Source organism: Cyanistes caeruleus, chromosome 1, assembly GCF_971803275.1.
Source record: "Cyanistes caeruleus chromosome 1, bCyaCae1.hap1.1, whole genome shotgun sequence".
In the NCBI taxonomy this organism is placed as follows: domain Eukaryota; kingdom Metazoa; phylum Chordata; class Aves; order Passeriformes; family Paridae; genus Cyanistes; species Cyanistes caeruleus.
Window position 1 is genome coordinate 57,521,740 of NC_141701.1, and position 144,179 is coordinate 57,665,918.

Below are 144,179 nucleotides of genomic sequence, written 5' to 3' on the forward strand. Positions count from 1 at the left end.
AAAAGTCTCCCATTGACTACAATGGGCTCTGGATCATGCCCTAAGTCTGTTCTCTTCATTAATCCAGGATTAATAATAGGATGTCTTTCCAGTAGCCTGGAGTACCTAAGATCCCGGCAATTTCAGGTGAACAAATTCACTTTAGATTGTCATTCCATTTGGAATTTGAAATATGAAGTCACAGTCTTTTTCAGTGTCAAGAAAACTTTAAATGAGGGAATTTCAGTTCCTGGTTATAGTCAATCCTACCAGTCCAGTGAAAATCTGTGGGCATCCAAATGAGAACACAGCAAGAGCAAACGGAGCCAAAGAAATTTGTGTTGTTCAGGGCTCTCTTCAGAAACACAGTGTAGACTCTGGTTGGACCAGTGAACAGATGCATGTTGATGGTTTTGGAGAGATCAGTGTAGAGCCTGACTACAAAGGACAAATTAAAAGATTATAGCACACTTAAATATATAAGGTTTTTGCCGTACTTCTTTTTAAATTAACAGATGAGATGACGTTTTCCAAAGGGTTTTCTCAGTTTGTACTGCAAAGCACCATCAGTTCATAAATAATGAAAAGTGACAGAAAAACATTATGAATAGCAATAATACCATTAAGTTCTCTGAACTTGCAAAGGTGAATTATACTAGTACAAACTTAGACAGTAAGTAGATAGAATAAGAATAATGTTATTAAATCAGATATAAAATACAGATATATCTGTATTAGGATCAGTTTTGCATAAAATAAAAATCTGAAAGCAACACAGTTTGTTGTATTAGTGTTTAAAAATTGTATTTCTGGTAAACTAATGGATAAATCAGACATTCCAAAATATCTCTAGTGCTGTTCACTGCTCACATTTCATTAAATTGTTATTAGCATTATTTATTATTTTTCCTTAATTTTTCATACTGACAAGAATGGCTCAAAAGTTGAAGCATGTTTTTTAACTCAATTACTAATTTTTCAACTAAAAAATATTATCCAAGTTGCCTTGTACCTTATGATAAGGATATTTCTAAAGTTATATTATCAGACTTCAAAAAAATCAATGGGAATTTGCCATAATTTCAATAGTATTTACTACTAAAATATCAGCACATTCATTGATTTATAAATACTTGCAAACATGCCACCATCCTACCACTAAGTCAGTGAAACACATAAAAGCTTTGTGCTTTCAGTTTTACTTCCTTTTTTCAGAGACAGTTCTGCAATACTCTTTGACCACTCACATTTAGTTTTAAGCAATTTAAAAGCCTGCTGACAACTTTTATACCCATTAATTCTAGAGATAAAGGAAGGAGATCTTAAATGTTCACATCAAAATATGGCAGTTTTCCAGAGGAATAGGTTTATTTTGAATATGTGTAAATAAACATTTACTCATCCAAGGACTCTCCCAAAATACAGAAAAAACCCATGTTTGGATCCATGGTATGAATCATCATAGATTCATATATTTCTCTCCAAAATATCTGAATATTTTAATAAAATGATGTAGTTAGTATCTCTTTCTTTGCCTTGATGAATTTAAAAAAAATTCACCTGATTATTTTGCTGTAAAATAATCATGTAATTTTGCAAATCTTGCCAGTTTCTGCCAAAGGAAAATTTGCTTGCAATAGAAGATAACTTTAATTTAATCTGAAACTCACGTAGTCATGACCAAAATCAAGGAACACTCGATTTGAGTCTAACGTATTTCTCTTTCTCCTCCAACTAAAAAATCTGGCCAGATACACTACTTTACCTTAGAATATATTATTTAGTACCACAAAAACTACCTCAATTGCAACTTTGTTGTACAGATTCAAGGACTGTTTTCAGTTTAACTCAATATCTTTTTTGCATCCCTTCATTCTTGTTGAATCTTGTTTTATTCAATATTGCTTCTTTCAAGTCATAATCTGAAAGAGAAAATTAAAGCATCCCACTACCTGTATCAGGTGAAAAAAGGAGAAAATTAATGCAGTTTAAATGCTGTTGTCTGGAGCTAATATAGACAAAATAGTTTCCCAACTATTTGTTTAAATAAAAGGCATTCATTTGCTTTCATGTGGTTTTCAATTTATCCATTTATCACTTTCAGATGAAAGGTATGGTTACAATCAGCAAGATCAATAGACATCAAAGCTCTTTAAGCAAGGTTTAGCAACTGCTTCCTTGACACATATAGCTTGTAGTAGCTTGGCTACTAAAATTAGCCTGTGCCATTGGATTATAAATAATATCTTCATCTGTGGTTCTTATTTGATTTAACTAAACAAATATTACATTCCTGCCCCAAGAGTCTTACAGTGACATTGGAAAGATTCAAACCCTGGATGTATAGTGCATAGAAAAGACTGATTTTCAGAAAAAAAGAAAAAGTATTAGTCAAGATTAAATGCTTTGCTGGGGAGGTCTTCACACAAAAGGCTGAATTAAGAAATGTTTTCTTGCTCTTACTACATTTAGAGCAAGGAACTTCAGGTGTGCAGAAAACACTCAAAAGCTCTCATGAAAGAGAAAAGTTAAGGACAGGATAACATCCAGTATATTCTTTAAGCTAGTGTCAAAGTCAACAATTATACAAAGTTTTTCAGACATCAAGTAGGTTGTTTTCAGCAGCTTGAAGTCTTTCAGTATACATGAGACAGACATTGCAGATCAGTCTGTAATATTCCTTAGAGACCTGGATAAATCAATAAACAAGGCCATAATGAATTTGCAAGATAGTTTTGTCATTAGAAAATCTTGTAAGTAGCCAATAATTTAATTCTTACAAGGAGTGGGAATTGCTCTTATGCATTTAACACCTTATGTACACCCTGTAGTTTAGGTTTTAAAATAAAAAATAGACTTAATTACACAATTAGTATATTAGTGTATTATTTAATTGTACACAATTAAATAATGCTTTACTGACTTGGCCCATCAATAGATTGGGTGGGATTTTACTTTCTCCCTTTCTATCCCCCTGCTGTTATTAAACCCAAGTAAAATTTAAAATTTGCCTTAATTTCAGATGCTCTGGAAAGGCCTTCAATCACCATCTTGCATATACCAATATGCTGTTTGTACTTGCACAGAAAAGCAATACCTAACATGTATTTGGCTTTCCACATGAGGCCCAAATCAATAACTGTAGTGTAAAACCTTTGTTTAGACCAAAGTTACAATTTTCAAATATTTGCCTGAAAGGAGGGTAATACACCTTTGTTCAAGTACTAGCCAGGCAGTGCTACTGATACATACACTGCCTCCCAACAAGTACATGGTCACCAGAGCAAATCTGAAGGAAAATCAAGCCAGAGTCACACAGAATCAAAAATATTGCAAGGGACTTTCAAGATCATCTAGTCCATCCATCAGCCTCACAGCACCATAATCACCCCTAAACCAGTGGGAAACCAGGACTCCTCTTGAATGCTTCCAGAGAGGGCGACTCCACAACCTCCCTGGGCAATTTATTTCAATGATTAACCATCATTCTCAGTGATAAACATCTTTCTAAGATCTAATTTGAACGTTCCCTGGTACAACTTAAGGCTGTTTCTTCACATTCTTTTGACAAAAATATGACGGAAGTGACTGACTCCTATCTCACTACAACCTCTTCTCAGGGAGTTTTAGAGAGCAATGAGGTCCCCCTCAGCCTCCTCATTCCCTTTCTCTTTGCCTTCTTCCCTCTACCACTGAAAAAACTTCTTCTTTGTATAAGAACATATCAACATTCAAGAATGTTTTAGAGGTGTTGCTTTGCCCACATTGCCTGCTTCAAGTTCTTATCTGAGTCCTTACTCCCTGATATAACATTCCTTTTACCTGTATTGCCAGGCATAGCAACCAATGGCACAAATTGTATCCAGAGGCTTTATTTTCAGTCATCCCTTATGTAAGCACAGATTTAAAAAGAATGAATGGATATAAACACAATGAGGCTTCAGAAATTAATCCAACTATCAGTAATAATAATCTTGTTTTCACAATGGACATTTTGTTAATATAAAGGAAGTTTATTTTTTCTGGAGAGTCTGATGAACTAGGATTCTTCATAATCAAATACATTCTTCTCCTTTTTTTCTTTTTTAAATTAAAAGAGGAGAGAGAGAGAGTGTGTATGTTCGCTCTCATACCCCTTATTCATCATCTCATTTCCCAATTCATCCTCAAGCAAGCACATTTGGTAGATTAGGCCTCCACTAGAAAAAAAAAACAATGTTCCTGTTCTTTCTGTCTTTAGAAACCATCAAAACTAAAGCATACCCTGAAAAGTTTAAAATAAAACTGCCTCTCTTTACCTACACACAAAGGAACTCTTAATTAAAACTTATGGAAGGACAGAGGAAAAAGCAATAACACAAGATCAAAGAACGTGTGTATGAGAAGGAAGTGTTCACCCTGAGATATTTAATATTTTAATTGGTTATCTGGAAGAAATAAGAAGCTGTGTGTTATGAGTCTGATTCTAACCTTATTAAAGTCAGTGGCAAAAAGCCCAGTGAGTTCAATGGGGCCAAGATGAAGCTCTAATTGAATTAGAAACTGGCTTCAGATAAAATATGTTACCTTCTTCCCCTCATCTTCCCATTTTAGCAAAAAGAAATAAGAAAGATTTATTGAAATTCATCACAGAGGCAGTCAATTGAGTTTGTTTTGACCTGGATCTAAAGAAAAAAGTATTCATGAGGAGAGTAGTTTAGACTATGAATTCATTTAAATAACACTGAACTTTCCAGTGAAGTGTTTAAAACCTGTGCTGCACTAAAACCTGAGGTGTGTAAACACCTTGGAGAGAGAGTAGCTCTATTTAAACACAAAAAATACTGAACTTTTCCTCAAAAAAAAAAATATTTGAAAATGCAAAATTAGTTGATAGGAAAAGACCCTTGTCTTTATAATCCCCTCTGCCAGTCAGCATTTGCAGTAAGCTCAGATAAGGTGCAAGATGACTTATCAGTTTTTGCTGGTAAAGCAGCAGCAATAACACACTAGGAAAATACTTCAGTTTCCTTTTTCCAACATGCCCCCCAGGATCTTTTCCCTCCAGCTGCTGCTGGTTATTGCCACCCCTGTGACCTTGGTCATCTGTGAGAGTGACTGCGCTGAGAGGAAGGGAGGCTGCTGCATAAGGCATAAGTTATGAAGCATGTCTTCTTCTGTAGGGGTTTTCTTCCAGCCCTCAGAAGCAGGAGTTTCCAAATTCTACTGGAATAGCAGAATTGAAACATGGAAATATAGAAGCAATATCAGGGTTTGCTTTCAACAGGAAGGTTTCAGATACTGCTTCCTGTAGCTGTGAATTCAACTTAATGGAAACAATTCTAAAACTGGTTGCCTGCAAGCTCAACCCTCTAGCTGTTCTTGCATAGTTCTCTATTAAATTACTCTTGTGAGAATTATTCTTTTTCCTTTTAAAGTCAAACATTCATTAGATTAATAGGGAAAGAAGAGGAGTAGAGGAGTCCCATTCCATGGCCCACTGGTTAGAGGGCATTTTCTTTCATGTGGCAGGCTAAGCTTGAAACCTACCAGATCAGTTTCAGAGTTTCATGAAAACTAATGCAGAAGAACAATCACCTAGTAATAAACTAGAAGAATGTCAGAAAGCTTTAACCTGCCTCTCATGCATCTTTTTGATGACAGCAAAAGAAGCACTTTTACAGAAGTGGAACTTTATTTACAGTACTTTGGTTTCTAGTGGGCTGAGGAGTCTAAAAACAACTTTTGAAGTTTCTCAGGTGAGGCTGTTTCCTTCCCAACTCTCAACGCAGTGGCAGAGGGCTGAGGAAATGACAAGTACCCATCTTTCCTTTGGCTTCTGCTGTGCTTAAGCTAGAAAAGGTTCAACCATCCAAGATTTCAACCAAGATTCAGCTTTGGGACATTACGTACCTTTGACTAACAGTGCTCAACATTCAAGGGGGATTTAAAGACACAGAAACCAATAACAAAATATAAATAAAGTTAGGGTGGAGTTTCCTTAGTCATCTGCTGGTTGAACAGATATTGCCTAAGCATTGTAATATTTTAGCAGCATCTTGTTCTCCCCCGAATAAAACTCTATAAACATCTTCAAAAAGTGAACTGATAAGTCTTTCTAATATATGTTCATCATCATATAAATTGAAATACATTTTCTAATGCCAAGCATAAAATATTCTGGAAACAGAGGAAAGCCTTCCTTTGTATTTCTCTGTTTCTTTGTGTAATATCAGTCCAAATACTTGCAGCATTAGCTTGGGCACATTTGCAGTTTTCAGCAAGCCAATGTCTGCTTACTGCTGTCTGGGGACATTCAGGCTCCTGTTTTCATACCAGAGTATCCATGCACCTGGGAGATATGCATACTAAGTGATGGAAAGCACACCACATTAGAAAATTGATTGCATATGCCAGCATATGCACCACATTTAAAAAAAAATTAGTCTGTATTAAACTCCACAATGTGCATGACTTGGAGTGGGGAGAGATTCATGACTTTTCTTTCTGAAGATTTTTTAATCTAGAATGCATTTCCTGATGAAACCAACAAAGGCAAAATGCTGTAATATTCTCATTTCATGTTTATTGGATTTATGAATTTTATAAAACTTCAATAATAATCTTGGGGAAGGCTTGCATAAACATCATCCTTACATGTTATGATTGAAAGCCTCTATCAGCATTGAATTCTTCCCAAACAATACATTACCCAAGCAGAAGATGTAGAGATAAGCACTACTATTATCATGAAAGAAAAAAAATCTGGTTTATGCTTTTGTTCTCCCTTCCTCCTTCACAATGTTTGCTACTTTTACAGAAATCAGCATATGAAAAAGGACAAAGGAAATCTCCTTAGAGGGGACTCTGTACTGGCTTTTCTCTAAGAGGTCCTTTCTAGGGTTCTGTGGATTTTGTCCTTGAATGTGATATTATAATACATTATTGTATTTTGCCCCATTTTTCAAACAATGCTCTATGATTACAATCCTGACTAGATGCCACAGTTATGCAATGTTTTGCTAGGGTCAACAGAAGTCCCATATTGTAGTTCCTGTGATCTATATAGGATCTATATATGATCCATAAAATAAGTGAAGTAGTTGGAAGTAGTTGGAATTGTCTTTCTAATACCTTTAAAAGCATTTAGGAATGTAGAGAGTCCGTAAATCTTAGAAGCAGATGAAGACAATTGTGTTTAAGTGTTAGCAGACAATGCCTGATCCAGGTCTAAAAACAGTCTCCATAAACTCATTAGAGGATTTTCAAATGATCCAAAAGGAAGAGAAGTGGCTCCAACCCATATTATGCTGTACATTAATTTTAGGCACAATTGTACAATTATTTATTTACTTACCACTGCTGGGGTTTTGCATGAAGTTTTTTTTCTTTATCATCCTCCTGTGATTTTCACTTTCTCCTGACTATGCTTTGAAATTGAAGACAAGGACTGTTTTCACACAGAAAAAATACACCCTGACAGATTGAAATGTTAGGGAGTTTTTTCACCTAGCAGTAGAAGGCACCACGTGGCTGCTGTACTCAGATTGTTCTTCTCATTGAGAAAATGGATTAGTAATCTTCAGATGAAAAGTTTTTCTTCTTTCTTCTGACATAGCTGGTATTCAGCACTAACAAAAGTCAGCTTCAAACTGGATAGCAGATCCTGAGAGGCTGAAGAGCTTTGAAATGTTAATAAATGTCAAGGGGTAAGGTAAGATAACAAAATTTAAATCTTCAGAACTTCATGCTCAAGCTAAATGTCATTTGAGCCATGGTGTAAAATAAGAAATCTTTGATAGGTGTTTATCAGCATACAGGTTGTAGAATCCAGACAGAGTATTTTAAATTAAATTAGCTATCCTCTAATTTCTACTTTAATCGGTAAAGACAAATAAAAGGCAATGCAGATATACTGTTAGGGGTTAACTGAACCAAATTTTTCATCACCCACTAACTTCTGTTATCACCATCATAGCTGGAGACTACAAACAGTCCTAACAAAAATGACAAGAGCTCTGTCACAAGGAGCCTTCTGAATTATCAACTTATTTAGTGTCACCAGCAGCAGAGGGTGCTGAGCCTCAGAGGCTGGATGACAAGATTCTGATTCAGGAACTCTAAGAAAGAAACTTCTTATTTACTTAATTGGTTATTATGCCCTTGGTATGTCACAGCTTTAAATCATATGCCTTACAGTAAGGATACCAAAGGAGCTAAGATTTTGCAAAATTTCAAGGTGTATTTGCTAGGCTCAGAATCATACACCATGTTTCTAAACATTTTCACTACCACAATCTACTTCTGCTCCTTCTTAAATATTACATTTTATACCTCCCATTTAAATTTAAATGGATTGCTCATCACTATGCACAGATTCTACAGATAGGAGACTGTGGAAAATCTGTTTAATTCTTAGACAGAGGAAGAACTCATTTTCTCAAAGCATTAAAAAAGTTTCTAAATGTGCCCTTTCTTTTCTCCATATATTCCAAACAGATGTGTGTTTAAAACTTCATGCTATATAGAGTTTATGTCCCTGTTGAGATTTCCATAAAAGTTTTTGCCTGTTGAGATTTCTCTTCTGATCAAATCTGGTTGAATAATAAAATCTTAGAGAACTAAAATTGTGCAGAACTTTCTAGAGTAATTTCCTAATTTTATTTTTATGTTTCTCTAATCTAATAATTTTCTAGCAGCACATTGTGGTCCAGATAAACTCTAATGACATTTCATAGACTTTTTATAAAGCTGTATACTATATGCCAGCACAGAAAATATTTTTTTACTTTTGGAGTCCCCATAAGTTAGTAAATTGCAAAAGAGATGCTAATCTGATAGACATATAAAGACTACAAAGTTTGCATCACAAAAGGCGAAAGTAAAACTAAGTATTCTAGCTGAATTAAAAAAAAAAAAAAAATCACAGATTTGAAAACTGTAGCATAATTAATAAAAATGCACATAATCTTTGCTGCCTTCTGCTATGAACTCTAAGTTTTCCATGTTAACATCACTCTCTTTTTCAAGTATCAGAGAGGTGGTGATATTAACAAATGGAGATGCCATGCTGACATTTCAAAAATGTAAGATTAAAGTTATTTCTACTTAAATAATATTTGCCTAAGTTAGTGTAGACTTTCTACCAAGATACTAACATCTAACAAGATACTTTATGCCACTAAACTTATTCTCAAATGACAGCACAAGTCTCTGGGCCTGGATCTTGGCCATGCAACTTAGATAACAGTTGAAGAAATTCTTCCTGCAGGCAGAGCTGTAATGTACTGTTTCATTACTAAAGAGGTGCCAGATATGCTCAGAATATCAAACAAAATCACCCCATGGGTGTTTTCTGCACCAAAAGTAGTCAGTAGAATGTGGGAGTGAAAATGTTGGAAAGGAATTAAAAATGTCTTCCATTTGGCAAGGAAAACTTAAAATGCCGAGACTTGTCTCTGGGAGTAAAGACAGTAATTCTTTCTGACCAGCAAAAGCAATTGTGTTTAAAATAAGGGATATCAGCACCTTACAGATATTTAAATGATAAATTTTTAATTTTAAATTATTATACAAATAAAAAATCACTCATATGCCTCAGCCAAATTTTATCTTATGATAATATGAAATTTATTTTAAAAATGAAGTCTAGGATTGGGTTTGCATAATAACCAAGGGTTCAACTATAACTTCTGAAAATAATATTGTTGCTTTGATCATTGGAAAAATATGCTTACTTTAGATTTATGGTGTTCTCTTTTTATTGTTTTATTTCTCTTTTCAAACTTACATGGATCACCTAAGTATAGAGCATTAATTTTACTTTAAATCACTGATTTTTAGAAAAAAGGGAAAGGGTAGAGGACTTGTGTTGAAAACTCCTCTAGCACTAAGAAATGAGAATGAAGCTCTCCTTCCCCAGTATAAATCATAATTTTGGCTTCACTAAAGATGGTGAAAGTCATTCACTTTCAACAAACTGTTTTTTTCCTAACTAAAAATTTCACTGAACTCAGAAAAAAAAGCAGGATCTAGGAGGAGGATGTGACTAAAGCATGAATCAAGCACTGCAGTTTTACAAGAAAAATCTCAGATGAAAGGTGTTTTCACTTAGTGATGCAGTTGATCCAACTGAATGCTTCATTTAACCGGATATATTAATCTAGCATCTGTGCAAAAAAAAGCACCTATTTCTTTCACAATAGCTGCAGCAGGCGCCACGGGTATTTTCACATGCAACTAAACTAAATACCAAGTAATTGTTTTCCTGTAAAGCCACCATTTTTTTAAGTATCTGAGTGTGTTTATTATGCACCTTTCTGGAGCTCAGGAGGACCGACTGAAAAATGGAAAACTTAAAAGATCTAAATAACTAGATGCTGCAGATACTGCATGTAGCAGCAGAAGGCTATCTCATAGGCCCAGTAAGTCCTTGTCTGACTACATTTATGCAAGAAGCTTTTAAGTCCTTCCAGAGGTCTAAATATAATTGGTACTCACAGTTGTACCATCATTCTCCTAGGGATGAAGAAGGCTTGAAGAGCTGTTTTCCTTCATCTGAGAGTGAAGAATTTAAATGATGCTGCACAGTGTTAGTCAGGCCTCTTACTTTGGTAAAGAAATCTAAACAGTCTTGTTCTTTCCATTTTTCACTGGGGGCTTCTTAATTTGTCTCTTTTCTCACAGCTAGGATTCATTGCTTGAAGGAGATAGTGGCTTCCCTTATTTCCTGTAGTGACCTTGTTTGGAGATTGTGGATCAGCACAATTCCTTTTCCTGGGAAAAAAAACGGATGGAAGCAGCAACCACTGCTTCTTCTGGTAGCTGATGTTCTTACCTTGCTGATGATAGCTCTGCCACAACATTGGCAGGTGCTTGCCAGGCTGTGCAGTTTTAATAAGTGAAGGAGGCTAAAACAAGGATTTATGTTGTGTGGAGATTCATACTAATATAAATACAGCACAGAAGAAAACTTAGAAGTGCTAGTAATGTTTTGACAATGGTGCATTTTCAGTGAATTTTTAAGTGAGATGGGAACAGAACTAAACTCGAACTAAACTCACTCTGGACAGAAATGAAAGGCAGCAAGTGATAAAGATGTAAAGTGATCATCAAAGAGTAAAGAAAAAGAGATGATCCTAAGGTAATGATGAAGAGCAGTGGAGTCATGAGTTTAAGACTTCACATCAAGTGCTGAGTCACACATGAAGAGATATTTTCAGATACAGACTTCTATGCTCAAAAGAGTTTTGAATGGTGCAGCTTTTTTTCCTTTGTATAAGCCTTAGTACTTCAGCTGTGCTCCCTCAGCTTAAATATCTTTGTGGTATCAGGGAGATTTACACATAAAGTAGAAGATACACAAAAAAAAATCCAGTTTTTTGTTCATAAGACAGTGTTCTGTGAAGTATTACTTCTGTCTTTTGGAGCTAGATATGTACAGTATGTTTTTGTTTGGTGGTTAAAGAATTTATCTGTCTTAAATATGTTTGCAAATTTGGGAATAGGTATGAGCAAAAGCCCTTTATATTCTCCTTCTATGAATAATACCTTTCTGTGTTTTTTTCTTTGTCTGATTTTTTTTAGGGGTGTGGGAGGGTGTGGGGGCTAACAATTTCTCCTTAACAAGAAACCTTCCTACTCTCTCTTATTCCCTTACTGGTTACATTGTTGATAAATTCAAGATAATATCTCCAGCATAAAAATTGAGAAAAATTGAAGGATAAAGCGCTAACATTTATCAGAACCTTTTTTTTTTTTCAAGCTGCTTTTAGAATTGTGAAGATAGAACAAGTTTAGATGAGGATGATTTACAATATGAACTTCCTGAGATTTTTAAATGATGCTGCAGAGAGTCTTTGACAAATTGCAAAGGCCATATTTCCTGGAGTAGAGAAAAAAGGTTGGATGTGGCTGTTCAACTATCATGCAAAAGGTGTATGCATAGCATTACATCCAGAAAGGGGGAAAATAAACCAAACAACAAAATATAAACAATATTTCAATGTACTATGATAACAAAGCCTCATTTTTAAAAAGTATGTAAGAAATAAGAATAATGTGAACATGGCTGTAGATCACACTATTGTACCAGTCAAACAAAATTATCTAGTAAATATTCTTAGTTTTAGTTTAAGGCAAACATGAGGTAAAATGCGTGAAGCTAGGACTAGGAGCTCAGCTAACCTGCAGTGATTTATTGTCATGCAATATTAATGCATACAGCTGTGTTAATTTAGTCCAAATTTTCTTTCCATAGAATTGAAAACTTGTTTGAACTTCCTTCTGGTTTTAAACAACCTTCTGGATTCATAAAAATGAAAAATATTAATAAGTAAGGAAAACTGTTTGCTTCCAGCAACAGCACTTTTTAATATTTTGAGTTTCATAGATCACATTAAGATATCCTACTATTGTCTGATATGAAGTAAGTATTATCTTTACTGTTTGTGGTATAGTGGACTAGGCTATTATTCACACTGACTATACAAAGAATTTAATTACTTAGTTTTAAATACAATTAAATATTTTAATTATTATTTCTGTGTTTGATTTCAGTTTTGTTTATATTTTTAATAGATATAATTTGACCCTGCTACCCCATTATACATGTATTTTTTACTTACAATATTCTTAGTTTAAGGGTATACCTAGCTATTAGACAATAGGCTTCCAAAGTAGTTTCTAGCATCAAGTATTACCATTCTCACTTTGCTTGAATTGTTCTGTTTACACAGCATTTTATGTTTCCCCCTCCTTTTTCTGTGGCACAATTATATATTTTTAAAAGAAAGCAAGGATGCACATGCCATTGCATGTAATTTTTAATATCCATGTCTTCTCCAGTTCAGTTCTTTCACTTAAAACTTCACTGGAAAAATCTTGAAATTAATTTTATTGTTTACTTGTCTAGGAGGGACTAGACAAACTCTGTGTTACAGTGGGGTTTAGGCACTTAAATATAAATATACAGCAACTTTAAAAAACCAAATTCAGCATTTTTCCATGAGAACAATATAATTAATTCAAAGCTAAATTAATATTTAGATTTCTTTGTATATATTTATTTATACACTACCTCCAGTAGTAAATATTTATAAATATACATACAAGTGTCTGCATGTATATGCATTTTTTTAGCAAGTCTTTAGTTCTTCCTTTATTTTATAATGGATGCATGGGTGCATCCATTTTAAACATGGATGTGGCAAATATGTTAACATAATGTACTTAAAAAAAAGGATGATGAGCTAGGACTTGGAAAGGTTAAGGAAAAAAAAACAGTGATAAATCCTATGAACTTGTGAAGAGCTACTGATCTGGAAATGAACTATTAGTGCATGCTGCAAACCAATGTAACTGAGGGATGACTCAATGACTCCCAATGACTACAGAGGACAAAGGACTGTTTTTGCAGCTAATATGTGGAAACAAACAAATTATTCAAGCTAAAAAAAAAATAGTTGTAAAATACATTGCAAATATAAAAGTAGACAAATACCTGAAACCCTTCTTCTCATGCCACTATTAAGTCACAGCTGTAGAAATCAGAATTTCTGTATTTCTAATTACGCAAATTATATACTATATATTTAAATAGCTCATATAGATCATCTTATTTTTTATGTCAGTCTTTTCAGTTTTCTTTTTTCCCATATACTTTTAGTTTAGGAAGATAGATGAAATTCTTTACACTTTTTCCAATAAATCTAGCAATATTTTTATGCAAAAAAACCTAACAACCATGAATGAGGCAAGATGTTTCAGAAGGAGCTAAGTTTTGTTTTGGAAGATAGTTTGGAAGATACACTTTAAATAGGCAATGAAACTATGATTTTATGCATAGTTATTGAGTTCTTAGATGAGGCATGTTTTGACTTTACATAATAGTGGCTGTTCAACTTATAATAATTCCTTAACACCATAACCTCTCAAATTTGATTTTGGTGTTGGTTACTATTACTTACAGCTTGAATTACAAATATAGATTTATTTTGCATAAGGGAACCGTTTATGTCTGAATTGGAATTATGTCTGAATTACGTCTGTATTTCTGAAGTTGGAACCCAACCATAAGATTTGCGTAACTGATGAAAATCTTCTGCTCTACCTTACGGAAGCAAACTTCCTAATAAGTGCCATGGAAATAAATTAGCTAAGAGTACGGAACAGAATATGTAGATTATCACAAACCTTTTAACTTAAATTAGGCGATCAACCTATTATGAAATAATTTAAATCTTAGAAAACTTAATGTATTCTGTTCAGTATTTGAGGGATGAGAGACAGTTGATTCTTTGCTATATCTGTGTTTCAAGTTCCTAGAAAACTATGTTTTGAGCTTAATCTGAATTACACAGGATTGGTAAATTAGGTAAAAGAAAACATTGCATTAAACTCAAGGTACGAAATTATTATACATTTTTTTATGTATTTTTATATAAAAGTTACAAGTAGCAAGCATATGACACAGAAATGGAACAGTAACAGCAATAACTGTGAATGCATGCTTTTTACAATGTATCTAATAAAGGGATTTTTGCCAACTCAAATATTCAGTAACATACATGCAGATTAATTTCTCAATGTCAAATTCAGTCATATTGCTAGATGCTTATCCAACAAACATTTCTATTGAAGTGATTATGAATGGCTAAATACCTGATTTCAATAAATTGTTCCTGAAATTGGGAATTTTACTTGCAACAAAAAGAAGAGAGAAAAAGAAAAAGAGAAATGACTGATAAGCATAATAACCAAAGTCTTATTGCCTTCTAGTAATTTTACTCAACACTGCTGAATTTTTTCATGGTAAGAGAATAGCTGGTCAGAGTCCATAAAACCTCTAGCTGGTGTTTCCAAGGACGATAGTTTCACATTTCATTGTAGCATGTTCAAAATCACCCAGGAGCGTACTATTCTCAAGCAGTCTATATAACGAAAACAACGTACATATAACAAAAGTTCAATGTAAATCTTCTTCCACATATCACACAACATACAAATAAATAACAGACATAAAACAGATCAACTTAAAGAAAACTATGACGTTAAAAATAAATAAATAAATAAAAGGACAGTCTCAGGAACTAATTTCTTCCTCAAGTTTTCAGCAAATCTCCAAATATATTTAATAACTAAGGAGCACTTTGTGGCCAGAAACCAAATTACAAAAGAAATATATTCTTGTGCAATGGGAATATCTTGTTAAGGAGGTAAGATATGTCTAGACTTCTTAAGTTCACATAAAGGCAATTAAATTAAATTGGAAAATTATCTACTCTCTCTTTTAGAGAGCTGAGATGGTTCATTAGATTTTTCCATTCAGTGTTTGCATGACTGCATGAATAGTTGTCTAAAATCAAAACTAATTTAAAATACTCTCTGAGGAAAAATTGCAGAAGAATATTTACTTAAATTATCTACAGGCAATAAAACCATTAATAGATTATTTCACTGTAAAATTTCTTTATACATGTATACACAGTAAAATGAATATACACATATCTATATATATACATATATATAGTGTGTATATAAACACATATATATGTGTATATATACACATATATAAACTGACAGACTAGCAGCTATCTATAACTCTATTATAAATATCTGAGATTATGTTCATTAACTGCTGATAAAAATTATGCAAAATGAAAAGCCATGCAAAATACTCCAAAAAGTAAGTTTAATTTGAAAACATTAACTTTAGTGATACAGAACCTCTAAATTTAAATTTTTCCCCCAACACTTCACAAGATTAGATGAAAAAAATGAACTGAAAACACATAGTTCCACATCTTCCTGACCTAAATTAAATTGGCAAGTTTTACATTCTGTTTCACATGCTGGGGCTCTAACTTTTATTTCCACATATAATAATTAAGAAATAAATAAATGAAATGCAAGAGCCATGCAAAGCACATGATTTTATAATGCAGTTGGAATGAAGATTTTTTTTTTTTTTTGCAAGGGACTGACTGTAATTCTGTCAAGAATAAGGAATTAGCAGATTTTACTTAGTTTGCAGTGCTAAAGTGGTCATTTGACTTTCAGTTTTTTGAACATTCAAACCCAACTCCATACAAGGTGACAAACAATTTGAGACCTAATACGCATTTTAGCAGTATAACAAATAAATGGAAAGCAACAGATGGTTCAACTGCTGTACAGGTATGTTTACTTACCTCAGGTTTTTCTCTTAGACCCTAGTTGTGTTGTACTCAGACTCATGTTTGCTTAGAGACCCAATGAGGCAGAACCTGGAATGTTATGTCTATTTCATTCAAAATAATAGTGTTTGCATAGAAAAAAAGAAATATATGCATATAGATACGTAATAAACAGTACATTTTGATAATCTGATTGATATTCATGAAGTAATTTACATAGACATGCAATTGAATTAAAATAACCAAATAGCTTTTTTGTTGTTTTAAGAGAAAGAAATGCCTTAATGTGCAAAGGAAATATGGAGGGCATGTAAACACTAACAAGAAATGCATAAATAACGCATGCAAAGGAAAACACAAATATATTTAAGAAGGGTTATGTGGCCTTTTTCAAATAAATTGTTCATAAATTTTTTGGTTTTCTTTTTCTTTTACCCATAAATTATTAAACATTCATACTTACAATGATTCAAAGTGCATATACAGAATAAAATAGGTTTTTTATTAAAAAATGCTTGATTTTGCTTTTTTTATTGATTAGAAAGATTCCCTTTAATTTCATTCTTATATGTAAATATATAGTACACTATGTTGTCTCACGTTCTAATCTGTTTATCTATGTTTATTTGACAAACCAAAATTCTGTGATCAATAATGGAACAGATACAGTAAAGTTTCAGAAATACTGTCATTCATTATATAAAAGGTGATGAGGTTCCATGAGGAAAGGGGTTTCATTACCCCAGGACTGTGTTCCTCATTCTTGTGCAGCATATCAAAATGGATATATGTGTCTTTTACTCATTGATGAATTTATTTAGAGATGGTTAGACCAACAATGGATGATATTCAAGGCCACCTCAGTTACAAGGGAACCACATGTATGTGGCTGTTCCAAAAACTAAATTCACACAATCTTCTTTGGTTTTTAGAAATTGTAGCTGTTCTCTGCTGTGTGTATGCATGTGGGTATATGTAAAACAGTAAAAGAAAAAGAAAGAAGGAAAGTAGAAAGGTAAAATGGAGATACGGGATCCTTCAGGAAAGAGGAGAAGAGATGAGAAAGACAGAAAGAGAGGTAATATAATGGCATGTGCTATCAGGAAACAGAAATTTAAAAAATAAATGTAGAAGAAAGAAAATATGTCTTTACTGAACAAAGAGTGAATATGTTTGGGCAACCAAGTCCTTACACAATAGTCTTCATCAAAAATCTATTGATACTGACCGCTGAACAGCTTTATCATGTCTGGAAAGCCTGTGACTTGTGGTTGGCACCTCTTCAATTTCGTCTATCTCGCACGCATCTGCAGCATCTTGTGAGTAGCTATGCTTCATGACAAGGATATTTCTCCTGTTCATGGGCTGAACAAGTGGTTTTACAGGCTGGGGTTGTATTTCTGTCAAGACAGAAGCATCTCTTGTGCTGAGGTTACTACGGCTGCCCTTAATACTAGACACTTGTGATCCACAGTGATGGTCATGAATGCATTTTGAAGAGGATCTCCGCAGTTTATGATAATTTTCAAAGTCATCTGCAACATCAGCAAGGTCAGCTGTAGTCCCTGTCCCTCTAAGGGTGCATAACTCATAATGAGGAGGCTCAAACACCTCCTGGAACACTGTTTGATCAAAGTCTGTTTTCCTTTGGACAAATTTTTTACGAGGCTGCTTGATCTGTACTATAATAGAGATAACAATGAGGATGATCACAATGCAAGAAGTCACCCCAATTATAGTCCCACTGGTATTGGTAAGTTGGTCCAATAGGTTTGCTTTTCTTTTTTCTATGTGACAGGGAAAAAAACAAAAAAAAAAACAAAAAAAAAAAAGCACAGGATTAATTGCAGTCCAAGAGTAAGAACAGCTATGATGGGTTCACAGATTAATGCAAAGCTGAGCCTAGTCTGAGTTCACTTAATCCATCTCACCAAAGAAAAGGAGAAGAAATCAAGTATTTGTGAAAACCAAATAAGCAGCACACAAAGCCTTTGTGTGACTATTCACTTGGAAACTTATTTATTCAGGTTATATTGCAAGCTTAATTAAATGAAAGAATTATTTAAATTTTTTATAAAAAGCAACCACCATAACAAGCAGATGGCTTCAGTGTCACCTCCAAACTCCACGTGGCTGTTAAAGCCCCCAAGAATTTTACAGATGTTCTCTTCATTATTTTCTCTCTCTTCCAGTTAATATATGCAGCTAGGACACTAGGTCCTATGAAAGAACAAGATTTTACAGGATTTAAGGTCCAATATTTGTGAGCTGAGTGGGAATTTTGACAGCATTAAATGAAAAAGCTAAATCAGGACAAAATAGAAAAGGTATTCAAATTTAGACTTCAGAAAGGAAAAAAAAACCCCAAATTTTGCAAGTTATTTCCATTTTTTTCCTATTAATTACAAAAACTTCTAAACAGCCATAAAAATTCAAAAGTGATCACATCTACTACCCTTTACTCAGAAGCCTCTAAGGAGTTAATCAGCAAATTCTGCATTGTGAATAAAGCAGAAAAACACAGTAAAATAATGAAATAAAACCAGTTTCCCCCTCCTCTTGTGCATCTTTCTCCATGATTTGCTTTCACAAGGCTGCAGACGAGATGGTGACTGAGCCTTGTAGAAATTCAAGTTGAAAGTGTTTGCATCAGTCTCTCTTAGGCATAGCAAGACAACTGTGGCTAAATTTCAACACCCAGTTTAGTGTAATTTTTCCTGGCAACCTAAAACATATAAAAGGAATTAACAAAAAGCCTTTGAAATGAAAGTTATTGGCAACAAAACAGTAACATTAATCTCATCATAATCTCCTAGATACCAAAACTTAAGTCTTCAATAGTTCACTGTTTAACCTTGTAGATTATTCAGTCAGTGTTTCTCTAACTGACTGACACAGACTCTGGAGAAAAAGCAGAATTAGAAAAAGCAACACTGCAGCAAACAACGTTTTTGCTGGAATCAGCAAACCTCCTTTTTGTAGTCTGAAAAACAAGAGAGGATAAATGCACAAGACCTGATAAAAGATACTTGACGAACGAAAGATGAAAATCATTCTGGAAATTGAAGAGTGGTGAAGGTTTTCTGCTTTCCTCTGTTGTGAAGAACTCGAGAGTGAATAATCATTTCCCAATTGTCTGTTTAGTTTCTTTGAAGAATGTTATGCTATGCCATAGTTTAGCTATGTTCTTTTGAAGTATGCTTTCATTTGTGTTTTACACTATTGCACTGCTTGTCAGGCTTCAGTAGACTTATGGGCTGACTGCTAATCCACTTCATCCTGAATTCTTCTCTTGATTGGTTCCTAAATTTGGCATATCCCATGTTTTCAGGAACAAATCTGCAGTAAGGGGGAAACGGGAATGCAAGAGAGAAGCGAACTGTCTCCCAAGCCTGCAGTGTAAGTTAGTTAAGCTCTTTTCCCTGAAGACAACACAGATCCTGTTTTGGAGCTGGTTTCTTTGGTTTTTAACGGAACCACAGAAATATTTAGATACCATTTTCAGCACATGGGTAGGAACATGACTCCCTGCCTGTGAAATAAATATTACATCTGATTTCCTGTACTTGTTCCTTGTACTTCAATTTCACTTGATTATAGGAAGATTTCGTTGCTTTATTATAGTGTTAATTCCACCTTCCTTTTTAAGACTGCCTGGTCTATTATGGGCATAGCATGCAGCTAAAAGACACTAAAAGCTACTCATAAGTTACTCCACTAGAAAGGTGGCTATGGCAAAGGAACCAAAATATTACCTTTAATTATGCTTTAGATTGTACGGAAAACAGAGACCTATTGATCAGAAGAAGCACATAAACAGACAGCAGGATATAACCAATGCAGTACCAGAGAAAAAAAAATGAAAACACTGAAAATAAAATGCACTGGTAATTTTTTACCTTCCTTCGTTTTTTTCTGTTGCTTAATGTATGCTTATCCCAAATTACCCTTCTTGAGCCTTCACCCATTTGACACATACTTAGCAAGAAACTGAGGATAATATGCTGTATCTCATGCGGTGTAAATGACAACTTTTTCAATTCTAAATGTTACCTTTGCAGTGGTTTTCATCCCAGGGATACACACAGTTCTGGAGCCCATTGCAGACCAGTGTATTATTTATACACATATTACTGTGGCAAAAGAATGTGTTGGCTTCACAGGGGGCTGTAAATGAGAGAAATGATAAATGATATTAAATTAGTAAATCATTCAGCTCTCCTCTACAAACACATCTAGGAGCGGACATGTATTCTATAATAGGACAAAGCTATACAACACACATCCCTTGAGCACATTAAATATTTGACATGCAACATGGAGAGCACTCAAGTCACAGACTGTTATTCTGTGGCAAGAGGTTCTTAGTTTCACCTAAGATGACTGAACCTTCCCCTAGCATGACTTTCATGGGTGTAGTGGGTTGTCTTCCAGACATTGCTGGAAAGTCACCAATGTGTTACCAACAGTTTAACCACAAAGCCAAAACATATCATCCTATAGGCTGCTATGAAATAGTTAACTGTATCCCAGACTGATCCAATGTATGGTAAATAATGTCTTTTAAAGTTTTAGTTGAAATCTCAATTTTATAAGATAACTTATGTGGCTCAAGGAAGATATGTACTTATGGCACATATCAATGGTGTCTGAACATTTCTGCACAGAGAAAATTAAATTATTCTAAAAATGTTTTAGTCATAAAAAAGGCAACAGCTAAGAAGCACACTTTTGATTACAAGTATGAAGATAAAGAACAACAGTCTTCAGTGTCCCTGAAGCCTGTGGTCTAGAGGAATAATGCAGATTAAAGCTATAGGAAAATGGTTTTACTGATGGCTATATATTATTACTCTGAAGAAAACACCTGAAAGCCTTTGGAAAATACTGAAGATGCTGCTGAACTGTGGTGTTTACAGAAGCACTGGAAGATCATTAGGAGTTGGGGCTGTGAAGTTACTGCTACAAAAGTGTACAATATAATAAATATTCCTCATATCTCTTCTTCAAACGAGAAAACCTTCCGTAATTTAGAAGAGCTACAAACTTTGTCAGTGTTAAATTGTCAAATTAACTGCTTATGTATTTTTTTTTTATTTCAAGCAATCAAAAAACATTATTATAATTATGTTTAAGGGACAGTTTATTAAAAACACAAAACAAAAACTTAAACCCTTAACTAATCAGAAAGCAGTTATGATGCTCATATTACTGATACTTTGAGTTTGATACTTCGTGGAAACTGTTCTCCTCTGCAACTTTAGAAGCTGTTCCTATGACAACATAAATGCATAGTAAAGAGAATGGTCCAGTGGTTTGCAAACAGAGGACAGCACAAGGGATTTATATTGTAGAACTTAATGACTCCATATATCATATCAAGAAATCCACTTACCAATAAGTGCTCAAGTTAAGATATCCATAACTGGCTTATTTGAAGTAGTTATGGTGCGTTAAGCAAATAGCAAATGCCATCAAAATCAAAGTGCACACCCCAAGTATGCAACCACTCACTCAGATATAGCACTATACATATTCTGTGTCTCTTAGCCAGAAGATATCAACCAGCCTGTCCACTGCTCAGTTTTTGTTTTTAAATCTGGTATAACATCTCCTGAGGTGCAGTGAGCCTGGTCCCATTTTAAGTTTGTTACAGAAAGGATTCTACTTTATGCTGGACAGATCAGAAGCCACATGTGCATACTAGAAATGGAGGATATTTAGGGACAGTCCTTATCTATCTTTGCTGTCATTTGAGGACAGTGAAGTCTGAGCCTGGTGGATACTGTGCCACATCATGATGTAACACATCACGTAGGTAACACATCAGAGACATAATCATCCTTTCACACTCTAGATGCAATGCCTGTTTCCAGGAAAGGTGAGGATCTTTTGCGTTGTTTCCCACATGCAGAAACAGTCTCACTGCCTACTCTGAGCAAAAAAGAAAACCTGTGAGAAACCTAAAATCTAAGGAGCCACCAATTCAAAATACAAAGTGTATTTTCAAACAAACAAACAAAAATGACCCAAATATCAAATGGAGAAAGTTCAAGGAGTGACATGGAAACAAAGGGGAAATATTAAAAACAAAAGCCAACAAACAAACGTTTTCAGGATTAGAATAGGTTATACTATTAAAGCCACAAAGAAAAGAAAATGACCAAAACACCAAAAAACATTCAGAGTGGAATGAAGTATCTTAAAAATGAAGTGGGAAGGACAGAGTGCTGTCTGAATTCAGAAGTATGGTGGTGGTAAGTAAAAAAGGAGAACTAAAGGAAGGAAGTGAAAGGAAGAGGAAGAAAGAGAACCCTACAGGGAAAACCAATGCCAGTTTCTTATTTTATTCTGCACTAAAAGAAATAGTGAGATTTTCTATCAAATTAAAAAATGTTAGGAAATGCTTCATAGATGAGAGAAAAATAAAAAGCAATTAAAAAAATACCTTTTTTTCAGGTTTAAGAAGAAGGGATAATTATGCAATAAGGTGACAGGGACATCTGGAAACAAAGGGCAAGAGAAAGGAAGAAAAAAGAATGAAAATTTAAGTTTTCTTAAATTGTGCTGTTGAATGGTGGAGGAAAAAAATGATAAGTGAATAGATGTCAAAACAAGATGAATACTGAAGCAAAGCAATTCCAGAAACAGTACAGCAAACTTATCATGAGAGAAACCCAAATATAAGGTTCAGAAAACTAATGACAAACAACCCCCTCTTGTTCATGTTTGTAAAATTAAAATATTCAAGCCCTCTCTGTGGTCCCATGAACCTGGAGTGATTAAGCTGGACAAGAAGTCAATATATTTTCTCCACTCTAATTAAAGTATTTGTTTGGAATGGATGAAAGCACCAAGGGAATTTGAAAACTTGTCAGTCCTGTTGGAGGAACTTGCTTTCTTGCCCATAAAAAGGCACTACAAAGGGGTCTTAGGGTGCTACATCAAGGACATTCTAGTAATAACAAAAAGATAAATGAACTGGTGGTAAACCAGATTCTTTCACAGCAAGATGGATCTGGTCCTGATGCAGTCCTAAAGCTGTTACAGAACCAGGCCAACTGTGGAATCTAGTAGTGTGTGACAGAAAGCTTGTGGATATTTTCACAAAAGGAAACTACTGCTATCATTAACTTCAGCTAGATAAAGCAGTGCAAACACCTCCACACACCAGAATCCACAGTCTATCACTCCATGGTCCTCCACATCAATATATAAATACCCTTTATATGAGAGAAGAGCAGGCATGCAGAAAGCTCACCCACATGAGGAGCCAAGAGACTTTTTACTCATGATTAATGGAAAGCCCAGTGGAAAACTACCAATATTGTGCTTTGTGTCTGGAATACCAGATCAGGAACAAACAGTCAATGAAATCTTATTCAGGCAGCTGGAAGTAGCTTCATGATCATAGGCCCTGGTCCTTATGGGGATTTGAACCACCTGATATCTGTGGAGGGCAACACAGCAGGGTACAAGCAAGCCAAGAAGTTTCCAGAGTGCACTGATAACTTCCTGACACAGGTAATCAAGGAGCTGATGAGAGCAGCTCTGCTGTGCTTCATACTTTATAAATAAGAATCATTTGGGAAGGTGGATGCCAGGAGCATGAGATGATGGAGTTCAGGATACTGCAAAAAAAGGAATAAACCAAAAAGCACAGTCATAATTCTGGGCCTCAGAAAAGCAAAAATTCACTGTTGAGAGGTCTGGGTGGACAAATGCTATGGGAGGTGGTCCTGGGCAGATACAGGTTCAGGGAGAGTTGGTTGATTCTGTAAGATCACCTCCTCCAAGCTCAGCAGTTTTCTATCTGTAAAGACCAAAAATCAAGTGAAGGTATCAGTTATTCTGCATGGATAGACAACGAACTCCTGACTAAGCCCTAACATAGAAAGGACACATATAAGTGGTGGCAGTAAGGCAGCATGATCCTAGCAGAAATATCACTTCTCTGAGTGGAAGGAGCTGAGGTTAGGGAATATTTAATCAACTGTACTGACATGACCTCCTGAGTCCTGATGTGATGTCCCCCAGTGGGTGACTCACATTGTTGTGAAGCCACTTTTGACTATCTCTGAGAAGTTCTTCTGATTCTCACTGATTCTCAGTGGGTTGGGCAAACAGGATCTTCAAGCAGGTCAACAAAAGAAAATGCAAAGTCCTGTGCCTTGAGATGAGTAATTTCATGCAGCAGTTCATGCTGGACTATATGTGACTGACTAGAAAGCAAGCTTGAAGAAAAGGTTCTGGTATGCAAGAAGGTCACCTTGAAAATCACCTTGAACCACCAATGTGCCCTTGTGGCAAAGAAGGTCACCACTGTCCTTGGCTGCATTAAAAACTGGATTGTCAGCAGGCTGAGAGATATGATCCTCCCCCTCTATTTAACGCTGGTGAGACCACATCTGCAGCGTTGAGTTCTGGGCTCTGCAGCACAAAAGGGACACAGACACACTGCAGTGAGCCCAGCAAGAGGCCCTGAAGGCTTTTAAAGGCTTGAGATATTGGAGGTGTGAGGAGAGGCTGAGAAAGCTGGGACTGTTTTGAGCAGGCTCTTTACTCACTGGGAGGGAGCAAAGAAGACAGAGCCAGGCTCTTCTCAGCAATGCCCAGTGACAAGAGAGGAAGCAATGAGCACTAAAGGTAATACAGGAAATTCCCTTTAAATGCAAGAACTAACTTTCTTTGAGGATGGTCAAACACCGTGCAAGAACTGGTTTACAAAGAGAGGTTGTGACATCTCCATAGCTGAAAATGCTCAAAACTCAACTGGGCAGAGCCCTGAGCCACCTGCTGTGGCTGACCTTGCTTAGAGCAAAAGCATTGGAGTAGACCATATCCTGGAGTCCTTTCCATCCCTTCTGTGGCTCTCTGAGAAAACCCTGACTTTATAGTTACATTAAAAGTAGCAGCTGGGAACAAACAATTACATTATTTCTCCTGTGAAACAAAACTGCCTTAAGTCAGTTACCAAGGTACTGGCCTAGAAGTAAGAGAGACAGCATATTCAGCACGATGAACAATTCATAATGAATCTTACACAACTGAGCAAATTAGAACTACACATATAATTCAACCTGATATATTTTAATAAAGTCTCTAATCAATTCTTTGTTCTTTACAGTACGAAAATACTATATTCTAAATTAAATCACTAATTAAAGAATAATTTTATTAAAGGTTCTTTTTCGAGTTTGCAAATGAAGCAATAACTATTTTCTATAAAAATGTTTTTGTAAAATCATATATATAATATTAAAAATACCAAACATTTTCATTCTAAATTATTTTTAATGATGATATTTAATTTTTGTGACTGTGAATGCTATGTGTGAGAATACCTTGTATCTTAAAATATAAACAAATGTTATAGTTCTTTAATTCATTATAATGCAACATCTCCTGCTTTGCAACAGCTCTTTACACTGAACACAAGATGGTGCTCTCATCCTAGTAGATATATGAGTTAACAGGAATAGACATGATATCCCAGTCTTTTTCAGGTGTAGGAAACTTATGTTTAAAACATCTTGCTGTTATCAAGAATGTAAATGTGTTCTGTTTCTAGTAAAAATTAGGAGATTTTTATATTATTAATCTTTCCATAGCATTTCTATCACAATATTGAAAAAGGCTTCTGTTTGGTATTTGAAGGTTACTGCTTTCAAAATTCTTAAAAATTATGCCAATGTATTTGTCTATATTTTCTTACTATAGAAAGGTTTTAGAAATGCATGTGTACATAATCTACTCCTTTTAATTTATTAACAAAAAAAAAAAAATTATACCTGAATAGCCCTAAAGGAGAGAAACATAAAGTGTATTAATAGTTCTTCCATATGCCATCCTTACAAAACAACAAGAAATAAAGGCAGTCATAATTTATATTTTGAAAAAGTTATACTGGTTTCACTCAGGCAATAAAATAGTCACAAGAATGGCATTCCAATTTATACTATAAAACTACAGAATTTGTAAAGCAGTATAGAAATTACATATTCCATGTTATTATTGATTATTATACCATTATGATGTTATTACATAAGTAACAAAATACATTATCTCTGTGCATTAAGCATCATTTTGTTGGGCTTTGCAGGATACTCCAGATATAAATTGCAGTCATGGGCAGGCCAAAATATTTTTACAAGATGGAGCTAAAAGCAGATCTGTTATGGAACTGGTATGCAGCCTGGCTGTTCCACTTCAGTGCAGTGCTTTCCCCAGTGTATTTCTCACTATTTCTCAGCACCATCCACAGTCAGTGCAACTCCTCTGCTTCAAGGGTGTGAACTAGCTTTGAGCAAGCCAGTCTGGGTGCCTATGCTGTACTTCTTTGAACCGTGTGGATTTACCCTTTGAGCCTGTTTCAAGGCAGTGATTTCAGGCCAGGATGGGATAATCTTAGACAAATGTCCTACCCTATTTGTTATTTTTAGGCCTAGCTCTCTCCCTCCTTTCTCCCCTTCTTTTCTTGTAATAACATTTTTGAAAGGTCTTGCTTCCTCCTAAGGGTGAATGGGAAAATTCTGAAATCTTAACAATGGTTAGATGTGAGAAACATTTTACAGTGAAGTCGTTAGACATTTCACACCTACTCCTCCTCTTCTCAAGATAGCTCATTGCATCATGCTCTGCACACTAATTCTTTAAGTACAGATCATTTGGATTTTACCATTGTTCTTTAATGAAAAATAAGGCTTTCTTTCCTCCACAAGAGAAGGAAAATTTAAATTCTTCAGATGTTCCTTGAATCATCATTGACACAGAGGAAGAAGTTTTCTATCAGTGCCTTCAAGGAAAAATATTTATTGAGAGACATTTTCACTTGCTTTATAAAAATTATAGGATTCTTAAAACTGTTATAGTACTGTGCACTACAAGTATATGATTTTCCACTAATGAAAAAAAAGGCTTGTTAAAATACAGCTATTAGAAACCTGAAAATGAGATGGGCTTAATACTGTCACCTTCACTTAATACGTCACTTTCTCAGTCACCTTTGGACAGCTCTGTGCAAGATAAATGTAACTTTTATGGATAGTTAATACCATATACAGATCAATAATCTAGTCTTTCAAAAACACCTCTATGTGGTTTCTTTTCTTTTTCTTTTCTTTTTCTTTTTTTTTTTTTCCTTATTTATTTCTTATTTTTTTTTATTTTTTTTTAAATACAAACTCCCCAGAGAATGGCTGGTCAGGAGCCTTTGCCCAGAGCTCTAGCCTGTGTTTAGTTAATACCCTCTGGGCACCACAAACAATTATTTTGTTCAGGGTCAGAGAGTCACTGGGATGCTTAGCCAGTGAGGGTTTTTCACCAGAGATAGCTGCAAATAGCACAGAAGGGAGGAAAATCACAGATGATTGCTCACCAGTAAGGAGGGAATACCAACGGTTTCTTTTTAAAATATTAGTGTGGAAGCAGAGAGCAAAACCAGCAAAGCTGCAATCTGTTTACATTGCCAAGTCCTTGCAAAGAGAAACTGCCTCATCACAGGTTGCACTAAACACCTTTCTGTTCCCTTTTTCAGTACTTCCCTTAGCTTCACCACAAAAAAACCAGTCCCTAGCACTGCATACCTGCAGTCCCTTTTCCCCATTAAAGAGCTGCCCATGCCGGGTGATCCTCTTCAAGTCTGTAAACAAGGACTTGAGTGCCGTTACTTGATCAAACTGCACACTACTCTTCTAAGCATGGCCTTAGACTTCTGTCCAAATATGGGTTTTGTTCATAAAAATAAAAATAATAGAAGTTGTGCTCCTTTAGGAAGATTGCATGTGACAGGGCTCTAAAAACAGAGCTCAAAGGGACAAGAAGAGAAGGAATGACATTTTTCTGGTCTGGGGTTTCTGGTGCAGGGTTATGGGCACAGAAGGAAGCCGCGCTACCAAAGAGCAGTCAGAAGTGAGAATATCCTGTGTGCTGTACATACAGAGGCTTTTTCTCTTATCCCATATGCCCTGGTTCTACAAATCTGCTTTTAGGCTAAAGAGTAGGTGTGTCTGCTGAGGAGCAGCTCTTTGAAGAAGCTGTAGGTGTAGCATGTCTGTCATTAATCAGGCTGGAGATTGCTCTTCAATCATGGAAAATTAACTGAACAGTTAGTCAGGGGGTGAGAAAACAGAGACTCATTTTTCAGGGCTTCTTACCAGATGAGCAGACACCTTTTGATTATACCAGATTTTTGTTTACCTTTTACTGATTCATATATTAATTTATAGGATATTTAAAATCTAGTGTAATGAAAATATTATTATGCTTAGAAGATATCTTAAAGATTAAAAATGTAAGGATATAAGGAGTCAAACCCCACAATGACAATTGGAATAGTTAATGCTGACAATGAAATATCAGATCATCACTATAAATCATCACCTATAAAGAATTAATATGTTACTAAGTGTTACTTAGAGCTCAACTACTATTATGACAATGATGAGAATCATTCCTGATTTTCTGATGCAGGAAATTTAACAACCTCATGTATTGTATGCCTTTCCTTGAGACATATTTATGGCACTGCTACTCTGAAAGCATTACTGTGAGAAGTTCAGAAACTTGTAAGACCACTTTTTAGATCCCAAGACAAAAATGCATACATATTTTAAATGGATTTGGAACACACTGATTGAAACATATGAAGTCATAGAAGAAATATCTTTAAAATTTCTCTCTCCTACACAAATGTCAAGTCCCCAAGAAATGGCTCTCTAACAAGAATAAACACTGAACAGACTTACACTGAAAGAAAACAATGTTAAGGCTTAGTAACTTGTTTCCACAAGATACCACTTCCAGTGCACAGAGCCTTGTGTAAGGGAAAACTCACAGTCTCAACAGCCTAACTCCACACTAAGGAGAGGAACTTGAGGAGCAATGGGTCACAACACCTCCAGGTCATCCCCACAGGACCAGTAAATACAGGAATTCTAATTTGTCAATCTTCTCCATGCACATTACTGCAACATAAATGTAATCTTCTATTTTGTTCCTTTCTCAGCTCAATATGAACAAAATACAATTTTTTCCTTTTTCTTTGTCCCTGAAAAGACGCACAGGTGTCTGTTCCCTGATGCACATCTCCCTGAATGAGGTCTGACATTCCTTCTCTTCCATGCAGATGATCTAATAATTCCCACACACTGCTGAAAGACGTTGCAGTTTGCATGCCATGAGCTGTGTCTCAGAGTGTGTCTCAGTGACATCTGTTCCAGCCCTCTCCTGACAGCCAGCACCGGTATGTGGCATAGGGCAGCACTTACGGACAACTGACAAGACACAGAAAATACCATCTGCAACACCTTTAAATCTTTGAAGTTAATTCCCAGCATTAAAATCACAGATGCAGTTTCTTCTACTATTTATGAGCAGGTTATGTAGACATATTTCAAAGTATTATTTAGCCTCCAATAATTTTTCAGCTTTTAGTGAGCAATGGCTCTTCAGAGTAAATTTACAGAAAGCATATTATGTTATTATTTTGAATTTCTCAGTCAAAATACTATTCAGTATAAACTATCATCTGCTTACAAGAAAGGATTAGATCGTTAGATGCAGCACGTCAGATAAATATATTAGGAATACTGCAAAAGAAAAAAACCCCACATTTTTCCTTATTATCCTTTAAAATATGAGAGTTTTGCAAATACACACTTATTCAAACCTTCATTTCAAGTTAGTCATCATAGTGCTTCACTCCCCAGTTCTTTATATGCTGTGAACCTCCAGTGTCTATGCAGTTGTTTCTAAGGTAACAGATCAAGATGCCTTGTGAAAAAAATGAATCAGGTCTTGAATATTCAAGACATCTCCAGTTGCAGAAATGAGAAAAGGGCAGTATCATCTCAACCAAGGGTTCTCAGTGTCTTTTAGACCCCAGCCTGATTTGCAGGCAAGAATAATATAATCCACCCTAATGCTGCAAGTGTGAGAGTACTGTGGCGCATGCAGTTTCAGGGATGTAAAATGTCAGAAATTTTTAATCAGAGCCATAATTAAGGAATTACGGAGGCTGTTCTCAACAGAGACTCGTTGCCTCATTGCAGGGTACACACACACAGAATACAGATGAAGAATGTATTTGGTAGGTTGAGCCTTCATTCCAACCATTAACAGCCACAAAGAAATCTTTCTGTCAGACACACGAATCACAAACCAAAAACACCTTAAAAATTAATATGGACCTGCATGTGAAAATAAATGCACCTTTCTGAAGAGGCCAAATATGTATTATTCCTACAAAAGAAAACAAATTGATATCTTCCACAAGTCTTTCACAGGATTATCTGGGTCAATCGTTGTCAGTGAATGGAACTATTGGGCTTTGTTGAGAGATTTTTGGAATTGGTTTGATTATTTCCTTTCTTAAACTGACTAGAACTACATTTTGTTTCTTTCACAGTCTATATTGCTTATTATCTGAGTCCAGATTTCATATAGAAATATAAATGCAAGTAAGGCACATAAAGAGAACATTAACCAAAACATGAAAGTCTTTTAGAAAGCTTTTGTTGCTACAAAGAAACCCTAAACTCTTTACTTAACAATATCTGACACACATGTTCACTGATATAAGCACACACCCACTACCTGTGATAAAATAATCGTAAAGAATTTTTCAAATGCATATCATAATGAGATCTAAAAAAAAGCAAATTTAGAGAAAATGGTCTGACTTGATAAAAAACTTTCAGAGCTGTGTTGTTTCCCATGTCATGTAAGGAAAAACTTGCGTATAGCTTGTGGATCAGACAGCAGTCACAGTTATATGACTGGACAGGTCATGACCACTTGTACCTCTTTTCTTGGCTTCCAATCTTGTGGTGTGACTTCTGCATTACAAATTATTGCTTACTACAAATGATTGGAATAAAAACTGTTCTGAATATTTACATAGCTTGCTTGGCAACATACTTCAGTGGCTGCTTTGCACGAAGAAAACATTGACAGGTTTTGGGACTTGTGTCATTTAACAAACTGAAAGGCAGGTGCAATGATTAGGGTCTTACGTTCTTGGAAAGATGTGAAGAGCATCTGGAATCGGCTGTTTCGACTGCCTTCATCTGCCCACATGCGGATTACACCCAGACCTGTCCTCAGCATTACATCATTAGCAACTGTGCTGCAAAACTTCGCTTTCAAATCCTCCACGGAGCTGCTTCCATCATAGACTGCTACAAAATTCCTTTTGCATTCATTGGAATTCTGCATCTCGTAGTCCAAGAATCGCAAATAGATCTATAAATCAACCAGACAAAGGCAACATGTACAGACATTTGAGAATGACTGAAAAAACATTAAGCAACTTTGCTCTACATTGCAGGAGAAAGAATGCACAACAATTCCATCAAAATATTTTTTCTGGAGCTGGTGATCCATAGGGCACTTCCTTGGAAGACCATTAAAATGCAAACTGAACAGTGTTTCTACTTCCCTGCATTTTGTCTTGCTTCCAAGTAGAATATCTCAGAAGATCTAGATATTTCTTTGTTCTTATCTACAGTAGGGTTCTAATTTCCAAAGATATACTTATTTATTTATTTATTTATTTTTCAGAAGTATGTACAATGTATCTTCAAGCTGAAGGACAAATAAGCTAGAAATGTCTTCTTTTACTGCTTGGCACAATATTGCTCTGTTACATGACTGACATGTGAAATAATAAGGCAAATCATTGTTGCTCTCTCCCCAGAGTCCATGTGTCATCTTATACGTTTCTGCTACACTGATTCAGGAAGTGAGAATCTGAGAGCCAAGCAGAACTTCATCATTAATCTTCTTATGCTTCCTCAAGGATCTGGCCACCATCTCAGCTCTTCTAAACAAAGCATTATGGTATACATTTTCATAATTTAGCAAGCTTCAAATCAAACTTATTTTTGGAAACTCCTAGAAACCTATGTCTCTTTCATGCAACATAAATTGTCTCATAAAGTAATACATAATACACCCCTTTGCAAGGAATTCTTTAAATCTACTTAAAAAGAAGCAGGGGTGAGGATGAAAGGGTATTATTTGATAATTAAGTGTATATGGAGTTTAATAGGGAAAACCACCAATTTTAAAAGCAATTGATTATAAAAGCAATATTAAATATTCAATCCACAGAGAAGGCAAGTACTATTTTCAATAGATGCATGATACATAATCAAACAGTCAAGGGTACTCATGAGATTTCAGGAGAATGATACAGAAAGGTGAATTAGGACAGGAATTGTATGAAAAGGCAGTAAGCACACACAGCATAGAGTTGTATGCATTTTCACTTGAAAAAATTACTAAAAATGAAACCCCACTGTATTAGACATCAAATATACTTATTTCCAAACAATTTTATTGACTTCAGAATTTTTTTATATGCACAGAACAAATGCTTAATAAGCTTCTCTGCTTTTTCAAAAAATACACAAGCAGTGCATATCCTAGTAGCAACAAGACTCATAATTTCACCTCATTAATATATTAAAGCTCTTATGGTTTGAGAATTATGTGCTCTCAAGCAGTCTGCCACAGTTTAATAATAGCTCAGATTTTTTAATGGGTCTTTTCAGGTAGTGTATTATGGTATATTTTCATTCCTTCTTATGCTTTGCATAAGTGTCCCTCTGAAAAGAATATTTGTGAGAAAATTTTACTAGAAAATGAAATTAGGTATACTAAAGACACATCTTTTTTCTAATCTGTTATTCTTACAGTAACCCTTACTCATATTCCATCATTTCCATCCTTCAGAAGAGTTCAGAGGAATATATTTCAATTAAAGTGCAGTTAAGTGTATGCTGGAATTTGCATACTATAAATTAAGGAAACTGCCTATATTGGTCTCTACAAAATGGAACAACTAACAGAAGTACACAAAGAAATATTGAGATGGAAATATCTTATATCAGGGTATAGTCTTTATAGTTTTTATAGTGTTTCTCAATTTGCTGGTTGTTCAGTAAAACAGTGAAATGATACACACAATGTGCTGACAGAGAAAGATCCCACGTGGGAGAGGGAGGTATGGGGAGAGTCAGAGCCATGATACAAACACCCAGCAACTGGCCATATTTGGGACACACCAGAGAGCTGCTTCTGTGTCCCAGACACCAGATCCTGCTTCTCAAGCCAGGGTGTAACAGCTGTTGTGCAACCTGGCACCCAGCCTCACCTGGGAAGCCACTGAGACAGTCCATAGTGGCTCTCTGCATACCTTAGGGAATTAAATGTGCCCTTTGCTTTTCTTTTGTCAGCTAACTGAAGCAGTCTGCTTCAGACAGGTGTCCCAGTGCTGGCCAGCCTTGTCACAGGTAATGCAATGAAATTTTCCTGCAGCTGATTGTATGGAATATTGCATACATGTGACTGTTTCCCAGGAAGAGAAATGTGTCAGATTCAGAGAAATGTGTCAGGTTCACAGAGAACAGAAGGCTTGCAACATGCTCTGTCATGAATCATTACTTTTGCAGTCTATATGTGCCTATCATATGTACACCATTTCTATTTACATGCCCCATACATACATGCATTACATACATGCATACACACACACATACAGATAGACAGATAGATAGATAGATAGATAGATAGATAGATAGATAGATAGATAGATAGATAGATTATAGACCACAAAGTTTTGGTGGAATGTATCACATCACATTTTTAACTATTCCTCTCTTCAGGAAAGCTTGCATTTATTCAACCAAAAAAGATTACATTTGTCTGATGGCAGAACAATAATAAAACTGTACTTACTGGGTGAAAAGCCTTGAACACTTGTTCACATGTTCTCTATTTCTATCCTGCTGCCTTTTATATATGCATTTATATGTATAATTTCATGTGCATATACATATACATACAAGCACATGTATTTCTTTTAAAGGGTATCCCATTTCAGTATGGAGATGTAATTTTTATGAGTTTTCATTCTTACAAGAAATGTGTGCTAATCCTCACTGTGGTTACAAAATACCAGCTCTCCCAGCAATTTCCAGCATTCATCAATTATTCCTGATCTGATCAAAAACACTGTTCATATAGCAGTACAGACAAGATCTTATTTCTATGGGCTTATCATTTGACATTCTTTAGTTTCTGGAGGCACAGTAGCCTTATAAAATAGTAAAATATTTCTTAGAGGAGCAGCCATAAATACTGAAAAGGAATCAAGAGAATAATAACTCAGCATCTTGTTTTGAGTCTTTCAGTAAAGAAGTGAAAACCTTTAATTCCTCCCAAGCCTAAATTCTGCTGTCAGTCATACCTCTTCCTCTGTGTGAGAGATTCAGCCAACACCATAACATATGCCTGATAGGTAGTGGAACCACTGGAAAGAAATATTTGACTTAAAAATCTATGTAGAAGATCTATATTTCTTCCTGTAGAAGAAAGATGCCACTTTTTCTAATGGCATAAAGTTTCATAAATTAGAGAAAATAAGTTCCTGATATTCTGAAGTTAGTTGGAGCTTCATTCTCATAATTGTCTTTGGGTATGACTACTCCCAGAACTTTATATAAAATATTGAGGACTTGATACAACACACCCTGAAATCAGTGGGTATATTTCAATCTATTTATTTGAATCAGACCTTTGGCTAAAGATTGCAATGCATTTTTAAAAACTGGAAACTGATTACACAAACTGACAACCTGATATTGGATCAGATTTTATTTTAAAGAGCTGGAATAATTTAATTGCATCTGCACGCCTCTGCCAACTTGTATGGTTTCATTGCTATATATCTGCCATTGTTCCTGTCACTGGCTGTAAGACCCACACTGGCAGAAGAAAATGACTAATAATAAATTGAGTTCCCCAGGGAAAGAATAAAACTTATTATATGACAAACTCTTATCTAATGGAAAATGTTCCCTATGCATAGCTTTTTGAAATCAGTGGCAATATTCTCATTATTTTCACTGGTATGTGGACATCACTAAAACAAATTCATCAGAAAGTGAGAGAAAAATTGTCAATATTAATGGTTATTTCGTTTACAGAGATCTTAGCCATTACTTCTACCATCAATAGAAATTTCAGGGGAATAAAAAACTTTATTCCCCTGAAAGAAAACAAAACTAAAGAAGAGGTCACAGACTCAATCACCACCATCTGCCTTCATTAAGCATTTTTTCACTGATGCCGATAGGAGATTCTGGTATGAACATTTCCATAGACACTGACACATTATATTAGCATAATTGAGGCATTCTTGCTGAAAAGAACATCTTATTTGAAAGAAGCAGCATATCTGCCATATCTTCTTCTTTCACATTTTTGTTGCAAAGTTTTAATAAGACACTTTTGTCAAATCATCAGCTCCATATTACTTAGGAGAAGGGGCTGCTCAAGCATTAGATTAACTGAGTTTTGAGATGTCACTGCAAATGCCGATGTCATTAGCAACAAAACCGATGAAACCTCACTGCAACTGCGGCATATGTAATTTACACTTGGTTGCATTATATTTTAAATCATTCTCTTGTCACCTGTAAGTTTTGTATTGCCACCATAAATAATAATCAAAAAGGGAAATGCTGGGAAAGTTTTACTATTTATTTTCATTAAATTTGAAAACAACAAAAATCTCTGACCAAACATATTAGGAAAAAAAACTAAAATTATTATAAACTACGAGTAATATATCACCTCAGTAAAATGGTCAGATTATAATCTCCTTATAGTGAATCACTCTTGATGAGTTCTGCTTTTTAATCAATCACCGAAGGTTAGGGATGACAACATGATTGATCAGGCCAGTCAGGAAAAGCTTCAAACCATATCCCAGCATATCAGACTTAATATATCTGCACAGACACTCAGTCGCCTTAAACCAAACCAAACAAAAAGCCATCGTTCAGATGCCAAAAGTAATTTAGACGTAAGAGAAAACAACTTCTTCATCCAAGCATAGTGTCCAGATTTTGCATATTCACCTTCTGGGTTCGGTAAATTCGCTTCTAAGCACAGGACTGGGTTAAATTGTCCCATTGCTCAGCGATCAGTAACAGCACCTGCTTTATTCTACATCTTTTTCAGCTCTGTATGATTAACAAAGTACTTTTAAGACGATACCTCCACTATTTAGGCTTGGGAAATCCAGTTTTTTTAAAGCAGATTGTGCAACACTAGTTAAACTCCTTCAAGGCAACCAGGCACCAAGTACACCAGCCTAAAAAGTGTATTACCAATTTGTCATCTGAAATGGTCTGTCCTCTTGGTTGGATGCTAATTTTTTTTTTCTGTCAAAATTACTTCAATGCAGAAGTGTCAACAACACATGATGTGTTTGGATTTTTGTTTGTTATTTTGGGGGGAATATTTTACATTTTTGGTCTTTCTGTTACTAGTCTGGGACCATGTTGTGCAAATAGAGAGCTCCATGCCTCATATTTTCTTCTGTTCTGGAGCTTGGAGAATGCTGTCTGTCAAAGATGTCAATTTTATATGGTACTTCTAAGATACTGGGATTCACAGCCAAGGCTCACATTTCTAGACAGGTGAAGCACTCTGGATTTCTTTGCTTGGTCTTATTTGTTTCTTCAGACTTCTATGACTATCCAGGAGCTGACACTGTCCTCATTTTTTTCTAGTACAGTTGAAAAATGCTCACAAGTAAGCAACATTTACAGCTCCTCCATGCTGCTCTGCTTTTTAGCACTGAAAACTGGAGATCAAATCCTGATTCTGCTGTTCTCTTTGGCAGATACTTTATTACTTTCTTTAATAGCTTTTTAAAATTACATTTCTTAATAGCTATTTGGTTTGAGGTTGCTCAGCTTTGTTATATTTCTATAACTATAACTAATATACATAACATGTATGGATTACATTCATGGTAATTTAAAAGTGGGTTTTTGACAGTTTTACTGTGGCATGTGCATTGATGTGCCTTCATTGCAGAGATTCTGTATACATGATTCCAAACATGTACTTGTTTTGCATCTTCTTCTCAGAAAACTATTTCACATAAGGGATTTTAATAGTTTAATGTAGGTAAATAATATTTTCTACTTGTTTAAACATAATTTATTAACCTTCTTCCATATATATATGTGTATATATATATATACATACATACACATACATACATATATATATATATATATACATACATACACACACACACACACACACATATATATATATGCTGGGCTTTTTTTAATTCATAATATTATTTGCATCATCTGAATGTTCGTAAGCTTCAGAGCTTCTTCAGAGAAGGAGATGATCTGAAGCTTGCAAAAGTGTCTCTGGCTGTTAGGTTATCCACCCCTTAAATTTTAGCTTAACTTTTCAGGAATCATCATTCAAATGGCTTCTATTAAATCTTAGTTAATATTTATTTAAAATTATCATTTTAAGAAATATATATTATATTCATTTATTATAAAGATATTATATTATATTATATTATATTATATTATATTATATTATATTATATTATATTATATTATATTATATTATATTATATTATATTATATTCATTATATTATAAACTTTAATTTAGACTTAAAGCGTCTCTTCTACAACTGATTAAGAAACCTCCAAAAATGAGTGCATGTTAGTCTGCCACTGCCAACAGCTTAAACTGCTTTTCTTGTAGGTCACATCTAAGAGCACAAATTTCCACTTCACATGGGAGAGCAGAAAATGTTTAGGTTTGGTTCAGATCAGTTTAAACACTCACACCTCCACAAATTGCTTCACCTCACGTTTCCCCGCAGCTGCCTGGGAAATGCGCGTGCAACACCCCAGTCTCTCTCCAGACTACACTCTCTATGAAGGCAGGTACCTGAAACCAAAAGAGTCATCCCTCCATTTGTCAGGAGCATGCCAGGTAGCAGTACAGACCCTTAGTAAACATGAAAGTGTCTTGGTCACCCTGGGTCACACTGCCCCGCTCCCAGCCTCATGTCTCAGCACCTCAGCCTTGCCCATTGCCAAGCTGCTGTCCGGCTTGGGCTTGTGCTTGGGCTGGTCCCACTGCCTGGGCAAGTCCAGCCACCGCTACACCCCAGCCACCATGGCCGGGCCTGTCCAAGTCTCATTAGTCATGTACTGGAACTGTGCCCTCTCTCATCCTGGCCCCCTCTCCCCTTCCCACTGCTCCCAATGGCTCTGCTTGAAACATGCCACCACCCGCTGGCAGCTCAGGGTTAAGGATGCTGCCATGACGTGTCAAAACTAGATACTCATTAATTGACACTTTGGGTTTCCTTGATCTCTTATGTCTTGCATCCCATAACCTTTGTCTAATATCCTGTTCAGGATATTGGGCAAGAGAATTAGATGTCGTTTTGCCTAACTACCTTATAATTTAATTTTATTTCTCATGGTGCACATAAAGAGGCTTCTCCCACCATTTATTCAGTCTAAATGTACTTATTACTTATTCCTCCAGAACTGGAGGAATTTATTTCCACTGGACTACATTCAAATTAATTCCTGTTTTGATGTTGTTTTCTGAGGTGCCCAGAGAGTCTGATAATAAATAATATTTTTAATAGCACTGTTTACTTTTTTTTCCCAACACAACAATATAATATTTGTAAATATTTTATTACTCTTACTATCAAGTTCTGCTGGGTCATTTTTTCTACAAAACCTCCCAAAGTACTAGCATAACACAGAGGTACCTTGCTGGGAAAGTTACCCTCCAGAGCAAGCTACCTTAGCACAAACATGGTTCTGTCTTCTGAGGGACTTTGTCAAACTATGCTGACCCATCCAACATAGAAAAACACTTGTTGATATTATCCTACAATACTTCACCCTTAAGAGAAAGTAAGAAAACTATACTTCTATTCTTATTTTCTAATCCTAAATACAAAATCTTTGCTTGTCCACTACTTGCAATTTTTACTTTAATTTTTTTCAAACCACTGTGCAATAAGCTTATACAGTTCCTTCTTTGGGCTTTGTTCTACACTGAAGAATTTTCAGATGAGGAAGTTCCCCCAGAAATTTATTATTCTGGGTGAGTTAGCACCTTCAGTCAGCAGCTCTCTTCTTAATTTTCCATTCTTGCTCTGAATACTAATTGCATGTATTCTACATGAAGTACAGAACCGCCAGTATTACTTCACTCAAAACTCACAGGAACATACTTTGAATGATTACAAGAATCACAGACTTTTCAACTAGTCACTTTCACATATAAGAAATATTGTGTTCAGACTGCCTTCTGCAGCCTTCTGCACTTAGAGAATGTTTGAGTTCTGCATGCATTTCAGATTTACTTTTCTCTGTGTGTGTGTGTGTGTGTGTGTGTGTGTGTGTGTGTGTGTGTGATAGGGTAATCAGTGATGGCTCTATTTTAAGTGTGTGCAACAAATTTTCTGTCCCATTCCAGATCAGTGAGGGTAGAAACATTAGACCCAGACTGTCAGTGTGAAGCTCAGGCTTAGAGACCTCAAAACACATTTCCTGGCTGATCTCATCGCTCATATACTGAGCTCAGACTTGGCTGGAATTTAGAATTGGAAACCAAGGGAAGGATTTGCATCTTGCTTCTGCAGACAGTTTAGATTGGATGAGCTTACGCCAAATGAAATTGCAAGCAACTCACATTCTGGCACAGTTTAATTAAGAAACTAAAGATGAAAAAGTACAATACAAACTCTCTCTGAGAAACTCTTGCCTTTTAGGCATTATTCCCAGTAACAAACTGTGCAGCACAGAGTACAAGAACATGTGGGTTTAAAGATGTCTGCTGAGTTCTCACTGTTCTTAGCAGGAGAGCTTGTTTTCATAGGTGCAAGCTGACATAAATTAAAATGATGTCATTAAATAGTTGTACTGCATATATCATTAATTCAAGGTTAGATAGGGACAAAGGAAGCTGACTGTAAAAAATGCACACTAGATTCCAGTTCAATTGAATCAGATACACAATCTTATAAACTTCCTACAAATTTCTTAAAAATGTATCCACTCGTTCCTCCTTCCTTAATATCTGTATATTTTTCAACTTGTCCCAGTATGATGAAATTATAACTGTATGTGTGTGCATCCATACATTTATATATTTGTCTGTGTGTATATAAATATATCTGTTTGAAAACCACACTAAATTCAATCATTAAATTGGATTTACCCCTCAAAGATGGATCTAGGCTTGAAAAAATCTTTTTTTTTTCCTAGCTTGCTATGGAATCTTAACTCCACATTAGAAAACATTGATTTATATGTTTTTCTATTACTCAATCTCTCCACCCAGGTAGTTCTGTAAGATGGGAACAGCAGGATCCATCAAGAGATGACCCAGTCCAGTCCTCTGCCTAAAGGTAGGATTATTAATGTTTATCTCATTTTTCACAGGTTGTCATCTAACCTGCACTTTCAGACCGCTAACAATGCCAGCTGAACCAACTTTCTCAAACAAACATTCATAATGCCTCCCCTGATGTTTGAATTTTCTTCCTTCATATCTAACCTGAAACTTTCTTTTAGAGTGTGGGACCCTGAGTTATCCTACAGACATGGGTATCAGAGCATTCCTTCTTCCTTCTAAAAGCCTTTTATTGTATTGTATTACACTCCTTCACAAAATATTCTAGAAGACATTAAATAGCATTCAGTATTACTTCATTTTTATAGAACTTTCTTGTTGCTCTCCTTTCCAGGTGCCCTTCAGCTAGGATACGTTCTTGGAATGCAACACAACTAAATGTGGGTATGGAAGTTTATGAAGAATTAATGAACTTTAATTTTTAGCCCTCTGCTAACAGTGGTAGTGGAGTATTCTTCTCATACACAATGTTTTTCCTGTTACATAAATACCTAGTTTGGAGTTTTACATCAGAACTGAAGTATGGATAAATACTATATAAATATACCTATCAAGTAGGTAAAATTGGGATTTTTAGCAGGGCTTTTAATCATATACAACTTTAGAGTCAGACCAAGCAAGAACATCACAATGACATTATATGATCAACCATAAACTTGAATTTACACTATAGGGAAATGTTTTTGGCTTAATTAACTGTGCTGATTATAATTTTGTGTTTGTCTGTTTTCTTTCTACTACTACTACTTAAATACATCACAGAATATATTTAGTCCCTTAAGTTTGAAGGGATCTATAAAGGTCATGTGGTCCAACTTCCCTGCCATAAGCAAGGGCACTTTCAACTAAATCCATTCTCAGAGCCCCATCCAACCTGGTCCTGAATGTTTCCAAGGATGGTCATCGACCAACTCTCTGAGCAACATGTTCCAGCGTTTCACAACTCTCATTATAAAAATATCTTCCTCATATTTAGTCTAAATTCTACCCTCTTCTAGGTTAAAACACTTTGTCCTACCACTAAAAATCACAAAATATTTGCTCCCTTTTTCCATACAGGCTCCCCCAAAGTACTGGAAGGCTGCTATAAGGTCTCCCCAGCGTCTTCTCTTCTCTGAACGGAATAACCTTTCATCTCTTAGCCTTTCCTCACTGGAGAGATTCTCCATTCCTTCCACTGTTTTTGTGGCCCTCCTCTGGACTTGCTCCAACAGTTCCATATCTGTTCTATGCTGAGGACCCCAGAGCTGGATGCAGTGCTCCAGGTGAGGACTCACCAAAGCAGAGCAGAGGGGTAGAATCTCCACCCTCATCCTGCTGGCCACACTACTTTGGAGGCAGCCCAGGACACAACTGGCTTTCTGGGCTGGGAGTGAACATTTCTGGGGCACGTCCAATCTCTCATCCACCAGCATCCCCAAAACCTTCTCAGCAGGGCTGCTCTCCATCTGTTCTTCCTGAAGCTTGTATCGATACTGGGATTTGCCCTGAATTAATATAAACTGCCTATAACACATGGAATATTTATTCATCAGTCCAGTCATCTCATATCACTACTTAGTGTAGTAAAATGGAAAGCTCATCTACTTAATTGAAAACCTCTATCAATATTAATTTTATCCAAAAGTAAAAAAAGAAAGTTATAAGATTAAAATATTTTCGGGAAATAAATTATCTGTGGTCTTTATGAGCCAACTCTTTTCATAAACTTCCCAGTAGGAAAGAGTTGATTCTAATGACTTTCTCTCTTCTGAAAACCTTTCCTGAAGAGAAATCTTCCATGTGTTATCCTGATGATGAAATAATTACATGTTCAGTACAGTCTCCTTGCTGAGGTTATACATAAAAATCTTTCATGTATTTAAAGACAGCAGAGAGTAGTGCATGTATAAATTCTACTTTCTAAAAACCTTCCTGTCCAATAAAAGACAGCTAGAAAAAGTATACTGTGGGGTGTCTTTTACACAGTCAATGAAAGTAGGTGGGAGGCATAAAGTTGTTCCTATAGCAAAGAGGGGAGAAGAGGTAGTGTAGCCAGCAACAATTAATGCATGTCATAACTGATAAGTTATGGATAAGAGAGAAAGTCAAGGGGAATCCAAGAAAAGTATTTTTGAATTCATTTCAGCCCTCTCATGTCTCTTTCAAAGCCCTGGCTTGCTGACTGTGGAGGAAAAGAAATGAGAACACTCTTTTTGTCTGTTTCTCTAAACCAAAGTAACTAAAGGCTTCATACAGAGGAACATTAATTTACTTTAGGCCCATTTTCACAGTTCCCAGATGAGAAACAATGATGACCTCAGGGAGCCAGCAGTGCTCCCTTGGTAGTCTCTATGTTAGGTATTTGAAATATATTGAAAATTAAAATTATAAGATTACTTCCCACTTTAAAACACACATTATTCTTTGAAAATATGAGTAAAATTAAAGATGAATTTAAGAAAATTACTTATGGCACAAAAAGCACATTAGTACTGCCCAAATCATCATTTATGGGGAAAGGTGGTGGTTATTTTGGCTGAGATGACAAATTACCCTTCCACAGCAGAAGGAAAAAAAATAGTTTACAGTTCAAGCTGTAGAGTTATTAAACAAGATCTGACTGTACTAAGAAATGCACAATATATTAGAAAAGTCAATTTCTTAAATTAAATGGCAAATCAGCAAGTGGATGAAGGACTGACCTTGGATCGGGGTGGTGCTCGGATGTACCATTTACAGTCTACTGCTTCAGTTTCAGAAGCTTTTCCTTCTTTAACAATTTGTACAGATTCCACAATTCCTTCAGGTCCTCCCATCTCAAACTCACAAACTGAATAACAGAACACCAGAAAAAATGAAACCTGAACAGCAAGCAAAAATGTTTTCTACAGCAGAGTACAAAGGCCTCCAAGTTAGGGAAAAACCGAAAAACAACATACCAACCTGGCAATGGCTTCAAAACGCCAAGGTCCTTAAAATCTGGATCTTAAAAATAGAGAAAGACAAAATTAGTTTTGTTTAATATCTAGGATGTTACACCAATATTGTCAAATTTTATAATTCACTTTAGTTATATTATTATACATATACTTCTTGGAAATGGGAACTGTTTGAAAGCTATGGCAACACAATAATTATTAATGCAGAAATTATTGATACCGTCATCCCAAGTTATTTTTTCTGTTATGAAATCCTTCTTTTCTCTGTCTCTCTCTTTCAGAAGGGTATAAAAATATTTCTGCATACATTAGCAAGTGAGAACATCACATAGCTAACCACATGACATTTCAGCGTAGTGAAAGAGGATATATTTACAGATCCATTCAGAATCTTTTTGCCTATTTTGCATTTTGAAGAATAACACTCAGCTTAACTAGGGAAATATGAACTTAATTCTGTTTATGAATACTCTGCCATCCCTACTGACCAAGAGGAGACACTTTCTTTGTCAGAAGCATCCATTTGGTCTTACTGGAAAAAAATACCATACAAATTACCATTAGCAGTCTTTGTGCTGACAAGGTAATAAGTCTAATAAGTGTGCTATTTCCCATCAAATAAACATGATTGTATTTATTTGTATGAGAGGGCTTGTATCATGCTTTTATAGTCAGGTGTAATACAGACATGAAATGAGTTTGGTCTTAGACCAATGCTTCAACAGACAGCCATCCATATACAAATCATAATTTCACAAAATTTAGCTCAGGTTGATGATATTGCTCAAAACCAGAAATATGGAAGGCTAAAGCATTTCAAGAAATGATTTCTTAGAATAGACTGGCCTTGTCTGGGAAATTTTTATTTCACTTGCACTGCTTTTCTACCTAAAATGATTGTTGTACACTGTTTTTCTCATTTACGGATGAAACTGGTCTTCTCTTTACAGAACTGGGTCACAGTAGAAAGAATTATTAAAAGAAAATAAATAATAGAAACTTTGGAAGAAGGCGATGTTTTAAATAAAAAAAATTAAACTCACAACCAAGCCACACAAAAAACTGCTGTTTCCCTCTAGCCTTAGTCAATTAAGAACAGTAAGAATCACAACCAGATAACATAATGAAGTAGTATAGTGCTGTTTAGGCAAGATCAGCAATTTTAATCTGAACAGTCAAAATGTGTTGACTTCAAGAACTGGAGTTGTAAAATTTCTTTCTAAATTGCTGTCTATAACCAGACTGCTGTTATTCTTCCCAAATTTCTTTTACAGTTGTACAACATGAATCATGACTAACTAATCATGAACTTTTAGGACTGCAAATATAGCTGAGTAGGAAATTAGTATTAATTGTTGCAAATTTTTATAGATCAGTACATATATATGATTTCCAACAACATGAAATGTAATCAAATATTTCAACTAATGTACTCAGGCTGCTGATATCTAGCTCTGAAAGTGAGATATTTAAAGGAAATCTACTTTTGCTTATGGTTCAAACTACCATCCCAACAGTATCTCATGTAACTATTGCATTTCTTCCTTTTACTGAGTTTGCAAGGATTACTCTGATTTACTGAAAACACTACACCATGTTAGCAAAATACATAGGAGGAAAGAATGGAAAATCTATCCTGCCAGAATTTTCCCCATATGAGAGCTTTCATATAAAGCAGTGTTAGTAGCAAGAACCCAGGCTGAAGTACAATCTAGACCATACAATTTGACCCACAAAACAACTCTGAAACAGCTCTGAAAGTCTCATTGAACAAGAGAGTAACGTTGGCAACAGTGCGTACAGGAATGCACAATCCATTAACATTCTAGAAGTACGGTAGATCTATTCAGTTTTTAAAAATAAATTTTTACAAGTTCTCAACATTTCAAGAGTGAAAGCGAAATAAAATCTACAACACCTGAGGTGATAACCCTTCATTAAATATTGCTATTATACCAATACTACTATAAAAAAATGAAATCTGTAAATAAGATATCACAGATGCTTAAAATTTACCCATGTTTGAGCATATTTATCTAGAAAATGTTTGCTTTTTAAATAGTGTCCCATTAAATAGATTAGATTTTAGCAGCTCATCTGTACATAATTTGATGAAATTATTATTCTCAGTCTGGCTGGGTCAGAACATTAATATTATATAAAAGCTGACTGGCTAGATCTTCCAAGAGACAGATGCAAATCATGTTGCCATGAGGAAAACACCCAAGACTGGAAAACTTTTCTGTGAAAAATGAGATGGATCACCCATAAGAAGAAAGAAAAAATTGGAGGCAAAATAGGAAGCAATATGGAGCTGTTAGAGCCAATCCAACAAAGGGTCATGAATTTTTTTAAGGGACATAGGAGGAAAGGCTGATAGAGACTGGTCAGTCTGGAGAAGGGAAGTGTCAGAGGTGATCCCACCAATGTGTACAAAAACCTAATGGAGGGGTGCAAAGAGAATGGAGCCAGGCTCTTTTAAGCGTGTCCAGTGACAGAACAAGAGGCAATGAGCTCACACTGAATCACAGGAGGTTCCATCTGAATATCAGGAAACACTTCTCCAGTATGAGGTGACTCAGGACTAGCAAGGTAGCCAAAAGGTTGTGGAGTCTCTATCTTTGGAGATTTTCAAAGCTGTCTAGAGATGATCCTAGGCAAGTGGCTTTAGGTGACCCTGCTTGAAAAGGGGGTTGGCCAAGACGACCTCCGTAGTCCTACCTTCCAAGACCAGCCATTTTCTGATCCTCTGATTTTGTAATAACTAAACAATAGAATTGGATAATAGTGAAATAACCAATCAAAAGTCTAGAACTACTATCTTAGGTAGCAGCAGAAGTTAGACAAATCCGTATCACGATGCAGACTTTGTTTTGCGGAATTTGCTCTGAGTTGCAGGAACATATACATCCAGCCTGGAGAAATATGAAATACTTATGCCTGATTTCAAAAATTTCCACTAGGTCTTCAGGGGAGACTCTAAAGATTTTGGATGCTAGCTTTGGAATCTTCCATGGAAGTTATTTTCCATGGAAACCATACTACATATATTTATTTTTCATTTCATTGTTCCTATGCCGGAACTCTGGCTCTTCTAAGCAGCTGACAAACATGGAATTTAAATGGAAAAACAGAAGGCCAATTGCAAGGAGTTAGGGCACCTGGTTGTTCAAGAATCTTATGAAATAAAGGAAATTGTAAAGTTAAAAGGCATTGCACATCAACTGGATTAAGTCTTCAGAAAGTATGTAAATGACCTTGTCTATAAGCACACTGCAGCATCTTATGGGATGGCCCAGCTGAGGTACGTCCACACAGAAACACGTTTACCCAGCCATGCAGACACGTATGCATGTAACGCCTCACCCCGTGTCACTTACACAGAAAGTAAAATGGTTTGAACTAATATTACTTGAGTAATTTCTCTAAGACATAGGGAAAATGCATAAAGTTCAAACAAATTACTAGCAACATGATGTTCTGCTGGTAAGTATTATTGCAAATCAATTTTCAGAGATCATATTTTGAATTTTAAAATCCATTCTTATAAAGACCATTCAGCTTGTTTTCTAAGAGAGATGGCACAAGGTTTTTAAAAGTAGTGCTGTAATACAGAAAAATTAGTGTATTTTCAATCTTACAAAGGCAAAATTTGGAAGTACAGCTCTCACATTTTCTTCATCTTTCCTTAGTTTTTCATATAAAATTCACCTAGGCACTTTCTTACCTGGCAAACTTCAAACCTGCTGATTTCACTGATCAAAAAATAATAGATATCTCACTCTGCAAGTCAAAAGATATAAGTCAAAATTCAAATATCTTTTTTAAAAAATGGAAGCTTGAGTTTATGTGTTCCTGATCATAATTACACAATATTTTTTTAATGTCTGAAGTTCAATACACACAGTAAAGAACACGAGCAATTGATGTACAGTTGAAAGTCAAGAGGAAGGAAAAGTATAATACAAAATTCTGGTGTTGAATAACTTTTGAAGTATTTTTTCTCCCTTTTCATCTATAAATTAAATGTGGAGGAGTTATTTGAACTATTTTAATAAACCATACACTACAAAGAGCTGATGTTTAAAACCTAAGGGGGTTTTTGCTGTTTGTGAATACAAAAAACCTCCTTTTCAATGGATACATACAGAAAGTAGTCACAATAGGTTGAAGCGTTATTTCCTCAGAAGTAGAGAAACTGTCCGCTTTTATTCACTGATCAGCTGTAGATATATCTATTCATTTCTCTCTCTGACTAGAAGTAGGTGTTCAACTCCCATCCATCAATATTGAAGAAATTTTAACACATGCACACGCTTCTCTGACTGAGGATTTATTAGAGGCCTGATTTTGAATGCAAATACTCATAGAAAAATAAAAAGAATTGCACTATACAACGACCCACCAGTTATTTATCCATAAGTTTACTAAATCAGGCTCTATGCAATGATTTCTGAGAGCCCAAACCAGCCTTGTCCTCTTGAGGCGTGAGGTATAGTTGCCTATAAAAGCAGAGCTTGCACAACTCAGACCAGAAAAGTGTGATTATTTCTAAGGTATTTTATGTCATTGCCTCATTGTATTTGATTATAGAGTAAAAGCATTGGAAGAAGATGGCCAAAAGATTTCAAAAGCATAAAAATCTTCTCAAAGAATCACTAATATAATTCCCAAATAGAAAAACATTTCTGTATGTAAACATTTTTGTAAAAATTTTTTGTGTGCTGTTCAAAGGGAACTTAGCTATTCTGCTGGGGAGAATAAAGAATAAGGAGCAAGAAGGAAAACGATATGAAGTTAAATAGCTATGTAAAATCCCACAAAATATTTCTTATTAGCCTAAAATGAAATTTGTTTTGTTGGCTCTTTTCATATTTGTAGGCTTCTTGAAATTTCCATATATATGTGTCTCTATTTGTAATGATGATATCAAAAAGTGTTCAGAGAAAGCCTATAGTTTGCTAGGCATTGTGGACTGTTCTGTATTAATTATAGTTGGCAATATTATGTGCTGTATTTGCTCTTTATTTTCTATTTTTTCTTTTAAGGACAATATTGTGAGCAGTTGCAACTCTTTTGAAGACTACATATTTATAACCTAAAATAATGCTTCCCAAATTTTTCAGTTCTTAACACGGTCATTAAAGAACTCAAAGCTGATAAGTGTAAATGTAACATTGAATATGACTCCTGCTATTTCATCTTGAATATCTACCTGCCATTGAACCATCAAAAAGTCATATGAAGACAAATATTGTTGAAATAACACAAACTATTACCTTAAAGTTTGATTTCTACCGTATCATGCTTTCTCAGTCTTTTTTCATCACTTTACTACTCTCAGCTCATCCTTAATAAGTATTTTTATAGTATGATTAATAGATACAGTGATTTACACTGTATCTAATTATATTGCTATGGTGACCTCCCTAAATTGAGATATACTGCAAGTGTTAGCAATAGTTGGGCATTTGCATGCCAAAATTTTGTGTTTCTTTGTTAGGTTGCCATCTATTTTGAAATAAAAAGACAACCACAGAAAAAATAAACAAAAAAAAGAAAAAGAATAACAAAATCCATATCTTTGCATAACTTCTTGTTAATATTGGTCAAACTGAGCAGACAGGAAGCACCTAAATGAATTTCACTGGAACAGAGCACATGATAACAGAAGCTGCAGTTAGATTTCTGTTTTCACGCGCACAGTGGCAGGTTTTGAGATTTTAGCCTGCTTGCCTCTGTTGTCTATTCTGCAAACCCTTCAAAGCAGGGTCTTTCTCCAGTGTAAATTTTTTTTACAAAAAATGGGAACCACGTCAGAAAGCAAAAGGTCACATGAGATTCTGGGTCTCATCCTCAAAGAGTGTTTCAGCTCTTTGATATGCGCTCCTCAATCCCAGAAGTGAGAAGTGCCTGTTAGAATTGACCTAGTGACAAAGTAAAAACGGGCAACAGTGTCATGCTCAGGCTGATGAATGGAAAGAGGAAGTCCTGGAGCCTTGCTATGTGTGGGATTGTTTGACAGATCATTTTTATTATGTTAAATATTTACACTAGCAGCTGAGTGCTCCAATTAGGCATTATATTCCCTTTATGCAGCTCACCATGTGTGGAAATGCAGGGAAAAAGTGATCCCATGATGAATATTTCAAGGGCTGCTTATACCTTCATCTGCCGGTTGCCCTAAAATATTGAAACAAGACTGAAGGAGCTCAGGAGTCCACTTTATCTGAGTAATGCAGCCTTGCTGTGACAGTGCAGCTGACTTGACTGCCAGGACTGACTATCAGTCAAGGGCAGCACCCTGTATCTCCCCAAGATAATATCCTGGAGGCTTCCTGTAATTGACTAATGGTCTCTGAACTGGACTAGGAAGAGAGATGTGCAAAGCTATGGTGCTTTTCCTGAATAATGTTGAATTCTAAGTATTCCTGGCCATGCCATTTCGGTGCAATACTACTAGGCTCAGGATTTGTCTTATTTTTTTTTTTTTATAGATGAGTCCTTGCCCAGCCCAAGAAATTGGAACTTTAAGTTCATGTCAGAAGACTAGAGGAAAAAAATGAGCCCAAAGGTTTAGACACAACTGAGTACCAGACATTACTTCTGCAGATCGAACCTATTTGCACATGGTTGTTTCTTGCTACCACTGAGTGCAGAATCTGCACATCCTTTTCAGGATATTTACGCTGTATCAGTACACTGGGTGGATTTCCCAGGACAAACGGATCTTATGAGAAAAACTTTGTAATTTAAAACGGCCTTTTGTTGTTTCTTCATAGGAGAAATGTTTTCTCCTAGTTTTGCCTCAGAACATTCAACAGAATGAATGCATTTACTGTAGTGTTCTTTTGAATAGCTACATCTTTTAGAGCTATTATTGTCAACAGAATATACTACTTGTGCTGCTTCAAGTAGCATTGTATAACCTGTAGTTCACTGCACATTGTGGCACATTTCCAATTAAAAAAGAAATACAACACAGTGTTTACACCTACTAATATTCTCCTGCTGTAGCTGGCCACGACAGTGATGGCATCTTTTTGAAGATAACTCTCACATGAAAAACTCAAATGTCTCCTCTAGTTTTCCATGTGTGAATAGCTCACTTTCCATTTTAACAAGCAAATTCTTCTACTGTCTCCAAATATTTTTCTCTTACAGACTAGCAAAGCACCAGGTGGTTTTTTGCTAAAGCAAAGAATTGTGTCAGAGAGCACCAGAGGGAACTGAATGGTGTTTGTAAAAACAACTGCTTGCTTAATCATCTTGCCATATATCAGAAGAAGACGAAACAGACAAAACACTCCAGAAAACAAGATTCTTAGACTAGAAACAAATGAAATAACCACAGACTGAAAGAAACCAAACCCATTCATTAATTTACTGTGCAACTTTGAAAGTTGTTGGATGAATTATATTCTAGGACTCTCCTATAACAAAGTCATTGTATGATTCAAAAAATCAATGTCACGGGACGTTTTTAAAATGTATTCTGTATCCAGGGTAGAAATCTTTAGGATCAAAGGGAAAAAAATCTAGGTTTTCATCCCCACTGGAACGTGAATGTTCTCTTTCTAAAGGAAAAAAATAAGAAAAGAAAAACATAGCATATATCAAAGGAAAAGTGAAATTCATTTCTTAAACAGCTCCTATTGTAATTATATATGCCCACCACAGACACTTTCAGTGAGAAAGAAGGGGAGTTATAAAAGCCACACAGCTCAGTGAATTGCTGAGGAAGGCATATCAGCACCAAAAACATGTCCCAAAAAAAACTGTGGGAAAAGTAAGTCTTCTGTCCTGTCATTTTAGAATTCATAGCAGTATAAATTTCAGTGACACCAGATCTTTCCTTCTTCTTCTGCTACTCTTAGGAGGTGTGTTTCTGGCTAGAAACTGTCCTTTCAGGGAACACTGAGCTGTTGACCTCAGCAGTTTCCCCACATTTACAGAAAGAGAAGATGTGTTTTTAAGAACTTTGGCTGCGGAGTATATTGGGGATTGTCTTTGGAGACATTTGAACACTTTTGCTTCTTCATCCTTTTAACTGCAAAGGGCAGCAGCTCTTTCTGAGGAAGTGTTTCAGAAAAAGCATAGCTCTGTGTTAAACAGTGAATTCCCTACATAAATTACCCACAAACATGAATTTTACATTTTATTATACAAGGTAACATTCAGATATTTAAAGCCTATAAATAACACATTGGAAGTAAGCAATAATTATTCTCCCTTTTCCAGGATTATGAAATTCAGCTTCCCCTGACATTATGGGAAGAAAACTTTTAAACAATTTTTACTTAATCTAGGCTCTACAGCCAGGATTTTTGCCTTATGGTTTATTTACTTCCTGTTGGTTATAACTTCATGAGAATGATATTCACTTTTGTTCAAATTGATAATTTTTCTCCAATTTCATGCAATTAAAAAGTGCCAGAGAAAGTTCAAACAACACTTAATTCCTCATGCTGACCTAGAGTAGACATAAACTGTTAGAAACAAGACAGAAGTCAGCTGGGACTTCTATTATTTTGATGAGAAAAGTCCTACTGTATGCTTTATTTTGGAAGCCAAACTTAATTCATACTAACTCTAGCCCCAAATATTTCCACTGAAATTAATGAAAAAGATTGCTTCTCATAAACAACACTAAATTATGTTTTACTGCATGCCTGTATGAAAAAAATCAACATGAAAATAAATTCTAAACCAGGGGATATTGTTTTCAACCTTTTTTACTTTTTTATTTTTAAAACATTCTTCTGATGTATCCTCAGTCCTCTTTAAGCAGCAGTCATGCCACATGATCTGTGTTCACAAAATTACCTCAAAGTGGTTTGTCATGAACATCACAAACAAGAGTCTGTGGGGAAGTGGAGATTTGGAGACTAGAATTTGAGTAGAATTACATTCATGTCCATAAAATTCTTTTGCCTCTAACTTTTCCTTATCCCAGAAACTCCAGGTTCTGCTATCCTTAAATAGTGATTATATTAAGTATAGATTAGTAAATTTTTAATTCTATTATCATAACTTTATATTTTAGGTTTAAAAATTATAGTGTACATGGAACTTAACTGATTTACACTTTTTCCTCCTCTGTTCAATATCTGCTGGTTGGAAGCAGTAATTTTCTTTTCACTGGATTTACTTATAATTTTAATATTGATTCTAAAAGAAGCAGATTTAGGCTCACAATCTGAGCTGAATTTAGCAATTGATTGAGTCCTACACTAGCTGACTGGCTCAGCCTAATACAGAGAATAAATACTGATCTTCTGCATCACATTAATGAAAAAGACATTGTGATTCATTGAATCACAGTTTAGAAAGGTACTGTTCCTAAGTCCTTATGTCTATTTTATACAATACCCAATATTGCTATGTAAGTGGCTGAAGAGACAGGGAAAAGAGCAGCAAAGTGGGTACTGATTAGAGATTGTCTAGTTCTACCATTGATGTGGTAATATTTAGAAGGAATGAGGTTTCAGGAGAGTTTTGACTTGCAGCAGAAGCAGGTCAGAACATGATGGCCAGTCACAGCTCTCAGGATTGTTAAGCAGGGGTCAGCTGCTTACCCAACAAGTAGACAATAATTAAATTTCATTTGACCAGATCAAGTTTTTGACTGCCAAGTAGCAGGATTTTTCCTAGCTTGATTTAAAAGAGTCATTTAAAGTTCTAGAGGAAAAAAAAAAAAAAAAGTCAAATATAAATTAAACCTTTCATTTAAAAGTACTTGAAAAGTACTTGATAAATAGTTGATCTATATTTATATTGAAATATCACTGGTATACAATATTTTAGAACACAAATAACTGTATTAGTGCTGAAAATAATTGTGTGGAAGATGTACATAAAATTACAGAGATCCAAACTACCAAATTTGATTTTTAAAAACCTAGGCCAGTATGTAATTTGTTAAAAAATAAAATTATTTAGTAGAATTTCAGTATGGAATTCATAGTTAGTAGCAGTTAATAACCAACTTTCTGAACCACATAATAAAATCAACATTTAGGAATAAAATATTTTTAGGAAGCATTTTCTGCATTTTCTTTTAATATTAATTTTCACATAGACTTGAGAAATGAGCCACAGGAAAAGAAAAGAAAAGAAAAGAAAGGAAAGAAACCCCAAAAGAAAACAAGAACAGTATAATACAATCTTTTGTTAACCCACATACTGCAACCAGCAGATTTGATAACATTGTCTCTTGAGCTTCAACTATCAGATAACATCTGGCAAATGATGTATGTAAGTCCTGTTACACAACATCTTCTGGCTTCTCAGTGTCATCTAGGGGACTGATATGTGACTGGAATAACACATTTCACACTGACTGCTTCTGTCACGCTAGAACTAAATTTTCACAATGGATGTGTCACAAAAACCAGATTATTTAATTCTGAATTCTCAAAAAAATATTTCCCAATTTTCTTTTTATCATCTTATTCGTGACTCAAGCAAACTTTCTTAACAGAAATTGCTGGATATTACATAGACTTTTGACATCCACTTATTCAAATAAATATTTTGTGTCTCTAATTTGTAATGACCCCTGGAGCAATATTTTTGAAGTGCTGATCAGAAGTATTTGCTTACATTTTTTCACAATTTTACAACAAATTTAACCATTATTTTTCTCATTGAAGTTAAAACCTCCTCTACAAACCTATTTGAGGAAACTGCAATATCAGGAATTCATCTCCCTAGTGAATTGCAGACCATGTTGTGACCATGTAAGCAGTGTGCATTTAAAATAATCAGGAAGATTTTTTAGGGAAAGAATAACATAATTATTAATATAATATAATGTAATGTAATGTAATGCAATGCAATACAATGCAATGCAATGCAATGCAATATAATAATATAATATAATATAATATAATATAATATAATATAATATAATATAATATAATATAATGTAATGTAATGTAGTGTAATGTAATGTAATGTAGTGTAATGTAATGTAATATAATGTAATGTAGTGTAATGTAATGTAATGTAATATAATAATTTTCTCCGTCAAAAAACTATCCATAAGTCCTACTCCATTTTTATTTTAAAAAAAAAACCTTTGGCAATGGATGCACAAACAAAAGTTGTAGCGGAAATGTAGTAAAAATTCACTGAAAATTTATTTTATGTTTCAAATTTTAAATCCAAGGAGTGGAATGAGTACTCACTGCAAATGATTGCAGAATTTGTATCACTTCACTTTACAACTTGTAAATCTGACTGACTGAGTTGAACCAAAAAAGCTTGTCTGAATTAATTATGTTCTAAGCAGAAGACGATTGAAGAAAATAATTTCATTTCAGACAATTCCAGGGTAGTTTTTTTAGGGACAAGAATATCTAGAGGAAGAATAGCACAAGAAGGCAGCAAAATCATTAATCATGGTTTTATAACTCCAACAAACTCAACTTACTGTAACAGAAAAAAAAAAAAAAAAGGGGGAAACAGGGAGAAAGTTGAACCTATTTAAGGCTATATTTGTTTGATACTGATCAAATGGACAAATGCTGAATTGATATGGATCTACTACATAATTTGTGTAAAGGTAGAAAACTAGTTTCAATTCATTAAAAGAGTCGAAGAAACAGAAGTTTTGCTTTCCAAAACTAACAGATATTTAATTTTTACTTAGTTCTGTAGATAGAAATGTAGAGGACAGTTTTTAAACTTACTTACTTTTAAGTAAGAACCCAAGCCTAGAGATTGCCTGGATTTAGGCACATGCTTAGATGTAGGCTTCCTGAAATTCTTTGCTAAATTGAGACTAGATTTAGTGGCTTGTCAGTGCAGCATTTGAGTATAGTAAGCTTAAGCAACTGTTCTTTGGAATTATCCTTGGGCATATCAGAAAGTAATTTCAGAGATTTTTGATGGATTACAGTGTTAAATTATAGTAGCTGTTATTCTTACTTGGTCTGAGGGCTGTTATGAAATGAACAGGTTTTGGAGAGAAAAAAATGACACCTAGCATTTGGATTTGTTACAATGAAAAAAAAAAAACCACATGCAAATTAAAAATATGTACACACTGAACATAAATTAAGCACAAAAATTGTTGATTTGCCCAAACAAAAGATTAGGAATATCTCTATCTAATGTGAATTTATAGTATAAGAATAAAACCCCTTGTTTAATCTACACAGCATTTACAAATATTAAACAACACCCACAATGAGCGAGTGACTCTTGCATGAACCCAATTATATTGAAAATTGAATCCTTTTAAAATAGGATTTGAAAAAATTTAACTTCTCACTACCTCAATTTGTCATCATTTTTAGGACAACACACCTTGTTGTATAGATGTCATCAGTCAATGTTTTGAGAGGAAGTTTGTTTGTATCTCCTCAGTGTATGTATAAGATAAAAGTATATATGGTAAAAAGGAAGTTGTCAGAAGCTTGAGATAGGCTACAACGGTACACAGAGAGAGGAGAAAGTGAAAAAAAAGGAAAAAACAAATAGGACTAAGTCAGGGTGTTCATAATCTTGATTCACAGTCTTGATTTTCCAGGAGTTTTGTGTCTAGCAATAGATATATTGGCCAGATTTAGACATAGAGACAACACCTACTTCTCACAGAAATCACTGTATAATCTGTTTCTCACATGAAAAAGGCTTTACATGATGGTACTTCCCTACCCCATGACAGCAGTATAATATTAAAAACTGCTGGCTCTTTGATATCTTAGCACATAATAGGAAAAAAAAAGATGGATCAAAGGCATAGATGCTCTAATGGGCAAGCTAACTTCATTTACAAAATACTTGGAACAAAATTTTTGTCAAAGTTGATAGAAACATGGTCTTATTTTGAGATCTGACCATCAAAAAACTCAAGTGTGACATCTGAAATGAAAGTACTACATAGTCTGCATTACTCAACAAGACAGTAAACAAATCAAGATAGGTCTCAGCCATCAATATGACAAAATATATATTGAGATGACAACAGACACCTACTAGAACTGCAAATATGCAAATAATATTCAATAACATTCACCTCAGTACTGGTAAGCAAAAGAGATTCTCTGGATTGTCCTCTTTACAAAATGAGTACTGTCCCTAGAAAATGAACCAAAGCTAGACAATAGATGAGTGTACATAACAAATGGTGACAGAGGTTTTACTTCTTCTCTGACACATTTCATCATTTACTAAACATTACATGCTGTAAAAATATTCAGTTCTAGAAACAGAAACATGACTCAGTTCTGCAAGGACTTAAGTTTGCAAAGCTACTAATTACTGGGCAAGAACCCTGTTGATTAGTTACAGGGAGCTGAGTGACTTCTAACCACAGTTTGTGCATATTTCTTATATGCAATTATAGCATATAATCTAGAATTAGCTAGAAGCACTATACAAAGAGTAAAAAATCTATTAAGGAAAGGTAAATATCTCAATAAAGATCATTATTTGTTGCTGTTAAATTGAGAAATACTTCACTAAATAAATTAGACAATAACAAAAACAATCTCCAAGCACAGTTACTTGAACCTATGCAAAAAGATGACTGAAAAGAAATGATATAAACATAGGTTTACCTAACATATACTAACAGCTAAAGAGTCAAACCTGTCACAACAGAATGGCTAAACTAAAAACTACTTTTTTCTGCCTAACAGATGGGACACAGTCAGACTAATTAGACAAAAGCACTGGGTCGATTGCTAATATTTATTTCCTATACCAGTAACACCTTATAAACATGTAGATACAATGTATGAAGATTAAAATTGATCAGCTTAAGAAAAGTATTATTGAAGAAAAATAATTGCTTCAATGTCAGCAGAATCTCTCCAGATATCCACATTTCCAAACTCCTTAAGAGAAACTACTATACACAACAACAGTGCTGTCAGGATGAGACCACAACTCAGCCACCTAGGAGTGCATCCCAATATGAGCTATTAGAAAACCTGCCAGATGGGAAAATCAGATGACCCAGAAAACCTTTGAAGAGTAATCAAAAAGTCCTTATTCATTACATATGAGACAATTTTTCCCCTGAAGAAGTAAGTGCTATAATGTTTGAACGGGAACCACCAAGTAACACAACAACAGGTTTTGGAGGTGCTGTTCTGAATGTGGGTAGTGAAAATTCTCATTGTAAATAAGATGTTTTTAAACACTTGTGGAAGACAAGTACCCAGGCTTTCTGTTCAGCACAAATTCCATATTATCCTCCCTGATCTGCCATTTCCAAGTGCTTCACAAATGTTACAGAGAAATTAAGAATTAATAACAAAAACAAATGTCCAGGGCACACTGGTTATTTCCTCATTTTATAAGTGTTTAAAGCAAAGGGTAATCACTTGATATCAGACTTGAGGTTAAGATAACTCAGCATAGTATTTACATAAAGACAAAAGTTTATCCTTAGGGAAAAGAGGATAAGAAAAAGACCATATTTAAGGAAAATCCTTTGCTGCCTCTAAGATTTAGATTTAATTGTTTTGTAACAAGTAATAATATAAACTATTTATAGACGACAATGGTATTGTAAAAATGCAGCTTAATCTAAAAATGTTGGTTTTCTAGGAGTAATTTTTAATGTATATCTAAGCTTCCTAAAGACCCCTCACAGCTACTCTGAAAACACAGACTTTTTGTCAGAGAAGTGAGACTACTCTGAAGAGAATATTTATCATTGCAACATCATAATCACCATTATTGGAGAGGTCACCCACAAATGAAGAAATGTGTTTCCTGTGGAGGTGGAATAGAATTATATGTAACTGTACTGCTGTAGAATATCCTACTAAACCTTCTCTAGAAGTCCATGTGTAGTTGATTATGGATAGAATGCAGGGAAGGGATTTTTGTAGAGAATAGGGGTAGTACTGATGGCAGGGGAAGCAGTAGGTGTCACTAGTTAAGTTTTCATTTTTCTTTACTCCAGTACTAAAAATACTTAAAACTGTGTCTTATATTTCTCCTGTTCTTGTTTTTACATCCAAGTTCAACAGAGTAGGGACTTAAGTGTTCAGCTTTCTTCTGTTGGTAATGTTGCCCCTAGCACACAGGGATTTCTCAACTAGGAAATTCGGTATTTGCCTTTTGGGTATTGTCAAAAGAAACATATAACTATGTGATAGCAAGACATAATATGGGGTCTGAGAACCCCACGGGACCTCTTAGATACTAATTTTCTCCACATCAGGCATTATTTTTCACTTGAAATTTAATATAAACCTGTGATCATGATTTTCAATGTAATGCATCATCCTACTTGAGAGAATTCCTTCCCTTTTCCCAAGACCAGATGCCCTAATGCCTTGTAAACAGCAGTGAAGTGCCTGGCTTTTATGAAGTGTACTTGCATGAACACAATAAAAGTTCATAACTCCAGGAAGCTGCTTATAGAAATTTGAAGTTCTGGGGGGGGTTATATCTCAAGAAAAAAAACAGATTCACACTTTCTGGGGTTTTTTTGGTTCTCTCTCAAAAGTTTAAATGAAGTTATAATGAGTAATTCCTCATACTTCCAAACCATCTCTGATCCCAAAGGAAAAACATCGTCTTATTAAAAGTTGAATGGCTCTGACATTGTTTGTTGATTCTCAAAAATCTTAACTGGATTTCAAGTTGCTAAAAAGTGATTGCCATTGCTGACACTGAATTAGAAGTAATCAGACTAGACTCAGAAGAGATAACAAAAAAGTACAAGTGAGCTAGGTCACATGGATATTCAGCTTTCCCAGATGCCTGGGAAATATCCCTTAGTTAAATACATTCAAGGCAGAACTTGGACAGTAGGTGGCAAATGATTTGATAATATTTTATCTAAGTTTCTTAGAAGTGTGATTGAATTTAATAAATTCACATTAAATTTTTCATGAGTTCTAAAATATGCAAATTCCCCAACGAGGAAGAATTTGGGTTGTTTTTTATTTTTTTCCCTCAAGATAGTTAAAATAATTATTTATTACTCTAACATTCACTCTAATGGGAATGTAAAAGTACTGTTACTCAGGTTAGAAAGTGTTTCATATTCCACTTTTTGGGACACAAGAGTATGAATCTTTTTCTCTTTTCCATTATCAAGCAGTTGAATAAAAAACATTACTGACTGACGTTTATATTAATGAGGCTAAATAAAAACACAGATGGCTTCTACTGAGTGAAGGAACTGAAAGTAATGATGTGCTATCTTAAGCCACTGTCCTGCAAAATCAGGGACCAGGATAAACAGAAATCTGATTATTCTAGCTGAGCAAGAAAGCTCAGATAAACACAGCCTCTCTCTGCCTGAATCCTTGTCTGCTAAAAACAAATGACTCTTTTTAAAGAAGAGTTGTCCATAATTTGAAGTAGTACTTGAATTTTTCTACACAAAACAGTGATTCAACACCATTTGGGAAGATGGTATTGAGACAAAACTTTTTAGGAAAAATGAGTGTAATAGATTGAGTCAAAGGACCCAGAGCTATGAAATGAAATTTCAGTGGCCCAAAGAATGACAAAATAAGAGCAAGGATGAATTATCCTTTGACATGTGTCATGGGTTTTTCCCTAGACAATCAAAATTGTATTTCAAAATTAACCAGAGGAACCTGAAAATATTGTAGCTTGATATGTATTTCTCTCATACATCCAATTTCCTTATAAAGAAACAACCCAACAAAAGTGTTTGTATGCATTTATGAAGGTTCAATAGGTTCAGATAGTTCCATTTTGAAACGAACACAGTTAATCAGAATTTTAAAATAAAAAATAAAATCAAAACAGTATATAAAAAGTAAAGAAGTTTTATTTGTTTATAAACTCTCATGTATGCAAAATTATTGAAAATTTACATCAAAATGCATTTGGTTATTACTGATATTAGCTGTAATAATGCAAAAGGTGAATACCTTTTCCCTTAGCTCAGAGTTTTGACATTGAAAATAGTCTATTATACCATACATCATACTTCATTAATCCACGTGTTGCTTAACAAAAAAATTTGGAAATGGCAAAAATGAAAGCCTAAATTATTCTCTTTATAATGAACTTCTTTTGCAAAACTTTCAGCAGTTTTACCAGTTTCTGGGTGTGTAGCTCTGATTTTGTTGTTACAGCTTTTTCTTCTGCAAGATCTCACCTTTTAGAGAACTGAACAAACCACTGAGCAAAGGTTTATTAAAAAGCAAAAGAATGTATGACAAAGGAGTTGCATTTGTTTCAGAAGCTGTTGTCCCTACTTTTGCCTTTGCAGATGGATTTCCAGCCATTTCAATACCAAGGGCTCAAGACATTATTGAACAGAAAAGTTGTAGTAATTGCAAATCATTAGTCTATCCTTTAGGATTTTTCTATATAATTTCTTTCTTTAGGGCTTAGTCCAAACTAGATTTAAAATGCCTTAGGTGTGGGACTCTTTCCATTTGCACAGACTAATAGATCTTCATTGCAGCATTTTTCATTATACCCTAATTGATCTTTTTTTCCAACTTCATCCAGCTAGCTGTTTTTATACACCCTGAAGACATAGTAAATGATTTCTTTTTCGGTTTCTCCAGGTACCATCCAAATAACAATAAATGATTGCAGCTTCAATTTATCCAAATTTCCTTTTTATTTTTTAAATCTTGGCACACACCCATACATTTAACATCACATCTCTATCCTCCATAAAGATCTCATATGCAAAAGAGACACATGAGAGACACATCAGGAGTAGGTGGGGACCTTCAAAGATTGCTGATACTCGAGAAATAGCTGTGTTGACCTTGTCTCTGGATGAAGAAAGCCTCCTCTGCAGGCTGTGGTTAGGAAGAGTGTCCAGTTTTTGACAAGTGAGATGAGTGGCAACAAAAACCCTGAGCATTCAGCAGCTTGAGACAGCAATAGTTTCCAAATAAGTTTTTGCTTTGGATCATTTTCTTCAACCTCTTTAAAGAGAGGTTAGCTGAAAATTTTATTCTGATCTCTCCATTGTACATAATTTCATTTTTTAAGTTGTCACTACCTATGCTGGTTCTAGGTGGTTTAGGTGATAATTTCTGTATTGGAGTCTTTTCTATGCTACTCTGTTATACCCTGAAGTAGAGTCCTCTCTGAGTTACTCTCTCATACTCTCTTTACTGTCTTGGAGGACATCATTCTGTTTTATGGGTTGGCAGGAACCCCTCCCAGTGCACACAAATGGACAATAGATCTCAAAATGTCATGCTTATCCATGTTTGCATAATAAAAGACTGTCCAAGTAATGATGTGGAACGTGAAGTGCTTCCTCTTATTAGTGATCAAGGAGGCAGAAGTGCTGTTTGGGACTTGTCAGATTAATCACATTCTCATTTTGACCAGTATTCCTAGAAACTCTCTACAACTTGCAGAGCTTTCTATTGAAATATATGGAGGGGAAAAAAAGAAAAAAACAAGGGAGAAAAAGTATATAGCTATTCCATCTGAAGTCTATAATAATTTATGCTGCTCTACCAACTTATGAACATTGATCTTCATGTAGAAATTCTCCTTACATCAGTAGAAAAGGAATGAGGATAAAACATGATCCATGAAATTGTCTTTCACTTGAGAATTTTTTAGACAGACTAAGTTGCAGATTGTGCTATGAATTTCTGTTCAACCATAATGCACAGCCCTTTGGAAAAAAGAAAGGTAAAGAAATCTAAAGCAAAGAAGCCATTGTGCAGGGTGAGGAAATTGCAAAAGCCCACAAACCCATGGCAAATGAGAGATAAACTCACTTTTCAGAGTGAATATGCAAGTTTATAACAATATTTTGTCCATTGTCTTTGAATTTACAGCAGATATATATATATATATTTATATACACATATATACCTGTCTGTCAGATAATTTTCTACAGAAATTCCCTCTTCTTCTGCTGTTTGAAAGTCCTATGTATGTTTAGACACAGCAAAACAGTATCCTTGACTTGAAAGAAAATTTAAATATACTGGGTTTTTTTATAAGTATTTTCCTTGAATTAATGAAAGAAAACCAGAAAGAAGAACACAGAGCATGTAGACCTGCCAGCTTCTAAGATGCTACTGGAATAATTAAGGAAGATTTTTGGGTCTGCTAATTTTAGGCAGTATCCTAGAGAATATTGTTCAACCTAATACAACAATTTAGCTGAAAAAATAGTGACATAATTGACAAAATTACATAATAATTACAGTGCTTTAGAGTGAGCTATATTAAAGCATGACTCATCACTCAATACATAAGAAGTCACAGAACTACGTCACATCCAGCAGTGCAGTTGCAGTGCAGTATAGTGGAGCTGCAGCCAAAGAGGAAACTTAAAATCAGCAATCTTTTGTTAATAAGTGGTGGAGCAGAGGAATTAATGGAAAGTATGACTATGAATTTGGTTTTACTTACATGAATTAAACAGCGACAAGGAATACTTGTACTATTGCAATTAAGATTTACAGCCTTTTTAGAAAAATATTTAATATATGTTATTATTTGAAAATCATACATCCTCTGGTAGTACTTATAATAGTTTTCTTTATTGAGGAAGGAGAACTATTCCACTCCTCAGCTAGGGAAATGACTGGTGAAGTGGAAAAGCAATGATGGAATTTTCTGAGATAATTACATTTTTTTATTAGAATACTTTATCAATGATCTTTTTGAAAGAAAAGCTGTACAGCATAACAGTCAAGCATAAAACACTAAACTTCACATGAAACATTTTGAATTACTTTCTGTAATAGAATTCACTTGAAAATAATACTTTAAAAAAGTACAGAATCTGAAAATCTTTCCCTTGAATGAGCCTTAGTTGTTATGCAAAAGATATATATGACTTTTATCAATTTTCTATCTATTAACACCTTCCTTGAAAATAAACTAAGCCCCAACTAAAGATATTATTCAACAGCAAGATTATACATCATTAGAAAAGTTACAATGATAAGCTTTTGCTATTAAAAATGAGATGGTTTGTACTTACCTGGTGTGAAATTATACCGAGCAGAAAACCCAATAGATTCCAGTTCAGCGTCAGCAAAAAATTTAATCCACAGGAATCTGCCACTGGATTTTATCATAGGTGGATTTTGCTGTCCACAGAAACGTCCAAGGATTGGGGAAAAGCCAAAAGGTCCATCTCGTACTTCAATGTGGTCAAATTTACACTCCCAAGAAGGCTCTATGGAATATTTTTCATCAAAGTGTAGTTCAATGCATTGTCTAGGAGCAGCTAGAGACAAAAAGAAAATTATCTTACTATTTTCTAACCCAAGACTCTCCAAAACTAAAACAAAACTCAAGAAAATAAAATATATCTATTTTTTATGAATCTTAAAATTTTGTTTAAAATCTTGTTTGAAAATTAGGACATCTGTATTTTTTATCGATTTCACACTGTCAGTTTGTCTACTGTTCTTCTTTAAAAAAAATATTCTTGACAGCACTGTTTAGTAAAGCTAAGAGAGATATCTATGATGAAGAGAAAAATGTACACAGGAACAATTTCTTAAAACATGAAATGTTTCTAAGAATCCTACATACTTAGAAAAATATTTTTTCTCTTATACTTGGGGGGAGGGGTGTTAATCAGAATGGGTTTTTTATATTTAAAAAGTGCTAGTACTGACAAAGATGATGGAAAAAATGCTGATCTGTATATCATATAGGAATATAATCTATCCTTACTTACTAAAGTAGTGCTACAGTAAGGACAGATTATATTCCTATATGTATTGCAGTCAAAAATTTTGCTGACAAAATGGAGTGTAATTGCTTATACTCTGAATTATTTCTCATTGGAAACATAAAAACAAATGAAGTGAATTTTCACTTAAGAAAGAACTAGATAAGGATGATAATTGAAGAACAAATGATATACTGAAAATCTTGAAGGATCTTCATAGTGGCCACTTAATTAATTTTTTTTTTAAAATTCCATCTTTAATGATAGGTATAAGTTTACAGAGTCGGAACAATTTCTAAAACAGGTATTTCCTGGCATATCCCGTATAAAGGAAATAAAAGTAACTGGTAGAAATACAGAATTTTCTTTAAAGGAGGAAAAATACCATGGTTTGATCAATACATTTTATCAGAGGCAATCTCCTAGAGGCTCACTGTTTTCTACACTTAATCCTGACCATAGCAAAAACTCAGTGCCTTCATGTCTAGAGCTTGGTGCATCGGAGCCTTTTGCTGACAAAGCTTTCTGCTACGAGGATTTGTTGTGTCATTGCCCACAGTGCCTCTCATGGGATCATGTCCTACACTTTACACATACCAAAAGAGGTTTGTATTACCATGAGCTTTGCCAAGTTAACATTCTTTTCACATGAAAATAGACAAGATCAAGCTCCATGCCGAGTTTTTAGCATGGAAACTGCTTAGCATGGAAACTGCTGCCACTCCAGGACTCAGTATCTCTGCATTTCTTTCCTCAAGAGTAATAAGAAAACTGTCAGTGTGACCAGAACCAGAACAAGTGTGACCTTGTTTGGTTTCTGAAACATTTTAAAATTAAGCTTTTGGTATGAACTCATTGCTCACATAAGAAGAGAAACTATTATAAAATCAACTGAGTAAGAAGATTTTAGGTAAATTTTGAAATCTTTACATAAGACCATATAGTCAGATCCCTTTTACAACTACTTCATGTCAACAAATACAGCCTCATTTTATAAGAAGCATTTAAGAAGTAAGTTAATAAAATGCCTTATTTGAAAAAATGATAATTTAACAGCTCTACTTCAACATTAATATATTTGGTTGATTGATATTTACTGAAGCATTTAACATAAGAAAGAAACATTTTCTGCTGTTCTCAGTTTAAAGAAATTCACATTCAGGCATTATTTATACCAGTTTACAGGAAATTTGCAATCTTTTTGCCCATACAAATTCAATTGAAAAATCAAAGACCTACATGGTTTACATATAATTGCACCAAATTCACAGTCTATGGAAAAGAAATCACTTGGAAAGTACAAAAAAGTTTACAAAAGTGAAGTCAGATAATAAAGCCTGTAAAGGACATCATAATGATGTTATCCTTGGTGAGGTTTGAAGACCAAAGTAAATCTTTTTAGATTATAGTAAAAGATTAAATACCTGGAAGACATCATTGATTAATTTTATTCAGATGTTTATAGCCTTGACTTTACACTTTTATAAAAATTATTGATTTAAACTCAGCTAAACCATACTAGGACAGAAGAGATCCATCAACAACTTTCAACTTGGGATCATATTCTTCATGCTCTTATTCCATTTAAGGAGATTTGTTGAGGACTGTCCAGCACTCACCTAAGAACTGCAGCCAGGTATCAGAAACTCTATCTTGACAACACTTTAGGTAATCTTAAGAACTCTCATCATGGCTTGAAAATCTTATACATTCATGACTCTGATGCTATGCCATTAACCTGCCTAGAGGTTTATGATTATGTTTTAATTTTACAAACTAGATATGAAGATTGATTCTCCAACTACTCCAACTGTTAGTGACATACAGCAGCACAGGGCAGTGCATGACTGCTGTGCTTCCCACAGCCACAAAGTGATTGCTTCAAAAATGGCTTATGCCATATCATAACATATTTATCCTTTAGAAGCTTTCTTTTCCACTGCCTTATTTCATACCAAGAAGAGGGTTACAAGTGCTGGCCTGTAGTTAAACCCTTAACAGGTCTTCTCTGTATCCAAGACTCGTGTATCATGTTAAAAATTGCCACGAGGTTCCTTCAGAGTTCAGTCATTTGATATGATTTTTGGTGTTGAAAAGAAGCCCTAGAGCCAACAATGGGCTTAGTATAGGAGGCTCTAAAGTAAAAGGAAAGATTGTGGATAAATAAGAATCAGGCAGAGTTACACATGAGAACTACTGACTGGGTGAATGAATGCGTGACCTGAGAAAAGGCAAAATTTCCACAACCATAATCTCCATGTAGCTTTCTGAATCTCACATTGCCAACCAGTTTTATGACCAGAATATAGCTATAGTTTGCTATAAGCACTATTCTGAATTTATTTTTTTAATTTTTTTGTTGTTGTTATTTTTAAAAAAAGTCAAGATGAGAATATTCCTAGTGAAGCTCAGATCTTGCTAGAGCATCAGAGAGAATCACGTCAGCTCAAGGAGATCTCAAGAGTGTCCACTTTTCCCTGAAGGCCCTATGAGTAGAAGCTACTTCACTTTAAGAATGGAGCACTGAATATTCATCAGCAGCACTGGGGATAAAACAAGGCTGGGGATTGAGTTTGAGGGCTGGACCACTGCCCGTTCACACTCCTTAAATGTAAAGTCATGTTCTGGCATCATTTTGGCCATGCTGGTAGGAACACATCATATTTCTGTAATTGTGTGTAATTCCAGGGTGCAGCACATGCATCCGTGACCTCTTCATCAGGTGCTTTAAAATGCACCTTTGTCTTTCATCTTGTGCTTCATATTAATGGTTAAATGTTTTGTTTGAAATAATCTACATAAGACACAAAATTAATCAAAATTTCCTAGATATGACCATGCGGTCATAATTCATAAACACATAATTCAAATTCTCAACTTTAAGTTTCTTTTAGTAAAACATAATTTCACACTTGTGTTCTGGCATAAGTGGTTTCAAAAGGGATTTCTCTGCTAAGCACAAGTTAGAACAAGCAGCTATTGTTTAAACACACATCTTGTGCCACAGCGTTTGTAACAAGGTGTGTGTAAATAAGGTCACAGTAAAACTTACAGAAATAAACTGGGAACAAGTCCAGAATTGTCACTAATAATAGTGTGTGTGTATCCACAGAGAAATAAAACAAAAAAAAAAATCCAGAATATGCAGATCTTCCAGACTGGATTGACATCTGGCCATCTAATCAGAAGGAGGAATGGAGTGGTTATTTCTGATATCCTAATTTACAGATAATACTGACTCACATCTTCAGAACTTCTTCTGTGGCTACGATGTCAGGAAAAGTTGTTGTCAACTCTAAAAGAAATATATTGAATAATATATTGTCTCATAAAATGATTTGATTTCAAATCTTTCAACTTCCACATTTAACTTCCAATCATCTTTCTTCAAAAGCTGTTTAGTACCATGGAAAGGTCCACTTAATGCTTGCATGTCTTGTCATATTTTTCATCCAATAATCTTACACAAGTGCTGTGTTGCGATTTTACCTCCAATGAAGAAAAGGAGTCATTGGGTTCTAGCTTGCAATAGAGCTGTTGCAGCAAAACTACTCAATTAAGGTTTTAATTCTGATCAGCCTCTAAGTCTGTGTAGTGACAGCAGAAGCTAAGTGAAAAAATCTGTTTCAATTTGCCACACTGCATGGAAATGAGAAACAACTCAACACCTACTGCCATCTCTATGAGCTGTTACCCTACTAATAGTTTCAATAATCCTCATTCCATCTGGTTATCCTGCTATTATTGACAAGAAAACCAGATTTATCTTCATTTGAAAAAAGGGTTCTTTCATTGTTTTGACGAAAATTTTTTGAACACAAAACAATGAATGGGAAATACAAAATTACTTTTGGCAGAGGTTTTTCATTTGATGATGACAATTTTCTAATACCTGTGAAATATCATGAAGGGTTTAATGGTCTTTTGTGAGAACATGAGACCTTCATGAGTGGTAATTCTTTATGTTCCACATAAAGTAGGTAAAGTAGAAGATATATCTCCATAAAGCAGTATTAGCCCATAACAATATTTATAAATAAGTACTTAATTATTAAAAGGAGAAGAGTAGCTAAAATTTTACAAGGTATTTCACTTACAGGATTGTTAAACCAATTCTCTAGTGTGTGTAGCATGACTATCCCAGTCCCCAAATATTTTAATACAAATAAAAGCGTTTGCTCCTACAAAATCTCCTGTGCAAATTTCCTTTTGTAGCACACATGCCAAATATTCTGCAGTCTGGCAAAGGCTATTGCTGTCACTGCTGTGATTGTTCTGGGCAGCTGTGAATTTTGTCAGGTTAGAATCATGAATATGCAAAATAAGGGTTAAATTTGGCCAATTTTTCTCAGCTCATTTTCTATGTTTTCTATATGCCAAATAAGATTGAAAGGGAAAAAAAAGGAAAAAAACCCAAACAAAAAGAGGAAATTCTCATTGCATTTTGAAAGGCAAGATGGGATTCATCAGAAGCTCCTTGGGGAGTTGTATCCACCTCCTCCAAGCCTCACTTGAGACCTCCTCTAGAGCATAACAATTTTTGTACAGAGTCCATGATTTCTAGATGACTTAAAGGATTTCTTTTAGAAAAGCATTAACCTGGACTTTAAAATCCCTAGTTGCCCCAAGAGTTGGTTATAATTATTACGAAAATAGAATTTTAAAAATAAATAAAGAAAATAAAATTTTTAAAAAGAGAGAAAAAAAGCAGAATCATCCAAGAAACTTCCAGCTCTTTGATTTGCTTATGTCTTTGACTTTTAGAAGCCTCTGCAACCAAAAAAATCCCCTTCCTTTTCAGAAATTCACAGTCTGTGATCATGGCAACTTTTTCCAGCTTCTTCATTTCACCAAAGTAATTTTGACATGATAAAAGGCCTGCATACATATAAGTTGAGCTACAATGTGGAGGGAAAAAATATTGAGATGAAATTCAAATGTTTACAACACACTACAAGCTGGAGTCCTCAGTAAAGACCCTTAAAGTCACCAGGAATTGTGTTTGAATTTGCCCTAAGGCTATGTTTGATTGCAAACAAATGAAAGAATGAATGCAAGGAGCCAGGAAAGAACCTAGTGATTCATATATGTATTTATACTCACATCATACAGCTTTGAGTATGGTATATACAGTCCTGGCATGCTGAACTCCCTGAGAGGGAGTATCACGGGGAGATAGTGATGGGGACATGATATTATAGACCATATCAACAATCCCTCTATTTTGGTTCTTGACATTCAAAAGGATTCAGAAGCTGTTCAAGCATATTGAAATTTCAATAATAAATATAGAAATAAAATGCATGTAAAGATATTTCTGTCTTACTCTAAAATATTTATTTCCTCCATTAGTCAGGATTATCTACAATTTCTGTAGATTGTTATCTGATTTCAAAGACACTGCTGTCAGTAATTTTTTTAAAAATCCTTTAATATCAGTGTCTTATGACAATGATTTTCACAGAATATAAAAGATTTGGGGAAAAGTTGATACTTTCTAGACTACTTTATCATTTTCTGTCATTTATATGTAGCAAAAAGAATATATATGGACAAATAATTTAATCTAATTACAAAAAAGTTTTTGTTGGCCTTCAATTGTTCTTTTGCCTTTTTTTTAAGTCTGCCACATTTAAAAATATTATCTCTCAGACATCTTCCTATATCTCTGCTTATTTTTGTGGCATTTTCCAGACAGACATGACTATTTCTGATTGTTTCAGAAGACAGAAATAGACATGGAGAGATCAAAGCTGAAAATGTTGTGTAATGCCTATGGTTCATTGTGGATTTTAAAATGACCAGCTGCAATCCAAACTGTTGATTAGGCTGTGTGGGCAGAAGAAAATACCCGTGCCATAAAAAAATTGTTTTCAACTAGATTTTACAGGATTGAATTTTCCAATAATTTTAACAAGATGTCTGTTGAGTTTAGTCTTTTCTCTCTACATTGTTCTAAACTTGTCAAGGTGGAATTTAATCTTTTTCACAGAAGTTGGTTGATTAAATCTTTCCTTCTTAAATTGTTCTTAGGCATTTCCATTTTAAGGCGTTTTAAATCACATTATTTCAACAGTGTATTTTGCATCTTTTGACATATTAACTATATTTTTGTAAGTACTTAATTACTATAATTAGGACAAAAGTCTTTACAATATTGGATTTTCAAGCACCTTCTTACTGTGAGGAAGAATATCTCAAAACCTGAGACATGGGACTACATTTTACAAAAATGTTGGGTTATTTTCTACATCATTTCACCTTATTGATAAAACATCCCGTGTTTCAGATCTTTGAAGATAAAACAGGCTTGCTTCTTCCCAGTCTCACAGGACTGTGTTAAATAATTTGATCAATATATGCAAAAAGACCCGGATCTAGAAACATAAGTGTAACCAGGTAAAAATAATGCTAAGTTAGTTATACATTTTGAACCTATACATTTATCTTCTTAAAAAAATATTATTTTAAACAAATAAATAAACTATGACAGAATTAAAATATTTACCATATTTCCAGCCTAACATAAATTTTATTTTAAGAGTTTGTTTGACTACATTATTTATAAACACCTCTTCTGACTTCATTCAAGTTATCTAGCACCAAAGTGGAATTCAGTCATTTTGCTGTAACTTTTGACTTTCTAAAACTACATAGCATGTGTGGGTCTAGAACATCTAATTAAATTTAAATCAGCTATGGATCTTTGGAAATATATCTTTGTACTGTCTGCATCTGTCATAAAATAATTATTTCTGTAATTCCTCGTTCCATCATAAATTAATTAATATTTCTCTAAATGAAGCATGGAGAGAAGACCATCACTATTCTACATGTATTCACAATTCCTGAAAAGAACTTGGACTCCAGGGACTTACTGTACAGTACCTGATTCATCTTTTCTGAGCTCTGACAGGATCTAATCTCTATTACCTTCCACAGATTCATTGTTACAACAATCTCTCCAACATCCATTGTACTAAGACTAATGAAAAGATACCACATCATTTGTAATACAACCTTAGCTTTTCCGAAATCACTTTCTGCAATTGTATACTCTTTAAAAACTAAGTTTTAGAGCTGTTTTGTGCTAATATTTATTCTTTTCTAGTTTTATTTTGTAGGTTGCGTTTTTTCATTTCTTATAAACAACTGGATGGAAAATAATTTTAATACTCACTATATGGAGTTTTACTGTACTTTGCCTAGCTAAGCCTGTCATCTTTGGTTCAGTTAGATTCTAAGGTTAAAATGTTTGCATGAAAGTCAAAAGCATTTTTGTTTCCCATGTTCACCTTTACTACTCATTTTAAAATATCCTTTCTTCCATCACATTACAGCATTTTAAGTTCTACACATTTTCAAAATGTCCTGTAACAAATGGTACTGTTTGAATTATGCATACTTACCACCTAAACTAATTTATGAGTTATATCAAGATAGAAATCAAGAGGCTCTCTAAATCTTTTGTCTTGAAAAGATTTACTACCATGACTTTACCTACTCTTCCAATATAATAAAACCTATTATTTTTTTTAATACAGCTGATGGTAAAATATAAAGATTCTTCTTTCAGTCACCTTCTATAATGTAGACACACTCTCTGTCCGGAGGATACTTGTTGGGGTAATTTGGAGAAGTGAAGATGCCTCCTTCTGCATATTTTGTCCAAGTTCCACACTGCACTGGTCTCTGTCCTTCGGAAGTAGTTTGCTTTTCTGTGAAATGATGACATAAAACATTATATAATTATCTCACAAATTATTACATCCACATGACACTTAGAACTCTCTAATAGGATAAATAAAACAGCCTCTTTTCTGTCAGTGGCCTCAAACTTTTCTCTGTTGAGACTGAGTATGATTATGGATCTAGGGGGAAAAAAAGGCTGCTTTTTAGGGGTACAAACTTATAATCCTTACTCAAAACAGTTTTTTTTTTCAAAGCAGAGGAGAGGTTTGGATGTCTGGGGGAAAATAAATTTGCATTGCTTTTAAAATAATAACCTTCTAGGGAAAGCACGTGCTTGAGAATTGGAAGGCATGAATTTCCCACTCATACATCTCAAAAAGCTCAAGCATGTGCTCTTTCAGCAAGCTTCGTGCCATAGTACAGGAATATATCAGTCACGAAATCAAGGAAATAACCCAGAGAATTATGATTGTATATAGCAGTTGTTTTAAATCTGTAGCATATTTAGTCTATATTCACTGGACTGAGGTAGACAGGGGAATTCCTGGAATCTGGTTCATACATTATTTTTATCTCACTGTTTGCTGTAAAATTAATAAATAGCTCTGAGGCCAGGAATCACAGCCCAGAACTTTCCTTCTTCTAAGTGAATCATGGAAGGGGAGAGTCAGATCTTCTCATCTGTTATCTTCCTAGCCCTGAATCTCTTGCATTTCTTTCTGCTATCTGGCAGAGGGACTGGAGTCAAAGGTTTGGGCCAGTTCAAGCTGAAGAAGATCAGGGATCAAATCAGATCAGATCCCTTCCTGAGCATCTTGCTTTGACAAGTAGGCTAAAGTGAGCTAGATTCTTTAGAAGGAAATGTATCTAGACTGCTATTAAAAGGAAGGTTAGTAGGTTCTAGACTGGTGTCGCTCTGGATGAGGTATCTATCTAATAATCAAAGAATTGTATAGAGTAAAGGTGCTTGAGGCTCCCTCTTAGGATCAAAGGAGAAAATCAAGGAAATCAAGGAAGCACCTTCCAAGGATGATATTAACTGAGATCTGACTTATACTCTGCAAGCATTTCCTTTTCACCCTGGCCTGTGTCCAGGCAGAGAATGACATGGGGCCTTATTTCCTACAATGAATTCTGGCCTGCAGGGGCTGCGCATTCAGACACAGGTTCAGACACACACTGTGCTTAGCAGCATTCCCTGCTAGGCTCTCCTCACACTGAGTATCCAAGCCTTTCAAGAATCTCTCTATACTCCCCCTGCACAAATGCACTCATGATACCAAATTTCAGGTTTTTAATTATACTTCAACAAGAAGTAAAGATTTTAAGTGTAGGTAAGTGCCCAAACTGGACTTCCCAATTTGAAAGTGGGAGTTTTTTATAGTCTTTAGAGTCAGCCTGAGCCTGATGAGCACCCCTGGACTTTTGTGTATACAGGCATGTGAATACTCAAAAAAAAAATGGACAAAGGGCAGGCACTAGAAGTAAATGAGCTACTAAAATTTCAAAAACTAAACTAAAAACTCAAATCCATATTTTGCTCTCTAATAAATTATCTGACAAAAAATATCTGAAGTTTACTTACCTGTTCCTTTTTTGGTGGCCCCAGACAAATGTAGGATGATTAGACTTGCTACAACTGAAAGAGAAATATGCATTAAATACCACAGAGTGATAGTTTCTGAAATCAAATCACTTGTACTCATATTTCACACAAGAAACAAATGAAATAGGATTACTGTAAAGAAAAAGTTTCATGTTTACTTGCATTTTTTAATTGTACATATTGTATAAATAAATTTCTACATGGCCTGTTCTTGTAAGTACTTATCTTAGCAAATGTATGCAAATAAAGAGGAGATCTTTTGGGTTAGAACAAAATCCACAGGCACTGATGTTCTCATCCTTTTTTTTTTCCTTTTTCTTTAATATTAGAGAAAAACATTTTTACCAATACATATTTATATAATAATATTTTGTGTCAGTAACAGAAAAGTGGCTGCTTTTAACAAAGGGAGCCTAAATTTCAGTGCCACTGTATATACTAATGTCTCTCACTATGGCATAATAAAATTTGAAAATGAGTACTGGGAGTAGGAAAGAAGTGAGGGGTTGGGTTCTTCACATCCATCAAAGCATTTGCAAATCTCTAGTGAAGTAAATTATTGTGTGTGCTTAACAATCTCATTAATCTAGTTGGAATTGTCTAGAGGGTGTTGCTTTTTTGGTGCAGTGAATCTGCAGCCCATTTTACAAACAGGTATCTACTCTCTCCAACCATGATAGGACAACTGTGCCTCTTAGAAACAAATGCAACCTTTCTGAAATGGACTTTGACCTGGAGATAATTACTGGGTTTCTGGGAACTTCCAAATATAACAGTTTGACTAGAAAAAGCTAAGGGGCAAAGCTTTAGTACAGTCATAATGGGACTAATTTGGAAGATCAAAGTGACTAGCTAGCTACCTGATGAAGAAATCACACAATGATTTTCTTGTCATTACTCATATCTTTGGCTATCAGAGAAAGTGGAATAGCAAGAGCAGAAGAGAACAGATCCATCAGTTCTTGGAGTGCTTAGGGCTTTGCCCCAGCTAGTTTGGCATTAGGCCCAAACACAGTGCCCAGGCTGCACTGACCTTAAGGTGGAAATAAAGCTGCGTGCTTATTCACAGCATTTTGGATCAGTCAGCTACCATTTGTTGATGACTATGATGAGGAACTGATCAATTAATAAAGGTAATTGAATGGTATATATATTTTCTTATTTTCTCCAAGGGACACCAAAAGCTGCCATGGGCTAGTAACTATGAGCCTTTCTGAGAGGGGGCTTTCGACATTTTCACCTTTTTTATTGCAATTTGTGTGTAAATTTCACCCCAGAGGAAGCCAGTCTCCATATTTCCAGCATTCTGATGGCTATTGAGAATCCCTATTTCTATGTCTTTGGCCTTTCCCGTGTGACAGAGAGTGTGAGGCATGGATGATGACTTCCCTGTTAAGCAGGGTAAGATTGAAATTCTGGGAAAATGAAGGCTTGGCAGCAAATTCACTATTTCTTGGTCAGGCTCACACAGCCCCTAGAGACAGATGTTGGCAGCACTGATAGTTGAAACTCTTGCGTATCATGGGCATTCAGTGAGAACACTACACCTTCTGCTCAGATCTGAATGCTACCTAGTCGTTCATGCCCTTATTCTCCTGAGGGATGAGTTCTGGAAATACATGCTAGCTGGGACTCTGCCTGATGACTGTGTCAAAATCCAAAGTCAAGGCAGGAATCACCTCTTTACTGAGTTACTTGTTTACTTTAGCTGTGTTTCATGCAGGTATCATAATGCATCTATGCCTGTAATCTTCACCAGCCTACACCTAATTTCTTTATAGTCTAAAGTGGATTGGTGTTCAAATATGGAGCAGCTGCCGGTGTTCCACAAATTTGTGGAAGCTAGAATAATGAAGCATGATAACCAAACAAACTCCATGTGAGAAGTGTTTCTTTTTAGGCAATTAACAACAATTCATATAAGAGTCTTACAGGTTCTTTTCAAGTGACTATCTATTAGGTCTCCCCTAATTTTCTATATGGAAAAAAGTGGAGTTCAGAGAAGTAAAGAGTTGGTCCAAGTCACAATATATTATTAGCAAGATGACAAAAAAACACAGGTTATTTCAATTCCAGCTGTAACTGCTAGAAAAGAGGTTTCCAAATCACAGAGCTGTTTTCCCAGAGCACAGAGCTATACTTACATGTCATTGTATCAGTGTTTGTTATTAATAAACAGTCAAAATAATCTTGATAATAGAGTTTAATAGACAAGCAGAGACTAAGAAACTAAGTGTTTTGGGCTTTTGGTTTTATTCTGGACATGTAATATCTAACATTTGGATAAAGTGAAACACTTCTCCCATATTAAAAAAAGAAAAAAAAAAAGAAAAAGACTCTTGATTTAGTGTTATTAACAGCAGCACCAAAACATGCAAGTTGCCAGAAAGTAATTAAAATTGTGGTCTTCTTGGGAAAAGCCAACACAAATACATTTTATTTAAGCAGACAAGGCAGACCATTTTATTCTATGATCCCTCTGCACAAATGCACCCCTGATGCCCAATTTCAGGTTTGAATTTCTCGTGCTTTTTTCTTTCTCAAGCCACAGAAAAAGAACACTGCTTTTCAGAGAGGGGGAAGAAAACAAGACCCCAAAGAGGAACCGTGGAATCTTCACTCATTGAAAATTGTCACTTGGGAAGTGTTGGCAGCAGAGCGACAATATTGTGATTATCCCAGTCTGGGAATTATTTTAAAGAAGTTTCCACAAAATTTCTTGTTGCACTCTCACTGTCTTCCTCCTCCCCCTTTCCCTCCTAATCACGGGTGTAATAATCGTGCTTTCTAGTGCCACTTTGATTACGCATCTTTCCATCTTTTTTGGATCTGTACATTTTTTCATTACAAGCTGTACATTAAGTGATTTATCTCTTGGCCAGGCTTTTAGGAGGCTGTGATTTGGCACAGATGTGGCTTAGCCTAGCGAAGAGTTGTTGGACAAGCAATACCTGGCCATAGCGCTATTGTACAGGTGTGGGCGCACAGAGAAGTGCTGGGAGGAACTGTGGCCGGTCAAGCCCCTTTAGAGCAGGGACCCTCTGCAAAACGGAGGCAGGAGAGGGGGGTCCCACCGCTCAGCTTGAGGCCCCTAAGGTCTCGGAGGAGTAGGTGATATATTTCGGTGTCTCCTTGCTAATCCCGGTGGATTTCAGCCGAAGGCGCCGCCCCCGCCCCGCAGCTCTCCGGGATCCGTGCCCGGTGTGGCCGCCCCCGCCGCTGCCCCGCGCCCCCTCAGCCTGGCTTCGAGCCACGGCCGGGGCCCCACGGCACCTCCGCCGACGGCGGGGGCAGCTCCCCTCTGCTCTCTCCCGGCGTGGCAAAAGCCACCAGACGCGTCTCGCCCAGGTGAAAGCCTCCAGCCCCCGGGAGCGTGCCCCACGGCGCTGGCAGACACCGGCTCCCCCCGGTGCAGCGCAGCGTGCTGGGGGAGAGGATGCGCTGTGTGCGTGGGGGTAGCTCGCCCCCCACTCCGCGGGAGCCCGGGGGTCCCGTTACTCCAGGTGTGGAAGGCGGCCGAGGGCAGGAGCCCGTGCCCGGCCGGGGGTGGCAAGGGGGAGACAGATACTCACTGTGAAAGAAGCTGCGCCCATGGGTCATGTCTGTTCCTTACACAAGGGGCTTCGGTCTCCACTAATTCCATTTAGATACGGGAGGACTTCCAGTGGCGGGGAGAGGATGGAAGTAGGAAAAGAAGAAGAAGAAGGAGGAAAAAAAAAAAAAAAAAAAAAAAAAGCAAGAAAAAATCCCGAAGCCCACACACAGCAGAGCGGAGCAGCCCTTCCTCTCCCGCGCTCTCCCTCACCGCCTTCAAATGATCACCGCCGGCTCAATCCCATCACACCCGAGCGATCACCAGCACCGCCACGAGCGGTGCATCGCGGCGGCGGCGGCGGGCAAGGCGGCGGCGGCGGCGGCGGCGGCCCGCGCATCCAGGTGCCGGCGGGCGGCGGCGGAGCGAGCCGAGCCCCTAGTCACCAGTTTCATACAGAACCAAAAGCAGATCGAAGCATTTCCTGCAGGACTCCGAGCCCAGCGACTTCCAGCCCTTCGGCTTCTTTTGATGCATTGAAGAAGGGATTAATGGGTCCGTCATCAGCTCCCTGTGCTTGCTCCTCTGAAGGGGTGGGGGCGGGCGGGAGGGAACCCAAAGAGGAGGGGTGGGGTAGAGAAAGATTTACCAAATAGGGGATTTAGTCATATTTGTGTGCAATGAGAACCTTATTATAGAAAAATTCCTTTAAAATCGAATAAATCCATTTTTGCAAAACCCTCTCCCAGCGCGTAACAGAGTATCAAGTGGTAGCAGCGGCAAGAGGCTGAAAACACATTGCACGGTCTGAAATCCCCTCGGGAATGGATGGAGCGAGAAAAAGATGGATGAGGATAGATAGATAGATAGATAGATAGATAGATAGATAGATAGATAGATGCCCCCTCACTTCTCCAGTCCAGGGCGAGAAGCAGAAGAAAACCGTGGAGACTCTTCCATTCATTCAGTGCAGGGGAAAGGGAAGAGGAGGGAAGGACGGGAGGGTGGCGGTGGTGGGGAAGGAATGATTCCAAAACTGGGAAAGGAAGGGTAAGAGGAGAGGGATCGCTTCCCCTCTCCTAATCAGTTCATGGATCAGACAAAATGCTCGTGAGTTCCTCCTTGACCTGCACCTGCCAAAGGGAAATTGAAAAGATTTTCCCCCTTGAGAGGCGACTTCTTCCTCTACACACCCACACCCACTCACGCACAAAGACACGCACACACACACGCACAAAAGGGAGCAATAAAAGTTTATCTGCTAATCCTCCGGCCGCAGATACAATGATTACCTCTTCCAATCAGCCCAGAGACGACTGCAAAATCTCTCCCTTTTTCTCCCGCCCTCCCCCCGCGTCTAGGACTTATCTTCCTCCCCAGCTACATCCCACCCCAAACACCCATCCCCTTTGACGAGATTGCGGAGGGCTAGTGGTCTGGGCGAGAAGGGAGCGGGGAGAATACAGTAGAGAAAACATATTAATAATAAGAGTATTGGGAGGACCTGAAATGGTCTCAATGGAAAACAAGAGGCGAGGAGGAGTGGGTGAACAGAAAGGGCTGTGTCCCCTCTTGGCCTCGGGAGCCGGCCCTGCAGAGCCGGCACCTGAATCCCGCAGCGCCACGGCCCCGGCACTGCCGGCCCGGCCCAAGGGAGGGCGGCAAGAAAGGACAGGGAGCGAAGCGCACGCCTGGGGAGGCGGGGAGGGACAAGGAGAAGGGAGGATTTGTGCCACAGAAGCGCAGGGCGAGCAGGATGGGATCCCCGGTTCCTCTGCACCGCTGTTGCGGCGGCCAGGCTGGGGAACAGCCGCCGAGCCCCGCGGGGATGGGGGCAGAGCCAGGGGACCCGGGATAGCCGCAGCCCCTGCCCCGGGCTCCCCACGCCGCAGCAGCATCTCGGAGGCGGAGTCGGCGCCGCTCCTGCTTGCCCGCACCTGATGCTCACGCCGCTTGCAACAAGAAAAGTGTGTCTGGAAGCGCAGCCGGGGCGGGGAGAGGAGGGGAGGCGGTGCGGGGGTGTTGGGGAGGAGGTTGTAAGATAATTAAAAATGAAACGCAGCCCGGGGTGCTCCTTTGCGCGGGTGCGGAGGAGCACGGGGAGGGGGTGCTGAGCGCAGGTGGGACGGCAGCGGTGGCCGTGCGCACCCGCGGAACCGGGCTGCCCGCTGAGACCGGACCGGTCTGTCCCCCGGCCCGGGCTCTGCCGGCCAGCTGGGGACTGTGCTGGTGTAGGCGGGAGGCCCACTGTCTTTAGGGTACCTTTTCGTGAGGTAGCCGTGCTGCCTTTGGGACAGCACTGGGCAGCACAGTGTCTGTTCTGGAAGGTGAATGATGAGGAAGCTTGAATATTTATTTATTCATGCGTTTATTTGGTTGGTTGGTTGGTTGGTTGGTCGGTTTTTTCCCAATAATAAGCCATGTTTTAATAAAAAGCCTCAGGGGTTGTTTTTTTTTAGCCTGTGGATTGTCTGCCCCATACTCTGAAATGAAGACTGTATCTGCCATCAATGGTTACGACTGCAGGCAGTCAGCAACAGCAGCGTGCACATTAGGGTAAGTCTGAGGTGATCTTGGCCAGCAGGATTCACCCATTCAACCAACCAGCCGTCAGCCCAGCCAGCTTGACCGAGCACCTAAAAATCCTGCTGGGTGAGAAGGGCACTGGGTTTTGCTACAGGCCTATGAGTAAGCTCCTTATAATAAGGAATATAGAAGATTTAAGACTTCGTGGAAGGATTCACCTGTTTTTTGTAATCCGTCTTGCCATTAGCATCAAGTTTGCAGCTGTTAATCTTAATAAACTGTCCTTCCTTGCTTTCTAACCCTCTCAGCACTTTCTCTGACCTTCCTTATTCTCCTCCACATTGAGTTACAGAACTTTGTTTGTAGAGTAATTGAAAGACACCTGATTTATCTATAGGATAAACTTCTATACAGATGTGCAGTCTACCTTAGTCAAGCAACAGTAAAGTAACAGAAAAAGGGTAGTGTTGAAAACAGTCATACAAATGTTTACAGACAATCAGATGTTTCTTCTGCAGGATGATGCAGACATCCATATGGCTAAGTTTCAAGTTATAGTTACTTAAAAAAAAAGGTAATGGAACAAGTAGGCACAAAACAGCTGATTTTGCTGTTCTGGGAAATGTGCTGTGTCACATCATATAACAGCAAGCTTCACATTTTTTCCTTTTCTGAAATTGAGTGTTTTCAGTTTTAAAATTCCTCGATCTTTTATTGTCACTCAAAATTTTAAGGGCACCACTGCAATTGTATTGAGAAACAGAAAGTGGTATATACCAAGTGTGTTTATGCAAAAATGTAATCAGTAACCATCATTATGGAGGGAGACATCCACAAAATAAATGAGGCATGACCACAATGGCCACTGCATGTTCCCATTAGCAATGAGACCTTAAAAAGATAGCTCAGGATCTGTATTGTTGAATGCTAAAAGCTTATGCAAAAGTGTTTATAAGCAAGTACCCAGAGTTTGCAATTTAGAGACTGGTCAAAATTGCTTTCTGCCCCAATAGATATCACTTCTGTAGAGAGTTTGAAATTTTGAACTTCATACGACTACTGAACTCTTCACCACCATCTTTTTTTTTTTTTTTTTTTCTGTATTTCTCATTTTGTTGCAAGATCTCTTTATATGAGTTTTGGTAAATGCTCTTTCTAGTAAGGTAGTAGCTCATTCTCTTAGGGCACATCTTCCATTACCCTGGAATTCTATAGATAATTTTTATAAGCTTAGATTTTTACATCCTCAATAGCCAATTGTCAGAACTTTACAATTCTACTAGGCAGTAAACTAAAAAAGGAAGGACTGCCATTTAATAAAACATGAATTATTTTTTTAAAATGGGAAAGCCTAATAACCATAAACAATTATGTCAAATGACATCTTAGTAGTGTTAAGAAGTCTTTGGATTTACTTGGTAAGAGTCCTATTGATTTTTAAATGAGTTTAAGGGGATTGTTAGGTTTTGCATTTTTCTTAGGGTAAGGACATTGGCTTATTTTATTACATGGAATGACAACTGCACTTTTAGATTATAAATGTACTTTTATTAGTTGTATATTGGCTGTTATCTGAATCTTGTTTTTAAAAGTAAGCATGAAAACCCAACGTAATTTTGTTCTTTGATTCAGTACATGCAATCCTATTCTTTGTAGTTTTAAACCATCCATTATACAGCAATCTCTTCATATAGCTCATTTTGTCAGCCTCTCTCTTTCACATTCACAGCTGATTTTCCTATTGATTTTCAGAGCAATTTGTTTTAACCCAGAATATTTTATTCAGCAAGACATGAAGCACTTCCTTCCTGTGGTCTAACGTCTTTAGGCCAACCTAAGACACAGATCAGCCTGAGGATGGTTGGTTTGGCAGAAAGGAGATCACTCATTTATAGACGAGTTTCAGCACTGTGAAACATTTTTTAATTGAGATTACAAGATGAAAAAAGACAAAATACATAAAAATATTTAACAGTTTTGTCCAAAACAGTAGTTTACCATCTCCTATTGAGATCTGCGTGAAGCATTGGACAGTTTTCTTCAACAGACAGAAAAAAAGCGACTGAAAGGTGAATGGGTGAATCCTGCTAGCCAAGATCATCTCAGATCCTAACACAGCCTCTGAACTGTGTTATGCTGGTGTTTCAATGACAGAAAAAGGAAAGAAAATTTCTGCTTTGTTTTCCCCCCTTCTGTGGTTAGCTGATGTGTTTGTATGTAAAAAGCAGACATCATGGGCTGTATGTGGCCCTGTCTAGCCAAGGGCAATCTCCACAAGTCCCTTTGCACCTCAGACAGTCTGGGATGACTTGAGTCTGTAAACAGTGGGTAACAATGCAGTGTAAAGTGGGGGAACAGTTTCAGTGAGAAAAAGAAACTTCTTAATATTCAGGACTGACTTGGCTCGCTTTCAGTTGTAGTGTGTAAGAAAATGAGACAATATATCTCGATTATTTTCTCCTTGAACCAGAGGAGATTATTCAGTCTCAGTTAAAATAATAAATTACTTCCGTATTCTTCTCAATTAAATTTTTTTCTTGTGAAAACAAAACTTGTCCAGCATTGGTCCATCTTTTCTTGGCTACTTTGGATAGTCTTGTCTTACCCCAACTCTGCCATTGACAACTGTTTTAACTACACCCCATAAAAACTAAGTGAATTAATTCCTCTTTGTGTAGATGAAGGGCTAAAAGGATTCAAAATAGCCATGAGTTCTCCCACATTCTCAGCAAAACATTCCCTGAACTGAAAGAAACAGCACAGTTATGAAATGGAGAAGACACTGGCTTCCTTATTTATGGAAAGCAATCTATGCTTCAGAGGGTGGCAAGGAAGAAATACGAGAGTGCTATTTCTCTTCTCTATGCCTTCTTTAAAAACATTTTGGATTCTGTGCCATCATATGTAATCACAGATGCACTTTATGCCACAATCTCTTTGTGAATGATTTTGTTTGCTAGAATGTAGCACATCCAAACTACAGGCTCAGTATAACAGTTATACACAGTGTGACATTTGGAAACCCTGAAATGAATCACCAAGCTGATCAGCACATCTACATTCATGGTTTAGTTCAGATTAGGAGTGTGGTTCTAAAATGAATCTCCCAATTGCCCTCACTTACAGCATTTTGGATTGCAAATTGGAGCAGACTTTGCGTGTGTGAGCTGTTTTTCTTATAGATGGAACTGAGAGATGTGTTCCTAGAGCAGTCTGTTTTCTAGCTTCTAAAGGGCATACAGCCCCACAGGAATAGAATAAAACTAGTGCTAAATAAATACCCCTTAAAACAGGTACAGAGCAGGCACAGAGAACTCAGTACCAACCATTTCACCTTTCAGATAGGCCCCTTTTGCCCTGAATTGCATATTAATGTGGACTTATTCAGTATTTCTTTCAACAGTGCTGGAGGCTGAAAGATGAAAAACTGAAATACATTCCATTCTTTTGTGATGAAACACTTACAGAGAGGCATAACGTAGCCTTCCTATGTGATACCAGGATAATGGAACCTTTTAGTCCCTTAAAATAACATCTTTTCTCATCCATTTTCTGGTCATTCGCGGACTGTCTCTTGTAAGTGCAGAAGGACTTTGGGTCTGCACTCTTCCAACAAATGTTTTCCTGAATATGACACATGTAGAAAGTCTCTTTGCACACAGTTTTCTTGAAAATTGAAGTGTATTTCCCTTCTGGCAGACCAATCTGGGAGATAGCCCTTAAGCATGAGAAGAAAGCGGTTTAAACAAGGGATGAAGAAAAATCTGATACTTTTGATACTTTTCATCTGCAGTTTTTCATAATTAGTCTTGTATTTAATAAATGCAATTTGGATTTACATGATACCACACAATTTCAATGGATGAAAGACTTCTACAGGACACTTTCATTTATTTTTTTTTCTTTTATTCTGTTTGATTAGTCACACTCTGAAATAGAAAAAAATTAAAAAAGTCATTTTTGGGGCTGATACAGGAATTGGAAAGGTTGCCTACTGTACCTGGTTTTCTTTCTTTATTTAGAACAGTGGTCTCCAAAATGGGGGGAGACTGTGGACTTGTAGAGTATACAATACAACCCGTTGGAGTGCAGAAAGAAATATTTTTTACACCATTAATAAACAAAACAAAACAAAAAACAAAATGAAACAAAACAAAACAAATTTTTAAAAGAGCTCTTAGTTCATCCTTATCTCATCCTTTTTAATTTCTATTTTTGTATATGATTTATAAATATAATTAATTTCAAACTGCATTAGTACGTACTCAGTGTAAGTATTTTATAAATAAGTAAATAAACATATATTGGGCTGCATGCTTAAAAATCTCTTTCTAATAGGGGTTTGCAACCAAAAAAAGTTTGAAGAACACTAAAGTTCTGCCAGCTATCCTCTCTGGAGCAAATGGCATTTGCAAAAGTGTTATTTCAGATTCTATTTTTAAGACAGAGATAAATTTGACACTTAAATTAAAGCTTTCAAGAACCTTTAATTTTACCATTTCAATAATAAGAGCAATTATTATTATAATAAGAGCAATGGGATGGGGGAGGGGTGTTTGGCTTTGTTTGGTTAGTTGTTTTGGTTTTTGTCATTCACATGTTGATGATTTGGTTTATGAATTAAACACAGACATGTTCTCTGAAAGAGTTCAAGAAATTCCATATCTATTATTGGCAAAGTCTGGAAGAAAGCTGTTGAACAGGAATATTAAAAAAACCCAAAAATTCTCCTTTCCAAGTCATATAGTTAAAATTTTGTGATTACTAGTCTCTGGCTAAAATATCTAACATCAAAGAAAACACCAAAAGCAAAAACAAAAGAACAAGAAGAAATAATAAATGATCTATTTTCAAACAACTGTAAGAGCACATGAAACTCATGTTAAATCTTCCCAAGATTATATTCTGAATCATCATTCACAGGTTAAGAATTTGAAGACAACAGTGGAAGATATACCATGGGAATCTTCATAATTTAAAATTAAATCCTCAAATGGCAGAAGCTAAAATTAGTTTTAAAATAGATAACTAGTTCCTTACTATGATTACTACATAATAAAAAAATATAAAATATTACTAGTTTATTATTATCTGATTCATCTGCACTTACCTCTGAACCACTCCATTGCAGCTTTTACTGCACTTTTTTTTCCTTTAACACTATTTAGGGTAAATAAACCCACATACTCAATGGGGAGTCCCATCTGAAAACTGTATTTAGAAATAATGTGGCATATATATGGACTGTAGGAACCTGTTCTTCATTGTAAGGATGAAGAAGAGTACTTAAGAGAAACTATAATTCAGCTATATAGATACTTGGATGTTTTCCTGAAATATTGTTTCTAGTACCAACAGAAGAAATTACTTCCTGAATAAGACAAAGCAATACCATTACTCCTAGTTAGTAGTGTGGCATCTTAGAAAGGTTAATTGGAAAGTTCAACTAATTCTTATTTCATTAGTGTTAGAGTGGAATGCTGTAATCAAATGTATTTTCCAGGGAATTGTTAAGAGATTTGTTAATAAAATTAACATAATATTATAAATAATTAAATTGTTAATAAAATGTCAATTTACCATTTGAGACAAATACTCTTTTTTTTACACTAGGGAGGCAAGGTGAGTCATATTTATTATTTAAGTGGGATGTTTATAATATTGTGCCATGGAAAGAAGTGCATGAATCTTGCTGTCTTGCCAAACATTTCATCCTTGAGAGAGAGTAACAGAGGTGGTGGCAAATCATATATTTTGGAGTTAAATTAGTTATTGCAAGATACTATGAAATTACTAATTACTGTAGACCTGGTTCAAAAAAAAAGCATTTATTTAAAATCTCTCATGGAAAAGGAATTTGAAAGCTGCATGCAATTTTCTAACTTCCAAGTCAGCAACTTTGTTACATCTAGCTCATGAGTTATATACGTAGTGCATGCAGCAAAACCACAAGTAAATAAATGATAGGCTTCAAACTAGATTGAGGTGAAGGCAGAAGGGGAAGAGTTATTTGGGAACACTGAATTAGAAGGAAAAGCCTGGCTTGATCGGCAGTTGTAAATCAACAAAATTTCACTGAAGATGCTGGACACACATTTGTCAGTCCAAGTGAAGTCTTATTTTAAAGGAGTGGCTTCTAACACATTGGTTAGACTTTCATTGTATTGTCCTTTTCTTAATCTGGAGATGGGAACAAAGGGGTAGGTTGGCAGAAGATGGAAAGGCTATATATGTAAGCCATAGTCTTAATGAAGAAATTTGGATATTAATAGATAATGCTGAAAACTTTTCTCAGGTAAAATTGATTCGTTACAAATATCAACAGACCTAGGAATCTGTATACATGGGGTTTTGCTTTCAGGAAACTGGCATCAAAATATTCTGAACAAGGCAAAATGATTGCATTATGCTTTGGGGCAATATGTTAGTATGCCTTAAAGTTGCAATTCTTTCCAAGAAGGTAACTAAAAATACTGAGTTCTTCTTTGACTATTATTTACATGAATACGTTTTTACAGGTGAAAACTTTTCTGTTTCTAGTGTAAAATACATGTCCTGTCATTTAAATCCTGTAACACTTCTTCATAATTAAGAAAAATATGTTGAACCTGGAATTTTTAACACACATTTACTGTAAAAGTTAAACTATTTCTTTCCAAGACTTGATCTCACGTTAAAATAATAATCTCTTTTTAAAGTCATAGCTAGGACAAAATTTAGTATCATTAAGTCAATAATGTTAAGATTACTTTCAGTTTCCATCTTCTGAATGGCCTTTCATTCACAGTGTGCATATGCAAATTTTGACAGAGGTCTTCATCATTAAATGAATAGTATGCTCTTGCACATGACAGTTTTTTAAATTACAGTTCATCTTTCTCAGTTCATTCTGCATCAGCCTACTAAGCTGAATAGCCTCAAGTTTAGCTATCTATTTTAAAACTGTCAAACATTATTAGCAGAGCAGAGAAGCAGTTCAAAAAGTAATTAATTCCAGGGCTTAGAGTAAACTGCTATTTTAATTAAAAGAACACTAAATACCGATGTCCTGATTCTTGTACTTAGAACATGAAATAAAATAGTCTAAATCACTTACTTTTAATGCATTTTAAATGCAAGCTGAAATATATTAAAGACGTATCTCCTGTTCCTGCTCTTTATAAGTAGACTCAAAAAAAGAGAAAAAAATTAAATGCCATATTTATGGGTTATGTTGTGCCATTTTCCTAATTGATTCTCTTCCACTCTGTGCTGAGTAGGAATATCAGCCTTTACACCATAATTGCACTGCATAGGATGCCAGACTTCAGCTGTGCAGTTGTTACTATTGCCACATCTGAGTTCACAGAAGATGTGAGGTCCAAAACACAGATGTGAGGTTCTCTCTTGAAGCTGTGAAGTGCCTCCTATGCTTTGCAAATTTACAAATTTCCATCTTGTTCAGATTTTAAATTATACACAAGGAAGGCACTTTACATGTGAAGAAGCACTGTTAGGAGCACTGGAAAAGGCTGCACAGAGAGGCCCGGAGGTCTCCTTCCCCAGAGATATTTAAATCTCTCCTGGATGTGATCCTGTGCAATGTGCTGCAGGTGAACCTGCATAAGCAGTGGGCTTAGATGACCTTCAGAGGTCCCTTCCAACCCTCATCATTCTGTGATTCTGTGAAACAGGAATTTTAGGCAGTTTGGTTTTTACTATAACTTTACAGTCTCACGTTTTTGGTGAGCCTCTCTCCTCATGGAGCAGTTAAAGTCTGCGGGTGTGTCACAGCATGGGACTGCATGGCTGGTCCTAAACTAGTTCTGATTCCCTCACTGCCAAAGAGAAGTCTCCATCAGGATCATCACCATGTCCTGAAGCTTGAGCTACGGGGCACCCATGAGATCAGGGTTGATTCTCAGCAACAGGAGGCTGTGTTTACCACATGATGGTATCAGCATTGCCTGGGGCTAGCTCAGGTATCTTTGTACAGAACTTTGCACAACACAATTCTGTCTTACTGCTTCTGTCTGTGACATAACCTCACAGCTGTACTGCAGTAATGCAATACGTGTCACCACAACATTTCCCATCTGGAGAAAATTCCAGCTTGTGCAAGATGATTGACAAGGACACAGACTATGTTTGTCCTTCCCTCTCCACAATGCTTGACTTTCTCTATAATTTCTAATTCAATTGTTACTTTATGACCAGAACCAAGGCAAACTAAAATATCAATTCAAATTTTGGCAAGGAAGACACAGACAACAAGCTTAATCATCTAGTAAAAAAACCCCAACAAAAAAACCCAAAAAACAACAACAAAAAAACCCAAACAAAAAAATAACAAAAAACCCCAAACCAACCAACCAAACAAACAAAAAAAACCCAAAACAAAACCTAAAATTTTATTGCAGATTATATGTCTAGCCTGCAAGAGCATCTGATAAAATTTAAGTAACTGATGCAAGAATTTTTCATCACTGGGAAGGAAATGTCAGAAAAATACTCCCCTTTCTTCCCAGCTACAAGGTTCAGCACTTTGACCTTACCTTCTCTAAAACATTTTTAAAGATCTGGACAGGAAACCTGCATCTGAAATCTGTGAGATTCTGATACAAGGGTATTTGGTTTTTCTTTTTCTGATTTAGACTACAGATTTAAATTAAGCATGCTGCATCCTAAATAATCGTCAAGAGACTGACAATGGGAATTTGTGTTATATATTTAAATTGCCTGTAAAATCCAGTGTTGGACCTAAGAAACTTTTGATGTCCTGGTCACTTGAGCCACTGTTCCTTGCCTACAGACAAAATTTTATGTCAATATCTCTTTTTTTTCTGGCAGAGAATTTTATCTGCATTACCATGGTATTACAGGAGACAAATTTGTTTTCATCTGCACTGTGGCCATGTTGCATGTTAATATTGGTCCAGTATTACCAATATGAGAAAAAATCCTGGAAGGAGTATCAAGTATCAAGGCTTATCACGAGTGTCTTAGCATTTTTGATTTTAGGATCTATTCTTAGTTTCTTATACTTTTATAAGCTTTATCCACTTGTCTAAGCTTTTTACTTCCAATCATCTGATTCTGTCTTTATACTTTGTAAAAATGTCCAGAATGGTTGAATCATTTCTCTGTCTAATATAAAGAAATAAAATTCTGCTAATTAAATCTGTATCTGAAAAGCTTATAGAGACCTTACTTTAAATAGAAGAATATTAATTTTATTTAAATTTTTGATACTTCATGCAAATAATTAAAGTGTTTAAAGTCTATACAAATTTGATCAAATTGGAAACACGGAAGGGCTATCTTCTAGCCAGTGCAAAGGAGGTAGGAAAAAATATAGATATGAAAGGAGTAACATATAACTGAAAGTAGGCTTCTTCTAGATGGTGCTATTGCTTTGCTCTTGTGTGAAAATAATCTTTTTACTAGAAAAGAGTTTGGGATAAATTAATTAAGGTTTACATTGTTGTTATACAAATGAGAGACATTATCAGGATATAAAATAATCTCACACATAGCATACCAAGATTCTAAGTGTATATTATGTTTTCAAGTATTTTTCAAGGTAATTTTCAATTTCATATATATAGTCATATCTAAATTACACTGAATCAATTAACACTATCACTTGATTTTATCTTTAAAATTTATACCAAAATGGGGCTTTGACCACAGAAAATTACCATTTTTCCTCTGGCAGTATTAAAAGCCTTGAAAGACTCATAAAACTCCATGGGATTTGCATGTCCATATCACTAATCAGATGACCTGCCCTGCAGTTTGAATTGAGAGAGGTCAAATAGGAAAGGATCTATATTACAAAAATGTTCTTTATAGAGGTATTTACATGTATTAATATTTCTAGCATACTGCTCAATTCCTAAAGATCAGAATGTATTTCCTTTCTGTTCAGATGCCTAATTTCTTAAATATGGATTTAAGAATAAAGACTTGAATGAAAATAAATTGAAGGATTCAGTAATATAAGTGTTCAGAAATGCTGTTGCTCAAAATCACTTACCTGGCAAAAGTCCCAGGAAGACAGCATTGGTGTCATCTACTCAAAACATTATATGGCTCCTTTACTGCATCTCGAAGCTTTTATTGTATTTATTTTCAAATCTTCATAGAATCATAAGGAAATAAAAATGAAAGGGCCTTTCAGAGGTCACTAAGTTCTCTGGCAGGAGGTTAGATGAACTATCTATTTGTCATTCCTGATACATGTTTATGTAGCCAGTCCTTAAATTTTCTGTTGAAGGAGATAACAAAGTCTCAATGGGCAGCTTCTTTCCATGCTTCAGTAACCCTATTATTGCTAATATTTGACCTGAATCTTTCTGGATGCAAATCCACCATATACTGACAAAATGGCACGGGTCAGCTGTGCATGTTTAAGCAGTAAGAGCCTCTGGGCTTACATTGCTCAGGGTGTAGCGATGCTGATTAACTGAAGCTTACTTCTCCATTAAGGGAACTAGATTTTGCACTTTAACATTATGACCAGTCTAGTATTCATTAGTATTCAGTCTAGTATGTGTCTCTGAGATCACAAAAAAGAAAAGTACATAAACAGATATCCCAAATCATAAACTACAGATTTAAAACTCAGAGTTCATCCATCTAAATGACCTGCAGAGGAAAAGTTTGCCAAACTACTGCTTCTGCAAGCTTCTATGTGGGATACTTTAAGTGATTTCTCAGTGGTCTATGAAAAGAATTTTAGTTTTAGCTAAGTTACGTCACTTATGCTGTTTGTGGATGGGATATTATAGGTGATACCATTTCTGAGATGATCTTAAAGTTAATTCAAAAACATTCTGAGTTATAGAGTGCTGATTATTTTTTTCATTATATCTATATACTGCCCTTAAATGCTCTTTGAAATGCACTTTAAAAAGTGAATCTAAATCCATCACAAAGTTGTCTTTACCCTTGCAAAATAAATTATTTCAATTTTAAAAGTCCAACTGAAGAGGTTCAGTTTCCACAATAGGTCTGAAAGAAATCATAGTATCACTCATATTTATATGAGCATATCATTATATTAATCATTAATATTATTATATTAATATCAGCATTTAATGAAATGCTGCATTTCCCAAAATAAGCTACCAAAAATCACATTCACATTCTGAGTTACAAGATGAAAATTTTAATAGAATTAATATTAGATTTCATACTACTTTCAAAATCAGAAATACATGATGTAGAGAAAAAGGGAATATGTTCATTCAGTTTTCATTGCTTCATGGTTTAATGAAAACCCGAAAAATCACATATATACAGCAGATACAAACAATAAATAGAATATGTGAGAACACTAATGTTTTATCAGAAAAAGGAGAAGATGAATCCTATTTATTGGTTTTGCTTACAAAGGAGGTGAGGATTTTCCCTCTCTGGAGCTATTCTTTATGGGTGAGTTCAAAGCACTGCTTTAACTGGTGTTAAGAGAATAAATTGTGACTGTAGAAATTCCAACTTGTGAAAGGAAGCTGGATAATGATCTGGATAACCATAGATCAGCACCATTGTCCACAGTGGATAAAGTGGTAGAAACAAGAGGATAAATGCTGGTGCTAGAAAGAATCAACACAGCTTTTGAAGAGGAAAGCCATGTCTGACGCATCCACAAGAGTCTTCCAAGAGAGCAGTAAACTTGAGAAAGAATAAAAGGCAATTTGGTTAATAAAGTATTCTTGGCTTTTCAGTACATTCTGAACAAAAGTTCCTAAATAAACTAAGATGTCAGAAATACAAGGGAAGTTTCAGTCATGGTAAGAAGGAAAACAAGGGAATTAATGGTCAGTTTTCACAACTAGAGAGACTTCTAAGAGAGACCTTTCTGGTTTTTCTCTGTTGTCAAATACCTTTACAAATAAATCTGAAAATTACAGGGGCAATGATGTGATATAGTGCTCTAAGAATACAAAATCAGGCAGAAGGAGCAAAGCTGAATGTGAAGTATTACAAAAAGACCTTATAATATTTGAATGAAGCATCAAAAAAAGGAAGATAAAGTGGCAAATTAACTCAAATGAAACAATACAAGGTAATTAATTTTTTAAAAGTCACCCAGTGACATATTCACAATAGAAGACTCTGCTTTATTATGATGTGAAAGAGCTCCTGAGATTTATGCAGATAGCTCTTTGAAAATATCATATAGAACTTTCAGCAGTCAAAAAAACAAAATGAATGTTAGCCATTGAGGAATATAAAAAAAGAGCAAATAAGCACTTGGTTAGAATGCATATTCTTGCATGCTGCCTGCAGTTCAGTTAATCCCATTAAAAAATCTAACATTAAAATAAAAACATTATGGATCAAAATACAGGAAGTGTGTTGAGAGAAAAATGCAGCACCTACTATAGGTTTGGAGATGTTTGGCTGCTGACAGAAGATGGAAGGCCCACAGAATTATTAGTGAAATGAAATGGGTGAATTGGGAAATCTAAAGTAGGATTCCTATTTCTTTATTTTAAGAATGTGCTCTTGATGACTGTGAGGGACAAGACATTGAACAAGATCTTGGTTTGATGCAATGCATAATAGTTTAAAAATTTCTTATTAGCATGCTTTTCATGTTCTGTTTCAAAACGAAAATAAAAAAGCACACCAAAAGATTATTTGCAACCCATCTCTATTAAAAGCCTAAAAAGATGGAAATTTTTACCTGGACCTGGTTGTATCATGTATCACTGGCCAAGTACAGGTGTGTACTGGACTTCCATTGGGAAGTCCAGCTCTTTCAAAGCTGTTTCTCTCTCTGTTAGTTAAACTAACTCATAAGAAAGACCTGAATGACTCTTTTTTTCCCCCTATGTTCCCTCAAGCAGGTCAAAAGGGCTTGAAGATACTCAGATTCTCAAGCTCCAAGGGAGTCTTGACAAGCAATCTCCTACCTTGGTGACCACAGAGCTCTTGCAATATTCAAGGCTCCCTGAGATACTTTGGGAGTCTCAAGGGCTTTTTGCCTTCTAAAGTCCCAAGAACTCCTTGTCCTCATTGAATGAGCTTAAGAGTCTGGAGTTTTCAGGTTCTTCCCCCTCCAGGGTTAGAGGAAGGTTTCCTCTTGGCCAAACCCCCTCCTTGGGATTTCTGGAGTCCCTGTTTTGACACTGAGTGTCTACAGAGTCTGGAAATCCTGGCTTCCAGACTGTCAGTACACCAGTAACATCCCACAGCCTGTGGGATTATTCTACAATTTGAGTAAAAGCCTGTAGTGGGATACACAGCTTTAATCTTTTAAATATACACTCAATTATTTGATCTGATTCATTTACATTCCCAGAGGCAAAATCTCAGTTTAAATTTAATCAATATAGAGATTGAACTGTTAATTCAACAACTCAGGTGTGCTATGTACTGCTGTGAAGAGCAAAGGAAACTTAGCCAACCAAAAACCCACAAAACCCAACAAATCAACACTCATTTAACAGAATTTTACAGAAAAGTTAGCAGCTAGGATATAATAAAAGCTGTTCATTGAATCAAATCTTTTCTGTGTTTCATAATAAAAAAAATTATAGTTTGCTTATTTTTTATCCTTTTTTTCATAATGCCACATTAAATAGCAATATTTAAAAGAGGAAGAATGAAATTCACTTGCTTGGTATGACTCAATATGTGAAAGGAAAGAAATGCAAATCATAAGTTTTGCTGTTCCTTAGTCCTCAATGTACTCTGCATTTACATGTATTTTGACTGCATTGAATGAATGTTATTCCCTAAATCTTGTTATAACTACAATATACAATTCAGTACTCTTAGCAACACATTAGGAAAAAAAAAAAACCCCAAACCCTGTTTAAATTCTTAATTTCAAAGCCAGTCTCTCATCCTTAAGCAGAGTCAGACTTGATTTAACATGGACCCACAACTGATGTTTGTATTTTACCCCGTGTTTAATTACAGACTAACTGGATTCATCTTTTAAACAACTTTAGGTTTGGAAACTGCAGTTCAGATGGGAACAAATGTTCTGGTTTATTTATGACTGACTAAATGAAGAGAAATCATAATGGAAATGAAAATAAAAGCATGATGAGGATATCAGCTCCTAAGTTTATTCTATCATGTGCCCTATAGATGTCATAGATGAAAGGGAGTATTTGTTCCATGATGAACCCAACATTTTTAAGAACTGCATTAATAGTGTTTGGCCATATTCCAGAGTAAGCAAAAGACTTTCTGGAACATCTGTCACAACTTTGCTTTCATTCACCTAGAGCACAAAAGAAAGCTCCTTCTCTCTTGAAAATCTATCATACCCATCCCATATGCCATTCTCAAAGTACTATGTGGATGTGAACGATCTGATTGGAATGGCCTGCTTGAAGAATTGTGTTACTTTCACAGGTAAAATAAACTTATTTAAAAAGTAATTTATGCCTCTGCATTGTAGCTGTGTGTTACCAATTACAAGAGTACAGAGAGATTTTTTAACATTTATTAAATTGTGATATTTTTACTTGAGCAATAGTAGTGGCTAGATAAATAATGAATGGTTCAAAAATGTGACAGGATACTTTATAGAAAATAATTTTGACTGGATTACACTCGGTAAAATTCCAAACAGCTATTAATGAAAAAAACAACTCACTGCATTAGAAACTATGAATGTATCTTCTGCATTCAGGTAGCATTAAGATATTTCAAAGGCATCATAAGATGAAAGTTTGAATGAGGATAGACAATCATGCACACATGCACATTAAACATATAGAAGTACAAGATGGCTTTAAGCTTTAAATTTTCAGAATCCTGACATGCATTAAAAAGATACAAAATACACATCTACACATGTAAGGCTAAACAGACTTAATAGCAGACTGCACACTTACCAAAATACAGCCAAGATCAATTGCCTCCATGAAGAAAGTAATGATCATCAGAACACAAAGATCTGATGATGCCCAAAGCACTTTGCAAAAATAAGTTCTTAGTTCTTATTTTCCCCATGTCTTCCATTAAAAATGGTACAGGGTGGGGAAAATGGAGAGGGACAGTATGCCATAAGAAAGTGCAGATGATCACTTTATGCAAGCTGCAAAAACCTGTTCTTCTGACCCTGAAGTACTGAAAGGTAACTAATTATTCTTCTCTACTTTGACACCTACCATTGACTGACCTTGGGGCAAGCAATGTGTGACAATTTATCTCTGCAATCTTTAGTAGGCTGAAAAAATATGATCAGTTATATTTAGGGTTTTGACTACTGTTCATGTGGTCACAAGAGTGTCTTACATTGTCAGATAAATTAGCATAACATTAGTATTTCAAAATCAGCAGGGTATTCCATAATGTGAAAATACTCTGTGCAGAAAATGCCTTTCTCTCTGCTAAATACCCTTGAGCAGATATTCTATTATTTCCAGAGGATAGTCATAGCAAATAGAGATTATAGCTCCTTCAGAAGGTAATGAAAAGTCAAACAATGTTTCATTTACCATTTACACCTTCATACGCTCATTTTGGAGTTCTTCATATGGTGTCAAATGCTGGTGGTGGGATTAATAAGACAGTTCCAAAAAATGTCATGGAGGAAAACAGATATTCCTAATGGTATTGTCACATGTCTGGGGATACAAAAGCTTTGATAATGATTTGTTTTTGAGAGATTCACTATACAAGCTGTTCAAGTACCAGTTCATGGGTAAATGGCACTTAGAATGTTGATAAAGGCAGCCTAGTAATGGTGACATGAATGATAAAGTGATATTAATAGCAGGTCCTTGGCCCTTTTCTTCTTGCAAGATGAAAATAAACAATGATTTTCCAGTATCTTATGAACTACCAAGTGACTTCTGTAATCCTCTGTAAAGCTGATATAGATCCTTGCCTTAAGCTACAAGATCTGTAAATAGAACAGCAGAAGCTAATAATCTGATTCTTGTTACAATTTATTTTCATTTTCTGATTTAAAATAAAATAAAAATCTTTGTTCAGTTTATGTGTCTGCTTTTAAATGTAAGGTTTAGGATACTCACTTGGATGATAGGATTCAAAACTGGTTTTTTGTCTGCACTGAAAAAAATCTCACTCAAAATGTCTTATATCTTCAGGTCATGACCTTGAGCAATCAGCCTGTGATAATGTTTTCACCAACACAGGGAAACAATGCAATACAACAAAAATATTCTGACAAAAGATGAGGTCACAGTTGCTTCTTTCTGAGCCCATTTTTTTCTCAGTCTCCACTCTGATCTATTTTTATCAAAACACTTTCAGAAGACCTCTAAAAGTTACTGCCAAACCTTTTTTTCTTTCAAAAGCATTAAAGCAAGAGTTCTTTGTTATATGGTTTAATACTCCACAGAGAAACAATTCTGATCATATTTACTGTCAGCATGGTGTTATACTTCCATTCATTTCAATTTTAGACCATCAGTACACTGAATTGTAAAAGCACATAAATTAAACTTGTTAGGATCCAAGAAACAGCTACTTAATCTATTTCACTCTTATTCTCAAAGCATTTTCTGAAACATTTATGATCATATGTGCTTATGACTAAGAAAGTGTCCTGTATGCGCAAATGATAGCACAGCAAATCTGAACTCAAAACCTTCCAAAACTCAAACCTCCACACAATATCAACACACCCACCTTGGGTTGCTCTGTGCACCTTTTTTACTAATATAAGAATTATTACCCATTCATGAGGTTCTATTGTGAAACACTTTGAGAAATAACAGGTGGATACATTAGGGTTATCTTCTCTCTGATCTTCCAAAACAGCTCAGATTTGTGAAGAATCACAGACCCTTTGGACTTTCTCTGTTCCATGACAGATTGGAAGAATGAATAAAGATTATGTCCAAGACAATGTCCAATAATTTTTCAGTGGATTTCTGAACTTATCAACATGCCTTGACATCAGAGGTACAGAGATGTGAATGAATGAGGTTCTTACGTGAACAAAAAATATACAAAAAGTCACTAAAATAAAGCCTTTCTTCATCTCATTATCCTAATTTTTACATCTTACACGGTCTAGGCATAGCAACCCTTTTTCTCCAGAATTCCAAATACATTGGTAAACTTACTGTCTCCCAGTTAGGGATGTCTAAATTATCCCTGTATGGATTTAGAAAAGCAGAACTAGTATCTTCCCAACAGTTGCATGCAGATTGGACACATGAAAAATGACTCATAAGCCATTAAATATTATTGAAAGAACAAAACTTACGTTAAGATTTTCCAGCGAGCATACTTAAATAGACAGGACAGACAAGTCAATTCCTTAAATTGTAGGCAGGCAGGAGTTTCTTGATTGCAAAGAGGAATGAGAAAAATTGTCTCAGTGATATGTGGCACAGGTTTCTAATATCCAGACAAATCATCTGCCACGAACAGTCAAAGTTCAATTACCCAAATATACATTGGATTTATTGCTTAGTTTCACTGAAATTTCAATGCATTTTGTTTTAGCAGATTTTCAGTCTGTAAGAATTCAGTATCCCATTCAGTATTTCCACCTGCATTGCAGTAATTGCAAAAATGATTTCATCTTTTTGTACAAGGTGAGCTAAAACACAAGAGAACTCCTTTAACACTGGCTGTTCATGAGCCATGTATGGTAGTTTTGCCATCTAAAAAAAACCACTCCTCTTTCCATGACTGATGTTTTGGTTCAGTTCTTACTGACTGAGGAGATTGTCTCAAGGAATCTGTGTCTTCTCTGGTTTAGATTATTAGGCTTACTTCAGTCTGAAGTGGTAGACTTTGACTTCAAAGATCTTGCCACATCTTTTCACAATTTGATTTCAGGAAAGGGGTTTATCAAACCAATGAAATGTAAATCTAATGAAAAGATATTGTGGAAAACTCTTTCATTTGTTGTTGATCTTACTTCTCTTCAGGCCTTTGACAAGGAGAGTAAATTTACAGTGGCCTTTACCTTAACTATTACAGGAAAATCAAACTGAAATTTAAATATCTCTAGTTTTTATTTACAAAAATAATATTTTTTTTTCTTTTTTTCCACAATAATACTTTGATAATTTTCTTGTCAGATGGTTGGATGTGCCAATGTAAGATTTTTTTTTGTAGAATAATCACATGATGCACAGTGTAAATTCTCCACAATATCAGGCAGAAAAGTGCTCTTCTTTTTAATACATACTTTTTATTCTTTCATGTTTTTCGGTTATTAAATGAACTGCAATAAAACTTTGTTAGAGCTACAGTGGGTGTAAAAGATATGAGAGATTTGACTTTCTATTTTTAATCATATGCAAAAAAAAAGCTGAAAACTTTAGGTAAAAGTGGGTAGAAAAGTGTGCTTCAAAATATGGCCATTATATTTTTTAATATTACTAAGATAATAACAATTAATGGGATCTTCTTGATTTATTCCTTCGGGTTGCTGTTACCACTTTTCTAGAATACTAAAATTATTCAGCCTTAGTAATATTTCCTTGATAACTTGAACATGAGATTTCTTAACCCCAGACAATCACTATTATGTTAGACAGCACATCACTGGTAACTCCTCTATCTACAGAAAGGACTGCAGTAATCATATATTACAACAAATGAAATCATAAAAATGTATATTGTGATTAAAGCCTTGATTACACTGGAATAATAAGGAAAATATATTTTTTTAACTTACCTTTCTTTCCAATAAGAGATTATACAACATATTTTAAAAGTAAATTCTTTAACTTGCCATATAAATAACAGGTTTTTATAGCTGATGGTAAATTTGTAATTATTTCTTCAGTAAGATTTCTCTTTACTATCTATTTATATCAATATAAATATGTATTCATAAAGAAACACATAAATAAAGTTTGCCATTCACATCAGAAAGCCTGATTTTCTTTTGCACAAGGAAACTGCCTTTACACACAGGTCTACACAGACCACTGCCAAGAGGAAAAATTACTTAACTGACTTAAATGCAAGTGGTTTTCTTTGTTTAACATTGTCTCTGCAAATGCAAACACTAGGCCAACTTTTCTAAATTGCTGTACTTGCAACTGTGGAGTAGTAAGGAAAAAAAAAACTCATAGAATAGAAGAAGATGTTCTGAACTGAAATGGGAACTCTTGGCTCAGTGAGAGCTGAAAAGAATATGACAAGATTGCTTTAAGGATACTCTTTTCTCCTGGTAACTACATGTTTCAGATAAAACTGAAATCATGGAGAAGATGAAAAGAGATGTTAGTCATTTACACTTCAAAAGATTTTCACAATGACTAAATTGTCTATTCCAAGTGTTAGTGTCTCATATAAGGATTGTACATGATTCAAAATGTTTTCTGCAAAATATGTATAAAAGCTTTGTCCTTGCTTTGTTTTGTTCTCAGGAGCACTCTGGTAGTTCCAGGGTGTAAGTCAGTGAAGATAGCAAAGAAGAACAGACTCCTTATTTGTTGATATTTAGTGGCTTTGAGGCTTTAAATAATGTACTTGCACCATAAATGGCATTGCTTCTGATTCAAATATCTTGGTACACCAGTAAAAACAAAAAGTTATAATTCAACAAGGGCATGTAACCAAATAGTTATCTGCAAGAAGTGTCCTTGCTTTGCTCTTCAAGAGTAACAACAGATCTCAGTGAAAATGACAAGATTCACATTTTTTCATTACATAGTTAGTTAAATATGAGGAATGATTCCATTCCTTAAAATACGTAATGGCCATTCAAACTCAATGAAAAGAGGAAGAAGATCTGGCATTCATTCTGTATAAATTAATATCCTAAATGCAATCTCTTGCTACATATATAGTAGATTTCATCAAAGCTCTAAGGTTTTCAGCTCTCTCTGTGATCGTTTTTGACCCTCCAAAGCCCTTAAGGAGATAAAATGTAGTAGCATCAAGCCATGGTCAAATTTTCTCAGGTAGAAACATGATGCATTTCAGAGATACTGGCTTGTAAAGATCTTTCTGGTTTTAAATATTGGCACTTTAGTGATTCTGAAACATCTGTAGCCATGAGAAGATTTTAAAGATCTAAATTTTGGATTTTGACATCAGAAATGACATTCATTACTGACAAATCTTTGTCTCAGTAATCTTATCTCTGTCTTATTTTAAGACATCAAAAACTGTGCAAGATAAATAAATTCTAGCACTCTTATTTAGGGTGCTGTGATCTTTGAAAATATGTTTACATACTCATTTGAATAGATTTCACCATCTGTTCAGATATGAGTGACTCTTAAATGATGATCTGCATAATGGTAGTTGAAATTTCCTTCACATGTGGAAAGCTTTCATTGCCAACCCATCTTTCACTGCTGCCCTACAAAGCAGTAGAGTCTCTCACAGAGAGGGGCAGGAAGGGTTTTTTATTTTAAAACCACTTTTGCAAATGTCTTTAGTGCAGTTATTCTAGATCTTATCATATCGAATTCATTTACATGCAGTGAAATAATAAATAAATAAATAAATAAATAAATAAAACAGCTTAAATTAAATATATATATTCCATTATCTGAAATAAAATATTTATTATTGCAGAGCCATATGAACTATCAAAAAAACCCATCAAAAATCAGTTTACATAGACTATATAAGTGTAGAAAGGTTATTAAGAGGTCCTGGAATCGTTTCTTTTGATAAAGATAGTGATCTAGGGCATCCTTCATGATTTTCTATCAACCAATAGGCACAGTAAATTAATGATGTATCATATTTTAGGTTTGTCTAGGAGTGACATGCAAAGACTGAGGCAAGGTGCCCTGACATTTCACTCAGATAATCTGTGACTAGTGGGTCAAAATTTAATTTCTCCCAAATTTTCAAAATTTAACTTTAATAATCCTACACCTTTTAATATGAAAATGCCATCTTTAGATGATTTAATTTAAGGATGAGGTTTAAGCCAATTATGGATTTGATTTTCACTTCTGACATTTTGAACTATGCTGAAACCCACTGAGTTTCCTTCTTCCTAGAGCATTTTTTCTCTCCTACTTTATTTATTAATTGCTCTCATTTCTTGATCAGCTATTAGCAGTGCTATAGTTTTCAACTTTCTAACCCATGAGAAAATATTCTGGTCTTTGGTTATGATTAGACAGGATAGGCATACATTTGACATCGAAAATGTTTAGATAAAATGTCCAATGTAGTAAGTGGATGGTTTTGAAGAGTCTGAAGTTTGAAGTGGTTGTTGGGAGTGCAACAATAAAACCAAAGAGGAAAACTTGCCAGGGAGAAGCAACAAGAATTAATGCAAAACTTCACTAAAACATATGACAGAATGAGACATCACTGTCTCTGTAAGAAGAAGTCGTGTCTTTTCTTCAGCCTGGAAATTCAGCCCTGCCTTTGTGTGACACAGAGACAGATGTATGAACTGATATGGCTTTATTTTTCAATTTTTTCTTTTTGATTAATTTCACCAGTTAACTACCAACTCATGGTGAGTTTAATTTAGAGAGGAACTGCCAATGTCTAAGTGAAACTCAAAATTGAAAAAAAAATCAAGTTGATTTAAAATTGGTTTGAATGAAAATGGTTTCTGAATTGGAATGAATGAATGTCTCACTCTTAATAGGTCAGATTTTCCCAGCAGTTACCACTTTTTCAAGTAAATATCTCAGACATGGTGAGGCCTTTATTACTTGTTTCTGAGACATTTCTGTGTTGCTTTGGAAACATGCTAGTTAGCATGCTAACAGCCAGAGAAGTTTTCTCTGGATAAAGGCTATAATAAAATGGTCAGTGGCTTATACAAACTGGTTGATGAAAGAAGTAGAATAGCCTCAGGCATACAAGGATGTAGAAGAATAACTGGAATCTCTTATTTACAGAGTACATATTTTGGCCCTCTAAATATCTTTCCTCTATTAACAGGAAAAATCTTCGTAAGTTTATTGTCAGTCTGACCAAAAGAAAGAATTTTAGGAGCCCATTAATGCATTGGATATACCTGTCGGGACTTTTTAAGGGATAGTTTAAAATAATAAAAAAATCTAATTCTGCAGCTTTTTCCTCCCTAAAATTTCTGAAAGAACCATTTCCCTTTTAGCTGTCCCTGTGACTGTATCTGTTTGTCTGATACAACTAATGAAATTTCTTTCTTCATTTTATTTGATCAAATCCCTTGAAAATCAATGGCTTAAACAATTTGACAAGTAGCTAAGCCACCCTTTCGTGTGTGTGCATACATGTGTGTTGCAGTCCCAGAAATCCTACTGAATCAGTGGAAGCGATACAGTGGTATGGTTATTTAGATCAATCACTATAACTTGGCAGAGAGTGGTGATCCATGCTTCTTTTTGTTCTCCTTTAATTGCAGTTTAATTTGCTCAAAAGCTCTTGAGTTGAACTATGGAAATCAAGGTCATATATCTGCAGTTACATTTGTCATACAGAACAAAACTGTCAGCACTGAGCTTCCTCCATGAACAAACATCAACTCACTAATTTCTGCTTGCATTCAAAGCACAATACTTTGTAATTCTCTGATCTTATCTCAGATATAATTTTTCTTAATGATCAGGTTCAATCCTTTATGAAGATTTCAGCTGTGACAATACAGCATAACACATTAGCTTTTCTCTTGCTCCCTTAGCAACAAGCACTGTGTATTGTTCCTTTATTAAGGTATAGCTTTGTTAATCCTGGATCCTGTGGGAAGGAAGACACCTTTATTCCTAGGAAACTCACTGGAGATTGGTAGTGAGTATCACACCACAGAGCAGATGACATGCTCATAACATTATAAATAATTTTACCATATTTCTTCCTGCTTGTAATGTAATACTTCATTACACGTTATATTAAATTTCATTATGTTCCCATTTGATGTAGGTTTCTGGTCTGGATCTTGATCATTCCTTATGTAAAAGTTTAAACTATGCAAAACTATATCAAAATTAGGTACAAGGTTTTAGTTTTCTACACTTTGATGTTTCTATTTCCCCTGTGAGAGGGAAAAGAGAGAAACTGGGAAGAAAGTAAAAGTGAGAAACAAAAGTTTCTACTAGTTCACAAATTCCAAAACCATAGAAATCAGCACGAGTAGACAAAGCCACACCCAGAGCTGTAAGGGAAAAAAGCCTGAAATTCAGAAAGATCTGATTATAGACTTCTGCTTCGGTACATTGTAAATATAAAGCTGCTTTATTTGTGTTCATATAGATTTTAAACATTAAAAAAATATAAAAACCAACAAAATGAACCAAATAAAGCTATCCAAAACCCACAAGCCAATCCAACACAACTCAAAAACAAAAAAAAAAAAAAAAATAACCCACCAAAACCCAAAACCAATGCTCCCCAAAAATCCCAACTGCTGTAAATAATAGACAGGATGTTATAAACATGATTTCATATATGTTTAGCTCTAAAATGTAATACAAATGATCAGGGACCACACAGACAAAGCTTACACCAAGCTGTCAGTGAGCATGAATCTTTGATTTAACTTTTGCATATTCAAGACCCAGAATCTCTTTATAGTCTTCATCAACATAGGTTTTCATTTTCAGTTCTGTACAACTTTGTCAGCGATTTCTGTTGTTAACCTAAACCTGGAGGCAGATGTGTGATTTCAAAAGTTAGTAGTGTACACCCTATGGATTTCTTACATAAATATTTTCAAGAAATCAATTTATTGCATCAAGAACAACAGGTGCAAGGTGCTACTAGACTAATATTTTGGAATGCTGGCATTCAGATAATATCAAAGAAGATTACAAGAATGAGGGTTTATTCTTTGGGACCGGAAGAGAAAATAAATCTACTGACAGTTTATTAAGATTATGCATGAACTAGGAATTTGGAGTAAAAGGACTTTTAGAATTCTTGAAAAATCTAAAATAAATGCTTTGTCCTGTTCACTTTGTTCAAGTCTTCTTGAAATTATCAGACCTGTAGAAAAATTAGGATGATATTTTAAACAAAAATCCATTATGTAATAAAAAAAATAGAAAACACACTCTGATTCCATAACACTTTTCAGTCATTGTTAGGAATACCTTCATTTTTTAGTGACCTGTATCTGTTCACCTTGCTGTCTCCAGCAGTCTTTCTACCACCGGAAGTTCTTTTCATGTTTACAGAGATTCTGAGGATTTTATCTGTGTCTAGTAGAATGAACAGACTGGAAAGAATGAGGTGTATCAAGTTATGCCCAACATGTCCTTCAGGTAAAGCAGTAAAGAAACTGTTTTGTAAAATCTCTCCAAATACAACAGCACATTACTATATCTAGGAACAGAGAATTTCTTTTCACTACTCCCTTTAATGTCTGTATAAAAATTCAGAAACATTGATCTATAGTTAAGGACTCCACAGAGACCATTTGAGAGAAAGAGCATCCTGGGTACCTGTTCAGGCACAAAGTGATTCCAATTTTAGCAGCAAATGAATCTCATGACAGAGTGCTGTGTTTAAAAGGTTTAAGGAAGGACAGCTTTCTCTGGGTTTCTTTCTTTTCTTTCTTTCTTTCTTTCTTTCTTTCTTTCTTTCTTTCTTTCTTTCTTTCTTTCTTTCTTTCTTTCTTTCTTTCTTTCTTTTTCTTTCTTTCTTTCTTTCTTTCTTGCTTGCTTTCTTGCTTGCTTTCTTGCTTTCTTGCTTTCTTGCTTTCTTCCTTCCTTTCTTCCTTTCTTCCTTTCTTCCTTTCTTCCTTTCTTCCTTTCTTCCTTTCTTCCTTTCTTTCTTCCTTTCTTCCTTCCTTCCTTCCTTCCTTCCTTCCTTCCTTTCTTCCTTTCTTCCTTTCTTCCTTTCTTCCTTTCTTCCTTTCTTCCTTCCTTTCTTCCTTCCTTTCTTCCTTCCTTTCTTCCTTTCTTCCTTTCTTCCTTTCTTCCTTCCTTTCTTTGGTTTTGGACTTGGTACTAAACAAAGTTTTCAGAGAAAAGTCTTGGCACATTTTCACAGTAAGACATCAAGTCTGCAATTTTTATGTCCGTTTAGGGTATACTCCTGTCTAAAGGATTCACTCTAAGTCACTTTGCCTTGCTACAGGTAACTGAGCCTTTTGGTAACTGAGAAATGAAAAGAAATGTTATTAAATTTTATACCATATTGGCTAGGAAAGGATATGAACAATTGGTGCCCAAAACCCTGAGTTCTAGTTGGAATTTTTAAATGAAAAGAGAAGCAAAAGTGTGAAACTTCATTTAGTTCTGCCCATCTCATATGCACAATGCTATAAATATATTTTGCAGTGATTTGAACAGGATTATGTTCCTTCTGAGTTGGATATGGGAAGGACTTAAAAACACAAAAATACTTAATTAATTTTTAATTTTATTTCTGACTGAGAAGTTGGGAAAGTGAAGGAATCAGAAAAATATTAGGAATACTCATGCTACAGTGAAGCAAAAGAATAGATATACTGTCACAAAATCACAAAGAATAAGAGGTTTTCTACCATCATTTATCCTTCTTTATACTTTGAAAGGACTTGGGCACATGACCAAATTTCTCCAGGAATAACAATGTACTGATCAGCTGATCTCTGCTAAAATTAACATCCTCCACCCTGTCACACTCAACAAAGCTTGCAAAGCTGAACAAAACATATCTAAATGTTTCCACAATTCATGTGATTTTGATAAAGATATTACTTTGGAAATAAAGAAGTTATATGCACATATTATAGAAAATCAGTCTTAGGAAGGAATACCCATTCTAACTGGCAGAGGATTTTCTTTTTTTTAATTTTTTTTGAATGCCAGAAATGGGAGCTCTTTCTACTTTTACAGATGGTGTCTTTTATCTTGAAAAAATCATATTCCTCCATAGAGATTATTGCAATATTAACACAGTTATGAGTAGGATGGCTACGAGAAGGTAAATACTAAGGAAAAAACAAATCTGAGAGACAGACAAAAGAAATTAAGTAGTTCTAGAAATACATTTGCTGCCCATGGCAATATGCAGTGATCCACTCTCACACTTCTGCTCATTAACTCTAGCATGCACTAGTTACTCATGCCAGGTGGGAAGAAAATCAGTCAATTATTTGTACAACTTGTTGAAAACATGCACTCCTACAAATTCATGTCTTTGGTTTCACAGTAAAGGGGGGCTAGGTCAGTGCCACCTTGCCAACAAATGAAGTTCTAACCCGGAGGTACCTCACCCCGAGGTGAAGGAAGAATATCCATGTTCTTTGCGCACTCAATGTGTTTCCCCTAATAAGGACATTTTCAAAGGAGGGACAAACTACTATGAGGGATCACAGAGCCTAAGCTCCCTTCTGTTATCTGTAGTTAACATTTGACAAGAAATGTGATAAATAAAACAGAGAAAGAATTTGAGTTTTGATTTTGTCTCTGACCCAAAACCTTCCTATAGCCAAGACACTTAGCTGTGAGTTAAATGTGCAAAAAACATCTGAGGAGATGAGAGGTTCCTCATAGACTCACAAGCCCCAGTAATAGAAATTGCTGAAGTATGGTCACTCTGGACTTGTGCTTTCAAATATTTTCCCAAGTGAGCTGGCAGGCAGGAGCTGACAAAGCACAGTTTATTGTACCTGAAAGCAGCTGCAGTGTCTGGACTGGGACTCTGGACTCCTAAGGTCAATCATGTCTCATAGCCTTAGAAAAGAACTGCCCATTTTATAGGAAATGCAATCCTGGCATACAGTGAAAGTTTGATGAGAGGAGATTTTTATGTCCTCATCACTACATCTTAAATATAACAAGGCATTTCATTTGCTGCTTATAAAAATACACAATATTGAAAGCCACCTACACAATATATAGACAAGACTAATTTAACTAAAATGATGTAGATCCCTGCAATAGCTACTAGTTCATTCTCCTTACCTTCTGCTGTGGTCCTTGTGGTGCAGCTGTGTCATTCACTCAGTAATGATTGCCATGACACATTAATTCAGCTTGTTAAAAAGCCTGGAAATGAAAAATATTTAAAGAAAGCAAGACAAAAGCTAAAACTCAACAGGATTTGGCAAGTCTGACAGGAAATTAGGACAGGTCCAGTTACACACTGGAAATACTCAAAGAATAAGATGCACAGGCCATTTTTCTGAAAGAACTGTTTAATTGAATATTTCTGCTGTGTTTCTCTAATCAAAGCCAGCCTGATGGGCCCAGAAAAACAATTGCCTTTCCTATGCAGTATTAATACTCATAAGCAGCTTCTGCATCCCAGATTGCATCATATCTGTCATTACTTGAAGGTTGTGGTTTAGCACTGAAGCACCTGCAGCATATTAAATGCATCCCAGACACTGACTCTTATGTACAGTATAGTCAAATAGTGTATAAGTAAATTGTGTCAAATATTTGGAATTATCTAGTCTTCTCTCTGTAGCTTGCCTTACATAACCTGCATTAGGCTTGTGAGTTCAGAAAGTCACATTGGCAGCTTGCCAATCCTCAAGAATTCATTGGGATTTTAAAGCTCCTAATGATCTTACTCAATATCACTGCCAAATATTTATACAAGTGACTTTGGTTTGTTGCTCTTCAAATGAAAAGATAATCAGATGAGATTCTCCTAGGCTTTTTTTTTTTAGACTGTGGTGGGGTTTTTTTCTTTAAAATTAACCAGCAAGTACAATTATCATACTCATTTAAACCATATTTCTCAAGGAGAACATATTGAAGTCATTAAAAAAAAAAATCATTCTGATTCAGAATTTGTGGAAATTGAGGAAATTCTTAGCCTTGTGCAACCTACATATCTTCAGCACTACATTGGAGAACAGTGGTTCTCCAGGTATTTACATGCAGGGCTAGAGGCAGCAAGTCTAAGTTGCTGCTTCATATCTTCATTAATGGCATTTCCTACTAAATAGTTTGTTCTACCCCCAAGCACTGCTGTGGCATGTACTGACAAAAAATCAAGTGGCAAATGAAAGACTTCAGTCTGCCATTGTCTAATCTCAAGATTAGATTCCAAGATAATTACACATTTCAAATAGAAATTAGATTAAAACTTGATTGATATTCTAATCCAGTTAGCGTTCAGTTTGGTAATTCTTATTGCAACATATTTAAAGTCTGGTACATGTAAAAAAAGGCTGTAATAGTATAGATGAAATAATTCAGACTCCTGCATATTTGTAGCCACTGATTTATTACACTTCAACATGATGGCTCATTCTTAAGGAGGTTAAGCTACTTGGGAAAGCTCTAAGAACTTGAAAAGATTTTCTCTAAAATGACTCATCTACCTCTGTGTGAGGGTGTTTTACATATTGAAATAGCCACATTTAAATATTTCTATGCTTTTCCAGCCCAGTTTGAACAGCTATTTCTCAGATGAGACATTTAAACCTTTCTGTACTCCACTCACATAAATAATTGTTCCTCATCTGACATCTACTGCACAGGACGGTGTTAAGTACATAGAATGTTTGTCTGGAATTGCAACACTGGGTTCTCAAAGAAGCAGGATGAGAAGAGAGGCAAAAGAAAGTATAATCTTACTTGACATGTAGTGGACAACTAGCTAATTTGGACTCAAAACAAAGCTTGGCAAACTAGCTCAACTGCAGGGTACAGAGTATTCTGACAGCAACCTCACAACTTGGTATCTTAATGTTCATTAAGAAGACTTGACTTTTTCTGCTCTCATTAAAGTCAAGCTGGGATTTCCTGGAGTGAATTTGATAGAGTATTCACACCCTGGAACTATACTTCTCTTTCCAGTGTCTTTTCCCACAAGTAACCTAAAGGGAAGAAGTTGATTCCTAAGCAGCTCTTCTCACACTCATGGTACTGGGATGTGTTTTAGCAAGTGTGGGTTAAATACTGAAGGGGACACAACCATATGGAAAAATAAAGCAGTCATTATGCTTTCAGCAAAGCCTGGACAACAGCCAAAGACAGGCTTGTTTTAGCAAGAGGGGATCTTGGCTGGAATCCTGGTGGCCTGATAAGGAAGAAGAACAAATGCAGAAATCAAATCAGATTCTCTCAGGCAGACAGTAAAGAGTATTACTCATAGCACTTTATTAGCATTGACTTTCTAAACTGTTGCCATTTATGATATTTCAGGTCCTCAGTTCACTGGAATGTTGGGGATTTTCTATCAGTCCTTCAGCCCTTTCACTGATATGAGTGAATGAATTCTTATTTACCAATACATGAGGTTTCTCTAGTCATTCTTTTACTTCAAAGCACAGAATCAGAATCGTAGAATAATTTGGTTTTGAAGGGATTTTTTAAAGGTCAGCTAGTCCAATCTTTCCTGCCATGACCAGCAGCATCTTCAACTGGATCTGGCTGCCTCAAGGCTGCATTAAGCTTGACTCTCAATATTTCCAGAGATGAGGCATATACCACTTCTGGGGAAATTGTTCCAGTGTTTCACCACCCTCATCATAAAAATACTTCTTCTTAAAATCTAATCTAATCTAATCTAATCTAATCTAATCTAATCTAATCTAATCTACCCTCCTTTGAAAACATTATCACTCTTCATATTGCAACAAGTGTTGCTAAACCTATCATTGGGGGACAAACGTATTTCAACACCTCAGTAAGGTCTCCCTGAAGCCTTTTGTTCTCCAGGCTGAACAAACTCAATTCTCTCTGCCTTTCCTCACAGGAATTATTTTTATACTCTAATTATTTTTATGGCACTTCTCTGGACTCTCTCCAGTACATTGAGGGCCACAGACCTGTATGCAATACTCCAAGTGGAGCCCCAAGAGAGCAGAGCAGAGGGGCAGGATGACCTCCCTGCTGCCATACTTGTTTTGATGTGGCCCTTCTGGTCTGTAAATGCATGCTGCCAGCTCATCTCCCACCTCTCATCTACCAGCAGTCCCAAATCTTTTCCACCATGGTTGCCCTCGGTCCCTTCATCCTCCAGCCTGTGTTGATACCAAGGGTTGCACAGACCCAGTTGCAGCACTTGCACTTGGCTCTGTTGAACCTCATGAGGTTGACATGGGACTACTTCTTGAATTTATCATCAGGATGACATCATATTTCTCAAGTGTGTCAACACCACCACCCATTCTGTGTCATCTGCAAACTTGGGTGCACTCAATCCCTCTGCTTAGGGCATTGATGAAGACATTGAACAGCATTGGTCCCCATAAAAACCCTCAGGATATCCCTCAGCACTGATCTTCATCTGGATGCTGAGATATTGACCACTCCCTCTGGATTTGACCATCCAAAAAATTCCTCATCCGTATGGTTTCCCCCTCTAGAAAACATCCTTTTCTTTTTCAAAATTTCTTACCTTTCACTCTTAATGGTCAGTCCTTCCTTTACAGACTCATATTTTCAGTTTTCTTTAACTGGTTTCAATCTTACACAGTTTTCAAGGATTGTGTTAGTTTGGGATAATGTGTGGTTTATGCGCTTGAGTAGAATTAGCTAAATTTGTTTAACATTCTGTATGCCTCCCCACTAATTAATAATTATTCCTTGTAGTTCAATAAACTAGAAAGTTATAGTGAAAGGATATAATGTGCTATCATTTAGCAACAATGCTTGGATTTTGAAGTGAGCTTTATTTCAAATATTAATTAGTTTTTAATTTTAAATTTTAGCTACAATAGAGTTCATATTTCATTTTAGTCACTCAAACATAATAAAACAATGTCAAACAGTACAGAATGATGCAAAAGGTTTCTGGCATGACCAAGACACACTGTGAATGCTGTTGTCTATTGTAGTTTAATGGGCCTCAACTGCTGTAGCTAATAAATCATATTGTGCAAAGAAAATAAGTACAATTAAATGCTATTTCTATGTAATTACACCATCCATTATTCATTACTAAAATTAAGGCAATTTTAAAATACTTCTTTCACAATAAATTATTAGAGAAAAACAAAGATCCTTGGAGATCTTTGAATTTTTATGCTTTGTTATATTACATGTCTGAGTGTCTGCGGCCTGTGCTGAAGCAGGAACACATTAACTTTATGAGAGAAGAAAGTCATTAAGAGTACACCAAACCATCATTATCCAACATTATCACTTACATGAGGGAAAGGATACTACAGAGATATCAAAAACCCCCATATGAGGAAATCGTAAGATATCATGGACATAATTTTTTGTATTCAGTAGCCATACAGGAGGAGGGTTGAAAAATAATTATACACTTGATATTCTATGAGATAAAGATGATAAAAATCAAAAGTTTTTCCAACGTGAGTCTGAGAACCCAAATCATAAGTTTTTCAAAATTGTTTTATCAATATATGGAACATATGTCATGAGTAACAAAGTTTCCTATGAAACCCAGTGACATACAAGACCAGTCACCCGAGTGTTCTAAAATTGTTTTGAACAACAAAAGATTAAAAAAACCCAACCCTTTCTTTTCTTTCTTTCCCCCTCTATGTTCACCACTGAAAAAATCAGAACACTGTTGAACTGCCACAAAAATGTCAGAGACACATTTCAAGCGCAGGAAAATTCTACTTGTCTATTATAACACTGCTTAAATGCTGTGGCTAAAAGTGCAGTAGTGACAGAATCCCAAAACTAAATTCTGAAGCTTATTATTACATAAGGTCAGCAGTACCCACAAGATAAACAGGCTGAAAAAAACCTCTTTAAGAACAAGTTTATCAGCAAACCATTAATGTATCTAAGAAGAAAACTTTACAAGGACTGATATCCAGGGAGATATACTTTAAACATTCATTGTGAAAACTTTCAGAGAGGTTTGGTTCCTTCTCAGCAATTAGGTACATACATTAAGAACAAATGAAGACCAGAAAATTAGCTGTAGTGAGATCCAAGTTCCTTTCATATTTTATGTTTCCTATGAAAAGAAGTGTGGCCAAAAGATTGAGGAAAGTTGTTCTTCCCCTCTGCTCTGCTCTGGTGACACCCCACCTGCAGTGCTGCATCAGCTCTGGGGTGCTTGGCACAGGAAAGACATCAGCCTGTTGTAATGAGCCCAGAGAAGGGTCACCAAGATAATTACAAGAATGGAACATCTTTCCTAGAAGGAAAGGCTGAAATAGTTAGGATTGTTCAGCCTGCAGAAAGGAAGATTTCAGGATGACCTACCTGACGATTTCTAGTACCAGAAGGGATCAAATATAAAGAGAGACTATTTACAAGAGCATGTAGTGACAGGACAAAGGGGAATGGCTTCAAATGGTGAAAGAGTACATTTAGATTAAATATCTGGAAGAAATTTTGTACTACGCAGGTGCTGAAGCCCTGAAACAGGTTGCTTAGAGAAGTTCTGAATGCCCCATACCTGAAAGCATTCGATGGATGGATCTCTAATTAACTCAATCTAGTGAAAAATATCCTTATTCACAGCAGGGGATTTGGAACTAGATAATTTTTAAGGTCTTTTCCAACCCAAACCATTCTATGATTCTATATTCTGATGGTAAAGACAGGAGTAATGAAGCAGACAGAAGGATGTCCTCTGCCAATCTGTAATATGCAGACAGAAAGATGTCCTCTGCCAGTCTGGGCACTGGCTGACAGTGAAGGAAAAAGTGAATCAAGATGTTAAAGATATTTTTTGGGGAAATTTTGGGGGGAAAAATTCAATCCTATTAATTGATCTTTTGATTTTGAACTATTAATTGATGTTTTTGAAGTTCAGCTCTCTGAAAATCTCAGCATTTAAAAGATGGACTCCAGAACAGAACCAAGAAGAAACTTTCAATTCAGGGCAGACAGCACACAGGAAGAAGAAAGATGGTGACACGTTTTTTCCACACTACTATTAAGATTATTTTGACTCTTAGAACAACTTGAATATGAAAGATTATAGAGTTAGTATAACAAAACATTTGTCAAGTGCCAGCAGAGAAAATTAACCCAATTACATGCAGATAACAGAAAAAGAAATGGGCATTTATAACAGCAAAAAGTGTCAGATAAAATTAGAGAAACATGTGAAGCCAGTTACAAATTGGAAGATGGATTACATCTAAAGAGAAATTAAATTAACTGTGGTCATAAACTGGACATAATACCATGACATGTACAAATTCAGTGGTCAGACCCATTTTTCATGGTAGATATTAAATCTGCTAGAAGATTGGAAAATTCACACCAAAAAAGCTGGACAACTATTCAATGAAAGAGATGTTGTCCAGGCTGATAAACAAAAAATTCCAAAACTTAAAGTGTTTATAAAACTAATAATGTCCACAAAAGAAAAATAGCAAGAAACCATGTAAAATTTTAGAAAATATAAAAGTAGGATACCTTCAAAAGAAATGAGAAGCAATGAAGTGGGAAAAAATATTATTTTTACATAGTTCAAATGGACTTAATCTTGATTTTAATATTAGTCTGAGGCTAATGACACAGAGCTTGAATAAGACAGAAACAGATCCACTGTAACAATACATGGAATCATAGTTTGCATCAAATGTGACAGATTCATATCAATAGTTCAGATTTTAGTTTAAATATTTTTAGTTTCTAGGCATATAAGGATATTTTGAAACCTTAGTGATATAAAGAAATAAATTTATTCCAAGAAAATATTGCTGCATTTTGCAAAACACTGTTAGCAACTGTCAATTTAAATAACTGTAAAAGGACAAAACATTTTTCAATCTGTTGTTGATGTATCTTCCACTGTAATTTTTTTTATCAATCTCTTTTATTGCATACAGATTGTCAACAAATTACAATATGTCAAGTAAAAAAAAATTCCACTGCCAGTGTTTCTCTCCCAAAATATTGCATTTTACTGGCTGATATAAAGAAATGCTACCATAAGAAAAAGAAAAAGCACAGAAAGTTACACAGAGTGGCACCTTTGGAATGTATTGGCTCAATAAAATTTTCATTAGAAGTCCAGAAAATTATGCAGAAAACACTGTAAAAAATAAAATCTAAACTTAAGTTAACCTCTACAGTGTAGCTCACAAGTAAAGATAAAATCAAAGCTGCAGTCAGGTGATGCTTGGTGTTTTCTGACTGGAATCAAAACAAGGTATGGGATGTTAGAATGAGCGAAAGAGATCTTGTCCTCTCACCTTACCTACTGTCACCTATCATTACCTTGAAACATAATAATGCCACCATCTGGCCTTCAATGAGACTTTTACTACAAAATTAGCTTTATTACCAGTGGAAGTCAAATGTAATATCAACCCTATGTTACAAATTCCCCTTATGCACTGGTCAAAATGTCACTTTTCCTACCAAACACTGAGCAAGCTTTCTCATTATCTTCTTTAGAGTTCCTGCAAAATAAGACTCTTGATGTGCTATTTACTAAATAATTTCAAAACACGATGCTCGCAGGTGTTCTGAGTAAACTCTTGCAAAGCTGCAAATCACTTCAAGGACTGACAGAAAGTAAAAAGCTACCAAATTGTAGCTACAGAATTTTAAAATCCCCAGTGGTCTAGAAAAAAGTTGCAGCTATTACTACATGGCTGCAGACCTGAAGCAATTGATAATCACAGTGATGAGTCATTCCCCAGGTAATCTCAATTAAGTGGTTTCTAGTGTTCACCAAATTCTTCTTAAATGCATTTTGCTTCACAGAAGTGGACAAACAGCAGTATAACATTGCCCTAACCTTGTAGGAAAATGTCAGGCTTCATTAGTATTTTTATGAAGATTTACATCTTCAGGTAATGACACCATCTGCCTAAATATATTTTTCCCAAATCATAATTAGAAAAGATCTGGTTTAAAGGTTAGGTAGTTAAGGGTTGCTTCAATTATCTTCATTCAAATCAACCCATGTCAATCTTTCATCACATTCACTTTTTTGTCTAAATATTTTTTCTAGCATGTCCATTTGACTCAAATATCAAACTTCTAGTGGAGCATTAGAAAACTTATTAAAACAGTAAAAGAAAACTGCCTTCTCAATATATTTTGCTGTGTGCTAGAAATATTGCAGCCCATTTTAATACTTCCATTTTAAAGTAATATTTTCAGTTCTTAATTTTGCCTTGAAAATTTAACTAAACTGTGTTAAATTCTTATATTACATGGGACTGAAAATTATGTAAGTCCAAGCAAAATTATCCAAGTCTGATATAAGCTTCAAGAAACCAATAGCATTACTGAAGTCTGAAGAGTTTTTTTAATGTGTTGCTTAATTTCATGCTCCAACTGGCTGCTTCTCAGATTTAAAAAGAAAAATAAAATACTGATGAAGAGAAAGGGAAAGAAAATATTTCCCACCACTTTTTCTAGCCCAAGAGCAAAAGGGCATCAAATAAACTAGCAAGTACAACAGAAACTAAAGAAAATATATCCATATACCATGCAGAGAGGGCTTGTGGAGTCCCTTGGCACAAAACTTTTGCAGTACTAAAGGGGTTTGACAGTTCCACAGAAGAGGATCTATGGCCTTTTATGTACACGATGGAATATCCTGCTTCTGTCACCATGGAGCACCTGGAATTCAGCTCAGTAATTATCATGAATTTATCTAAACAGTATCACTACATACATACTTACACCAATTTGTATTTTTTTTCCTGGGGTATTGACAGAGGGGATATTCAGCTGGGGTTTTGATGGAACCTGCAGTGTGTATCTTATATTCTTAGAAAATACATCCTTGTGCTTTTGCAAGTACCAGGCAATAGAATTATTTCTATATTGGAGGGCAAAGACCTGATCTAAATGTGTACAATTCACTAAGTCAAAGTCTTGAACTCATCACATATGTGATTAGATTTTAATTTCATGTAGGAACTGATTAATTAGAGAAAGCAGTCCTGTAATAGCCAGTTAAAAGCCATTATATGCTCTAGGAAGTATTTTTTTATTTTTCCAGAAAAGTCACAGTTTTCTGAAAAACACCTAGGTTACATGGCCAGGGACTAAAAGTTGAATTTCAGAATGGAAATAATCTTCAGCAAAATTTGCCTTTGAGTGGCCTGCCATAAACTGGTGGGTTTTGAAAGTGTTTACACTGACTGACCATTCAATGTATTACACAGCTTTTTTATTACTGCAATCATAAACTATGAATTTATGTGTTGCTGCAATTATATGTGTTGCCATCAAATTCAAATTAAATGTCATATTAACCAGACTTCCATTGGCCACTGCAACAGTCAGAGTTTGTTTTCAGAGTTGACTTGGTAATATGGAATCTAGATAACAGGATATCCCCTCTAGGCTGAGATGTGATAGTGCCAGAGACCTGTAAGCCAACATAACAGTTGTACTCTACCACAGGTTTTCTGTAATTGCTATGAGATCACAGACAAGTTATTTGGGGTCCCTGTGTTCCCCCTTTCCAAGGGCCTAATATTTATAGCATTTTTGGTTAAAATGTCAATTTAGCATGCTTGCTTGACCACTGAGAAGGCATAACCCCAACATAATTTATTACCAGTACTGGCTCTCTGGAGTCTAAGGACAGAATCATATTGTAGAGAACAGAATTTCCTCCCCACAGTCAAAACTTCTCAAAGGGAAGATCATCTCAAAGCACATAAATAATTGCAGACTGACATATTTTTTTTACATTTTTTTTTTCTTTTTTCTTTTTTTTTTCCTGTCAAAAGTAATTACAGTCAAAACACAGAAGAATAAAATCAAGCATTAAGGCGCTGTAGAAGAAATAGCTTTGTTTTGAATATTTACTGTAGCAGAATTGTTCAAGTCTATCTTAGGTAAAATCTGTCTTGCACCAGTCCGCTCCAGGGAGGAGAAGGTCAGTGGTGAAGTGATGAAGTGATGGCTGTGATTCTCAGACAAAGCATAAGTTAATAATTTTGCTACCTCTTTCAAAATTACTGTGAATCTTGCATACTGGTGGGTGGTGGTAAGGGGGAAGAGAGAAAGAAGTATTATATGTGCAAAATCCAGCACAGGGCTGCCTCTTTTAGCACTGATCTAGTGTGTTTCTCTTTGCCTGTGTTGCAGCTCTGATACAGTTCTGGGAAATGAGCACAGCACACACACACACAGAACACTGCTGCACGTAGACAGTGAATCCAATGCACCCCAGACACAGTGAATTATTTCATGGCATGATACAAAGTTGATGTCTGATAGAGCTAGCATAACTGGAATTTGCTGTGCCATCTGGTACAAGGGATATCTTGGCAATGCTGACCAAGCTGTACAATGGAATCTGCACTCAAAACCAACTCTTCTCACAGCAAATCTGTAACACAATTTAGACTGTACCCAAAGTACTGGAAAATTTGGAAAGTATTTAGTTCAATGCAGTTTAACACTGCAAAAGCCATGGCTTGTTCTATGTTACTTAAAAATAATAGAACCAGATGAACAGAAACACCTGTTTCTGTTGATATCTACCCCTTTTTTTTAGTGATATGAAACAGCTAGTTCACTAAAAGACAAAATTTTTTCAAAGAATTTATTGACAACTGGAAAGAAAACTACTTATGAAAAAGGAAAAGTGGCAAGAGGGATCCCAAAGCAAGAGTGAGAGAAGCAAGGAAACAAATACGATGGTAACAAAGGAGAAAAGAACATGCAAATAATAAGAAAGGAGGGAAGGTTCAGGGCTAGTGCAAGTGTATACATGAAGGTTAGTCTTGAGCTTGACCATCAACAATGAATCTGCTTAATCATTTATTTATTAACAACTATTAATTTGTTTATATTTATTTATTAATAATACTAAAAGTGTGTTATTTATACCAATAATTAACAATTTAAATCTCATGTTCTTAAAAGTGGTAGTATCGCCTCTTCTCAAAAACTTGTTGTGCAAGATGATAGTGAACATGCAAACCAAGGAGCACAAGATATTATTCACCCAAGAACTATAAACTACTGTGGGAGATTCCTTTAAACTGCAAATAACTCTTTATAAATGCAGTAAAGGTATCTTCACTTTCATTTGGAAAAATAAAACCAATCTTGAAAACATATTTATAGTCTAGAGAAAAATCAGCAGCCAAATCGTTAAAATGAACACAGCTTGGAATAGAATAAGGAAAGAAAAAATGAAAATACAAAAAAAATATATTAAATTTATTTTTAATTTTAGAAGTCATGCTGACTTTGCAAAAGCAATTAGAAAGTTTGTTTAAATATGTTTAATTACATATTAAATGAATTGTAATTTATATATTTATTTCTTCTCTTAAAACACAAGAACCCTTCAGTTTTTCAAAACTATTCTGAGAAAGAGTATTCATTTGTTCAGTGGAAGCAGAAGGAGCTAAGTTGTGCAACATTATTCTTAATTAATGACTTGTGATTTCTTTGTAAGTTCCAGTCTGGATGTTATTAACAGAATCAGAAGAATTGAAAACAGACTGAGTCACCAGTTTCTCAGGAAAAAATGTAAATTCTTGGAAGATGGCCAGAGAAAAAACACTAAAAAAATTAAATTTTCATTTGTGAAATTAAGAATTTCCATTACAGAATTTTGATGAAGAATTAATGGCCATTTTTACCCCATAGTATTATATTATTATTTAGTATTATTTATCACTGAATTTTAATAGTATTGTTTATAATAGCATTTTAGTATTATCATTTATTAGTATTTTAGAAATATGGAAAATGCATCCAAAATACATTGGTCTGGGAACCACTGGGGGTTTCTTAATTTTAGTATTTTTGCACATGTTATGGTGGGGCTTGCAGTCCTGTGCAAAGCCATGTTTTACAGATAGAACCAATCCATTTGAACTATAGAAAGCAGTACATTACATTATATTTTAATTTAATAAAGTTGTCAATTTATTAGCATACGGTATTATGGATACCTCTGACCAATCCTTCCTTCCCCTGCCCCATCCTCTTTCCGTCTGATATTCTTTATTTCTTTCCCTTTTTCTTTCCCTTTTTAGCATCCCATGTTTTCATATTCCATCTTTAAAATATGTTTTAGGAAGAAATGTAAGTCCATAACTCAGAGCAGTCCACTATGGATTTTGGAACCTGGTTCTGTTCTCTCTTATTTTGAAAGATTTGATCACATGTCAATAGGAAATCTCTGTCTCCATTTTTGAAGACGTACACTTTGCAAAGAACTGCAAATTCACTGGAAAAAAAAAAAAATGAGAAAAAGAAAATGACCCTGACACCATGTGTGTTTCACTGTATCTGAGAAGAAAGAAACCTGGTTTCCCATTCCTGCTCCAATTGTTCAGTATTTTTATTTCATTTAAGTATTAAAGCATCTTTAATTCATTAATTTAGCTGTAATATCTTCCTTCTCCCTAGGAAATTAATTTGATGCATTAATACAGTTTTGCCATCACCAGCTTTAGACTGTAGAAGAAGAACTGAGGACCTGCATTTTGGATTTGTGTTTGCAAATTCCATTTAACTGTTACACCAGACAGTGAAAGTTTTTTTTAATTTAATTAAAGCTTTAAACTTTTATATCTCAAGTCATAAAACAGTGATGCATAACTTTCAGTTTCTCACAACATTGCTGAAAGGTTTAATTCACTGACATTGACTGAAAATTGCTTGAAAAGAAACTTGAATGAAAGACAGAGAAGTGCAAATGTGGCTGTCTTTGCAGAGGAACCGTGGAAAGGATTGCTCTTAAGCAGGCTTGTCAAGCTTGGCCATATAAAACAGAGTTTGCTAGGGATATCTGCTTAACAGCTGAATGAAAACAAGCTCTGCTTTCCCTCCCATTCTTCCTCTGTTTTAATGAACAACTTCAGCAGACACACTTCACAAAGACAGTAGATAGCCTCTGTTTTCTTTGCCAAACTGAACCACCTTTAAATTGTTCACCTTTTTTTCACTTCATCAAGAAAATAATCTTTTTCTGGATTAAAGAATAGTGAAGCTTATTCATCTCTTTGCATTTATATTTAGGAAAAAATACCCAAACCAGAAGCTATGTTCTTCTGAGCTCTAACACTCAAGTGAAAAGGGAACAGTCCCTTATCATGCTTGATAGAATGTCTCATGGGTAAATGGGATGAAATCCAATGCAATCCTTGTGGAAAAAAATTATACTTAAATAAGCAATGAAATAAGCAGAGTCAGCTGACAAGATTTACAGTTAACTCCTTTAAATCCATAGTGAAAATATGGATTTTATCTTCTCTGTCTTATACCCCTTCCTTGGAGAAGGATATTTTAAAATAATACAAATATTTTAAAATTCCAACCTGATGCAAAATGTAATACACCAAGGCATATTCAATGTAGTTGTACCTTTAGTTTCCTTGATATGTGTTCTCTAGAGTACATTTCTGGCTTTGAAAGAAATAATAGCTAAAGAGGCTTTCAAGCCTTAATAGTCATAAGTCTGTTCATTTACTTCTCTTACATGTTAAGTTTATATTTTAAATATTTTTACCCTATATTGTTTTGAAATATTGAGACTGGCAAAAACTAGATACATGGTATATGACCAGGAATGATAAGTCTGTCTTTAGATGAAAAAGCTTTAAAAAGTGTATGATACTGCTATAGTACCATGAAGAAATGTACTTCTTGAAAGGGGATGGTAACTGGGTTGACATAAAGTGATCACAGATTCTAAGAAAGCAAATAGACAAATGTCTGAAATTAGTTGTAATTATTAAATACAAAAGCAAACATTTTATCCCCCATTTCTGACAAAAGAAAATAATTTTTTTCTGAAATAATCCATTTCACAAGAGTTGCAGATTGTAGTGGCAGGAGCAGCAGGAGCTGTTTATTCTCAAAATTCAAAACACATAAGTCTTTTTCATAACACTTCCTTAAGCATATTTTATTTTTAAATGGAATTTGTTGGATGAGTAACTTATGCAATGAACAGAATAATAACAGAAAATGAAAAATTACACCTTAAGGTTTCCTTTGGGTTTGTGGAAGATGGGTGTGATTTTCTGCAAAAGCAAATTAAAAATAAAGGATAAGGTTTGGAAGGGATATTTAAAATACCAGATTTCCCTTATTTAATTAAGGTTTTTGTATGTTTTGTAAAATCAACCCAATCTTTCTGATACTTTTAGTACTGCTGTACAACTGCTGTCATTTATTCATCTTAGTGCAAGTCTTAGCGTGAGTGTAGCAGTGCAAAATAGTCTGAGCATAATTACAAATATTTTAGGTTCCACTTTAATTTTTTGTATTTTCAAATTATTTCATAATTTGATTTTGACTCTTTCAATATTTTTAATACATTTGTTTTAACTGCACTGTGCCTGTTTGAGGAGAAATTTAATGTTTCTTTATGTGCAATAATTACTGTTTAATTATGTGCAAGAAGGTAGTCCTGAGCACAGCACTTTCAAAAAAATGGACTTGTTCTTCAGCTGTAGGAAGAATCAGAGTTTAGGAATCGTGCAGAATCATTATCACAGGAATCTGAGAGAAGTACCAAACACATTCTTTAAAATGGCTGTTTCTCAGTTATACAGAAGCTGAAAAATTAATGATTCTAAACTTAATGACAGGAAATGAATAAATTGTACTGTGAGCATTTTCAAAATGTTACAGTTAAGTGGTCTGAGTAAGAACAGACAAATATCAAAAGTATATATTTACCTTGGATTAAAGTCAGCTTTCTGTGTCCTGCCCTTAAAAAGGACAGTACAAGAATAAAAGTTACTGTAAAGAATAACCTTGACCATGAGCCAAATGTGACCTGCTGATACATGCATTAAAATCAACTGCAGTTGTCCAAATGCATTTAAGAGAAGCTTCATTACTAAATGTATTCAAGATGGAAATCCCCCTTCACAAGAGTTTAACAAGCTACACAAATGATCTCAGAATCATATCCCCGTAAGCTGAGGAAATTTTAAGCTTTTTTGACTATTTAAAAGCAAAGCAGATTGAAAAGAAGAACAACTTTTGTTTGTGGGAAAACATAAAAACAACAGATATGGAGTAAATTCTGAAGTTGTATCACCCCGTATAGCCTGTATTCCTGAATTCAGAAAACACAATTTTCAATGGAAAGTCAATTCCCCCATATTTGGACTGTGATCCTTTTCTGACAGTCATTTCTCAGCTGCAGTGTTTCTCTGGGTTTTGTTTTCTAGAGCATGGTTTTATTGCTGGAAGTTAGGGAAGAAGAGGACATCAGTTTACCAAAGGATTTAATTATAACCACCACACCTTGCAAATTGGTCCTGGTTTTGTGTTTGAGATGTATGTATATAAACTAATAACAGTCAGAAGGGGTTGACAAGCACCTGTCTACACTGAAAATAAACTTTGTACTGTTTCAAGAGACAGTTGTTTTTTGTGAATTTTTAATCATATGTAATACTTCCTATCTGAAAGAGTTGCTCTGCCCAAAATGATCAGCTGCCTTCCCTATGCAACAGAGACAGTGGTGGTAAAGGGAGAAGAGTTGAATAAAACTTTACTACTAAAACTTATTTTGCTGGACTAACTATTTTTTTGTGGTGGAGGATGCTAAAATAGTAATGAAGGTAGTTGCCACTATTAGTATTTAAACTATAAAATTCAAGAATTACGAATGGGTATTTAACAAATGCTCAAGTCATCCATAGCTATATGCTGTTCTTGTGGTGTATATTAAGGATTGTTCAATAATCCTGCATTTATAGTGATTGATCTTGCTTCATCAGATCAGTTCCACACCACAAGAGATACAAAAAAAACCAATTTTTGTTTTTGAGAAAATATCTGTATTAAAAGAAAGTTGTCAGTCCTTAGTAGAATCCGAAGTAATTAACTAAGGGCAAAGAATTTAATCTGTCTTTAAAATCAGAAAACCAATACACCATAACCTTACTGTGAATTAAAACATAAAAGTGTTACCAGGAAGGTGTGATGTTAATACATTACAGTTAATAGATTGTTTCTAAAAGATTCCAGCAGAGTGGAGACAATAAGCAATAAAAGACATGGGGGCCTACGAGTTAATGCTGCTCCACCACCAATTTGTTTGCCAGATCCTTGAACTGGAATACAAATTCTAAAATGGTTCATTAACTAAGGGCTTTGGAACAATAAACCAAAAAACCCAATATCAAGCACTGCTCTGGGTAATGTTAGACTGGAGGTTGAATTCCTAACTCTTCCTTCACCATTTTGCACAGAAAACCAAAAAACAAAACAAACAAGCAAACAAGAAAACTAAAATAAATGCCCAACCAGCCAAAAATCCACAGACAAACAAACAACCAAAATAAGAAACAAACAAAATAAAACAAACAAAACAAAGCAAACAAAGCAAACAAACAAACAAACAAACAGCTGTCATCTTATTCCTTACCTTTTTTTTTATATTAGCAAAACCAAATCCCTAGGTGAGGGGACCTAGGCCCCAAAATCAGTCCCGTGGCTCAGATTAGCAGTGAGAAGTGTTAATCATCCCTCCTTATGGAACTTGGAAGCTTCTTCCAAGGGTTCATCCAGGTGTTTTTTTGGATCACAGTCTCAGAGCTGGGTGCACGTTCTCTTCTCTGCGTGTTCTTCATTCTTTGGAGCCAGTGCCACAATTTGAGGGTCATGACTCCAGAATATGCTTTCCTGTATGTCTCCAGATCTACCAAGGGTGATCTCCCACTGAGGTACCACAAGAAGAGTGAGCCCTGTGGACTTCTGTGCCAGCCAGTCTCTATGGGATGCTGTTTCAGAAGCACCAGAATTGATCACATATTGACCAATATGAAGCTGCAAACGGTGTTCAGTTACTTCAAGTTTTCCATGAACTTGCAAGGAGATCAATCAGAAGGGAAGGTGTGCTGTAGATCAGCCAAGATGCACTTTATTTCAGGAAATTTTGGAAAATGTTGTAGCTTGCCAAATAGCCTTTAGCAAACATTATGGAGACAAAGGATGAGACTTTGTACCAGCTCTTGGTGCACCTGTGTTAGTACATTTTTGGTGGGATTTTTCATACTTGGAGACCAAGGAATGTATCTTAACACAATGGCTGAAGAAAACTGCCACTGAATATTACCACAGCTCTTCTGAAAGCTATGTTGGCTCTTATTCTGGGGTTTTCTTATGTACAGAATTTTAACTTGGCTGGCTGTGCTTCATATAATGAATACATTGAGAAAAGGAAATACCAGTGTATCTAATATACATATATTGAAGAATTTTCCTGAAAATTTAAGTATTTCATCAAGTCCTTCTACACAGGCAATGATATTAAAAATTTAACTGGGATTAAGCAGTATTAACTCTCAAAAAGGTGCAATTGTCTTCTCATTATGTGAGAAGGAAAGACAGACATTAAGTCAGTTCTGCTACTTTGAAAATGAATGAGCTTTTGTTGCTAATTGCAGTGTTGAGATATTAAAAGACACACGCACGTAGTCAATATCAAGTGTTCCAAATTCCAGTAATTCACCTGTGTGATTACAGTTTAGGCTTTATTGTTAATTTGATTTCTTGCTGATACTAAGAATAATTTTTAATGCATCTATTGTATCTTCTAAATTTAGGAATGTGCATATTATTTTTAATTGAAATTTTTTAAAAATCAGCATTCAGAAGCAGATTTTCTTTCTAGTTTATGAAAAATTATTTTGTCTCAATGCTACACACCACTGAGCTCAATGTTAATATCCTTCTGGTTTGGAGTAGTAGAAATTACTATCTACTGAATGGGCATGCTTAGAGTTCCTCTGTCAATATCGAGAATTACCTGCAAAGATATTGAAAAGAAACAAATCCTAGTATTCCATGAGCCTTAAATAGAAAGAGATTCTTTACTCCTAATTATTTTTCACTGAGTGATTCTCAGAATGCAGAGATATTGATTTAAAAGAGGAATCATTTGACATTCTTTTTTTTTTTGTGTTTCAACTTGTTTTTTTTAAAGGTTTGGGATATAAACAAAGCAATTTGACTAAAATGTTGTGACAAGTAAGTCAGTGCATCAAAGAGGTAAAATAGTATTAAAATATTCTAAGAGCTACAGAAGCAAGGAAGCATATCCTGAAGGGGCTCTGAGCTCCATTTGTCATTAATTTATTGGCACAACTTTGTGAATATTCCATTATAGAAACCACCTAACCAGCTATCTGTGAAATCCTATATGTCTGCCAATTGGTGATTTTCTTTTGGAACTGTCAGCACTTTTCAGTGTACATAAGGCAACTTACTGTGAAGGATGAAAGAAAAATCAAAATCAATAGCTAATTTTTTTTTTATTTTTTTTTTTATGTTGAAATGCAGGTGTAGAAAACAACCCATTGAAAAGGAACACAAGTTAATTGAATCACATGAAAACACTGTCATATATTGCTCTGGAAACACTAGAGTATAATACTGTTCTTTATTTCTAAAACAAGTGTCATGATCCTCTGGTGCATTCCCTTTTGCTATTCATGGAAAAAGTCAAATTACTCACATAGCACAAGAACAAGTCAATAAAATCCCATTTAACATTTTTGTTCATCATGAACCCATTCTGCAGATCTTTCCTTAGGTACTTTGATGATTTTTTTCCCTAATATATAATGTATTATATAATATAATATATAATTCATGAGCATAACCAAAACATGTGGAACAGTTTGGCTTTCTGATATCAAGTCCCTCTCTACCCTGCCTCTAGTAATTGATTTCCAAGCCTAGATTTTACCTCCACTGATTACACCAGTAGTGCTGTCTTTCATTATTGAATAATACATATTTAAAATAATAATTATATTTTTAAAAATTCTTCATACCAGGACAAGAAGAAATTAGTTGAATGTCTTGAAACAAAGCCCAGGTCTTCAACTGCAGTCTTCTCATCCCTCAGATTTTCATCCCTCAGTTTTTCAGCCAGCATCCCATAACTTTAATCTTTGTTTAAATCTCTAGAAATATGGTCATTTCAGACTTGGCTTTCATCCTTCTTAGTCCACTTGTGATTGTCTTTGGCACACAGATTGACAACTGTATGGCTGAGGAAGGAAGGCAGGATGAGCAGCAGGGTAATAATATCTAGAAGCTCTTTCCTACTCTATGTGAAGATAAAACCACTGCATTACACTGTACTGTGAATATTATCATTTTTGCAATTACTGTCTCACAGCACTTGAATCTACTTATTCTTTCTCCTTTGGCTTTCCCCAGTCCATGATTCTATCATAGACATTTTTAAAAAATATGCTTAAAGTGGATGCAGTTCTGAGGGATGTCTGAGTTGTCATCTTTATCCATCATTAGCACTCTTTACAGATCTTATAATGATTGAATCAGATTTAATATGTACATATCACACAAACACATATATGAGAATATAATTATATATGAAATTAAGTATAGCAAGAAATGCATATTTCACACAAAAAGTTATAAAACTCTTACATTTCTCTCTGAAAGGAGTATTTGAGCTATACTATTTTAGTTTTCAGTTTTCAACAACACAATGGTTAGCTGAATCTGTCAGTCTCTTGAGTTTCAAATGGAACAAGCTCTGGTTCTACCACTAAATCTAGTTCTTACATAATTTTTTTTCTCACATCTCATCCTGTATCACATTCCATCTTTTCCCTTTGCTTCCTTTTTTCATAGTGTTTGCATCCTATAAAATGTTTTGATCTTTTTTTTTCCTAACATATAATGTTCACAATCACAGTCAGAGCACGAGGCTCTTCACATAATCTTCCTTGCAAATGAAAATCTTCCAGCAAGGCACATGGAAACTTTTTCAAAAAAGCAGGTGTCTATTATAAAAGCAACTTTATCAGAACCAAAACATGCTAGAAGAAATATATTGTTAGAAACAGGAACAAATGGTCAACAGGAGAAGTAAAAATATGGGGTTTATTTTTGCTTCTTGAAGCATTTCTTTGACTTTAATTTAAAAATAATATAAATATTTTCAGTTTTATGTTTGCTTGGAGGTTTTGTGTTAGCTTGTTTGTTTAGTCTGTTTGTTCACTTTGATGTAATGCAAAACAGAAAAATTATCCACAAAAAATCTATTTCTGGGATAATTTGGAGCAAAAATTTTGAAATGTTGGAATTTTCAGGTTAAGGAAAAATCCCTTTTTGAAGAAACATTGGTTTTATTTCACTTTACAATCATGATATATTTTTCTCTCTGGTGACACACAGATGTATGGCTTGAACAGGTTTCTGTAGAAAGTTAAAGGCAGAGCCTATGTTGGGTCACTGTCAAGTCTTGGCTTCCCATCACTTGGGAAGCAGCTGACCCTCACTGCTCCCTGACAGAAAGAGAGGAATGACCAGGTATTTCAATCATTAATAAGTTTTTCGAAGGTCAGGAAACAGTTTTCTTAGTCAGCCTTTAGCACTGATGGTTCCTAGTTCTTCTTCACAGAAGGGGCAGCAGTTCAGGGGAAAATGACCATGGCAGGAAGCAGCTCTTACACTTCTAGTAGTGAGGAACATGAGACAGAACTCAAGCAAAGCTTTGACTTCTGTCCCTTCTCTTCCCTACTGTTCCTGAGGAAGCTGGGCAGTTTAAACCTGCCAGCTTAGTTTTGTCTGGAGAATTTCCCACAGCTGGCAGAACTTTAGTTACCAAGTAAAGACAGCTTCAGTAGGCAGCACCTATCCTACTCAAGACTCAAAAAAATATTTGAGATTTCCATAGAGAGCTTGGAAATTATCTTCTCTGTTACCTGGAGAAAAATCTGTAATACTGTGAAGTCTACAGTAAGCTCTGCTAGAAGATGTATTTTCACTGAATATAGACACGTAATAGAGATATTTATGTTGTCTGATGAGGAGAACATTTTGTTTCACCTGATTTTTGTCTGATATACATATTCTAGTCTTGAATTTTGCCTTTGGAACAAGCTTATAATTTCTGCGATTATTTTTCTTTCCATTAATATGAAAAATGTTTGAAGTCTGAGTAACTCCTTTCTTAAGAAAAAGCTTTATATCTCTGTGGAAACTCTCTTCAAAGCTTCATGTCACAGTGGGAAGAAAAGCCTTTTATAAAAGCTCACATTGTATGAAGCAATTATCTTAATCTCTTGGCACTGAGTGGATACATAATTTTTAAGATAGCTATGTAAGTGAGCAGGGAACTTCACTCTGCTCAGGCACTTTGTTTATTTAAATTTTTTTCACTATTGTCAGTGTTAGTATATAAAGTAAATGTATCTCATTAAGCTAAGAAATGTGCATGTTACATGCTTAAGGTAATAAATTTACATTTTTTCTGACAATAGTCAATTCAGACTTTAGAAAAGAGTGTAATTAAAATTTATAATGGTTTGAACCATTTTTTAAAGATCAAGGCAGTACTGTATAGCATTATAAAATCCAATAGCAAGGGAAAAACACTCTAAAAAAAGTGAGTCCTGTTATTTTGTGTACATATGCACCTATGTATTGGAGCTATCTGAGTAAGTGTTGTATATAGTTACTGTAACTAAAGTACATAAAAATAGTGTTAAAAATAGGGTTTTACTTTCTATGTTGAAGCAACATGTTTGGAATTGGTTTAGAATTAGTTGTGAAAATGTTATATTCAGATGCATATTTAAAATATCACTTCAGCTAAATCACTTTTGGAATATTTGAAACATAGATCTACAAATATGCCAAGTACTCAGGATATAAAAAATATATTTTATATATATAAACTGCACCTAAAATAATGGTGGTCTCATGGTTGCCTATAAGCTTAAAATACTAGGTTTCATCTACCAATAAGGGACATTTTGAACTTAAAGCAACCTAAAATTGAAACAATCTGTTTTATCAAATCACATAAAATAATAAAATCATTTAAGAACAAAAACATCTCAGTAAAGTTGTAAAAAGTAGCACTTTTCTCACAGCACTATGTAATGTTTACTATAAATTACTTACTTATTGTCTCACTCTTGAAGAATATAGGACAGCTTCTTTCATGTTTAGACATTTTTATTTGGTTTTCAATTTTCAAATGAATTTTTAAGATGTTCTCAAATTTTTGGAATCTTTGCTCATAACTGCTTAGCTTTAAAAAATAACCTCAAAGGCATTTATCTGTACTCCAGAGTTAGGTTTCAAATATTTTAGTGGTGATATAACTGAAGAAATAAATACAATTAAGGGTGTGCAAGAAATAAAAATAAGAATAAGAATATTGTTACTACAATCACTGGAATTTTCTCTGGGTTTCTCAAACTGTCACCCTTAAGATCCTCTGTCATTTGATGACTCTTAATTCTTTATCCACGCATTGCTCATTCATTAGAATTGCAGAGGTCATCAGAAATACTCATGACTCGTGCCATGTGACAGACAAATCACAGGAGAGAAGTGAAGCAGGTAGTTCAGGAACTGAAGCAGCATTGACAACTTTTACCTTGAATATAAAACAAGGAGCTATCCACATAGTTCAGATTTTTTAGAGTTTTGTATGTGTGAGTATTTCTTTTATGGTAATGGTTTAATTTAACCATTATTTATCATCAGTTATTGCTTCTTTTAAAAGACAATTGTTTTCTTAATTCCACCATTTTTGGATTTTTTACCATCAACCTAAATCCAGGCATGTTAAAACATGTTTCTTCTCTCTTCCAACCCCAAAACAGCTGTCTCTAAACTAACTTTGAATCATGACCTCTGCCTAAGGAAAAGCATTCCCTATTGTACTGTAAGCCTCAGTACTACAAGAATATTGGATTTTATTGATCTCTCAAATAAACTTAATTAATGTCTGTGTACTGTGATGAGTTGATAAAGGAGTAACTTTCCCCACTCTAAATCTATTCCACTGACTATTATGCATTTTGGTTCCAAATATCGGGATTGGTATGACCATGGAATTTAATTAGAAATTATAACTATCTTCAGAGCCAGACCCAGACCAGATCTTAGACTTACTGTTACATCATGACATTTCCTGACCACAGTGTTTACAAGTTTTAACAAAATATATTTTTATATTTGTTCTTGTCTGTGTGCAACTTCTAGCTTTGTTATTGAAAGAAGCACTTACTAAACATAAGAACACAGGAATCGTGTCCTGCCATCATAAGCATCAATATTAGACAGTTGTTTTCATAAAGTGAGCAAGCTCCACTAAAAAGTTGACACAAAGAGGGGGCTGGGGGAGGGTGGAGGGGGCGGGTTTTGAGGATTTTGTTCTCCCATTCCTTTAGAAGAATGCTTGTCTCTTCTCTTCACAGGGCTTAGATGCCTTTCATATTCATAAGGACTGTCCTAGTGGACCTGCAGCTCTGCCTGCCATCCGCCTTCTGCTTGCAGCTCTCTGCCCTCATCTCCTTGTAAAATATTCCAATCCTCTTCTGTGCTGATTTGGTCTCTCAACTTTGCGTCATCTGCATTTCATTAGCATGATCCAGCTATTTCCACCAGTGTCATTAGTAGAAAGAGACTGCCCCTAAGTCTAAACCTCAGGGAATTCCACAGACAAGTCTACCCAGCAAAATCATTGTGCTCTCAGCAAAGGTGTTTACACTCACTAATAATTTTATTTTTTTTTTTTTTTTTTTTGTAGAAATTGGGCTACCTTGAATTTTCTAGTGAATTCTTTTACACTAGCTGACCCAAATATTTGTTAATGCTGAGTATTCAAATTATTTGAATATTGAAATATTCCAAGATGTACTGGAAAATGTAGTGCTGCCAGGAACGACAATTCACAAAATTAAAAGTCTTTTATGAAAAATTCAGGGCCCTACTGTTGCACATAATTTTAACCAGACAGACTATTTAGTCTTGATAGTTTCCTCATTGTGTATTCTTGTATTCTACACCAATATAATCTTTGGGGGAATTTAAGTAGTGCATACAAGAATGCTCTCACACACAGAAGCACAAACTTGCTCACTAATTGCACACAAAATAAAGTGGTTGTAAACTCATATAAGATTATGTTAGCTGGAAGTTATTAATAGACACTATCTTCACTAATGTTGATAATGTAATCCATGTTTATCTGCCAAGTTTCATATTGACAAAATACTTATAATGGCCATAAAAGATCAAGAACAAGCTTTCTTCAAAAAGTCTATTAAATAGTCATGGGATGGATATCTACATTCTACTTGCACCACTGAGCACAAAAATACAGTTGTAGCTTTTTCTCCTGAGGCAATTTCTAACCATAAGGCAGTCATTCAGAGAAATTGCATCCCTAGCTCCTTAAGGCTAAGCATCTTTCTACTGTAGGAAATGCAATCTAATTACACTGGCAAATAAGCAGTCTTCTCAAATTTAATTCCATGTGACAGTAACATGTGATGACATTTAGGGGTGTTTATTTCTTTGGAGCTTCTTTGTATTGCAAGAACAGTCTAACCTGTACAGGAAAAATATCTTGTTCAAAATCCATCTGATTTTGTATTGTCTAAACAGAAAGCCATTTTGGCCTTGCAGAAAACATTTTGTTCCAACAGAGGTGTTTATAGGATTTAACTAACAACATCTACACTGGAATATGAGCGTTAACATACCACTTAAAAAAAAAAAAAAAGACATTAAAAAGCTTCTAGTCTCTTGATTTGCAAACCCTTTCAAGTAGGGGGGCCTAATACCAGAGATAATCTCCCAAATCTAAAAATCAAACCTGTTTAACTAGAACAAGCTAGAACAGCAGGGAGAAAAACCTCTAGATGCAACTATTTTTACATTGGTTGCCACTTAACCAGAGACACAAATACTTAATATGTGGTGATAACACAGACAACTATTTTTTATCCTGCCTTTTAAATAAAGCAGTGCTTTAGGGAACTGTCTGCTAATGTTGATTTTTCTGAACACTGCCTTGCTATAGGTTTGAAATTAAAGAAGAAATTTCAAAGGCAGAACAATTATTCCAGTTGGAGAGCTTTAGAAATTTCATGGTTATTGCACTGAATTTAAGATATCCTTATTGCTCTGGAGGTAGGCTATATCCATACTTCAGATGGCACTGTAGCATCCTGGTAAACTTAGACAGTTTAAGCGATCTAATTCAGGTACCAAGAGCAGCCAAACAGTGCAGCTGCACAAATGTGCACTCATCTACCTTTGCTGAGAAGGCCTGATAATTCCCTCCAGCTGAGCTCTGCAGTAGCATGGTTAGCCTACCTGCTTTTTCTCAGTTATGTTGTGTAACTTCACAGTGCAGGGAAATACAAGTAAAAGGAATCACCAAGGCTTGAATAAGAATACGGTGAATGGTCTCAGTTTTAGCAGCAGTTACAGGTAACCAAAATGTGGTGGTGTCCAAAGCATATAACACACAGTACTCACTCTTCCTCTACACCACGATATCATGTAAGAATGCATGTGCTCTGCATTATTTCTGTCATACAAATGCACCATTCTGTTATAGCCCTAGTGTGGATTTCATATTTTTGATTCAACAGGAGTGGCTGGGTTGAAGCATAGTATTCTCCAGGACACAGAAGTATTCTGCTCAATTCCTCTTCTTCCTTCCTCTGTTTTGTCTGTAGCAGTCTTCGATTTCTTTAGTATTTTCATAGGAACTGTTCACGTGATTCTTAAAGCCTTTTCAACATTGCTCTCAGGAAACAGTTTCTCTGTCCAATAATATTTGCATGACAGATAGTGCAAATGACCACCACATTGATGTTAGAATAGTGTGAAATTATATTGCTTATTGCTTGATGTTTCACCAGCTGACAGGGGTGGATGACTAGCAATGATAAGGCTGGGGGAAAAAAAAAATCTCACATCCAGATTTCTCTGATTTTTAGAACTAAATTTTAAAAGTAGCTCTTCTTCACCTGTTTCTAAATGACTTATTCCTATGTATGTCTTGTCAATGCTCTTGAACTCTAAGGACATTTGCAAAGCAAATTGCTTTCCATTTGAGGCAGATCTCACCATCTTAGTCATTCTTTCTCCTTAAGCAATCTATTATTTAAACTCTTCTATTCTTTGTGATACAGGCAGGTTGTTAGTGAATGTGTGCAGAATATATCATTCCATCTGGACAGTTATGGGTTTCTTAGTGTTTGGGTTGCTAGCTGTTTTGGTCCACCAAACATGTCAAGAATTCACTTGTCTGGAACAATGAAGTCTAAATTAAAGAAAATATAACCTTCATCTTCTCTGATCTTCTTCCTACAACTTACATCCTTACTCCCCCTGGAACTAGAATACAGAATAAAAAATGTGCAGACTTCCAGCTGCACGATGACAGGACTTTTCTTGTCAGGTTAAGAAATCATTTTCCTATTTCTATTTGCTCTTCATGTCTCTATTCATTATGTCTTGATCAAATCCCACTCTCACATGTCCACAACTCTGCTTGTTTGCTGCTCTGTGTTCAACTGTTTCCAGCCCTATGAAGACCCACACTGATGGTCTCTCAGGTAACTTCCTTAATTTCTGTGAGACTCCTTTTAACAAACTGTTGGTAAAAAGACTGATGTCAGCTCTTCTCCTGGCTCCTGAACTATCTAAGAAGTTTTATTATATTTTCTTATTTATTATTTCATTTAAAAGGCACCATCTCTCTTAGGCATATGAAAGTCTACAACACATAAAGAACATGCATGCAATAGAACCAGAGAGTTCCTTTTCACTCCAAAAGAAAGACAGTGTCATACAAGGTTATTCCTAATTACTGCCCAGTCTGTTGGTAGAAACTTATTTTGTAAAATGAACTTTGGTTAAGCAACACTTGGCTTCTTTAAGCTTGAATCTAAGGTGAAATTTCTGTTTAACTATATTTTACTTTCTATACAAAGCAGAGGTCTGAGAATGCTTTGCAGTGATTTATTACAACTGCTTATTCTCAAATGGAGCTATGAGTAAAACTGTATAAAACACCTGCAAAAAAAGTCAAGAAACTTACCAACACATCAAGTTGTATTTTCAGAATCAGCCAGCAAAAGATGTCTAAGACATATTTTCATTCAACTAAAATTCTCTCATTTTACATTCCATTTATTGCAAAAATGTTTTCTCTGAACGAGACTAGGGTTGTGTTGCTAACCATTCTGAATTTTGTATGACAGTTCAAACAACAGATTTTTCTTTTTAACTACATGATTCATATCTCTGAATGTTTTTATCACTTCTTTCATTTTCCAGTAAAAGCAAACTTCTACAATTTCCCTTCAATTCCACTTGCCTTTTAAACTCTTCCTACAGTAAATAAGGAAGATCAGTGTCACTTCTGTCAGCTTCATGGTGACAACTGTCACTGCCCTTTTGTTTCTGTGTGCTTGGTTTTGGTCACTCTTCTCTCCCTTATGCTGAAACTCAGCATTTGGAAAATCAGCACCACAACATCTTTCTGCAAAACTCACAATCCATGAAACCTTCCTAAGGAACAGTAATAAAGCTGCAAATGTGCAGCAATGACTGCCTGTCATATCCACTACCCTGTAATTTACTTTGCTTTTTATTTATCACCAAAAATTATCTATCTAAATTATCTATTATGTCTATCTCATGTGATAAACCTTAAGCAAAGAGTACTGGGCACGGTTTTTGCCCTGCATTTGTATAATAGCTACAATGGTAGCTACACAAAAGCTTCTTGTTGGAACAAGTGAAAACAGAATTTTTATTGAGATCTGGCACAGTTACAGAATGTCAACACTATTGTTACATATTCAGCCTTAAATCATGAAACCACCTTCTCTCCGATATGTCCCACTGCTTCAAAAAGACAGACACGCTGTAAAACCTGCCATTCAAATGGATTCTATCAAGATGGGAAAATTCATATCCTACTGATTATATTAGGCCAGCTGTTGGAAATAACAAGGTTCCATTTAGAATTAAGAAAGAAAAAAAAGAAAGAAAGAAAAAGCTTTCTAAAAAATATTTTACTTTGGAACTGTATTTTTTAAGCAATCCACATTTTTTTTTTAAATATTTGTACTATGGTGTATTTTTTTTTTTTTTTAAGGACAACAATTACTATAATCCAAAGTATGGAAATATTTTAGCATTTATTTTCTCAGAATCTGAGTAGCATTTTTAGTCCTTTAGAAGGCAAAACAATGAAAAAAGTTTGGTCATCAGGAAGAGTTATCTAAAAGAAAATAAGAATCTCCATGACAGAGGAAGGAGAGAAAGATGTTCATGTTCTCTTCCAGGAATAATGATGCTGCTGCTCACAAATTTGCTTTTCTATTTTGTCTCTGCTTAACCTTCACTCTCCCAAGAGGAATAACACTTGCCACTGACAAATTATTCACATTGTGTCAAATGACACAAATCAAGTAATTTATTAGCATAAGTTTTCAACTGTTCCTCAGAACAACAGCACTAAATAGACTATTAATTCTCAAGTCATGCTGTGAGTATTAATAGCAGCTGAAATGGAGAAGGACAGTTTAGCAGGAACAATTTGGTCAGTTGGGTAAACAATGCATATAACCTCAAGTAAATGATTTATTATTTATCTATCTAATATTTGGGTTGATCTATGCAGTTCCATAAGGGGGAAAAAAATGTTTATGGTGAGGATCAGTAAGAAAATACTGCTCACTGCTCCAGGGAAGAGTAAGATTATGAAGATGATATTTGTGATAATTTTGTTCTGAAAATAGAGAATAATTGAATTATTATGTGAGTCATAAAGAAGACTTTAATTTCCTTAGTGCAGCTTCACTTAGTTTCAGAATGATATTGTAGCCAGGTTTTCAAAAATGGTCCTTCATCATACCATATCTGCAAATCAGTGTCAACAATTGGACACTGACATCCCCTTTCAAAAATTGGCTTTATACTCTTATTATGCCATTTCTTTTGCAAGCTCTTTGTTCACAATGATCAACTGCAAAAAATCCTTGAAAATCATCCTGTGGGAATGTCTAAAATAAAGATCAAAGCACCGTGCAGCTTGACTTGAGCAAGCTGCCCCAAATGACACAAAACAAGAAATCTGCCAACAAAATCCCTGACACATAGTTTTGGTCTGGAAAAAAAACTCAATGCATGGTTCTGATCCTATTAATTTTCATAATTACTGAAAAACCTGATTAACAGTAGCTTTGAAAAACCATATGAGTACTTCCACCATGGTTTATACTATGAATTGTTGATATCTCAGCTATTCAAATAACAAGTTTGTCAATCTCATATTTAAAACTTCATACAAAATTTCATCAAACATGAAGTATAAAGACCTTGCTCACTTCGCAATTTCCTCTTGTCACATAAACAAATTTTAAGTTTGAGTTTAGGTTTAGTATGTGCCCCAATTTTTATTTTAGAGGAACAAAACTATCACATGAGATGAGCAACCTGAATTAATGCATCAATAACAGAAACAAAGCATGTTTTACCATCCACCATCTACCATCAGCAAAATTTAGATTCAGAATGTTCAGTATTTTTTTTATTTCTATGTACATTGTTTCAGACTTACTAGCAGATGATGTTTCCTAAAAAATACCATTCTCTGCAGCTGTCTGAGCAAAGAACAGTATACAATCAGACACATTTGTCACAGTTTCTATTGGTTCACCTCCTCCCTGACTCATCTGGTTAAATCAAGTCTATGTGATTAAATGGTAATGAGATAACCAGCAGTATAGAAAATGAGTGGATGTTCTGCTGATATGCAAAGCTCTGGTCTTGTCATTTGCCCCTACATGCCAGAAATCAGGTTGAGAACACTCCCAAGTGCTAAACAAGTTTGACTACCTCAAAATGGAGTAGATAAGGAAAATTAACTAATTTGAAACAAAATTTTCAGAATGAAACAGAAATCTTAAGAGTATGTTGATCTTACCATGTAATACTACAGTAATTTAAGATTAAGAAATATCTGGCATTATTAAGCATGTATATTGTATTTGTATTACTATTATTTCTGTTTTATTGTTTAAAAAATCCTCCCATACTTCTATGCATGTAAGGAAGACTACTGAGACCAAAGTGTGGTAGTTTTTTTTTTTGTTAGAATATAAATTGCCTAGCTATCTGTAAGGACTCCAGGTGAGCAAGAACATAGAGGGTTGCTACTGAGAGTATCACTGAAACTGAGGTGCTTTTGTATTTGCTCAACTAATTCTTCAGGTTAAAAATAAACATCTTCCTGAAAAAAAACTGGAGTTACAAGGCCTCTGCCAAGATAAGCATTGAAGCAATATCCAGCTGTCTATTTGAAGCACTGATCCCCATGCTGATGAACATACCCTCCGTCAAAAATTGAGAACAGCAGTAGTGCTTTTCTCTTCTGTGATATCTTCATCTGGGCTGATAACTGCTTCTCTTCTCCTCCTCCTAGGCTAGTAGGAAGATAGCTGCTGAGAAAAGGTGGGGTTCATTCTGTTCTCATTGGGCTCAATGTGTTTGTTACCTCTTCCTTCCCTCTGCACATTATATATTCCCACTAACTGCTGCTCTGCTCTCTTCCACGTTTCCAACTATACTGTCATTGCCTAGAAGAAATCTGGAAAACCCAGGTGAGCAGAAGGCCAGATCTTCATTTATCACCTGTAGAGCTGATGTACATCTTATTCCTCACTCCTGGCATCCTATTTTTAAACCAAGTACAATTTGATTATGGTTAATTGAAATTACTTTGAGTGTAATTCACACAAACATTTGCCTACTACTGTGTTGATAGAAGAGCTGAGCTATAATTTTCATTGTTGGAGCTGGCTTTGGAAGGTCAGGTCTATCTGTGCATGGTGGCAACTGAGTCTGTGTTTTCTATATATATTTAAAATTCAGACAACCTTTGGTGTGCAATAATAACACTTAAGAAACACATCCAATATGATTACCTGGACATGTGCCATGAAGCTGCAGTCAGTTCTCTGTACCAAGAAACATTTTCTTTTTCTTCTACCCAGAAACACATATTTGGGTGTTGTCAAGGTATAGGTGTCCACCGAGTATCCCACAGTTGGTGGGAATTAGCTGATCATTCAGAAATCATTTTCCCTGGAGTCCCAAAAAAAACCATTCACAAGTCCTTGAAGGCCTACCAAACATTAACCTGCAGGATGTGCATTACTGCACCATTCTCATTTCTCTGCACCACTTTAGGAAAAGGCAGGGAAATCAGATGTTTCCAAAACATAAGTGGTAAGAGGTAGGATTTGATGGAAAAGAATTTGTAGCATTCTTCTCTCACACAGAGACATGAACTGAGTGGAAAGTCTGTGAGGGCAATAGCCTAAAATTATGACACTTTTCTTCTGATAAGCTAGGAAAATGTCCACAATTCATTGAAACTCTCAAGGAAGTTTAAGTGGAGACACTACAACAAATGAGCATTTATTTCTTATCCTTCAGAAATTCCAGAAATATTCCTTATATTTAGAAATTTCACAGATTCTTGAAAGTGTATATTATACATCTAGAATAAAGGGAAAATACATTCGTTAATCAAGCGCCATGTTTTTAAATATTCCCCCATATTTTGGAATCAAAAAATAATGTCTGTATCAAGAATAGTGTGGCCAGAAGAACCAGGAAATGGATCATCTCCCTGCAGAAATGGTGAGGTCATGCCTCAAGTGGTGCATTCATTTTGAGCCCCTTGAATTTTTAAGGGACATTGAGGTGCTGGAGTGAGTCCAGAGAAAGGTCTCAAGGGTCTAGAATCCACATCTTATGAGGACTGAGGAGGGAACTGTTATGATCCACCCCCACAAAGGTGAGGGTAACCCAAGTTCTTGTTAATAGATCCTGTGGGGCAAATTAGAGTGAAACAAAATGAGTGATTGGTGTTTGTAAATACAGATATATGCAGGTTTTATTTTAGAGCAATCTAGTTGCAATGAAGGGCAGAAATGTGTCCATTTTGGTCACTATACATAGTAACATAGATATGAAAGCATAAAAATATAACTTGAAAAAATGTAGAAAGAAAAAATAGAAAGAGAAAGGATAAGAGCAGAAAGATACAAAATCACCACCCATGGATCTCACAAGAAGACTTGATTGTTGCAATTTAGTTGTCCATTAGTGAAAGTGATGGTCATGATCTGTCAGGACTGGGGGAAGGAACCCCCAAAACACAAAGTCTGTCAGATTAAAATGCATTCAGCCTAGATGGGAACACCCTGGTGCCTCACCTGTGTGGTGGCAAGTTTTACACGCTCGCCAGCAACAGACACTTTTGGATCATGTGCAGTCCTTGGTGGAAGGCTTCAGTACTGGATCTGGACATCTCTGCTGGTTATGACACCTCCTTGTCTGCCTCTTACATCAGTGCAGTTGAGCCAGTTATGCCCCATCAGATCTTCCATGGGGGAAGCAGCCTGAGGCAGTTTTACAACCCAGAGAATTGTGTAAGGGAAGGCAATGAGCCCCCATACAATGCCACGCTGCAGGATTTGCCTCTATTGGCCTCTAAGTCCGGCTTTTAGCCCCCAGGTGGTGATAGTTCACCCCCTCTGTCTTATGCAGACTAGCCATTACACATCCAAAAACTCATCTCCTCCCTCAAGGGATACAAACCAAGTGCAACAAAGCATCCTGGCACCTCCTCAAATGGAAAAAATGTTTTGAGTAATTAATCATTAATAGTCCAGTCTCTCATAGGAGCTGGGTTTGTTTAGTCTAGAAAAAAGGAAGCTCAAGGGGAATCTCATTGCTCTCTACGACATCAGAAAGGAGGCTGTAGTAGGTGTGGGCCCTGTCTTCTACCATGCCTGGAGTGAGAGGACCAGAGGAAATTGAGATGGAATATTCAGTCTAGATAAAAGAAAAAAATAAGGGTGTTAGGGTTAATAGTTAGGGTGCCCAGACATTGGAATAGGTTGCCCAGGAAGGTGGTGGGGTTGCCATCACTGGAGGTGTTCAAGAGGCACCTGGATCTGGTATTGAATGATGCTTTAGTGATTTAGGGGTTTCAGTGGTAGTGCTGGGTAGATAGTTGGACTGGATGATCTTGAATATCTCTTGCAACCTAGATGATTCTATTCCTTTCTTATTCAAACATCCATTCAGAAACAAGAGAACACATTTCAGTATAGAAATATCCTTTAGAATACTGATGGAAATTTCTAGTCCTGAATGTCTATAACACTAAATTCAGTTGATTCATATTCCACAAAGGCTCAGGACCTATGAAAGAAAACTCTTCTCCCGGATTCAATACTTTTCCTAAATAATATTTTAATAGATATTTGAGGGACAGAAAAGGAATAATTACATTCGTGAGGGAAATAAGCGTTCAGAAAATTGTGCAGTCTACTACAACAAATTGCATACTACCTTTTAAGACACATGCTTGCACATGCTCTCCCCATGCTTGCACAGGTTGCACAAGTCATCCTTAAGAGGAAAATACCACCTGTCAGCTTTTTTAGTCACAACATTTCATTATCCAAAAAAACCTCCTAGGCTAATTTTGTGGTTTGGTGGTCAGGAGAGGCATCTGATGGAGGAGGTACATGAGGTCTTCACATGCAAGCAAGTAATTTTTAAAATCTGCAGTCCAGGGAATACCACAGATTTATCATAATTTCTCAATTTAATAATAGAAGGAGCACCACTGGGCTCAGATTTTTCAAAGAGTTATGAAATTTTTCACATATTCCTGGGAATAGATTGTGACTTAGGCAGTTAGGAACCTGACTTTGACAGGTGAAAATGGTCTCTTTCAGTGCCGACTTGTGAATAAGAGAATGCATAAATCATTGTGCTTCTTTCTTGGTTCACCTAGACAGCTCAGCAGACCAATACATGAAGCCTTGTGATGTGATGCTGTATCAGCACCTCTGGTACAACTCTCCAGTTTAGCCCATTCCAAGAAAATTATTAAGGAATCTTTTCCAGTTGCCAGGACTGCAGTTTAATCTAGCCCTCAGGTATGTAATGAATAGGTACATTAGGACTTGATCAATCACAGCCCCTCACTTTACTCTAAAAACTTCTTTTAATGGAGTGGAATAAAAATATCTAGCAAACAATATTTGGCAGTCTTTAAAAATAAATGGTAAAATTTTATTCTGCATCATCCAATGCAATACCATCATTAAAAATGAGAAGTCCTTATTCAGCCTTTTCATTAAAAGATTGAGACATTTAACCATCATAAATCTACAGGGGGATCTATGCCTTCAATTTTAGAGCGTACAGATGTAATTAGGCTGGCACGTCCAAAGTGGATTTCTTGAGAATCTAAGATAAATCATAAAGAGAGTGAAGAAATTTACCTTTTGGTTCTCATGTCTGCTCTATGGAAGGATTTGTCCACTTTTCTATATATTTAAAGAACTGCCATTAAAGTTACAGAAAATCCTTAATTTGTTTAATCATCTCCATTCAGTCAAAATAACCAGGGAACACAGCCACCACTACCAGAATCAACATGTCAATTTTTTCCCTTTTCCTCTGCTTGTTCCCAGTATTAAGTCTTATGACAAATTTAGAAAGAGTAAACTTAAAAAAAAATAGCCATCTAGGATTCCTCATGCAAGCACACATGTATCTGATTCCCTTTCCTTTTTTTTTTCCTCATCATACAAGTATTTGATCTTCAAAACATGGCTTTGAACTTCCATTCAGAACCTTAGCCTTAAGTTAATAATCTAAATCAAATCGTGAGCTCTAAGAAATAAAACCAAATCCTGTCTAAGTCAACCTCTCTTTTTCCAAAGACAGCCAGAACCTACAGAGAGCATTTCGTGCCACTGTGGTTTGGGTTTCTCACACTAGCAAGGTATTTTGGAGTGGGCATGAGAAGATGAAGCAGGATAAGATACATTCTCCACTCTCCCTTCACAGGTTCTGCCATATGGTACAGCTTTATGCTGGTGTATGTACATCTTTCATTCTTTGCTTTTTCCCATGGGCAATCATCCATCATCCATCACTGCACGGTGTTTTCAGCAAGCTGCCAGTACAGCCCCCACCTCTCCAGGGGTGCATTCTGCTTCACTTATGCAAACCCCAACATTATTGCTGATTTCCTACAGGCCAATATGTATCCCTGTGCAATTTAGCTTCATTAGAGTTACTGTAGAGCATGCACAAAAAGATCATTTCTCTTTTAAAGTGTCCCTGTGTAAAACATTACAAATTCAAATTAGGAGTTCATGGCTTAACAAGAGATAACCCTGGCCTTTCTCAATGTAAGGTCAGCAAAGATTTTCCTTTACTGGCAGAAACATGGTCAGTGAATAATGATTTTAGAAATTATATTATTGTTAAAAGGGCAATGCAAATGGTTTCAGCATGTGCAGCAACCTTACTTTTAAATCCAAACACCAAATTGAAAAATACGAAGTGTGCCAACATCAAAAGCAGCAGCTCACTAGGTAATAAGATGAAAGCAGTGTGAAAACTCAAGGAAACATGTTAAAAATTACATGTCTAGAATAACAACAATTGTAGTATTATATAAATATTTCATATGCCAATAGCTCTATATGTACTTACAAATTTATATATTCACTTCTATAGGCAATATATCTACATGTAATAATCACTTTTTATAGGTTTTTATATATTTGCATACACACACACACATATGTATTTTTATATGTGTATGTTTGTGTATATGTACACAAAAGCTTTATTTTGTATAAATATCCAAGAGTTATTCGTTTGGAACTAGTGCATTTCTCAGTTTTCTTTTACTAAAGACAGTCCATAGGTCAGTGATAGGTGTGGCAAACAGGATATGCTGATTACAATCAAGTACAGACTGACCTTTCAGAGAAGTAGCAATGATCTGCATGTGGTAATCTCTGCTCTGTACTTTTCCCACCTCACTCTGCTTGCTCTCTCAGACTTGTTAAATTAGTTAGTCACATTGTGGCTGATATACCTAACAAGAGATCATTTAGTAAAGTGTGGACCAGCACGTCCTGCTTGAACAGAACATGATATCTTCAAAATCCCTTCCTTTGCTGCAGGGTAAGCAAAAGCTTTGTCAGCTCCACTGTGCCAAATGCATTCTCCTGCAAAATGTACTTCCCACAAAAAAAGAATTGTGAAAATCCTCCCTCACGAAGAGCCACCCAAGTTACACCTTGCAGCACCACATTGGAAGGATAGGCATCCATCTGCATGACAGCCCTATGCAGGGATCACTGGCAGAGCTACAGTAATGCTGAGGGCCAAGACATTGCACCATGTTTGTGAAGTACATTCTGTGAGGAGACAAACGGGAGGCAAAGGGCCAGGGAGATCTGGGGTCACTGAGTCCATGATTGCTTTGCCCAGGGGCTAGAACCACAACATCAGAAAAGTCTCCAAGTTCCTCTGGGTGAGTAGACAGAAATCTGAAGCTGAGCCCTGTATCCAGATCTATCAGTGAAACAGTGCCAGTGAAAAATGTTTCATCCTCAAAACTGTTCTGGCAAATAAACATTGTAAATACAATTCCACATTCACTTCTAGGTAACAGGGAAAATAAATATGGCTTGTTTTTTCAGGCTCCATGCCCCAGTTTTTGTAGGTTCTTTTCCCATGAACTTTAGTGCAATTGCCTACTGCTGTCTTTAAAAGCTGACACTTAAAAGAAAAAAACTTTTAGCTGGGTCTCAGTCAGGCCTCTAGAATTAACACTCTTCCAACAAAAGAAAATGTGGTCCTAGTGCATGCAGTGAACTGCAGGGGAAAATATTCATAGTTAGATGTCTAAGTGGCTAATTTGCTGCTGCTGACACATGACAGATACAGTGCCTAATAACTAGAAATTAAATTACATTGAAAATGAAATGTGGTTTGAAATAGAGTCCATCAAGACAAACGCTTTAAAATTTGAAATTTCAAGTACTGGAAGACTTCCCTTAGGGTTTTTTAATTTAGTATCAATAGTTAAAACAAATGTTCTATATTCAGTTGGCAGTGGGCAATCAGTAAACTAAGCACCCTATGGATTTTGTACTCATTCTGCAAAAAATTGTGACATGTACATTGATAGAATACAATAATAATTCAGTGTCAATTGCAGAGTTTTTATTCTGAAATGCACTTTTGGGTAACAATATTTTATGTGAAGCATTAATTCCTACACCTAAAAATATGCATCCTTGAGCTATAAAAGATATGGTACATCCTCATTCTTTACAATCTGCAAAAAAAACCTATCCTGATATGATAATTTTGAAGCAGATATAAAGAATGACAGCATTAGTTGATTTCAGTAGCATGTACTACATTCTTCTATAAGGCTATTTAATACAAGTCTGCCTCCTATAAAGCTTTTTAACTCAAGCCTGCCTCATGCTGGTTTCTATTTCCACTGATATTCTCCTCAGCTCATCTGCTCTAAAAAGAGCCAGATCTATTTTCAGGATATCCAGGGTAAATTGAAGGGATCAAATTACTCTCGCCTGTCACAGATCAGCCTCAGCTCTTAGTAGCTGTTCAGTTTTGGTAGGTGGCTGTTGACCCCCTACACCCACAATATACAAAAGGGCAGTATCCAAGGGGCACACTGCTGTTCATGTGCTTTGCAATATCCAACAAAACATCCACAATAATAGCCATGAATAGAAAAACGAGGATGTGCAATCAATGTACAGTTCTATATTACAAATCAATACTTTAAGTGTTTTCCTACATTTTCAAAGCAATCAGAGAGAGAAGTTATTACAAGAAAAACAAACCCACAATAGATTTCTGAGAAATTAGAAAGGACTTTTCCATCATGAATGATTCCCCATTTTTCTGCTTTATATAACAATCCTTCAACAAAAATTATGACTTTTTTTTTAAATTTATTGTTATTAGCCTCAGCTTCATCAGTTTTAATGGAATTGTATTTGCCTGCAACAATTATGGCTTTCTCCTATTTTTCTACAACAGTCTTGCTTCATGACTCAGAAAAATCTTGTTGAGCCTCTCTCTTTATCCTAATACAAAAGGCAGCAGTGTTGGATGGATTCAGCAAGTACTGAAATTCAGTAAATACTCAAAAGAGGTTGAATATTCAGTATCAGAATTAAAATGCAGACTCTTCCTCTCTAGCTGGGCAACACTGAAGTTAAGACTTAAAGACTTTCTAGGGCTAGGAGAGTTTATGAGTCTTATTTACAGAAAAAAAATATTAAACCTCTAATTATTAAACTTCTACATCATGTGAGGATGAGTCTTGATCTGTAAGTTAATGAAAAGGAGTTTCTACATGCTTAAAGAAGATGCCAGGGTATGATTAGCAGCCCTAAAACTCCAATAAATGAGCAGGCAAATGTGGATTTTTTTCAGTGAAACTAATCAGACAGATTATAGAAATATCTGAAGAGGGAATCAC

At 35.5% G+C, this 144,179-nt stretch overlaps 1 protein-coding gene across 1 annotated transcript; it reads right to left on the reverse strand.

Moving 5' to 3' along the window:
* Positions 1-14,369: 14,369 nt before the first annotated feature.
* Positions 14,370-78,064, reverse strand: NETO1 (neuropilin and tolloid like 1). Its single transcript, XM_086894008.1, has 11 exons — positions 76,852-78,064; positions 73,259-73,312; positions 71,562-71,699; positions 63,280-63,528; positions 43,345-43,386; positions 43,104-43,231; positions 31,148-31,376; positions 20,187-20,300; positions 17,362-17,920; positions 16,149-16,223; positions 14,370-14,888 (listed from the first exon to the last, which is right to left on the reverse strand). Exons 1-10 carry the CDS (start codon positions 76,877-76,879, stop codon positions 16,163-16,165), a joined length of 1,602 nt encoding a protein of 533 aa, XP_086750134.1. The 5' UTR covers positions 76,880-78,064; the 3' UTR covers positions 14,370-14,888; positions 16,149-16,162.
* Between the last annotated feature and the right edge of the window lie 66,115 nt (positions 78,065-144,179).

What these genes read in the sequence shown, in the direction of transcription:
- NETO1 (XM_086894008.1), bottom strand. Translation starts at nt 76,879, where the DNA reads ATGACCCATGGGCGCAGCTTCTTTCACA. An exon ending in CTTCACATCTTTCCAAGAAC is followed by an intron (nt 20,301 to 31,147) that starts GTAAGACCCTAA and finishes TCTCATTTACAG; the next exon opens with CCCCCTGTGAAGCCAACACA. An exon ending in CATGATAAAGCTGTTCAGCG is followed by an intron (nt 16,224 to 17,361) that starts GTCAGTATCAAT and finishes ATAACATTCCAG; the next exon opens with GTTCTGCCTCATTGGGTCTC.